Source organism: Pinus tabuliformis, chromosome 5_1 (assembly GCF_031772625.1).
Source record: "Pinus tabuliformis cultivar Carrire ecotype Pingquan chromosome 5_1, CPIR1, whole genome shotgun sequence".
NCBI classification, from domain to species: domain Eukaryota; kingdom Viridiplantae; phylum Streptophyta; class Pinopsida; order Pinales; family Pinaceae; genus Pinus; species Pinus tabuliformis.
Window position 1 is genome coordinate 830,526,038 of NC_142305.1, and position 144,179 is coordinate 830,670,216.

The 144,179-nt window shown below is 37.2% G+C and overlaps 1 protein-coding gene across 2 annotated transcripts; it reads right to left on the reverse strand.

Annotated features, from left to right (window-relative positions):
• Nucleotides 1-5,431: 5,431 nt before the first annotated feature.
• Nucleotides 5,432-113,979, reverse strand: LOC149167469 (Sept9 (DUF616)). 2 transcript variants are annotated; one of them, XM_089433002.1, is made up of 7 exons: nt 113,462-113,973; nt 113,049-113,243; nt 107,933-108,004; nt 107,563-107,762; nt 6,878-7,293; nt 6,072-6,256; nt 5,432-5,975 (listed from the first exon to the last, which is right to left on the reverse strand). In XM_089433002.1, exons 1-7 carry the CDS (start codon nt 113,541-113,543, stop codon nt 5,623-5,625), a joined length of 1,503 nt encoding a protein of 500 aa, XP_089289128.1. In that variant the 5' UTR covers nt 113,544-113,973; the 3' UTR covers nt 5,432-5,622. The 2 variants fall into 2 exon arrangements, with proteins under 2 accessions (XP_089289128.1, XP_089289129.1); XM_089433003.1 differs by lacking the exon at nt 5,432-5,975 and having other exon boundaries at nt 6,143-6,274; nt 113,462-113,979.
• Nucleotides 113,980-144,179: the final 30,200 nt, after the last annotated feature.

The following is a 144,179-nucleotide window of genomic DNA, read 5'->3' on the forward strand; positions in this document are numbered from 1 at the left end:
TGACTAGCATACTCCACCTAGTGTGGAAACAATAGTCTTGAAGAATGAAGGGATGCAGATGGTTGAGTTGCAATATGAAAGACATGATTGAAATATTTCTCCTCTTAAAGAAGGAAGCTTATAAAGGAAAAAAATTTGCTCATTCAAATGAAGGATAGCTAGATGTTCATATGGAAGAAAAGGTATGCATGTTGTTAGTAACTCTTCTCTAGAAGGTAGAATTCATGTCTACAGGAATCTTGTAGAAAGAGTTGGTCATAAACACAAGCATAAGAAGTCTTCCATGTGGTTATTTGATGCTTAAGAAGTTGGTATACTTTGGAATGGTTAAAGATCAAAACTCTTTCACGAGAAAGCATGATTTAGAAATGATGATATTGATCAACATCATATATGGTCTCCTAAAGAAAGAGAGTTAATAATGACAAGTTCAAGGAAGAAGATACTATAACCTAATGATTAGTTCATTCCATAGGCATTTTGGTCAAAAGTGAAAACATGGAAAAGGATTTTTGTTCAATATGAAGATAGGCCATGTGGAAGGATGTTGATCTCAAAGGAAACAAGAAATAAGAATTTGATATTTTCACAAGAGGCTATCATGTTAAGGTATGTACAATATTAATATTTTGGTATTGGCTATCTATTTGGTATATGGTTTAGCTACCTAGAAGAATGGCAGTTGAAGTAAGTGTATCTAAAACTATTTTTTTTTAACTCAAACCAATGAATACATAGATCAAGTGGTCCTTCAAGGATCATGTCGTCAAGATGTCTACATCATCTTAGGAATTGAAAGGTAGCAATACAAAGAGATACCCTGAGGTTTATGTTTCAATGAAAATGAAGATCACTTTCATGATTGAAAGAAGCTATACCTTGATTGGCTTAATATAATTCCTTTGTTGATGATGATAAGAATAAAGTGACATGAAAGGTTGATGGCCTGAACCTATCATAGATTTGGCTCCATTACATCAAGGAAGATAAAAGCTCAATACAATGAAAGGTGGAGCCATGCAACAACTTGAAGATCTCCATGAAGAACTAGTCGTTGATGTATTATTAAAGACACACTAAAAAGCTAACTTCTCAATTGAAAGGAAGTTAGTACTCTCCTCTATGCTCAAGAAGGAAAGAGGATATCCTCTCTGGTTGAGAGGGAGTGATGTTAGACATCATATTCTTCATGTGTCATGCACTAGACCAGGGACTAACAGCTGTTAGTCTTAGTGAAGGCACTAGGAAGGAGAATAGAGGATTGGATAAGCAACTGTGATTGATACTCCTTGAGGATAGAAAATCCAAGATAGGACGTTGACCACCACTCTTTGGGGATTGGACAAGTATTTAAGACAAGAGTGGTCGAAGAGGACCAATGTTCTTTGAGGATAGGTAATCCAAGATAAGAATAAGTCCTAAAAGGAAATACCTAGTGAACATCCAAATGAGGTATGTGCCTTAGAGGGAGTGTGGTGTCACTTAAAGCCTCGCAGCATTATGCTCTGAAATAGAAGAGCTTGTCAATTAAAGGCATTACTATGATGACAGTGATGGTTATGATGTTGATGCTTAAAAGATGGTTTATCAATCTGACTCTTCCCATGAGAACTCTTTAGTTTGAGAATATCCCTGTATTGGTTGTACAATTATGAATACCTCCCTAATTAAGAGGGAGTGTTGGAAAAGGTAACTAGTTTCGACCTTCATAATTGTACTCATGTCATTATGCATATCTTGTGTTATGAGCAAAAGAAAGAAAAATATTATTTTCTAGCATGGGTTTCATGCTCTATTTGAATGGTCGTCTAGGTCAAGCATGCATTTCATGTTCCTAGGGTTTGTCAAGTCAAGAAAATATTTGTGTCAAAAGAGGATCTCCTCTCTGGTTGAGAGGGAGTGATGTTAGACATCATATTCTCCATGTGTCATGCACTAGACCAAGGACTAACAGTTGTAAGTCTTAGTGAAGGCACTAAGGAGAATAGAGGATTGGACAAGCAACTGAGATTGATACTCCTTGAGGATAGAAAATCCAAGATAGGAAGTTGACCGACACTCTTTGAGGATTGGACATGTATTTAAGACAAGAGTGGTCAAAGAGGACCAATGTTCTTTGAGGATAGGTAATCCAAGATAAGAATAAGTCTTAAAAGGACATACCTAGTGAACATCCAGATGAGGTATATGCCAGGGAGTGCGGTGTTTCACTTAAAGCCTCCCAGCATTATGCTCTGAAATAAGAAGAGCTTGTCAGTTAAAGGCGTTACTATGATGACAGTGATGGTTATGATATTGATGCTTAAAAGATGGTTTATCAATTTGACTCTTCTTATGAGAACTCTTTAGTTTGAGAATATCCCTGTATTGGTTGTACAATTATGAATACCTCCCTAATTAAGAAGGAGTGTTGGAAAAGGTAACTAGTTCCGATCTTCATAATTGTACTCATGTCATTATGTATATCTTATGTTATAAGCAAAAGAAAGAAAAATATTATTTTCCAGCATGGGTTTCATGCTCTATTTGAATGGTCGTCTAGGTCAAGCATGCATTTCATGCTCCTGGGGTTTGTCAAGTCAAGAAAATATTGTCCTTGAGTCAAAAGAGCCTATGTCATATATATAAGACCCATTGGGCAAGTTGTAACATGTAAAAAAAATTATTGATTCTAGAAAGTCAAAAATGACAAGTTGGCCTAGGAGAGGCCCATTTGACCTTATGTGAAGGGTATATAAAGGAAGATAGTTCGGCCTCATAAGCACACACTTCTACAACTTGATCCCAAGCAAGAAAGAAGGGAGAAAAGGTCTAGAAAAAGGGGGCATCTCAAAAAGAAATCGAAATTCTAAATTGTGTGATCATTTTCTCTCACACATGCAAAGAATCTAGGGTTTCTGCAATTGTTGTAGGGCCAAAAGTTGCAGGCCGAAGTTGCAGACCTAAAGTGAGGGTTGAAACTTTGATTGGCACAGACCTTAAAGGGGTTGTTCTTTGTTGACTTTGGTTGACCTTGTCTTGTCTTGATGGAGATCTTTTGGAGGGATGACTTGGTGCTTGAAGGTGGTCTTGGTCTAAAAGTTTGGGTGTTGGATTTCTCACTTGAATTGATTCTATAAGAAAAGAAAAAGTTATTTTTTGGGTTTTCCCCTTTGGAGGGGTTTTGCCCTAGCTTGGAGCCTAATTCTTATGTCTATTGATTTATGATCTTCATAGTTTATGCTCTTGATAATTGTTTGATGAAAAAACCTAATAAAGAACACCAAAAAGCTAATTAAAGTTCACAAGCAATTATTAAGAAAGGAGAATTGTCTAAATAAGATGCCCTAGTAGATTCTCCAACAAATATAAACCTTCAAGAACTCACAAACTTGCAAAGTCATTCCCAACTTTAAAAAAAAAAAAAACAAACAAACAAAAAAACTCCATGCCCTCTAAAATTGTTCCTTGTATTTTCCTCAATATTAGAAGCCACCCTCTTCACTAATGCAGAGGTGGATTAGTGGAATTTTACCATTCACCTTTCCCAAACTTGAGTTGTTTTGTTGAATATCTTCAAATGTGATTTGAAGAGTGTCATGGAACACCAAGAATGTGATGATTACAAAAATCATATATAGTGTGTATAAACCTCTCAAGCTACCATGAAAACATGATTATCTAATAATTCATGTAGCTAAATTTAATCTTTTCTAGCTCAAAAAAGTGTCACTACTACCAATACTATGTAAAGGGACAACCATTTCAGATTAAAATGGCTATGACTACAAAGTTCCCACTAGTAGGAAGTATAAATTGAACTTTGGTGACACCTCCCAGGGAAATCCAAGAAGCATGGGAAGTTGAGTACTCGGGGATATAAATGGTACGAGGAAACAAACCTGGTTGAGGTGATTGTGGTCATAGAACATATCAAAAATCTCTCTCTACAATATTAGCAGTCAATGAAATTTTAATAAGATTCTGAACTCATCGAAGACATCATCTCTAGGAAGGTAAAGGGAATGAACTGGTTAATCAAGAGAAAAGTTGAATAGATTCATAAAACCTTTCGAGACAATGGGCTCACCAATTCTCAAATCCACCATGACGGGTATAGGGTGGTGGACTGACTCACTAATCAAAAGATTACATCATTGGGCAATTCAGTTCAAACTTAACTGAGTCAGATGGTAGTAGAGAAGAGGGGTTGGTAGGTTGGTTTTACAAGTGTGCTCAGCCTTGTAGAGGTTGACAGCTCCTTGTTGAAGAATGCAATGAATGGAGAGGGTAAGAAGACCCCTCCCTTATGTGGAAGTGATGCACTTCTTAAGTTTTGAAGCCTGGCCTTATTAGCCTGATTCATGACAGTTGTGTTTCATTATGTGTTCACACATTTCTTTATTTCGTCTCAAGAATAGAGGATGGGCTGCCAACTCCTCTATTTATGTTGTTCATGTCTGAAAATGTTAATACTATGTTTAATTGTCTATGTTTAAATATAAGCTATTAGATGCTACGTTGAAGTTTTCTAAGCCCAAGGGGTTAGTTCAACTGTTCGCCATCAGTCTGCTAGTTCCATGTCAACAGTTGCACAGTTTAACTAGTTCCACACCAACAGGTGCACAGTTTGAACCCCTCTAGGTGATGTGCACTAGTTTGCACTGATGGGTTTACCAGAAATTCCATCCACAAATGTAGAGAACCATCCCTTCAGTTTCTCCATGAGGTTTCCCTTGGACAAAAAAGAATTTTACACTTTCGATTAGTTATCAACAGCAGGGATAGAATATTTGAGCCTTTTCTCTGTTTCTCAGCCTAGGCATTTTAAGGAAAAAACAATTCTCACTACAACAAGGCTAGCACTTGAACATTAGTACAACTGTTATGGTTAGTTTAAAATTCAAAACCCAAAATAACTGTTAGAAAATCAATGGTTCAGATTTACCAGGCCACCAAATTTCAATTCAATTGACACTGATATGGCCATTGGCTACTCATATACCATAAAGAAGGGTCACATATAGGATTTGGAAGAGTATCTTGGGATCATTTTTTCTGACCACCTTTACATATGACCATTTCCCATTCTCTGATAAGTAGCAAGTTCTAAAATGGAAAATTCAACCATTGAGAAGATTTTAAGTCAGATAACCTTAAGCAAATGTGCAATTTTTAGCATTCTCAAGTGCCTCGTAAGCTATTTTTAAAAATTTGAGCAGATGTGTGATTTTTAGCATTCTTTAAGTGCCATATAATCTATTTTTAAAAAACTTACAGCTGATTAATTTGATTTACTTTGGAGAATGTATTTTACTTTAACTAAACTGAATTATAGGTGCAACGTTGTAAAGTATATAGGTATACATAAACTAATGCTAAAATTGACACACGATGTTGTCATAGAAGCGGATTTGTTTTCCCAACTCGAAGTTAGGTGTGGAAACATAAATTAATTTTATAAAAATATTAATCAATTAATTATATTAAGATACACCTCAACCCTGCCCATAATCATTAGACTTTGCTTGGTTGGGAATCCTCAACCACCTCAAATACCAGGACAATACAAACAAAGAATCCAGAACTTATATGAATGCCAAAAATGCAGTGCCAGTGATTCTCTGGCACCGAGAAAATGCTTCATGCTGATGGAAGTTCTACAAGATCCAAATTAGCAGGATATGGCGTCCAAAGACCCAGGCCTCCTCTACTTTCTTTCATCACGCTGCCATTGCCTTTAAACTCATCTGTTGACTTCACCCATTCAATTTTAGACGAGTGCTCACGGGTGTGTTTATGTAAGATGAATAATGAATTATATTCACAGTTGGGGAACATAAAGAATGGAAATGATCCATTCAACCTATATACAACATAGCCAAAACTAAGCTGATCTCGTGGTGTCAACAGGTTAACCTCGTTGAACCACAAGCAGCAAAACAAATTGGTCAAAGGAGTATGCTCCCGAATAATGACTGCACCCTCTGGAACATCTGCAAGTACTTCAATATTTCAGTATTTTATTGTTTTAACGACCAAATAAGCACTCTGAATTTTAAAATTTATCGGAAAGCCGCATGAAGACTTACCACTTGGTGTATGTTTCTTCTTGCTCCAAGGCTCCATTCCTTCATAACGATATATTTTCATGTGCAAATCAATCAATGGTCTTGCATACCGCTTCCTTCGTTTGTTAGCATCTGCTTCTTCATAAATACTTCGATGATGCTTATGCTGTGCAATTGCAAATTTATGTCCCCCTCTCCATAAGTACCTGGAAGGAGAACACTATCTGTAGAATGTTTAAAGGATAAAATATTTAAAAAGTACAAGAACGTGTGCTGAGATGTCATAATACAGCTCCCTAAAACCATGTCATGACAACCTTCTCTTTTTTTTGAGGGATTTGATGCACAACTAATTTACTAAATCATCAAAGCTATTACTACAGACCAATTTAAGATCATGGAATAATAAATTGGCAGAAAGATTACCAAGTTTTTTGGCAGCTCCTGAAACTGTTACTTGGAAAAATGAGTTTTAAGACAAGTGATTATATTTTAAAGAGGTCATAATACATTTTCCAAAATGGCCATCGTCAGTTTTCATTTTTACTGCTGATATTACCGGAATTGCTAAATTAACCAAGGCTAAAGAGGTGACTCCAGGTAGGGACACTCATTTTCTGTTAATTCAACAAAGCACTAGTTCCTGAGAGAAAAAGGTGAGTCTTTTCAACTTGGATGAAAGGTTTGAACTTGGAATCTGGGATTTGCAGGAAAAAATCCAACAAGTCTCTTAGTTGGCTCAAATCACAAGATAACAAACTTTCAAGCTTATAATTCAAAACGTAAATAATCCCTTGAGATGGAATAATATTTTCAGGGTCACGCACCTTTCAAGTATAAGCAAGGGATCCACAATAAGCTCCATCTTACCATCGATCCAAATGCTGTATTGAGCATCTGGAAACAGCCTGTGTGTTAATATTTTCGGAACTTTTCCATTTCTTCTAGGTTCGTCATAAGGCGGATTCCGTAATAATATGAGACGCCATACACCAACCCATCGTCCTCCACTACTATCCTCCATTAATTTTCCATTTTTTCTTATATAACTAAGAGTTTTCTCATCCACTACCATTAGAAAGCAGAAGAGGTTTTTGGAGCGAGCACTTATGTTGGAAGGCTGATGGGGTGTATCATAGCCATCAAAGATACCAGAAGCAACAACATATTTACATTTCTTGACATATTCCCTGTCTACTGCGTCCATATATGCACCACCATTTTGGATAAAGCCGCAATGTACCTGACATAGAAAAGGAGTATATGTTAGAAATAAGTTTGATCTTTGCATCTCATTCTAGACACAATCGTACTTCTACGATTCTACCTGACAAAGGATAACAAATCCCAAGGAAAATTTACAACTCTTTTTTTAGATGCAACCAACCTAATATAACTGCTCAAAGCTAATCCCATTGTTTATTGGGATAGCTAGCATGCCAGTGTAGAAGGCACGCACACACTATTCAGCTCTGAGATTTGTTTTAAGAATGATGAGAGGCACTTTATAAATAAGAAAGGCAGTGAAATTCCTTTCAATAAACTCAAGTGAATCTTCTTTGATTCCTTTGACGAACACAAATTATACTACATATGTGTGTGCAACCAAGAAATTGGCATGAAACTCAGGCCCTTCACAATAGAACATGTTCCCTAATTTGCAACTTCTAAACCCCTAACTTAGAACTGATGTTTAAAATAGGGTATCTTAATATCTTCTTCACTTTATAACACAATTACCAATAAGGCACCCATCATCAGAATGCTGTCTAGTTTCGTCATAATTACAGAATTTTTTATGCTGAGGGGAGATGGAGGAGGAGAAAAGGCAAGGGAAATTTCCATTGTCATTATTTATTTTGAGGTTATTTATTTTACGGTTGTGCTTTAAATGTTCTTTTTTACAATTTCCCTTTAATTTTTAAAGCAAATTGCATGGCTCTTATTCAAGGGAGGAAATGGATGGGAAGCCCATTTCCTGTTGAATGTGTGAAAAAAATGTCCCCCCAATAACATTTTAATGAACTGGTTGATGCAGTAGCATCATCAAACCATCAACAAAGACCACCTATCCCAAAACTATGCATGTGGAGAAATTCTCATGAGGACCTATAAAGAACTGGATGAATATTGCCTGAAGGTGAAGGCATTGAGAATGCTGTGTAACAAGTCACAACATAGGATTGAATGCCTCATAACAGGAATAAGGAGGGACTCACAGAGTGTCTCCATTTAAAGTAGAAGACTGTAGTGTAGGAGGGTGGGAAGGAATTGGTTCTGTGGAGAACCATTAAATCCACCAAATGAAGCCTTTGTATGCCTGAGGCCCAAGGGTATAAATTGATATTTGGCTGAATGTCATTCTGTGGCCTGCATGCCAAAATGATAAGAGGTTTTTCAGGATCTCAGAGTCTACCCTACAAATTCAATCTGGCAATCTTATTGACTTTAGTTATATGTATTTCTCTTTCTGTATGATGCATGAGTTGAGTAAATACTGAGTTACCACTTAGCAGCGAACTTCTGGGCCTGTTAAGTTTTGGCCTTTCCCTGCTGCAGAAGAGAACAAGATTGCAGAAGACATCCCAGTTGTGAATGAAGCTGGGAAAGAGTACTACGGAACTGAACTGGATATTTGCTATCTGAAAAAATAAGTCCTCAGAAAACAGGAAAATTGATTTGAAATACAAGATGTCTCAGTCGAAGGAGTTAGGGCAGAATTAGTCTCAGAGATCATAGATCCAGAGGAAGTTAAAGACATCGTTTGTTGAAAATAGTAGTGAGTAAGGTCTTCTTTGACTTGTGCCTTAGTCAAAGAGACCACAAGCAGCCTTTCTTTCGCATGCACAAGTTCATATAAGTTAGGACAAGTTCCTAAAAGTTAGGACAAGTTCAAGAAGCAGTTTAGCTCATCCGAATAGTTGGAGGCTCAGTTGTTTGTCTCCTAGTGTGAGTTAGAAGTCTCAATGGTTATTTGTGGCTAGGACAAGTTATATCAGTCTTTTAGACTCAGTTAACTAGTCAATCACAAGACCAAGTTCCAAAAATAAACTTGCCAGATTTAGATGGGTCGAATTGCTTATAAGGAAGTCGAAAGGCACAATTGTAATCATTGTTTTTGTGAGCACAAGTTTGTGAGACAAGACAATAGAGAGCATGAGTTTGTGTGAGGAAAGTTTGCTTGTGGTGTGTGTATACTTCAGTACCAAGTGCACATAGATTGAGGGATTGCGCTACAAAATAGGGAGGCCTATGTGCACAGATTTACGAGCCCAGTGCACTGGAAAGTAGGAGACTTTGTGCGCAGGAAGGAAGGCTTGTGCACAGAAGAATTCAGGCCTGGTTGTACGCAGAGGATAGGAGCAGAGATGAAGTAAGGATCTGGGAAAGTCTATGCTAGGCCAGCAGGAGAACATCTCTGTTCTCATAGACAGATTGTCTTGTATTTGATCAAATTACTCTATCAATAAAACCACAGCAAGCAGAGGGTTTTCCTAGTTGGGTTCCCTAGAAAAAAATTGTTTTATTGTATTCTGTGAATGTGTATTTAATTCTGTTCTATTCCACTGCAAAAGAGTAGAGAAATTATGTGTCTTGGTGTTAAATATTAGTTTCAGATTTGCTCACTACAGCAGTTGCAGAATTGTCAAGGATTTTCTACATGGTATCAGAGCAGGGATCAGAATAGAGACCAACAGCGAGATCAGTTTGTGACCAGCACAGATCAGTCAGGAAGGGCAACACTAGCTTGGAGAGAGCTCTCTAAGCAGGATGGCATCTCAAGGATTGAGATCAGACCATTGTTTAGAGGGAGCCTCTAACTTTGTCTCTTGGAAAAGAAGGATCATGATAGTGTTGGAGGATAATGGTGTGGGAGAATTCGTGAAGCAGGCTATCCCACCACCACAAGATGCCCAACAATTCGCCCAGCACAATAAGAATGATATCAAGGCAAGGAGGATTATTCTAGCAAGGGTCAGAGATCATATAGTTCCTCATATACATGAGAAGAAGACAATTTTTGAGATGTAAAAAGCTATTTTAGACCTCTATCAGAGTACCAATGATACCAGGAAGCTTGCTTTTAAGGAGAAGCTGAGGAGTATCCGGATGAGCATTGGAGAACCAATTGTCACATATTTGTCAAGGTTCACTCAGGTACGTGATGAGCTGGTTGGTGTGGGCATGACTTTATTAGAGCATGACCTTGTGAGTTTTGCTCTTCTAGGACTTCACAAGCCATGGTATGGTTTCCAAGATGCGGTAAGTGGCAAAGAAACCTTTCCCAGTTGGGAAAGGCTATGGACTGTGAAGCAAACAAAGTTCCTTCTACGGATTAATTACTCCAAAAGACTTGGAATATGAAATTATCCATTTAGGATATAAATATTATATTAAATAAAAATAAGAATGAATGATGATTTACAAATGAGAACGAGAGGCTTGCTTATATACCAAGCAAGTGTCTCTTCATGAAGAGTCATGTCTCATTTAGACATGCCTCTTTAGCCTAATTACTATTTAATTAATAATTATTTATGCTTATTATTATTTATATTATTTTACATTTATTTATATATATATTTTATTTGTTACATTGCCTCCTTCCTCAAAAAGCTTTGTCTTCAAAGCTTGTCGATGACAAAAGGTTTGATCTCTTTTTTGGCTTCAAACGTCTTTCTATCTTGAAACAATCATCTTCATCGATACCAGCTGATATGATTTTCTTAGTGACAAACAGAATTGTCGCACTGAGAAGGGATCAGACCATCCCAGATTAATCTTTTGTATAGTATTCTGATCACTAGAACTTTGTAACGACTTGGCATCATAAGACGAGATTGATTTTACGTCATTATTCTCTGAAACATCAATTTGTTGTTTCTGGTCTGAATGGTCCTGATACGTAGATTGGTTGAGTTGTCTATTCTCACGATTTGGATGTTGATAGGGAACTTTTTTGGTTTGACTTTCCCTTATTGGGCATGTGGCAATTTTTATATTTTCTTCTGGCGAAGACGTTGTTGAGTTGGTTATGGAACATTCACTTGGGATGTTCATTGTCTGAACTGCAACATCTACGTGTGTCGTTTCTTCAACTGACTTGTCTTCTTGAGTTGTCATATTCATTGGATCGGTATTTGTTGTTTTGTCATCAACTTGAATTCCTACATTTAATGCTTCCTTCTTGATAAGTTGTTGTACCTGGTTTTCTAACGACTTCTTATCCTTCTTAAGTTTCTTAATTTGCGTCAACAATTTTTCACTATGGATTTTAAGTCGGGAAACTTCTTCATTTTTATCAACAATGATTTTATTAATTTCGTTTTGCATATTTTGTAATACTTTTTTACCTTCTTGAGAAATTACTTTTGAAATATCTGAGATATCTTCTGGCGTTACTGAGTTTGGTTCCAGTGTAAAATCTTGGAGCGTTATTTTCTTCTTTTTGTAAGAAAATGTCAAAAACTTTTTTTTTGTATTTAGAATAAAGGAACCTAGAGTTTCCATCCATGGTGATCCCAAAACAATGTCACTATCATTAGAATATAAGGTTTTCACGGTGAATTGTGAGGTAAAAGTGTAATCTCCAATACTTAGGTGTAGATTGCTTATGTCATATTGTTTGTCATATTCGCCAAGAGTATTATTTTCAACTATATTTGATTCAAGAATCACCAATTGGTTAGCACATTTAGGACTAACATAATTACTTTTTTCCGCAGGACTGATAGTGATTATGACATCTCTTCCTGCGAGCGATCCTTTGATTTTAAATAATATATCAACACTTTTACTAAAGGTTTTAAGAAAACTTTCATTTCTAGTCTCCATTTTACTCTTTAAATATTAAATAAATTTTTAAATCACTCTTTTTTTTTCTTTTTTCTTTTTTTATTATATATATTCTCTTAATCTATAAAATATATTCCACTTCTCTCTTATAAAAATCTAATATATATATATATATATTTCAAATATTCTCTTCTTCTTTTTTTCACTCTTTTAATAAAAAAAATTATATAATAATAACTTTTTTATATATAAAAATAAATTATATATACTATATAATTTTAATTTACATATATTATAAAATTATAATTATATAAAATTTATATATACTTTTTTGAGACCCACTTTTCCTTTTATATGTAACTATATAAGGCTTATATAGTATCCTTTTTTATAATTATAATAATATTTTTTTTCTCAGAAAATTTGGATGAGACGTGACTCTTGGTATGGTCACAATCTTTAGATTTGAACGATTAAAATTATTTAGATCACACTTTTTTTCTCCAATGTTATCAAAATATCTTTTACTTTTAAAATACCATGGGCAATTACCATGGGTTGTTTCTAAAACCACGGGCTTCTCCACGTAAAAAGTTTTAAATATCACTTGGTATGAGATTTTGTATCCCTTTTGTTTTTTATTTTACTTTTAAAATACCATGGGCTATTACCATGGTTCGTTTTTAAAACCTCCTATAAAAAGTAATATTTACCTTTCACATAAGAGCTTTTGTATCCCTGTTTTTTCATTAACTTTTAAAATACCATGGGCTATTACCATGGGTTGTTTTTAAAACCTCTTGTAAAAAGTAATAATATTTACCTTTCACGTAAGAGCTTTTGTATCCTTGTTTTTTCTTTAACTTTTAAAAAAATTACCATGGGCTTGTAAAAAGTAATAATATTTACCTTTCACGTAAGAGCTTTTGTATCCTTGTTTTTTCTTTAACTTTTAAAATACCATGGGCTATTACCATGGGTTACTTTTAAAACCATGGGCTTCTCCACGTAAAAAGTTTTAAATATACTTGGTATGAGATTTTGTATCCGTTTTGTTTTTTTCTTTTACTTTTTTTTCTTCTTTCTTTTTTTATTTTATTTACTTATATATATATTTTTTTGGTTAATTTTTTTTTTATGGCCAAAGGCCTAGAAAAACGGAAAAAAGGAGAAACTCCCAAATTCTGAACAAAATGCTTCAATTGTACAGCAACAAGGTTGACAAATTTCGATAGCCAAGGACCTGGATAGGAAAAAGAGCTTTGTGCACCGATTAAGCAACCTAGAGGACCGAACTGCTCTGATACCTAATGAAGCGAACAAAGTTCCTTCTACAGATTAATTACTCCAAAAGACTTGGAATATCAAATTATCCATCTAGGATATAAATATTATATTAAATAAACATAAGAATAAATGATGATTTACAAATGAGAACAAGAGGCTTGCTTATATACCAAGCAAATGTCTCTTCATGAAGAGTCATGTCTCATTTAGACATGCCTCTTTAGCCTAATTACTATTTAATTAATAATTATTTATGCTTATTATTATTTATATTATTTTACATTTATTTATATATATTTTATTTTTTACAAACTGACTACATTCAAGAAAAGATCTGGAGAGGGACAAGAGATGGTAGATCAATTCCGACAGTGGACAAGGAAAACTTTGCCCTGGCAGACAAGAGTGGCAAGGCCAAGGGCAAGGAAGGCCAAGGAGTGGTCGAGTCCAGTCGGAAGGGAAAGAAAAAGGATCTAAGCGAGATCAAGTGCTTCCATTGTCATGAGCTTGGACATTATGCCACTAAGCGTCCAAAGCGGAAGGAGTTCAATAAGGATCATGTCGCTGCATCAGCAGAAGTAGATGCATTTTCTGCCCAGTTCGAGAAAGATTTCTTGTTAATTGCTTGCATGGCAAGCTCAGCAGACAACAGTATATGGTATATTGATTCAAGAGCATCCTTCCACATGATCTGGAATAAGAAGAATTTCAGCCACCTAAAGGAGAAGGACATGTAGTTTCAGATTGAGCTAGAAGATGATGGTAAATATGCAGCTAGTGGAGTTGGCACTGTTAGTTTTTAGAGGGAGTCAGGTAATCCTCTTCATCTTAGAGATGTTCTCTATGTTCCAGGATTAAAGCAGAATCTTGTTTTGGTAGCTACCCTTGAGGACAAGGGTTGTGATGTCATCTTCAGCAAAGGCTTACCTCCAACACTTAGCTTCTGGATGTAAGAAGCAAATAGGTCTGAGGGTGAAGAACCTCTATAAGTTGCAAATAGAGACAAGCACGGTCTTGAGCAGCAAGGCAGGAAGTTCTCAAAAAAGAGAAGTGATGGTTGAGCGAAAGCATGATAGAGCTCTCAAGATGGAGTTTCAGCCAGTATCTTGGTTTGAGTCTAAGCTAGTTGGCAGTGGGGCTGACTAGCAAGACGATTGTTATGTAAAAAATTAGTTAATTTTAGGGTTATTATTTAATTTTAGGTTTAATTAGACGAAAGGGCACGATCATAAGATCATGCCCTTTCCCAAAGGGTGCCCATGGCGGTATATAAGCCAGGAAACCCATTGTAAACAATCATCATCTGTCAATTCATCTTTTTAATAAAAATATATATATATATATATATATCAAAAGTTTTTCACTTCATTGGTATCAGAGCGCGTTCGCTCCTCAGGCTATATTCATCCGCTGTCAATCACAATTCCCATACGCACATGCCCTCCCATCCGCTGACTCCACCTCCCTGTCTACAACCAACCACTCTATAGCACACAGCTTTACCGTTAGTTCACGGCCTGTCCACGCACCTTCCGCCATACAAGATTCTCTACGCATACAATTAAACCCTCCGCATCAGTCCGTTGTCTGTCCGCCCTTCCGCCAGTGCTCGACCCTATCTGCGTCGTGTCACTGCCCGACTCCAGCCGCACATACGCGTCCATACAAATTGTCTGCGCATACAACCCTTGTTCAACCCCAACACTTTGGTGATTTCCGCTAAAGGTTTTTTGAACGATCAGCAAGAGGCGACCCCCACCAACGAATGTGACAGTCAAAAAAAACAAAAATCCACTATATATTTTCAAACATATATAACGTTATTTCCAAATATATATAACGGTCGTCCAATATATATTTTCAATATACATAACGTTATTTATGTATAAAATAAAATATATATTTATAACGTAAAAGATATATCCTTAATTTATATATAACATATATATATATGATATATTATTTAATTATATATAATTTATATATATAAGGTTAATCTAATTAATTAATTTTTTAATTAATTAATTAATTAAAAAATAATAATTTAAGCTGGTAGATAAATACACGCCCCCACAAACCCGCTCAATGTCGACAATGACAATGGCAGATTTCCAAAAAAAATTGTTGGTCTCGGAGCATAAGATAAATAACAACCACGATGAGGTCAGTGAAAGATTAGATGAATTCCATATCAAGCTTGAGAGGCAGGCTGACGATATCAAAAATCAGGTTAACCAAATAAAAAATCTTCAGGATACAACAAATCGAATAGAAACAAAGATGGAAAATCAACATGTCCAAACAGAAGCAGACATCAGAGAGGTCTTAACAATGCTGAAAATTCTGTGTAAAAAGGCAATTGTACACCCGAACAACTACTAAAAGAAAATGAAGAGAATCAAGAACACATCTCATCAAAGTCAACAAAGTCAACAGACTCCCATGAAAAAGTTGAATTCCTAAAAAAATCAGCGACACCCCACCAAGAAGTGAGTAACACAACCCTTACAAACAAGCAACTCTGGGATACCTTTACCAATCAACACCCCTTTTTCGCTCAACCATTAGCAACATACCAGCGAAGGGCAAAAGTTGAGATGCCTAAATTCGATGGAAACGAAAAAACAATGTTGCATGGATAAATAAAGCAAAAGAATACTTTGAGATATATGACATCAATGACGATGACGAAAAGCTCAGGCACGCATCCATGAAAATGGAAGGGGAAGCATATAATTGGTATATGTGGTGGAAAAAGACAACACACGTCATTAGCTGGAGAAAATTTAAGGATGCATTCTTTAAAAGATTCCAAGGTGTAAAGGAAGAAGAGTTCTTTTCAAAACTCATCAAATTACGACAAAAAGGAAGTGTGAATGAATACACTCAAGAATGGGAGACCTTAGTAACACGAGTACCTAGGTTATCAGAATCTCGTCTAATTCAATCATACGTCTCAGGACTCAAAACCCATTTACAAGCAGAACTTGAGATGCATGACATTACATCAATAGAAGTAGCAAGACGAAAAGCAAAAACAGCAGAAAAGAAATTCGAACCAATATTTTGGTCAAAAGCAGAAAAAACATATGCAAGACAAAGGATACCCCAGTATGTGGACTCAAATAATACAAGATATGTTCCACCACATTGTCGTGAAGATGAAAAATATAACGTGGAAATGCAAAGGATAAAAGATGGTAAATGTAAACGTTGTAGTGAGAAGTGGGACCCCAAACATAGATGTGCCAAAGGAAAAGAACCAAAGAACCTATATAATTGTGAAGCAACCAATGATTCGAACAGCGAAGATTATGACATAGAAGAAACAGAAGATGCCCCAAAATTCTCATCAGAATTAGATGACGAAAGTATTCCGCAAGTGTCATTATCAGCTATGACAGGTATATCACAACCTCAGACCTTAAAGTTAAAAGGACACATAAAGAAGAACAACTGAGTGGTTCTCATAGACTCTGGTAGCACACACAGTTTTTTAGATGCAACCATGGCAAAGAGACTGAATATTTTTTCATTTCCCTTACCAAACATGAAAGTGATGGTAGCTAACGGTAAGAAGATTGAAAAGGTGGGGAAATGCCATAAGGTCAATTTGCAAATTCAAGACTTTAATCTAGAGTCTATGTTCTTCACGGTACCGTTAGAAGGAGTAGATGTAGTCTTAGGTATCCAATGGCTACGAACTTTGGGTACTTATGCCGCCAACCATCAAGTACAATTTATAAAATTCAAATGGGGAGGTCAGAAGTACAAACTACACGGATTCCAAGCACTAGAAAATCAAGTTGTATCATCATCTCAGATGATGAAGCTGAGTCGAAAAGAAGCACCTACTTATGTAGTACAATGTCACCAATTAGAAATGTTATCTGCAAATATGACCAGTGAAGAGTCACCAGAGATACAAGATTTATTTCAGAAGCATGAAAAAGTATTTCAAGACCTACCTATGGAGATGCCACCTAATAGGGAAATTAAGCATACAATACAAGTCAAGGCAGGGTCAGACCCTGTCAACATCAAGCCATACCGATATCCACATTACCAAAAAACGGAACTTGAGAGATTAATCCAAGACCTTTTAAAGTGTGAGACCTTGATCATCTTGGAATATCTGATCAAGTGGAAGGACTTACCCGAAGAAGACACTTTCTGGGAGAATGAATCATTCTTCAACAGCATCCGTCGTTACTTATGCTTTGAGGACAAAGCATTCTTTCGAGAGGAAGGCAATGTTATGTAAAAAATTAGTTAATTGTAGGGTTATTATTTAATTTTAGGTTTAATTAGACGAAAGGGCACGATCATAAGATCATGCCCTTTCCCAAAGGGTGCCCATGGCGGTATATAAGCCAGGAAACCCATTGTAAACAATCATCATCTGTCAATTCATCTTTTTAATAAAATATTTATATATATATATTTTCTGCATATCAAAAGTTTTTCATTTCAACGATGAGGAGCATAGCCTAGGGCAAGTGGAGGCAGCGACTCAGTGAGTGACTCCTAGTATAGAGAGAGTTCAAGCCAAGTGGGCAAAGGATTTGTTTAAGGGATATCAAGAGAGATTTGGATCTTCCAGTATCACGTTCGGGTAGAGGCAGCAGCGACAGAGGTACACAAGGCACATGGCACTTATGACTGAAGTGATAGACTCGCAGAACATGGTTGGAAGGTCTTCAAATTAGACTCCAGAGAAGAAAGCAGGGAAGCCTTCTCGTTCAAAGGAAGCAGCTACAACAGCAGAGAACGTGGTAGTATTGGAGACAAATCTAGGTGGACGAGGTTTTCCAGAAGCACCTTCCTCACTAGGAGGGAATGTTGAAAATAGGAGCAAGTAAGGTCTTCTTTGACTTGTGCCTTAGTCAAAGAGACCACAAGCAGTGTTTCTTTAGCATGCACAAGTTCCTATAACTTAGGAGGAGTTCCTAAAAGTTAAGACGAGTTCATGAAGCAGTTTAACTCATGCGAATAATTGAAGGCTCATTTGTTTGTCTCCTAGTGCGAGTTAGAAGTCTCAATGGTTATTTGTGGCTAGGACAAGTTACATGAGTCAATTAGATTCAATTAACCAGTCAATCACAAGAACGAGTACCAAGTGCGCATAGATTAATGGATTTGCGCTACAAAATAGGGATAAGCACAAATTTAAGAGCCCAATGTGTTGCAAAGTATGAGACTTTGTGCGCAAGAAGGCAAGTTTGCGCATAGAATAATTCGGGCCTCATTGTACGCAGAGGATGGGAGCAGAGACCAAGTAAGGATATGGGCAAGTCTATGCTAGGTCAGCATGAGAACATCTCTATTCTCATAGACAGATTGTCTTGTCTTTGATCAAATTACTCTATCAATAAAACTACAGCAAATAGAGGGTTTTCCCAATTGGGTTCCCTAGAAAAAAATTATGTGTTGTATTGTGTGAATGCGTTTTTAATTTTATTCCATTCCGCTGCAAAAGAGTAGAGAAATTTTGTGTCTTGGTGTTACAAATTAGTTTCAGATTTGTTCACTATAGTAGTTGCAGAGTTTTCAAGGATTTCCTACATCGTTGAGATTGCAAATGCAATTAAAGTAAAATATGGCGCACTTAGTCCTTGACATGGAGGACCATAAGTGGCATGCAATCAACATAGAAGATAATGCAAATGGTGCACATCACATGTGGTCCTCCATCATCCAGAATGCGGGGAAAAAAGAAGTGTTCAATCTAACTAGTCTTTTCCTTGATGGGCATAGTAAAATTTGTCCCCTGACATCTAGTACCTCCTTAGAAAATAGAGTCACACAACTCTAGTCTAAGTATCTAAAATAATTAGTAAGAAATGATTCTAATAGAGACAATGGAACATACTCTTGATCTCACAGTATACCAAGCACTAGAAGATAAGATAGCCCTCCAACCTGATGTTCTATAGGTGACAAACCTAACAAAACCTCTCAAACCTCAAAAGGTGATGACCTATCTTAACATGGAGCCAATGCAAACAAACTCTAAACTGGCCAAAGGGAATCTTAAGTTGTAAATCCAATGTTTTCAAGTATACTCGAGCTACGTTGTTGGGAACAAAAGCAAAGCAAGAGATCGGAGTGGGAAGCACCAAATTTCAAAAGTTTCCCATGCATGAAACTAAAGATAGAGATACCTAATTATTTCGAATGGTGGAACATATATGGCTCCTCCACCACACATCTTTGCGTAATTGGTGGTGAGATTTGATTCATAGGTTGTTAAAAATTCTTCTACAAAGGGGTGTTGGAGCACCTACTACATTCTTCATGTATATATATGTATACCACAGGGCTTTGCGTAGATTGGTGGTGAGGGTTCATTCATAGGTTGTTAACATTTCTTCTACAGAGGGGTATGTACATATATATACATGTAGAAGAAATGTTAACAACCTATGAATGAACCATCACCACCAATCTAAGCAAAGATGTGTGGTGGAGGAGCCATATATGTTTCATCACTCAATAAGAGTTAGGTATCACTATCTTTACATGCATGCATGGAGATTGGAAAAGACTCCATGTTCATTGATGTCCTTGCTCAATTTGCTTTGTACTTGAGCACACTCTTGTTCATGAAAGCATATACCCACTATGTACCTCTAGATTTGTGTGCAGATTTCTCCTAACCCCAACACCAAGTGCTAGTTGAGCCAATCAAGTTCGAGAATAATAATTGGGTGTAAGAACATATGCTAAAGCATGGAGTGGAGCATTCAAGTTATCCCACTTTTTTACCATGATTTTATGAATATGATCATATAAGATGGCATCTATCAACTCAACAATGTCTTTGATTTGGCCTACCATGTTTTCCATCTGCTCACACACCTCCCCAATCACTAGTTGATTTGTATCTATAAACTAAATGATATCAGAAATGTGTTTTTCAAACTTCATAACAAACCTAACATGCACCCAAAACTAACCATAATAGTCTCCTCATCAAGAATGGTTTCCACCTACTAAAATTCATGTCTATCACATGTGAAATTGCAATCATGTCTTTCAAACCCTGCGATGAATCACTTGTAACCATACTATGCCAATGCCTCTCTTATCTTCAAAAGGTGCCTAAAGGAGGCAATAGCTAGTGATTATGGTCTTCGCAATCTTAAGTAGTTGCAACTTAGAGTGATTGACGAAAATGTAGTGGGCATAATTGTAATAATATTTTTTATCACTCTCTTCCTATTCATGTACAATGCACCAATCCATTTATAATCAAGGTCATTCACCTCAATAATATTGTGCATCATGAAGTTGAATGTGTAAACCAAACACCAAACCAAAATATATTCTTGTACATATCCTTAATGATTGCTTCCATTGCCTTACAAATCGCAGCGTTTTCAATAATGACTTGAATGACATTATACAACCTAATCTCTTGAATGGTTAATCAAGCACTCTACAATATTAATATCAGTCTTTCAACGAAATGAGTAGTCATGGGCTAAAAGGAAGGCCCCACCACTAGTAAATACACCAAGAATATGTACCAATGCCCTACCTTTAACATTTGTCCAACCATAAAATAGAATGGATACCCCATATTCGATACAATCATTTGTAAATTGTCCCAGAGCATTATGGATTTTGGCTCTTTCCCCGTCAAGTCCTATGGTTCTAGTTTTGTCATATTCAAGGTTCCTATATCCTTCAGGGGCATTGTTGTTGGCTAGTAACATACTACCATTTCATGCCAACAAGGTGAGCGAAGAACATTGAATCATATGCCACATGCGTAGAGAACCTTGAATGCTTTTTCATCCATGCCATCCCTACAATCTTGGTCAAGGAAATCTAATATTGTTCTATGTACCAAATGCATGGGCAAGAATCCACTAGCATGGGGATATGGGGATTGAGCACCAAACAATCTATGTGAGCCTGAGGTCCCATATTCAACCTTTAATTTTTTGGATTTGTTTTTTGCATCATCCTCTTTCTTTTGTGTCTTTCGTTGGTAATTGATCATAGGTTCTAACTCCTATCATATGTGAAAATGCAATCATGTCTTTCAAACCCTACTATGAATCACTCGTAACCATACTAGCCATTGCACCTCTTACCATCAAAAGGTGCCCGAAGGAGCCAATAGCTAGTGATTATGGTCTTCGCAATCTTAAGTAGTTGCAACTTAGAGTGATTGAGGAAAATGTAGTGGGCATAACTATGACCAAGGTTGTGGGGGAGCACCCCCCCTCCCACCCTCGAACCTACTCTCAAAGCGCACTCCAAGAGGGAGCAACCTGGGAGCACGCTCCCAAAATTTGCTTAGAGTGCGCTCCCGCAAAAAGAAATTTGTTCCCTGGCTTTCTTAACGCAATTTTTTTTCAAAAAAACAAGAGTTTTTTAGTGGGGCAGCCATATATTCAAGCCTATGGCCCTAGTATTGATATGCAATTCATGGTAATGTTAAATTCTTAAAGTAAAAGTGACATTCTCATTTATCTTTCATTTTCATCCTTTTACTTAAATTTTTAACATTACCATGAAATGAATCAGGATATTTAAGAGTGGCTTTGACCTCATTGGATTTCATATGGAGAAAGTAGAATTTTAAATCTCACTCAAGATCCAGCAGACTTATCAATTTTCGGGATTTCAAAATTGGGGGGGTTGCAATGTTTCTATTGGATTTTGTCATGTACTAGGGTATGGAACTCGTATTTAATCAAGAGCACAGAGCCCTCTATGTACCTTGATGTTAGTGATATTGGTTATCGAACCCCTTTATCATGACCCTACTAAAAATGTACCCATCACTCAAACAAAATCTTGACTTGACATGCTATGTTCTTTCTATCTTATGTTAATGCTTAGAGGGTGATATTCATGACAAAGATCCCAAGATAGGCAATGATTTTGATGATATGTAGGTATTTGTCGTAGCATGGTTTTTTTGGATGCTAGAGGCCGTCTAGAGCCTATTTGTTGATGTATTTTCAGTTCAGAGATGGATTGCCCACGATGTTATTTCGGTTATGTGCACCATTACATGCTATAAAAATGAGAACTTGTAATTTGTGGCTCTGTGGTTGATGAAGATTATAACTACTAATGAATGATGTTATATGGTTTAATCCATGTTTTTATGTTTTTTTATCACTAATTCATCATTCTACATGCTTTTGTTGACATATATGCATCAAAAAATTAGAAATATATATTATATAAAATTTTCTCCCAAAATCACTCCCGACCTGGGAAACTGTGAAAATGTTACTCCATGCTCCCACTTTCGCTCCTGCTCCCAAGCAGCCATAACTATGACTGGTAAAAAAATTATCACTCTCTTCCTAATCATGTACAATGCACCAATACATTTATAATCAAGGTCATTCACCTCAATAATATTATGCATCAAGAAGTTGAATGTGTGAACCAAACACCAAACCAAAATATATTATTATACATATCCTTGATCATTTCTCCCGTTGCGTTACAATTAGCAACATTTTCAGTCATGACTTAAATGACATTGTACAACTCAATCTCTCCAATGGTTAAACAAGCACTCTACAATATTAATATCAGTCTTGTAGTGAAATGAGTAGTCATGGGCTAAAAGGAAGACCACACCACTAGTAGATACACCAAGAATATGTACAAATGCCATGCTTTTAACATTTGTCCAACCATAAAATAGAATGGATACCCCATATTTGATACAATCATTTCTAAAATGTCCCTAAGCATTATGGATTTTGGCCCTTTCCCTATCAAGTCCCAGGGTTCTGGTTTTATCATAGTCAAGGTTCCTATCTCCTTTAGGGGCATTGTTGATCGCTAGTACCATACTACCATTGCATGCCAACAAGGTGAGCGAAGAACATCGAATGGTATGCCACATGCATAGAGAACCCTAAACACTCTTGCATCCATGTCATCCCTACAACTTTGGTCAAGAAAATCTAATATTGTTCTATTCCTCGAACGCATGGGCAAGAATACACTAGCATGGGAATATGGGGATTGAGCTCCAAACAATCTGTGTGAGCTTGAGGTTATTGAATTATCCTTAAACCAATTATTTAAGCAAACAGATCAGATTTAATTACTTATTGGAATTATTAACTCTTGCATGCAGCAAAAAATGAGAAAAGTAATCAGACAATGCACAATTATTTCTTCTCTTCTAGATCATTTCATCATTTAAAATTATCTTCAGAACTTACAAGAGCTCCCTTACAAGGAAAATAGCTCTAAGAAATTAATCAAACAAACAACAAACCTAAAAATATCAATCTGTGTAGAAATCGAGGCAGTTTGCCCTCCCATCCATAAGGGTTGTATGTTTGCTCTTTTCCTCGCTATTGACCAGTTGTTGGCTTGATGGGGCCTGACCCAGGTTCAGAGTTAATTAGCCAAACAAATCCCTGTACTACTGGCCCTTTCAGCAACAGCCCGCGGAGCGCGGACTCAGGTCTCACCCGAAGCAATATGGGGGCATGCTGGAACCAAGTTTCCACACCCTTGAGATCTCTGAGGGGTTGATTTAGTCCAACTATGAATACCTTCGCGCAGGTTACTTCGCGCACCGCCCTGGCGTATGAGGCCTTCGCGATCTGTTATAATCGCCTTCACGCAACTCTAACCAGGGACTGGGATGCTTTCGCGCTGCTAAGGCAGCCATCTGTGCTAATTCCCCAAGTTACACCACGTATCTTACTTATCTTCTTATAACAGCTAGTTATCTTCGCGTAAACAGATACTTTATCTTATATTCACTTTATCAACACATTCATATATAAGTTCGTGCATCGTATAAACAATAGAAATGCAATTTATATCTGATACATTCAACGCACAAAACACGTAAAAGATACACATAAATGATGTAAAACTTCTTTTTATTACTTCTCCAAAGGTTACAGACACGACTCGCCCTACGCACTCAGCTATAGGGATCTGCGCACTCAATTGCGGACTACTAAGCTCTGCGCACTCAGCTGTAGAGCCTTCATCTACTCTACGACCCAAAGACTCGACTCGACACTTAGATAAGACTTAATTCTCCATCTATTGCTTTTCTCTCTCTTACTTATTTACAACTTAAGCCTCGTTCTATTTATACAATCCCATGGTCCGTGGACCATGGGTAGATTTCTAAAGCCGACATTACATTTACAAAAATGAGGGCAGACAACCCTACGACTCATTTACAGTCTTCGCGCTCCGTGCCCACAAAACGCGGAGTCTTTACATCAGATTTGGTCAAAATCTGGGCTTTAAGCCCCAAAACATGCCTTGGGGGATCCCACGCCCAATAGGCCCCCAACACAAACATCACGACTCACCCTCGAGTCACTCTGTCAGTGTCGAGATCTTCGTGCGGAGACCTCCAACTCTGCTCGGACCATTGCAAGGTTGGCAGCACACTGAGCAGCTGCCTACTATACATCCTGTACACGTTGTTCAAAAACAGTTGTATCTGAACTGCTTCCCTGAACCTATTTATAATCTCGCGCCTCTTTTCAGCTCTCTAGAGGGCTAAGCTAAGATTGTGCTCCAGTGGGGTAGTCAGATAGTCGGGCCACCCGTGTATGGCTTCAACCGACTGCCATTCACTCTCCCTGCAAAAGGTTCTCCATTTAACTTTACCAACTACACCGCGCGTCTGTCTGTGACCTCCTTAATAACATATGGTCCCAGCCAATGCATTCTGAATTTTCCCGTGAATTTATCAAACTTACTGTCATACAGTAACACCAAATCGTTCACCTTGAAGGTGCACAACTTAATATGTCGATCGTGTCAGGCCTTTTCGCGTTGCTTTTGTACATGTTGGTGAAAGCCAGCCAAAAATCGTTCTTCCTCGAGTTCCTCCAACTGCGAAGGTCTTTCCTCCAGGGCTCAGCAGTCTGTCACACCTGTGAGCACTGCTATGCGCAAACTAGGCACGATGTATTCCATCAGCATTACGGCTTCCACTCCATAGACCAGCCGGAAAGGTGTCTGTCCCGTCAGTTTCTTGCATGTCATCTTATAAGCCCATAAGACTGCTGGTACGCGCAGGTCCCATCACTTCGCTACGCATTACATACCTTGTTCAATGCTTTGCACACTTCGTTAAATGCTTTCGCGTGAATAACCTTCTGCACACTCGTTCTCTCCACAGTCTGTCGTTCCAACTTGAGGAACCGTTCTCACATTTGCTCCCCCCCCCCCAACTCATGCTTATTGGTCGTATTTCCCAACACGCAGTTCATGTGTACGCGCAGGTTTTTTACCATATGCCTGTACCCACCTAGATAGATGCGCGCATGGACCATCCCGTCCATTGTATTTATCCACCAATCGCACTATAGGTTTCTCAGACCGTGAGCGCAATATTTTTCTACATGCGCGCCAGTCTTCAAAGCTTCCTCTATGCGTACCCCACCACCTTGCGGGCGTAGCGCGCGGTACCCAATTCAAGGCTTGGAAACGTTGCTTTTCCGGCACCTCCCTTTCGAATCTATCCAAGAAAGCATCTACCTCATCTAATTCATCATAAGTAGGGAGCTCTCTCACTTCTGTTGATACGCAGCGCAGTGATCTTGTCATCATATTACAGTTTAGAGTGGTTACCTCGTGTAACTGGTTCTGCCATCGCTCTATCTCCTCATCCGAATCTGAAGAGCAAGAGCTTTCGCGCTCCCATGAAATTCGTCCATCCGCAGTAGGATTCACCCAGTCTTGCTCTCGCGCGGTTATCTTGTAGATGTCGTCCAAATCAACGTTGCTTTCATAGTCGAGCACCAGCTCTGTATAGCGCGATCCCTCAGCTAGGTCCAAAGGTATAACTATGTGCAAAGACTTCTTCTCAAAAATCATCTTGCGCTTCTTCAGATTAATCACCCCGTTCATGTCAGTGGCCCAATCAATTCCTAAGAGCACGGGGTAGGGATTGTTGTCATCAACAATCTTTATCACCTCAAAGTCTGCTAGCGCGCTCGCTCCCTCAATATCCATGATGATTCCCTGCAATCGCCCCAGGGGTATTATCTTTTGTTGGTTTGCCATTCGCCGCTGAATAGGAGACCATTGCAGCGTAGGCCTCGCCATGCGCTCCCATTTCTGCTTCGGTAAAACGTTCGCATCCGATCCTAAGTCCAGAATTACTTGGTCCATCTCATATTCTCCAATCTGTGCTGTTAGCCTCATTTCTCCCCCCGTCCTTGTCTTATGCTTTCCAATCTTCCGAACTACGTGTGGTTCTCCTAGTGCGGTCCCAGCGCATCTGTTAATGAGTTCCTGCAATCCTTTTACAGCCTTACTGTCGCGCAGTAACTTCATGCATGTTTCCAGGAACGTCGTAAGCATAGATGGGTCCATTTCCAACTCCGATCTATCTTTGCTTCCTGAAGTGGAGGCATCAGTGAACCTCTTCTTAGCTTCCATGAAGGTTTCCTTAACGCACTCCAAATCAAACTTTGCTTCTTTTGTCGGAGCCTTGCGAACCCAAGTACTATCTTCAGGCTATTTGCCTTTATCATCCCCCGTTGTGATTCCACTTCGGCGCACACAATGTTCACATTTGGATCTTCCTCGCGCGACTCAGACCTCATCATCTGCAGGTTCTGAGTCGAGGGAGGCAGTAGCACTCCCTTGTCGCGTATCCTAGCTATCAGCATAGGACAATCTTCCGTCTCATGATCAAACAAGGTACAATACAGACATGATGGACGCGTTGGATTCGTACAATCACGGGCATAATGTCCTGGCGCTCCGCAATTGTAGCATATCAACTTTCCGCGACCTCATCTAGTACCTCCTCCACCTCGGCCTCGTCCACGCCCCTGAAATCCGGTTTGTGCCATCCTTGCACTCGGATCTAGGGGCCACGATTAGGCCTAAACTCTATAGGTGGGAGTTCTATCCATCATTAACTCATAGCTTCTACAAGTGCGCTCATTGTGTCCTACTGACCTACCAAAGTTACAGAACAATTGTTGTGAATTTTGTGTATACTTCTATAACAAATGGCAATTGTCCGTAGCGTGTTTCCTTGCTACTTGACAAATCGCGCACCACAAAGTAGGTGTCGTACTAGGTCCCGCTTGCACTTCCGGCCTTAACGACATCGGTCCTCCTCCTACGAGGTAATTCGTGAACACCGGGCAGTGGTCCTTATCATGACCCTGACCCTTGCATTTCACACACCATACCTCTTCGCGCACTTCTGGTCGGGTTGTCCTGCCCTGTTTCAGACTCTGCATCTCGAGGCATAAGTTTTTCAACTGCGCATGGATCTGTTGAACTCCCTAGTTAGGATCCTGTATTGGGGTCTCATGCAACCTCATCGCAATCTCCAAGGCCTCTACCTGAGTCGTTAACCTCTGTTGCAACAGCGCATTCCTAAAATGCATCGTTAGCAATGCTACAAACCATTCACGGTGTTGTCCATCTTTCAAAGTCATATTAGCTTTGCGAATTGTGCACTTCAGCCTCTAATCCAACTCCCAAGGAGTCTCGCCTGGTAGCATTGTGATCTCTTTGAACCTAATGATCGACTGCGCTTCTGACTTCAGCCTGTTAAATTCCTTATTTAGCACAGTTTGGATATTCGCAATCCCCGCATTCGGATTGTCATTAGAATGCCTAATATACCAGGTCAACGCACAATCCTGCAAGGCGCTAACCAATGTCGCTTTATTTATATTATCATTTGTAACTCCTTGTGCTTCCCATACAGCTCTTATCACAAACCAAAACTGGTCCGGATCTTCATTTCCTACTCCCTTGAACACAGGCAACTTTATCGCGCTTGCCATGTTGACTCGTGGTGGTGGCAAAGGTGGTACGGGTGAAGATGGAGGTGAAGGCAGTGAAGCTGGTGGTGGTGTGGGTGGGGGTGGTATGCATGAAATCCTTTGCCTTATCAAATGGATCGCACTTCGCGGCGAGACCTTTGCAAGCTCTTCCTCGTCTCCTCGCGGAGGTGAAATCAAAGGGCTATTCTCTGGTCCCTTGCTTTCTTTGTTCTATAGGTTTTTCGGCTTCACGTAGCTCTGGACATCAAGGTAATTGCATAACCCTCTTTTCACACAATAGCATTTTAATCCAAGTATTCAGAGATTTTATGTACTTACCTTGCGGTCCTTTGAGAAAGTGTCGCTCTGCCTCGCTATAGTTGACTGAAGTATCTACCGTGAACTCAGTAATGAATCCTCCTATAATCCGATCGAACCAATGATCAACAGCACGCGCAATCTTATCTTCCGATGTTTCCAATCTGTGCACCAACTCTGGGGTCCACACAATAGGATTGTCGAGTTTCCACCTTCCTTGGCTATCTGCTAGCTTCACGATCCACTCATACAACTCAGTAGGGAAAGATGCGAAAAGGACTTCGTGGATCTCTGTGTACAGGTAGCAATCTACCCACTCTTCTTTTGTGAGTCACGGGTTCCTATTCTCCTGTGTTGCAAACTCGTGAATTCTTCTGTCCAACGAACCTTCAATTTCCTTCTTAGTTGGATTCCAATGATCCGACATCAGACATCTCTATGCAGATTCCGATCCCGGCAACGGAACCATTTGTTGGCTTGAGGGGGCCTGACCCAAGTTCAGAGTTAATTAGCCAAACAAATCCCTGTACTAATGGCTCTTTCGGCAACAGCCCGCAGACTGAGGTCTCACCCAAAGCAGTGTGGGGGGATGTTGGAACCAAGTTTCCGCACCCTTGAGATGTCTGAGGGGTCGATTTAGTCCAACTGTGAATACCTTCGCGCAGGTTACTTCGCGCACCGCCCTGGCCTGTGAGACCTTCGCGATCTGTTATAATCGCCTTCACGCAACTCTAACCAGGGACTGGGATGCTTTCGCGCTACTAAGGCAGCGATCAGTGCTAATTCCCCAAGTTACACTGTGTATCTTACATATCTTCTTATAACAGCTAGTTATTTTCGCGTAAACAGATACTTTATCTTATATTCACTTTATCAACACATTCATATAAGTTCATGCATCATATAAATAATAGAAATGCAATTTATATCTAATATATTCAATGCACAAAACAAGAAAAAGATACACAGAAATGATGTAAAACTTCTCTTTATTACTTCTCCAAAAATCACAGACTCGACTCGCCCTACGCACTCAGCTGCAGGGGTCCGCGCACTCAGCTGCGGACTACTAGGCCTTTGTGCACTCAGCTGTAGAGCCTTCTCCTACTCTACAACCCAAAGACTCGACTCGACACTTAGATAAGACTTAATTCTCTGTCTATTGCTTTTTTCTTTCTTACTTATTTACAACTTAGAGCCTCGCTCTATTTATACAATCCCATGGTCCACGAACCATGGGTAGATTTCTAAAGTCGACATTACATTTACAAAAATGAGGGCGGACAACCCTATGACTCATTTACAATCTTTGTGCTCCACGCCCACAAAACGCGGAGTCTTTACATCGGATTTGGTCAAAATTTGGGCTTTAAGCCCCAAAACTTGCCTTGGGGGATCCCGCGCCCACACCAATTGTTTGTCCTTACTGAAGACTAATTTCCTTGCTAAACTTTTGTTGAAATCCTCACTAATCGTTGAAAATCATATCTTTGATTTTCTCCTTCACTCACGAGACTTGTGAAATGAATGCTCTTTACGTGTCTTTGTCCTTTGCCCTCTCTTTCTTTTATAACTTTGACATGAGCCAAAAACCTAATCTTCAATGGTTAAGGTCTAACTGTGAGATCAATGGCTTTCTTTTAATTAAATCATTAAGTGACCCACTTTAGTCAATTTATTAATTAAAAGTCACTATAATAAAAAAGCGTTCACTTTGTTAATTAATTAATAAAGTGAACTTCGAGAAAAAGCATAGGATACATTTAATGACGATTTCCATAAGTAGACACCCTCATGGAAATGTATGTTTGAGCTACAAACACTAACACTCCTGTTGGAAAATCAGAAACGCAAAAAGATTTTCGTTATGTTGATAATTACTTGTGATATTCTTACGTTCTTATTAATTTTCTTGTGTTCTTCCTTTATCTTAGTTCATCAAGCAATTACCATTATCATAACACAAAGATCAAAAACACCAGATGTAGGCGAAAACCCTATCTAAGGGAAAACCCAGTCAACAACTCTTCCTTCAATAGTTTCACGAGATAATCCAAGACTCCTTGACCTAGACACAGACTTCCTCAAACCACCAAGTCAACGCTTCCCTTCTTCTGTAGATGATAACCTTCTAGCAACAACTTCTACCTAGATGCAACAGCAAATCTTCGATCCAGTAGTAGCAGCGAAAACTTTGACCCAGTAGCAACTTCGACCTAGTAGCAACTTCGACCTAACAGCACTTCAATCTAGAAGCAGCAGCAGGAACTCGACCTTAATACAGCACTTCGACCTTCCAATAAATAGCCCAGTAAATTCACACATGTTAGAGAGAGGTAACGCAAAAGCTTCGATTTTCTTCCCCAGCAAATCTCCTTTTGTTTCTTCTACAAATTTCGTACTCTTTTGCCTCTTTCTCTTGAATATCGAACTTGTGTAAGTGATGCTTCAAATGAATCAAACTGCACTGTATATATGGCCTCTTCTGGAGTTTGAATTACCCTGATGTAAGCCGACTTGATCATGTGACAAAAGACTTAATTAGTCAAAAAATATTTTTACATGATTCAAAAACCCAAGAAGGATCTCATTAAATGGACAATAACTCTAATGACTTAATATAAAACCTAGAAGTCCTCAATGGGGACTTTGACCTAAAACATGATGACCCAAGCATGAAACCCATGCTTTAATAAGTCATAATAATAATAATAGTAAAATTTATTTTCTTTCTTTTGATAAATACACTTCATTATGACTCAAATACAATTTATGAAGACCGAACCTAGTTCATTCTTCAACACTCCCTCTTAACTAAGGAGGTATTCATAATTACACATATATATAGAAGATCTCAAAACACATGAACCATAAAGAGTTTAGGCACACACGGTGCCACGGACTAGATTCCTGACTAGGGCAATCTATTCGGGTGGGACTAAAATGGACTAAAGCTTTCAGCCTCTCTAAGTACCATCAGGCTTACTTGCTAACCATCAACCCAGGGAACTAGGTGTGTAATGCAAGGTCAAAGCTCTATGACCAACGCCACCCTCCCTGCTTTGGAAACTACATCAACACATAGGTCGGCCAGATGTCTTCCTAGGCATTTTGTATTACACACAATGCATCAACACATCAAATCTCTCCCGATCAAACATATCAGTAACATGAAGCATGCTTCCAAAACTTCGAGATATTTACCTGTACAAACACAACCCCAAATAGTTACAACCTTTCAAATACATATAAGTAAACACAAACCTTCGGGGTCTTTAATCATCTTGATGTTGCTTCACAATTCATCACAGTAGGAATTAGAGACTTCCCAAATGAATCTAGATAGAAATTTCTTTAACCATACAGCTTCCTTTCCTACTTCCCATGCAACAACATATTCTACAACCAGATCCTGCTTTCCTTCTTTTAGCAATACCTCAATATACATTCTCCAATTTCTTCTTCAAGGTATCCATCATGACCACAATATGCTCTCCTTCTCAACTAGGGAGATTTCTTTTATCCGGCTCCCTCTTAACTTAAGGAGATCAACTTCTTTTCCATAGCATCGAAGAATCTTTCATGGCTTCATTCTTTCTTATCAAAGTAATCTTGATCATCATCATTCATATAACTTTCTTCATTATGCTTATCAATCAAATCAACTTTACTTACAAATATCTTCAACATCTTGAAGATTATGTACCTACACAACTCAAATAGCAAGTACAACCAAATACATATATAGAACCGTGAATTTGACTATATCATAATCATACAATAATGTAAGCATTAGACTTTAGACATCAAATACCTAAACTTTGTTAGGTTCATAATCAACTAAAGACAAATACTTCAACTTCTTGCTCGGGTTTGGTTATAACCCCTAGATCACAATGGTGACTCAATCAAGTTATTGGTCTCATTATATCTAGGGCCTCAATATTTCTTTCATAGATATAACAGTCTCTTCTATATAGCAAACCCTCGAAGCAATTCAAACAAGTGTAGTTCTATAATGCATCTAACAACTTTCAGAATTCATTTGTTAGACTTCTACTAAGATTTAATACAAACCCTGGATTCCATACATGAGACACTAAGCTTCAACAATCAAAACCAATCACAGCACAATCTAAGATTTCAACAATATAACCAACCTTTTCGTAAACCCTAGATTTTATCATCACATTTGAAACAATATCATCACATCATATTCTCAGTGTGTAGCAATGATCTCAGTCAAGATGGATCAATGATGAAGCAACAGTGATGATGATCTCAGCAGTGACAAAGAAGAGTATTGTTGTCTTGGTATTGGAGTGGCATGATAGGTCAATAGTCATGGTCTTCATATTCGTTAGCTGGAATCTCTATAAGAAGAATTTTGTGTGTGTTTCCCTCTCCAAGAGGGAGAGGTTTTGGCCCTGGTAGAAAGCCAACATCTTGTGTTCTTGTCTCTTGTATTTTGGTCACTGTTTGATGAAGTAAGAAATACACACACTAATGATATCAAGAGAAGATTGTACTAATAAGCAACAGTTAAAATACCTTACAGATAGTTATCATGCTAAGAAGAATCACATTAACTACATTTGCCCTAGATTCTTCAACACAGCCCACCCAGAAGAAGAACAAAAAGCAGAAAAGAAGGAAGTGGTTTGATGCATTTAATAGTCGAGAGAAGCTCGATCTTCGGATAAGACAAAGTCCTACGATATGCATGATCAGGCATGGCACATCTGAAAAACAACCCACCAATTTGCCAGAGAGCAGGCAAATGCTCAAGAAGGATTTCATTGAACACATTTGATGCCATGGGCATCCTTTGTATTGTATTTCTAACCCTACACCTTGTCATTTCAGCATTCCATTTCTGTCTTTAGATTAGATTTATATTTCGTATTAGAGCTTCTATTTCATGCACTTAATGTTATATGATGATTTTTGGATTTTATTTGAATGGACGCTACTTATGTGATTTTGTGTGTTGCATGGGTGCAGATTCTGGATTCTTACATTCCTTCAATGAAACAATGTGTCCCCAAGTACAGCGAGATGTTGACCACTCTGTGTAAACTACCTTATAGTAATATACATTTTTGCAACAATATTCCATCATGATTGAACAGTGAAATCATCCAGATTTCATCATCATCTTCAGCCATCATTGTTTAAAGTTGTAAACCCATTTTGCATGTCTGTAATGTAAATAATCCGAGTAAGACCATCTATGTATGTAACAACCTAAGTAATCCTACTTTTTTGGTGACAATTTCTATCCTAGGAAGTTTTTCGTCTCACTGATTCATGTGTGTTTCTAAACATAGATGATCGGTAGAGTTTTTCCCTCCAATCTCACCCACAGCTAAGGTGGATTTTGTCGTCAAAATCTTAGATAAGCCCCAGTGTTCTAATCGAGTCTTCTGTAAAGTGATTTGGGAATAATTTTAACTAACTGGCTAAATTATTTTATTACAAATCATTGGGTCCACTAAATCATATTTAAGTCACAGAATTGGGTAAAATAATGAGGGTTTATAACGAACAGGTTTTCCCCCTTAACGTATTAAATTGTAATATCTTGATGTGAAAAATATTTTAGTGCATGGTCCCTCATATTTAGACACTAGCTAAATTATTTGAGGGTCGAAAAAATTATTAATCCCCTCATGAGTCAATTAATTAAATTTTCTAGCAAAATTAAATTAAAACCCTAAGCCATAAATTTAATTAATTTAAGTCATACGAAAAAATTAATACTCCAAAAGGTAAAATTCATGGATCTCAAAGAAACTAATTTTTGGAGGTCCCTGGCCAAGGAAATATTGAAAATTTAAAGAGATTTTGGACCCGTGGTAGTTAAGTCAAAGTCAATTTTTTGAGCAAATCTTTGAGTTGATTAAAAATGAATTAAATGAAAAATTCGAATTTTCCTCAAAAATAAAATAATTTCGACGGAGGAGATTAAAAGATAATTAAATGTTTTTCAACAGCCGAAATTACTTTTACAGGGATCAAGCCAACTATCCGTTGGAGAATTAATCTATAAATTAGAGATAAGTTGTCATTCAATTAATCTGATCTTTTAGATCGTGTACTAGCTCTCGAAGCTCTCTCGTAATATTTCTGGAATAATAACAATGCAAAGTCTTTGGGGTTTTATTGATGGCAGTGTTCATTTCCTGTATTTTTTGGTAATATTGTTTTTAATATTCTACTGAATATTATTTATAGATTGTCGATTAATAGCTCTCGTGGAATAATCTATTGCACAGCCATCTTGCTTAGTTTATTGGATCTAAGGTAGAAATTTTAATTTGATTGAATTAGCAGATATCACTAATTCTTTAAGATTATATTATTATTATTTATATCTCTATCAATCTGACAATTTGATCTAGTGTTTGCAGAAATCATTCGAACTTAAAAGTTTGGGTGTTTGAAGAAGTCCTCGATTGGACCAGCCGACTCCTAAAGCATAAGATTTGAAGAGCCCCTTTGATTTAAACCCCAGGATTTATCTAACGAAGCTTCTCTTGCAGGGTTATCTGGGCTATTATCTCATTTAAAAATTTATCTCTCAAAAATTGTGCTAAGTAGCTAGATCTAGCTAGGAAAAGCCTTAGATCTTCATATCTAGGAGCAGAGTTGGACTCATACTCCTCAGATCTGATAGATCTATAAATTATTTGTATAAATCTATTATTTACTTATGTAGATCTGAAGTTTTGTAACATAATTTTGGATTTTAACACTTGGGTTTTTGGGATTTTCTCTATTTTTGTATATATTGGGTATTTGGTTTTTCTCTTTTCACTTGTGCAAGAATAAATCTGAGAAATCAGCCAAGGAGATCTTCAGATCTGAGCAAGATCTAGACCTTGAAGGGCAAGATCTAGCCTCAAACTTTTGTGATCTAGGAAGAGCCTTAGATCTTCATATCTAGGAGCAGAGTTGGACTCATACTCCTCAGATCTGATAGATCTATAAATTATTTGTATAAATCTATAATTTACTTATGTAGATCTGAAGTTTTGTAACATAATTTTGGTTTTAACACTTGGGTTTTTGGGATTTTCTCTATTTTTGTATATATTGGGTATTGGTTTTTCTCTTTTCACTTGTGCAAGAATAAATCTGAGAAATCAGCCAAGGAGATCTTCAGATCTGAGCAAGATCTAGCCTCAAACTTTTGTTTGCAGAGAAGAACTGATAAGATCTTTCATTAAAGGCTTCAAATCTAAGAGATTATTTGAGGAAAGTTTTGGCTTTTAGGATAGATCTAGGCCCCGAAGGGCAAGATCTAGTCTCTTTTTTGTTTGTAGGGCCAAATAATTCAAGGATCATTCAATGAAATTTCAGATCTGGAGTTTCATGAATCTCTGAGATACAAAATTGCAAAAAAAAAAAAAGAGTTTGGATGAGGGTTTTTCCATTCAGATCTGAATTGAAGTTGAAGAGAACCATGGGTAGAAATTGGTGATTTTAAGATTTGCTCATTGTTGGAAAATTTTGGATAAAAAATTTCAAGGCCTAGGGCCTCAGGTTTCATTTTTTAACCTCTATTTCTTTCATTGTCCAATACATTAAGCTAATTAATTTAAGCAGTGATATTAAGCACATTGACAAAGATATTCACTAAGTAAAAAACTACAATTTGAATCACAGTGTCCTTGCTTTCTGAAGTTTAATCATAACAGAAATTTGCATCCAAATTCAATATTTTCTGAGAAACAATTGACTGGGAACTGTCTGACATATTTTTCATTAGTTTGGCATCTAATACTCACTACTGTCCCAAAATAATAAGTTGCTGTCATAAACATTATTTCTGGAAAATAATACTCTTACTTTATTCTGAAAGTGAATTTTTTTGCAGCTAGGTTTGGCATGGTTAGTAGCATCAAGTTTAAACACTTATTTTCTAAATTCTAAATTTGGATTGCACATATCAAATTGAATATTTTGGGACTGTTTTACATACTTGTACTAATTTGGTTCATTGTTGTCGCTAAAGAACTCACTGTTGTTTTAAATGCAAATCTCTGAAAATTAGGTGCTTTTGGGTATTTTTTGCATTCTTACTTAAACAATAGTGGTTATTCACATTTGGTTTTAAGTTTAAATGCTTGATATTTTCTGAGTATTGAATTAGGATTACACACATATAAGCTTGTTGTCCTGAATGTATTTCTGAAGTTTAAAGCGTTGAAAATAAATTCGAGCTAATGTTGTCCTGAATATTAAATTTCTAAAACTTTTAGGTGTTGAAACATGATTCTGAAGGTGACTGTCATAAGAGTTTAAAGGGTTAATCTATCTGTTGTCGTAAATCTTTTTTTGCTACCCTTATTATCTCTGGAAGCTTAACTGATATCGCTGAAAAATAAGTGCCTTTAATTCATGTGGAAAGTGAATGTTAAGTATTGTTTATTCAGCAAATCTTTTAAGTAAGAATGTTTATTATTTTCGGAGTTAAGGAATCCTAATTGTCTAAAAAAAGAACATTGATGATCTTGTTTTCATTGGATAATAGATTTGAATAACACCGTGGGTAAAATGCTCTAGTTCTTTCTCTTGCCAATAATATCATTATTAGTTTATGGTTATTGTGGATTTTTGGCATATCAGTGATCTTTCTTTAAGAGATACATTTTGTGATTATTTACTTTAGCAATTGTATCTTTGGCATCTTCTGTATCCTATTAGCATTTGGAAAATTGGCACTTTGTCTCATGTAAGATTGTCTTTTCATTTATTAAGTACTCTTGCCATAAAGGTTAATCAATACTAAGTACTTAAACCTTAAACAATCTTAACTCAAGACTACTCACTCATCTTCTCATTCCATCTTGCATTCGCATCCTAAGATAGTTTTTCATATTAATAATCAACCTCCAAGCATAAGCGTGGTTGAAAGAAAAATAGGAACGCCTTTGTGTCTTCTCTTGAGAAGTCTAGTATTTTTAGTGTCTAAAACGGCGATCTTGCAATCGTTAGAGCCACAGCCTCTGCAGTGCCGGAGGCACCGGGTATGTTAGATTTCAAGGAGAGGGATCGTTAATCATACCCTCGTGTGTTTCACCTTGACTTCATTATAACATTCGCTATAAAGTTTAGGCTCAATACAAACAAAGATCAAAGGACATACTTAGAATAGGAATTTAAATAAAATCAACCAAGATTCTTGCATTTCATTTAAGTCATAGGAATTGCATTTTGATATAGGATAGTTAATCATTAAAGTCGCAGTTGTCCATCTTGTACTTCGTCCTAAATTTACTTAGAAAGATCGTTGACTCCACAAGGCACTGGTATCAATCGTCTAAATCTAATCGAATACTTAAAGTCTTTCTAGATCTAAATAAGTACTTGGTTGCTCAATTGTGTCTTCCGGATTGGTTGGTTCCCAACTAGTCCTTCTTCCATCCATTTTCGTAAGGTCTACCCCCCTTAGTCTGTTGTTGGGGGACAACTTAAACGGAGAGATTGGGGATCAGGGTGTCAACCCTCGATCTGAGTCGTTGCCACAATCCCTGTATATTATGTGCGACAACACCTCCTACACAACAAAGGACCCTCTTGACTCAAGTTGGGACTGACTTGTCCCTTGTCCCCTCACTACATACTTGGCATCATCGCCAAGCTCAATATGGATCCTTAAGTCATCCTCTACAAACTACTGAATAACCATTTAGCCCTTGTCATGTGGTGGGAGGCACCACTATCCAAATACCAGGCATTTCTAGCAATAGTGTTGTAGAAAGGAACGACACAAGTGAAATTTCACTCTCAAACTTAGAAGCAAGCTCGCTCAATTGTGTCTTTGTTGACATTGCAACTGTCTATGGTTTCCCCTGCCCTTCTTTCTCCATGGACACTAGGAAGCAAAGTGGCCATTCTTATGGCAGATATAGCATTTGATCTTGTGCATATCTCTCTTTTGCCTGGACTGTTAGTCCCTCTCCCTGACTGTCACCTTCCTCGATGGAAACTTTCCCTTTGGTCTTCTTCGTCTTGTTAATTAGGGCTAAGTTTTCATCTATTGTTGCTCCTCCTTGCTTACTGGTCCTAGACTCTTTACAAATCTCCTCTTGGATATAGTCATTCCAAAATCTCCCAATTGGGAAAATTCTCTCTGGCACAAATGCCCATGATGAATGGTTTCCAAGCCTTGATGAACCCATTCAAAGCAACATTCACTAGCTCTGCATCCAATATAGCTTCTCCAATAGCTGCAAGTTGGTCATAGATCTGTGTGATCCTCATAAGGTAGTTGGTCACATTATCGAAGGGGTTCATTCTGCACTCCTTGAGCTTAGTTTTGAGAATCATTTTCCAACTCATGTTATCACTTTAAAAAGGTGATACCAAGGCATCAAACATCTCCTTAGATCTAGTCTTTTATGCAACATGTGAAATCAGATGATCCTTAATAGCCTCAAGGATCACCCTCTGATACCATACTACCATTTCAAGGCAACAAGGTGAGCAAAGAACATTGAATGGTATGCCACATGCATAGACAACCCTAAACAATTTTGCATCCATGTCATCCCTTCAACCTTGGTCAAGGAAATATAATATTATTTTGTGTCCCAAATGCATGGGCAAGAATCCACTAGCACAGGAATATGGGGATTGAGCACCAAAGAATCTATGTACATGAGATCTCATATCCAACCTTTGATTTTTTGGATTTGCTTTTTGCTTCATCCTCTTTTCTATTGCATCTTTGACTACATCATAGGTTCTAACTCCTATACTCTTACTTTCATTACATGGCATAATCCCATAGAGATGCTTTCTCACACAAGTATATGAACCTATATAAGATGTGTGACAATGTGAGCATGTAAATTTAGTTGTTCCACCCCCTTTCTCTCCTTCATACCATACCACATACTTTTGCACGAGTGTTGAACTCCCTTTGGGTTTCCTTTTATCATCACTATTAGTTTCATCATTCCCTTTTGTTTATTCCCCCTATCTGCATTATGTGCCATTGCCTACTTCTTGCTCATCAACATCAGTTGTTTGGTTTCCCAACAACACTTCATAATAAAAAATGAAACCAAAAAGATAAACCACATTCCCAACATGCTTATTGAGAATACCTTGCTGCCTACAACAGAACGAGAGAGGAGGAATGTGAAAAAGTAGAAGAGAACATTCAAGTATCCAACATAAAAAATATACAAGTTTAAAACACAAGGGAAAATAAAAGCAAGATTGGTCTTAGCCTACCTCTTCAGCTCTCTAATGGAGGTTGAATGTAACTACACCAGCCTTCAATCTCCCTTCCAAGCTCTCACAAATCTGCTCTTCAACTAGCAAGAAGCCCATTCAAAACCCTAGAATAGAATGAGAGCAAATGAACGAAAAGAGTTTTAATCCATAAGAAACCCTAGTCATCACTTATTGTTTGTGTTTCTCAATGACCTGTCCCCTCCCAAAAAATCTGCATACCCTGTGTTCCTGCATTTCGAGACTTATGAACTCTTAGGAAACATCCCCAAACTATTGGGGACTTCATCAACGACTCAAGGACTCGCTAGCCATCCCCAGGACATTCTGGACAGATTTCAACAACATTATAGACAGATTTTACAGATGTTTCTAGCATATTTCAAGGATTTTTCGAGCAGATTTCAGGGATTATTGGGGATATATCTTCCATTTTTACAATCATAGACATTGCTAGTTAGAAAATATGGTCATTTTTCCCATCCATCATTTTTGTATTGCAATGAATCTGAATTTGTTGTACAAGTTGGCGCTCAAAACATGAGTTCTATATGCTGGGTATTAATTTGAATTTCCGGTGATTTAAACATTTTACTTTTTAGCAACATTACAAGAAGCAAAGCTTGTGTTAAAACATTCAAAGTTCAATACTTCCACCATTTCAAAGGGCTGATCTTTGCGGTTATTGCTCTTGTTTTTCACAATTTTTGGGTCATCTTCACTTTTACATGTTGTACATGGGTTTCTAGGAGTCATTCAAAGTTCAATACTTCCACCATCCCAACCTCAAGCATTGTGAAAACAATCAGATAGTAGTGGCTTGGATTGAGTACTAACATTTGAATATATTCCAATTAAATTACCATCTTAATCTAATATATGAATTTAATCTCTTTACATAACCACACTGTTTTATAGTGGTTTTTAACACTTAAGGTCGGCAAAACCTATTGCAAAGGGAATTCATTTTATGTTTTACATAATCATCAATAATAAGAAATATGAGGAAGAATGTTGGAAATACTTGGGGGCGGGGGGGCGAATTAGTATTTTGTTACTTTCAACAATTTTTCACTCAGTTAGTCTTGGAACAGAACATCACATAATCAATATCTACAATGTATGAACACAAAAATCAAAGTACAAGTCGAGGCTTGAAGAAGGAACACTTTACGGACAGCAATCCTATGTAAACACCAACTTAACAAAAAATTGCAGACTCCAACCTATCAAGAGGATGAGAACACCAATCCTCAGTGAGCTCCAACTTACTGCATGTTCACCTATTCAAAAGTCAATCCTTAGTCAAAGAAAGTCTGTCCTCCAGGCAACTGCTCCTCTATCCTTCACAAGGGGTTGTCAGCACACTAGAACTTGTTCATTTTCATAATCTGCAACCAAAATCCAGCTTCCATGACAGCATGAAACTCAACCTATAAGATAGCGTGAAAGTCGGCCTATAAAACATCCTCAAACTCAACTTAGAAGATAGCCTAAAGCTCGGCCTATAAGACAACATGAAACTCAGCCCAATAGCTCCTGAATTCGGTCTCCTTCACAAGCCCTGAACTCAACCTCCTTAACAAATAGTACCAGGACGTGGCCCTCAAGACAGGCCAAAATTCAACCTTCCACAACTGAGTTCAACCTTATTGACCACATTTTGTCAACAATCCAAGGATGCAGAATGCAAAGACATGAAGAAATTTTTTAAGTTCAAAGTCATCAGCTAGCACAGTTTTATCATTGTAAACCCAATTTCTGCAAAGTTATATTGCAAATGATGCTAGTATGACCGTTTAATTATGTAACAACACCAAGATAAGCCTTTGATTCTGGCAACGAATTTCATCCTAGGAAATTTTTTTAACCTCACCGAATTATGTGTGTTTCTAAACACGGATAATCGGTAGGGTTTTTCATCCAGCTTAAACCTCAAAGCTAAGGTGGAATCGCTTGACAAGGTCTTAGGTGAGTCCTAGTGTTTATCGAGTCTTTGTAAAAGTGTGTCTGGGAATAATTTAAGTTATTTGGCTAAATTATTTTATTACAAACCACTTGATCTATATGAAATCATATCGTGTCCAAAATTGGATAATATCATGAAGGTCTATATGTAAATGTGTATTCCCCCTTTGAGCGTTGAAATAATTATAGTATTTGATGTAAAAATATTTTAGTGCATGGTCCCTCATATTTAGACACCATGGCTAAAATATTTAAGGGTGGAAAAATAATTAAATCCCCTCTAATGTCAATTAATTAATTTTTCTGGCTAAATTAAATTAAAATCCTAAGCCAAAAAATCAAAAATTCGTGGGTCAAAGAGAAGTCAATTTTTGGAGGTCCCTCACCAAGGAAAAAATCGCTATGTTAAGAAAATTTGAGCCCTTGGACCTTGGTGGTTAAGTCAAAGTCAGCTTTTTGAGGAAATTAATTCAAAATATTAATTTTTAAATTAATTAAAAATGGTTTTTGAGAGAAATTTGAATTTTTCCTCGAAATTAAAAATTCAACGATGGAAATTAAAAGATAAAGTTATTTTCAATAGTTGAGATTATTTTGACGAGGATCAAGCCAACTAGTCATTATTTTCCACTTGGAGGGATTTCTCTATAAATAGAAGTCAGTTTGCTTGTATTAGATATCTTTGGATGAGGTAATTTTTTTTGTATTGGGCTACAACTCTGTTGGAAACATTTTTTTATCATAATAAAAAGACATTGGAGTTCAGTTCATGGTGTTCTTCTATCTACTGATCTGTGGTATGTGTTGGCTATGTGTTTATCCTATATTGTGCTAAATAATTTTTTTTACTGTTATTTCATTTGTCGGCGATAAGAACATTCTATTGATACAAGTATCTTAGGTGATCTGATTCACCATATGAGCTAACGGTTTATCTTAAGAATTTATAGAGATTTACAAGTACGCTAGCCCTTGGGCTCCAAGTTCACAGACTATGGAGAAGAGTCGACCTTGTTTAGGGTCTAAGCTTTCATTTTGGTAAACTATTTTGCATGAGGGTTTTGGCTTGGCTATCTTAAGAAATTATTCATCCATAAATTTTATTTCAAAATTCTCAAAATTAATTTTTATTTGATCTTGGGCTAAAAAGAATTAATTTGCTAATTAGAGCTTAAATTTTATTTGTGAATATTGTCAGTGGTTTTTTTACTAACCCTTGTAATTAATTTTCATTGTATATAACCATTTTAGGAGTTTACTTTTCCATTTTCTTGTGAGATGTCTAGGGTTTTTGAGCCCATTTTTGCAGGTTGCTTATTTTCAAATTAAGGAAGAAACCCATTTTCTAAAGGCCCTAGCCCTTACCCAACTGAAAAGACTAGTGTTTGGGACCTGTTTTGCAAGCATTGAGAAGGTTGTAAGCCCTATAAGGGCTAGATCTCATTGCAAACAAGGGTTTCTTCAAGGGATTCGTATTTTATCTCTAACAATTTGGCTTTGCAGCATTTATTAGAGCTAATTTGGTGTTTGCAGACTTAGTCACCAGATACGCCGAATTTGAAGCATTAAATTCGAAATTCGGCGTTTTTCAAGGGAAAACGAACATATTCGGCGTTTTTCAAGGGAAAACGAACATATTCGGCGTTTTTCAAGGGAAATTCGGCGTTTTTCAGACCTTGCAAGGGTTGGTCACCAAGTATCGAGCATTAAACATCACTTTTTTGTGGTCAAATCTCCAAATTTTCATTCCCTAGCTCTGCTAGTTATTTCTCTATAAGGCTGATCTGTTATTGGCATGTGTATGTGGGCTAACAAACTGTGGTTGCAGCAGTCATAAAGGTCTGATATTTGGTTTTGAGCTAACAATTGGTGAGTGCAGCTATTGAAAAATTGATCTATTCTGATATAAAATTTGATATTAAGCATTTAATAGTCTGATTATAAGGATAATCATGATAAAATTCACTCCATACCATTTCTCATATGCATATGATATATCTATCTTTAATATACATTTTTTTTTCGAATTTCTATATGTCGAATTTTATCGACAAAATTTGAGTTGCCGAACTTTATTCGAATTTCATGGTCCTCGAACTCGAACTCGAACTCGAACCTGGTGACTATGTTTGCAGATAGCCAAACTCATTGGAGGTCAATCTAGCCTTCAACTAGGCCTCAAGGCCTCTTGGTTTTCTCTCTAATACCCTTGTTTCGCCACTGTCCTAAAATTGAATTCTAAAGTAATTTATCACAGTAATATAATTAAGCCCTAAACACATTTTTTATAAGCCTAAGTTCATAAATAAATCACCTAATGCATTAAGAAGTAAGCCTAAGTTAATTTGAGTGCATATAAGTGGTTTTCTTGTGGCTAATTGGTTAGTTTCAGATCTGATATATTTGCTACAGCCACATAAAAACACTTACAACAGTGATATTTTTTCATGACAGTGGCATCGTAACTCATTGGTAATCATATTCTATCATTATATTGTCACTTGCACTCATGGAGATTTCTCCTCCATGCATATTTGATCACTTTTTGAAGGTTGTAATAGGTCTGATATAAAAATTATAGCGGTGATATAAAGTGGTTGAAAGTCATCTGATCTCATTTAGCTCTTGTTTCTTACACCTTGTGAATATTGGATAAGTAATTAATTGAGTAACTGGGTGATTTTCTAATTGCTGCAATCATATTGTTTGGTGGCTGATCCATATTTCTTTTCACACCATTGGCATCTATTGGCACTCTTGCATCAACACACATAAGTTCTCTAATTAAGTTTGATAAATGTTTAATGTGATTGGTTAATTGCTCTAAGTAACATTTGTGGATAAGTGCTCTTAATTTCTCATTTTCATTATTGTCATTGGACAATTTGATTCATTGTTCATTGTTAAATTGGATATCTCTTGTGGATGTTATCTTGTATCTAATTGGCATATTGGTGATTCATTGATTATTGTTAAGAAGCATTGACCTTGCTTTAAGCATTTGAGCAAATACATATTGGTATTCCGTCAATGCAACACTTTCTGGCACCGTTAACCTCGACAACTATTCTCTTTTGGTTGAGATATGTTATTCATTTATTGTTTAAGTACTCAATTGTCATAATTGAAGATCATTGTAATTGAATACTTAAGTAATTAAGTGATCTCACCTTAAGAGCACTCATCCATCTCTTGCACTTGCATACTAGGATTAGTATCTTGCATTAATTAATTTACTTCCAAGCTTAAACTTGGTCGATAGAGAATAAGACCATCTTTCTCATCTAGCTTGAGGAGCCTAACACCACTTAAGTGGTTAACATGGTGACCTTGCAGTTGTCAAAGCCACACTCTCTGCAACGTCGGAGGCATCGGGTGGTTAAAACCTAAGGGGAGCTATCGTTAACCAAGTCTTTGTTTGCTTCCCCTTGGCTTCTCTCTCACAACCTACTCTAGAGACTAGCTTCAAAACAGTTAAGAGGAAGGATACATTTAGAGTAAGCATCTAACTAAAATAAACCAAGACTTTGCATCTCACATAGAGTAAGCATCTAATTAAAAATAAATCAAGACTTTGCATCTCACATAGATTGTAGGGCTTGCATCTCATTTAGGATAGTGAAGCATCCCTTAAGCAATAATTGTTCATCCAGTGACTTGGTAATAATTTGTTTTAAGCAAGTAATTGACTCCATTTAAGGCACTGATCTTGATAATAAATCTAATCAAATCATTTAACTTGCTAACTCAACCAAGTTGCTAGGACATTCAATTGTGTCTCCCGGACTCGTTGGTTGCCAACAAGTCTCCCATTTTCACATTTCAAAGGGACTACCCCCCATAGCTTGTTGTAGGGAGACAACTAGAACAGAGAGGGCAGGGATCAGAGTGACAACCCCCGCCCTGAGTGTTGTCGCATCTTGCCTGTACAGTGTGGGCAACAACAAACCCTTTATATAGTCCTGAAATCCAACCCTCAACAAAGCTAAGACTCGGCTTCTGGAACAAGTCATCAACCAACCTTCTATCCAGTATCAGAAACTTTCCCAAAGTGTGCCAAAGCACCTTCCAAAACAAGCCAAAATCCTTCCCACAAAAAAGCTCTCCAATTGGCCTTCAATTTTGGTTCATGAGGTATGAAACCTCAGAACCCTTTTTCCTTGTTGGAACAAAACAGAAGATGCCTTGAGAGTGAGTACCTAAATGAGTCCTCGCGCCTATATATGGAGCTCTTTGGGGTCCAATTTGTCCATTGTGGGGCTGACTAGTGCTTCGGCAGGTAAAATATATATATATATATATATTTCAAAAATTATTTCTCCTCAACGATGAGGAGTTAGGAGGTGTGACATAAATCATTAAAAAGGTATCAGAATATACTATTTGACTACATAATCCTCTCCTTGATTTGCACAGTCTTGGACATAAATAACAACCATTTTCAACAATCTCCCACTTTCTTATTGGTGGCAACACTTCCATATCTACTTCATTCAACAGTTGCTCCCCCTGTCTGCATTCTCTTCATACTTGTTAGTTGCTCCCCTTGTCTGCATTCTCTCCCCCTTTGAAAACAATAGCAAAGAGCAATTCACCCAAGTTTGTGCTTTCTTTCTTGTGATAAAGGAGAGATCACTCCCAACTTCTGCCTGAGATATTCAAAAGTCTTGGTAAAAATGTTAACAATCTATTCTTGAGTGCCAATATATTCCATCTCAACATTCTGCTCAGTGACTTGTTCTATGAGGAAATGATACTTGATTGGAATAAGCAATTTTTTTAGTGCATGACAGGATTTTTTGAGATACTGATTGCCCTAGTGTTGTCGTAGAAAATAACAATGGGATGATCATATTCCACTTTGATGTCTCGTAAGATTTGTTTCATCTAGAAAACTTGGGTAGAATATTTTATTACTATTATGTATACAGCTTCAATTGTAGAAAGAGAACTTGATGATTACTTTATGCTTGACCAAGATACAAGGCAATCTCCCAAGAAAAATGCACTTCTACTAGTTCTTTTTCTGTCATTAATGCTACCTGCTCTTTCAGCATCGGTGTATGTTAATGTGAAACTATACTCTTGGGATAACAAAGCTCAAAATCGAGTGTGCCCTTTAAGTATCAAATATCATTTTTACCACTTACATATGTGATTCCTTTAGTGTTGATTGAAATCTTGCAACCATTCCAACTAACTGCATAATGTCTGGTCTTGAAGTTGTCAAGTACAGTAAACTCCCAATCATAGATCTATAAAAAGTTTTGAATTGACTTCAAAAGATTCATCATCCTTGCTTGACTTGCATCTGGTAATCATAGGAGTACTAACTAGTGCACATCCTTCCATTCCAAACCGCTTGGGAATCTCCTTAAGGTATTTGTTTGGGCAATGAATATTCCTTTGATGGTTTGAGAAACCTGTAGTCCAAGGAAGATGGGTAATTCTCCTATAATTGACATTTCAAATTCCTTTGACATATCCTGATCAAATCCATGACTCATATCATAATTATTGCTTCCAAAGATGGGATCATCCACATATACAAGTGTAATCAATAAGTTGTCATTTTCCATCTTGATGTATAGATTATTGTTAGCAACCCCTCTTTTGAAACCTTGTTGTTGAAGATAGTGGTCTAGCTTGGCATACCAAGCTCTTGGAGCTTGCTTTAACCCATAAAGAGCTTTCTTCAATTTGTACACATGGTCTTTATTTTTAGACAAGTCAAAACCTTTTGGTTGTTCAATGTATACTTCCTCCTTTAAGTCTCCATTTAGAAAGGATGATTTAACATCCATCTAATAAACTTTGAAGCCTTTCGAACACGCAAATGCCAAAATCATTCTTGTTGCTTCTAATATGGCAACTAGAGCAAAGGCTTCTTCAAAATCAATTTCTTTGATTTGAGCATAGCCCTTACATACAAGTCTTGTCTTCTTTCTAATAGTTTGTCGATTTCATTCATTTTGTTTTTGAATACCCACTTAGTCCCAATCACGTTTTTGTCTTTCGATTGTGGCATAAGTTCCCAAGTTTCATTTTTCTCAATTTGATTCAATTCTTCTTCCATAGCATTCACCCAACGTTGGTCCTTACTGACTTGTGCAAAGTCCTTTGGCTCTATTTTGGATAGCAAGGCTAGATTGTCTTTTCCTAGTGAATTGGTCATTCTTTTCTAGGTTTGTATTCTTGCATCAACATCTCCAATAATTTGATTCTCTAGGTCATGTTTTTGCATAAATTTAAAAGTTGTCTTGGATGGGGACTGTCCTTCTTCTTCTTGTTCTTCCTTTGTAGTAATCTCTTCTGTATTCTCAATTGTTTGTTCTGCTTCTTTCTCTAGCAATGATTCGCTTATTCTTACATCATACTTTCCACAACTTTGCATAATCTCTTATTGTAGCATTTGTAAGCTTTACTTCTTGTTGAGTATCCAAGGAAGATACCCTCATTTACTCTAGAATGAAAATTGCCTAATTTATCATCTATCTTCATGTAACATTTGCTTCCAAAAATTATGAAATACTTAAATGAAGTTGGCCTACCTTTCCATAGCTCATATGGTGTCTTGTTGTTGTTAACTCGGAGTTGCGCTCTATTCATGATGTACTTTGCTACAGCGACTACTTCTCTCCAAAACTTATCTAGCAATATGGCTTCTAACAACATGGTTTTTGTTGTTTCTTGCATTGATATGTTCTTTCTTTCTACGACTCCTTTCCATTGTGGAGTTCTTGCAACTAAAAGTTGTCTCTTGATTGCATATTTCTTAGATAATTCATTAAAACCATTTTAGGTAAATTCATCTCCTCTATCTAATCTTAGGCATTTAATTCTTAGATCACTTTCATTTTCAACTAAGGCTTTGAATGATTTGTAAATATCTAGTGTCTTTTGTTTTTCTTTAAGAAATGAAACCCAAACCATTCTAGTATAATCATCAATAAATAGCATAAAGTGCCTTTCACCTTGCAGAGTTGGTGTTCTTGTTGGTCTGCATAGATCTGTGTGAACAAGCTCTAGTGGCCTTGACGTGAAGCACTCCTTTGATGTCGAGCACTCTTGTTTGTTTCCCATGTTGGCAATATTTGCAGATGGTGCTTGTTGGTTTCGAGATTTTGGGCATATCTCTCACTACTTGTGTTCTATTGATTTTTACCAAATTGTCAAAGCTCAAGTGTCCTAGCCTTTTATGCCATAAGCAACCCTCATTTGTTTGTCCAATATATCATTTTTCTCCTTGAACTTCATCAAAAATATATACATTGTTAGGAATCATTTTTCTCCTTGAATTTCATCAAGAATATATACATTGTTTGGAATCCCTATTGCTCTTCCCACTAATCTTCTCAAATTAGTCTTCTTATTTCATAATCTTTAGCACGAAAATTGAGATCATAACCTAATCGCAAATCTAGCTGACACTTCAAAAGATTATGTTTGAGTCCTTGTCAAGGCTTATGGTACCTCTTCCAGTGATTCTTGCAAATCCATTTTCTCCAAAAGACACATTTCCTCCTTTTTCTTCTTTTAGAGTAATAAATTTCTTTTGATCTTTGGTCATGTGTCTAGGGCACCTGCAATCAACGAACCACTAACTTCGATTGTTTTGAGCAAACATAACTAGTTTGCATTTTTCTGTTAGTGGTTCTTCCTGTTTTCTCTTCCAAAACCCTTCTCTTGATCTTGTAAGCCAGTCTCGTGCCACATGTCCAAAATTTTGCACCTATAACACTCTATGCTATACTTGGATATGGTGAAAATGAATTATGATTTTTGTTATCATTAGTATCTTTGATTTTGATGTCTATGAGCTTATTTTTAGAGGTTTGATGAGAACCTCTTTCATAATGATTTTTTCACATAAGCTTTACAATCTCTTGGTTACTAACTAAATCTTTTGCATGAAAAACAGTGACCCAAAGAAATAGTTTGATTCTTGGCTAAGTATGGTTACCTTGACAGAATAGTTATTATGAAGTTGATCCGCTTTGGAGACAATCCAAATCTTTGTTGGTCCTTGTCCCTTATCATATTATTGTCTGCTTTGTGAATAGACCCTTTGAGGGCATCAACATAGCTTTTAGGTGTCGTAGCGTTTCCAGACTCCTCCCGTCTCCTATCCTCACTCTTGTTGAGATTGGAGCTTTTACGTTTTTCTTCAACTTCCTTACCTAGCGACTTGGTGTTTGCATCTTCTTTATATGAGGTCTCACCCATATAACCAGAGAAAGATCTTGTCATATGGTGATCTTTGACTATTGAGAATAGTAACCAAGGTTTGAGAGCTTTTCATGTTTTTGTTAAGCTCATCCAGCTCCTTCCTTAATGAGACAATTTCTACATAAGCTTTTCACAATTTTCTTCCTTTTTTTAAGTTGGTCGTTCAACACTTCTTCCACTCTTTTTGCTTACTCTCTTTCAATCTTGAAGAAGATGATTTCCTTGGATAGTCTCTTTTTCTTCTTCCCAAGGTTATCAATTTCTTCTAATGCATTAATAAGTTTTGCTTCAAGATCCACTATGCCTTCAACACCTTCTCCTTTTGCATTTTCTTTTTGCTCCTTTGATTTGTCTATGTTAGATTCCTCATTTGTGGCTAAAAATAGGATCTCTCTTCTATCATTATCAAAACCATATTCTTCTTCAGAAAAACCAATATCCTCTTTGGAATAGAGATTTTTCTTTTTCAAAGATTTTCCTCTAAAGACCTTTTTTTGGGTTCTTCATCATCACTATCTTCCTTGTAAGGACACTTAGTAGCAAAATGTCCTATCTTACGACAATTAAAACAAATGAGAAGTAACTTACCTTTGAATTTCGATTTTCTCTTTAGTTATTTGACTAGCTGAGCCATCTCTGTATTGGATTCATCACTAGAACAATCACCAGACTTGCATTTTATTGACTTCTTAGATGCTTCAGATGTGGCTTCCTCATGTGATGAGTTTCCCATCCTCATTTCGTATGCAATGAGAATCCCTGAAGCTCATCCATTTTTAGATTCTCCAAATATCTTAATTCTTTTATGGTAGAGACCTTGGCATCAAAACGTAGAGGAAGTGACCCCAAAATTTTTTGAGTTGTTGTTTCTTTAACTTCACCAAATCCTCTGTGAAAATTAACCACTTCATCTACTTGAAGAAAATAAGCAACAACACCTTCATCATCATTCATTTTCAGGCTTTCAAGTCGTCTCCGAAAAGTCTAAAGCATTGCCTCCTTTACTTTGTCATCTATTTCATTGTTGCTTACAAGCTTGTCCCACATCTCTTTAACCAATTCACACTGCATAACTTCAACAAATTCTAAATCTTACAAGCCACTTAAAATGGAGTTCATAGTTTTTGCATTACAGACATAAGCCTTTCTTGCATCTTGATCAGTAGTTAGAGAAGAGGATGGGACCTGTTACCCACCAAAAGTGGGTGACCCCTAGGAGAAGCTTTTCTCCTATTCATTTCTTCTAGTCAACAGCCAGCAGCCCCCGAGAGCCACTTTGTAGCCAATGTGATCTGCCATTCATATCTCTGCCACTTGCATCAGTGATATGTTTCCTCATCCATTTGTCAAGAGCACATATTGGAAGGTGGGCTCTTGATCAAAAGGTATAATATTCATTTTGCTAACGAGTGCTTATGCTTGTTTGTATTTGGGCATTTTGACATGGATTATGGGTTAACTTGGAAGAAAGAAGCGTCTTGGCCATAGTCTTGTTCCCTCACCTTAAATGGGAAGATAATTTTCAATCCTAGTCTAGTGGGACCTCCCCTAGTAACCAATGGCTTTAGGAAGTGTACTACTTGGGAAGCCATGATTGAGATAACATAACTTTGTCTATCCCTATTACATACTTTTGGGTAGGGCCTAGAAATGCACCCTGGGAGGTTGATGTAGCTAAAAGAAAAAGAAAGAGCATACGACAGCCACAAGAAAAACAAAAGAAAAACCAAAATGCATAAGTTGGTCAGGACTTATTAGCACATGGGCAAAAGCCAAGCATGAGCTCTACCTCTATCATATGGTCATCACCTGGTTTCTAGGCCAATGTTGCCATATCTCATAGAAGACAAGGAACCCTTGCATGTCCTAACACTTAATGGGCGTTGAACTGCCCCATCCTAAAGGGGGTGATAACTACTAAACATCATATAAAACAAGCTCTTAATCCTCAAGCCATGAGCAATAATACAAGGAAAATTCAAGAAAAAGCAAAAGGCAATATAGAAGGATGGAAAAACAAAGGCCAAGGTAACTCATTTATCCACGATTGCTCTCTCCTCACATCTATACACCTTGAATGAGGTATTCCATCATAGCTAGTCCCTTTGACCATGGAGTTATTTCCCCCCTTCGTTCCATCAATGTTCACATGGCACCTATCAATTGAAAGGTGGACTGAGAACATGTCACTTCCCTTTGGGGGTTAGGAACACCTAATAGAGTTGTATATTAGCGACTCCTACCTAGAGAGGTAACACCATTACATGACTAAGGACCCCATTTTGGAAGAGAAGCCACATATGAAGTGTTATTATGCCCATTTCTTTCAAGCTTGGTTCACTTGGACACACTAATGATTAATGTATCTGATGATGAAAGTTGCAACACTAAATATTGTGTGTAATTGGCAAGTGGTTCCATCTATAGGTCTAGGCAACTTAACTAGGGTCCAAGTCCTCCAAAAGTCGTATACGCAGCGGAAATATTTAAAATACTTCGTAAACAAAGACATGCATCGTAGGACAGTAATTGTAATTGTATATTGAATAAAAGAATTGATGTAAGATGAGTACAAATGAGAATGAGGGTCCTGTATATATAGCCAAGTAAGTACCCTTTCACAAACAAGCATATCTCTAAGACATGCCTTTTCATTATTAACTAACTAACCATTAGTTAATTTACTTTTATTTATTATTATATTTATATTATTATGATTATTATTTATTATCTATTTTTATTTATTTTTACATAATTTATGTTCATAACATTGCCTTCTCCTTCAAAAATCTTTGTCCTCAAAGCTTGTTGATGAAAGGGCTTGATCTCTTTTCTACTACGAATGTCTTCTACTTGATATCTTTTTTTGCTACGAATGTCTTCTCGTCTCGGAAAAATCATCTTTGTCGATACAAGTTGATATGATCCTTAGAGTGATATATAAAATTGTCTTATTGAGAATGGATCGAACCATCCTAGATTAACCTTCTATGGAATCTTTTGATCACTGGAATTTTGTAACAAATTGTTATCAGTAGACTGAATTGAGCTCACTTCAATATTCTTTGTAACATAAGTTTGTTGTTTATGTTCTGAGCAATGTTGCAGGAAGCGTCCCCCCCCCCACGTTTCCAAGGCTCGAAGCGCATCCCGTGCGGATGCGTCCAGGAAGCGTCCCTGGAAGCGCGCTTCCGCCTGTTTTGGACGCTTCCGCCTATTTTTGGACGCTTTCGCATGTTTTGGATGCTTCCGCTTGTTTGGGATGTTTGTTTTGAGTAGAAATGCAAAAAAATATAAATATATATATATAGCAAACGCTTCCATAGACGCTTCGCTTCCTAGACTTTTGGAAAATGACGCTTCCGCGTCCCCACTTCCAAAAAACATTCCCACTTCGTGCAGCATTGGTTATGAGTGATACAGATTTGTAGATTGATTAAAGTGTCTACGAAGGAGTGATAAGGAGTTTGTCTTGTTTGAACTTCCTTTAACGTTTTTATGACAGTGTCCTGATTTCCATCAAGCATTGTTGTTGTTGACTTAACCACTGAATCCTTATTTGGGGTGTCCTCTGTTTGAACGACAACCTTTGAGTACGTTTTTACTTCAATAGGGTTTGGATTTGCCTGAACTGCGAGATTAGTTGTCTTAATATCTGTTTCTTTAGTTTGGACTGCTACATCTGGAGATTTTGATGCTTCCTTTGCAACAAGTTCTTTGAACCTATTCGCCAATGACTTCTTTTCATCCTTAAGTTTTTTAATATGTTTTAACATATTTTGATTATGATTTTTGAGACCTAAGCATTCCTCATTCTCTGAGTCAACTTTATTTTGGCCTTCACGCTTCTTGTCTTTTAAACACTTGATTTGTTCTACTAATGTATGGTTAAGGCTCTTTAAACATAATTTTTCTTCTTCTTGTTCTAATAAACACTCCTTGAGTTCTTTCTTTGATGTTTTAGCTTTCTTGACTTGTTCAAGTAGCTTTTCTTGGTGATCTCTGAGGCGCGAAATTTCATTGTCCTTGCTGCAGATGACTTCTTCAAACTCTTTTTGCTTCTTTGATATAGTTTTTTTGTTATCTTGAAACATCAAATCTAAGATATCCTTAAGGTCTTCTAATGAAGATTTTATTGATTTTGATTTACTTGTTATGTCTCGAAACATGACCATCTTCCCTTTATAAGGAAACATCAAAACTTGTTTCTTTATGTTTAACATGAATGTACCCAAATCCTTAAACCAAGGTTGACCCAATATGATGTCAGTGTTTTTATTCGTCCTTACAACGTGAAATTGAGATATGTAGTCATAATGACCTATTGTCACTTGTAGATGACTAATTTTATAATCGTTTTGGTCAAAAATATTATTTTTACACCAATGCTTAGCTCTAGAATTAATAGTTGATTTTCCAAATTGATGTTGATATAATTTTTATCATTGCTTGGGTTGATGGCGACATTAACACCCCTTCCTTGGATACTTCCTTTTAATGTAATTACTCTATGATCTGTAACTGAAAGACCATTATAGGAAAACCTTTCTTCCTTCGTCATTTTAGAATTGAGCTCCATCTTTTTTTTTCAATGATTGATCCCATTTGTTTTGTCGAGATGACTTAAGGTATTATATGTAAAGTTCCTTTGGACTTTGTACTTCAAACCAATGTTGCATTAATCGTTATCGGGATTAAATTGGCGCGGGGAAAAAATCGAAAAAATTCGTAAAAATCAAAAAAAAATTCGTAACATACAAAAATATTCATTTTTTTTCAATGTTTTTAATATCTAAAGCATCTACAACATAAAATAAATACATTGACACATAAATATGATAAAAGAACTAATACATAAGATGTTTAATATCATTTTTAGTGCCACATCACACATAACAGTGAATCATGTCCTGAATAGTAAGCCCTGACTCATGACTCCCAACTCAGCCTCAAAATATCAACAACAAATATAATAATGTATCTCATATCATGAGTTATAATGTCATATACAATGAAATGAACCAAATAACTAAAGTCTAATACTACTAATTTCCTTTGCCCCTCTAGATGTAGATGCCGGTGGAGTTGGTAGTGGACTCTGCTGTGCTCTAGACGCTGAAGAACTAGGAGCTACAGGAAGTAGACCACGTCCTCTACTAGAAAATCGCGATTTTTTCATAAAAATCGCCGAAAAAGAAAATACATGTATTTATCGGCCGATAATATCGCCAATTTCAAAAACTCGCGATTTTACGATATAATCACAATTAGTGCAACACTGCTTCAAACCTCCTTTAAAAGTGCCTTTTTAATATATATATATATATATATATATATATATTAATTCTTCAAAACTCTTTTAATCCAAATTCCTGTTATCCTTAATATTTCAAAACTGCCTTGTATTCTTTTTATATAATTATACTTATGCTTTTTTTCCTTTTGTATTTTAAAAAGAATATTTAAATATTGTTTCAATTGGCTTCGTTTAAATATCTTATTGCCCTTTGTATTTATTTTTTAAATTTCATATAACCCGTTAAACTTTAATTCAACTTCACTTTAACGTAAACTCTTAACTGATATTTTCTCGTTATGTAACCGTTTATTATAATACCCGCTTTGTACTTATATATATTTTCAATAATTTTATGGCTTGAACTTTTCTTTAAATACCCCTTTATAATATAATACTTCTCTTTATATATCTTTTATTTATAATTATTTTTTTTCTTTTTGGAAAGCTACAACCATAGTGAAACGTGGCAATTCACATTTGGCGTATATTATAAACTATATGTTCACTTATGTTCTTTTGACTCGGTTAATGTTCTCCAGGTAACAAGTAAAACTTACCATTCACATAAAGAGATTTTGTATTCCTTTTGTTTTTCTCTTACTTTTAAAATGCCACGGGCAATTACCGTTGGTTTCTAAAACCACAGGCTTGTAAACCACTTAATGAAGAATCAAAATAATATTATCTACTCTTCACGTAAAAAGTATAACTTAACATTCACGAAAAGTGATTTTGTATTCTTTTTGTTTTTCTTTTACTTTTAAAATACCATGGGCAATTACCACGGGTTTTTAAAACCACGGGCTTCTCCACGTAAAAAGTAAAATTTACTATTCACATAAAGAGATTTTGTATTCCTTTTGTTTTTCTTTTACTTTTAAAATACCATGGGCAATTACCATGGGTTTCTAAAACCACGGGCTTGTCAACCACTTAATGAAGAATCAAGATAATATTATTTACTCTTCCTTCTCTTACGTATAGTTTTAAATATATTTGGAAAGATTCCCTCTTAACTTTATCATGCACTTTTTATCAATAATGTAGAACCTTTTTATATATATGAATGTTCTCCTTCAAAATTTACATCGGACTATATTTATTTATTTTTTTTTTAAATCTTTTTTATTTTTTTAATATTTATATGTACTTCTTTTAATTTATGTTTTTTCTTTGACTATCATATTTTTTCCTCCTTTTTTTGTTTTTGTTTAATGGCCAAAGCCTTGAATGACGAAACCGGTGGAATGGAGAATCTCCAAGACTGGTGTAGCGAAACGCTGAAATCACGACAACAACAAGGTTGATGATAGGTTGATGGCCAAAGGCCGAATCAGATGTAGCTCCGATACCAATGTAACGACCAAAAGTCGTATACGCAGCAGAAATATTTAAAATACTTCGTAAACAAAGACATGCATCGTAGGACAATAATTGTAATTGTATATTGAATAAAAGAATTGATGTAGGATGAGTACAAATGAGAATGAGGGTCCTGTATATATAGCCAGGTAAGTACCCTTTCACAAACAGGCATGTCTCTAAGACATGCCTTTTCATTATTAACTAACTAACCATTAGTTAATTTACTTTTATTTATTATTATATTTATATTATTATGATTATTATTTATTATCTATTTTTATTTATTTTTACATAATTTATGTTCATAACAGTATCTGATGATGAAGTTGCAACACTAAATATTGTGTGTAATTGGCAAGTGGTTCCATCTATAGGTCTAGGCAACTTAACTGGGGTCCAAGTCCTCCAAAGGGGCATATTGACACCCACAGCTGATATGTTGAGAGCCATGGGACTCTAGATAGATGTAGAGCATCATTCATTGGACACCTTCAACACCCACAGCTTATGCACTTTGCCTTATATTATTCATGGGATGATGCACTTGGACCAGTTTGCCCCAGCTAGCTTAGCATATATATATGGTATGGCAGTTGATCCAGGGCCCAGGAGAGATTTGTCTCATGCCTTGGGACATGGGAGGGATAGCACCATCTTTAGTGCCCTCAACATTGGATTAGAGATAGAGATTCCATCACTTGGAGACCCATGAGACCCAATTTTGTGCCCCAAACCCACATTTGGGGGCCTTAGGATGATTTGCACTGAGATACAGGGGTCAACCCTTACATTCTGATTTTAGAGGCCTTCTACACTTGCCATGGCACCCAAAAGGCCTCAATGTCAGCGCTCTAGATGCCCATGCAATCATGACATTAGCACTTCGGCTAGCATTTGTGGAGATAAAGTTAAATTTCTAAAAGCTACTAGCTCAGCTTGTGATCTAGGCCTTTACTTGCACATTATTTTATTATTAGAGAGACTTGTCAGCTAAAATAGGATATAGAACACATATATATTGGAGAGATGTCATTTGATCTCTTACAATCATCAAACTGGGAATTTCGGCATCATAGACGAATTCACACTTGTTCTATTGTGGAGTATTTGGGATCTATTGGATGCATTTTGACATTTGGAGCTTATTCTTGGATATTTCTTGGAGTTATTCTTTGGATAATGGAAGGAATCTTGCAACTTATCTTGTAAGTGCTCTTTATTGTTGAATATCTATTTTTCTATGTCTAATGTATGGAATTATTGATTCTAGGTCATGGTAAAATTGTGCCCTAATTTGTTGAAAATTAATTGAATTGCTATCTAGATGAATATTGCATACATTACTCATGTATAACATGTATTGAATAGTCCTAGTGGTGAACTCATTGAAGCTCTCCCATAAAAATCCATTTTTCATTGAGTGGGTAAATGCTTGAAATTTGCTTGCTAGGGCATCAAATTTTGGCCTCCTTGAAAACAAGTTTAGCTAACCTAAATCATCCTAGACTCCATTCTCCCAAGGAACAAGGCACTAGTCCAACTTGTTGGTGATCAACCTCATACCTATCCATTTTTTCTGTCTCTTAAATTCAGTTTTTTGCTGCAAAAACTAGCAAGCCTAGTAAATAGGCTAAAGCTAGAGGGCACAATACCACCATGGGAGAATGGCCCACTTTCACCACATCCTATGTCCCCTTCTCTTTCTGGATTTTCACCAACAGGAGGAGTCCCAGTGATCCGCACCTGTGATTGATGTTCCAAAGATAGGTTTGAAGTGAGGCAGGGTAGCTTATTCAATGGAAAGGTTCAATTAAAAATATGAGCTTTGGGAGAAGGTAGTAAGACTTTCCATGAAAAACCTCTTGAAAGAAATACCATAAGAGACCTAGGGTTGAGATATTTTACGAGACAAGAGTTCATCCAAGGTCAAGATAGTCAAGAGAAAATGCTTCGAATGATCTACTACTAAAGTACAAACCTTCAAGAAATCCCTATGTTGAAGGGCAACTTCAAGGGTTCCCACTTGGTGTGATAACTATGGCATCAGTTTTCTTAAGATTCCACTGTTGAAATTCGCTCAAAATTTGTAAATGCCTAGAGGAGACACTAAAGAAGAGGTCTATCCAATCGGAATTCAAAACACGCTCCTCTAGAGAATTTTGCACCAAAACCTAGAAAGGATTCCTTAGCCTTTGATCTGATATTGACCCTATGAGTGACATCAGTTAAAGATTTGTTAAAGGAAGGTATTACAGACTCATGTGTTGGTGTGTGTTCTGTGTTATTGCAGCAACGGATTGATCAGATTGCCAATACACAGACAATAAAATAGAAAGACAACAGAAAAATACAGTAAGCAAACAAAAAGACACAAGCAACTTTAATAAGGAGTTCACCCTATGCTCCAGGGCTACATCTCTGGTCCATCTTTCAGTGGTGGCTTTCTTTTATTGTGCCTTTAAGCAGAAAAATTACAATACAGGGACTCAATGTGAGTTCTCCTGAAGCAAGTTTGCTTGGTAGGGTGGTTTCTTGGATTCCCCAAGCCACTGGAGTACACAAACTCTTCTTCTTCCTACTAGCCCTATGACCTTCTGGTCTACAGTGGAAAGAGCCAAATGTGATGCTCAGTCCGCACAGATTCCTCTATGGGATGGCTCAAATCTTCGAGCTCTCTGGTGTTCGATGTTGCCACTGGTTAGCTCAGCCCTCTGTCTCTTTTGCTTTGCTTTACTGTTCTCTGTGTTCAGTCCTCCTCTCTGGGTTCACTGTTCCACTTCTTCGTCTCTCGACTTCTGTCTTTTTTCTTCGCTCATTCGACTGTCTCTGTTCATGGCTTTAGCCATTCGATCCCTATGCCTATTCGGTTCCTCTTCCGCCTCTGTCTCTTCACCTTCTGCAGTTGCACTTGGAGTTCCTTGTTCGGCGTCATCATGAACACTCAGGGAGTGGCCACTTGTCCTCCTCTAAATGGCGCCAACATGCTTCATCGGTTCGTTTCTTCAGTTACGTCGTGGATGCGTTCTTCCTCCACCGTGGCAGTCAAACGGATTCCAAATCCCTTCTAAAACGCGGCTTAATTCCCTGTCAGTTCTGCTTCCTCCATCGGGCGCAATCTCAACCGTCCGATCTGGGCCCTCCAGATCCGACGCCATACACACATTTCACGCGGTTGACTTGCTCGACCGATAGCGCGCGATCAACAGCGGTTTTCTCTCACCTTCACCTGCCACGCGTCGATCGGTGTATGGAATCGCTCCGCTCTCGTCCAAAACCTCTTACCGTTTAAGGGCGCCGCGATCAAAACCGTCGATTTCCAGAGCGCGGGTCCCGTCGTTGTGTTTTAGCACTTTTTCCTTTTCCGCCCGCAGTCCTCCGATTCCCCCACGCGACCGAGTGCTCGGGCTTTTCCTTCACGGCCCTAGAGATGCGCGATTACCGCATCAAATTCCACCTCCTTTTCCCATTTCGGGGCTCCCAGAGGCTACTTTGACCTCCTGCGCTGTCTCCATGGGCCTCGGTCAACGCGCTTTGACCGAGGTCCTCGTCGTTCCACGTTGGCTGCAATTTTCACTGGTTCAGGGGCGTTTTTTATCACTGTTTTGGATTTCTTTAGAGATTTGCTTCGACCTGATACCGTCATGGTTCTTTGACAGTCTTCTATGGATCCAATTCGGATCACAGCCTTCCCACTGAAAAAGCTTTTGGACCACCAAAAGTTGGTTTTCAAGCATTGACTAAATGAGGGTATTGTCTTCTCACTTGTCCAATCTCAATCCACTTTGCACTGCTTGGCTTTGAACCTTTGAGCCCAATTCTGAGGTACTCAACATCTCCCCTATGCGTCGTCCTCACCTTCCTGTCCAGCATTGTGTCCTCCTGCAATTCATTGAGGTATTCAGGTAGCAAGTCATCAATAAAAGGCAATTGACTTTGCTCTTCAGGGTCCTCAATCATTGAAGGTTCAAACAATCTCAAGCAATCTACATTCACGACTAAGTAGATGTGCATGTAAGCTGGTAAATCAAGGCAAAAAGCATTTTCACCAATCTTCTCAAGTATCCTAAAAGGTCCATACCTGATAGGCTTTAGCTTTTTACCTTCACCTTGCATCATGTCCTTGCTGATATACAGCCAGACTTGGTCTCCAACTTGAAAACTATGCTCCATCCGATGCCTATCATGCCTAGCCTTGTACTTGGCCTGGCTCTTTTCCAGCTGTTCCTGCACTGCCTAATGGATCTCTTGGATCTGTTCAATAAACCTAGTTGCCTTGTCCACATCACTGTGTCCATCAACCATGGTATCTTTACCAAAGACAAAATCCAAAGGAAACCTTGGTGTGAAACCAAAGCAAGTCTCAAAAGGAGATCTCTGTGTCGAAAAGTGTTTGGCTCTGTTGTAAGCATGCTGCACATAACACAAGTGTTCATCTCAAAGCTTAGGATGTTTGTTGCAATAACCTTTCAGTAACTGAATCACTGTCCTGTTTACTACTTCTGTCTGCCCATTTGTTTATGGATGAAAAGTTGTGTTTTTCTTCAACTTGGTGTCCATTAGTTCCCACAGACTCAACCAAAACTTCCCCACAAATCGGCTGTCTCGATTAGATACAATAGAAGTGGGTAATCCAAAATGAACCCATACATGTTCAAAGAACAATTTTGCAGTCCGTTCAGCTGTGATCTGTTTACTACAAGGTATCAAAATACACATTTTGTTGAACCTATCCACAACAACATATAGATAATCATGATCTTTCCTAGATTTAGGCAATCCTCCAACAAAATCCATGTAAACACTTTCCCAAGGGTAAGAAGGAACTGGTAATGGAGTGTACAAGCCTAGTTTTCTATTGTTGGGCTTGCTTTTAGCACACATGGCACACCCTCTTACATATCTAGAAACTGTCTCATTCATTTTCGGCCAATAGCAGAATCTTTGCAGCGGTGCAACTGTTTTACTTACCCCAAAGTGACCTGGTATCAAGGAAGTGTGTGCTTCCCTAATTATCTTTATCCTCTCAGTTTGTGGAATGCAGAGTTTCCCACAATGCTATAAGAGTCGGTCCTTTATATGATAGTTCAATTCTTCTACTCTTTTGCCTTGACTCAAAGTTGCATATACATCTTTGAAGTCCATATCCTGAGCATATTGTTCTATGTACCTTTCATGTAGCACAGAATTATGCTCAAGTATGGTAGATGCATTTATAACGGGTCTAGATAACATGTCTGCAACCTTGTTATGTATGCCTTTTTATATCTGATGACTAAATGAAACTATTTTAGAAAACCCATCCATCTGTAATGTCTTGATTGCTGCAACTTAGTTTGGGAGCGTAGATATTGAAGTGGTTGATGATCAGCATGTATTACTATCTCTTTGTCCATTAAATAATGTTTCCACTTTTTCACACTCTGGACTAATGCATACAATTCTTTATCATATGTAGGATAGTTAACTACTGCAAGATTAAAAGTCTCAGAATGATAACATATGGGTTTACCGTGCTGTGTCAACACTGCTCCCATGGCATAGTCACTGGCATCATTTTGGATCTCAAATGGTCTTTGCAGATCTGGCAGTGCTAGTACAGGTGTTGTACTTATTTTCTCTTTCAAGGTGTCGAAGGCTTTCTGATGTTTGCCTCCCCACTAAAACACCTTATTCAATCTTGTTAAAGCATGTAAGGGAGCTGCAATCGAGGAGAAGTTAGAAATGAACTTCCTCCAATATTGTGCTGCTCCTAAGAAGCTTCTCACTTCTGTAGCAAACCTGAGTTTAGGCCAGTTCACAATCACTGCCACTTTAGAGGGATCTATTTTCAATTCTCCTCCCCCTACTATATGACCCAAGTAGTTTAGAGATGTTTTTCCAAATTCACATTTTGAGAGTTTAACATAAAGTTTTTCTCTTTTCAAAACATCTAATGTCTGCTTAACATGCTTTAAATGTTCTTCCCACATTTTACTAAAAATCAGAATGTCATCCAGATACACAATAACAAAATCATCAAGAAAAGGTCTAAGTACATCATTCATTAATCTCATGAAAGTGGCAGGAGCATTAGTTAAGCCAAAAGGCATAACCCATACAATCCCTGCTTTGTTTTGAAAGCAGTCTTCCATGCATCTTGCTCTGCAACTCTGACCTGATGGTATCCACAGTGCAAATCCAGCTTGGTGAAATAAACAGCTTCTTTCAATTGATCTAAAAGATCATTTATGCGAGGAAGCGGATAACGATTTTTTATTGTTATCTTATTCAGTGCTCGGTAATCACTGCACATTCTCCATGAGCCATCTTTCTTTCTCACCAAAATGATTGGTGACCCACATGGTGATGTGCTAGGCTTGATGAAGCCCTTCTCGAACAACTCCTGCACCTGCTTCTTGATTTCAGCATTGTCTAAAGCAAACAACCTATACATTCCAATGTTAGGCAATGGAACATCTTGCTGCAAAATAATATCATGTACTATTCCCTTTTTGGGTGGGAGACCTTTAGGTTCTTGAAACAAGACATCATACTCTGAAACAACCTTTTCTATATCAGCTTGTTGTTCAGCATTACAGCCCTCAAATACATTGGTTTTATCAGGTTTCTTTTCCTTTACAACCATCAGTAAGAATTGTTTGCATGAATTTATCATTCTTTTCATCTGTCATGAGTTTATGAGAGTGTAATTATTCTTGAGTTTATGAGCTCCTACAAAGTATTCGATTCCATCTTTAACAAGTAGATACTTGTTCTCAGCTCTATAGAAAATAGCATTTCTATCATACAAGTAAAGACCTCCTAAAACAATTCCACATATATCCAAAGGAATTATGTCTAACTCAACCTCATCTACAAATGCTGACCCAAAAGAAAACTTGAGTTTGCACTGTCTAGTCACTTGTAGTTGTGCTTTATCATTCAACCATCCTAATGGGTATGGTTTCTTGTGAGGTGTAGTTGCTAATCCCAATTTCTTTACAATTGCTTTAGAAATTATATTTACTTGTGAGCCACTATCAAACAAAGTATCAATCTTTTGATTTTTGGAAATAACTCGAATATGGAAAAGCTGATGTCTTTTTCTCTCATTTTCTTCATCAATAACAGATTGAGCAGAATTACTAGTAGATGCTTCAGAATTCTTACTTTTTATACCTGTGGCTGCTATAGTTGTTTCATCTCCCGAGTCTGACCCCAAATCTTTCTAAATAGCTGCAACTGTCTTCTTCTTCCTTCCCTCGGACTTCTTAGGTCTCAGCTCTAGATGCAAAATCCAACAATGCGCATCATCATGCCCCTCCTTTTTACAGTTAGTGCATGAAACTTTGGCTTTCTGTGCAGTGTTAGCCTTCCTTGCTTTCCACTTCTGTTTTCTTTTATCCTTGCTCTTGCTTACAGTGGGTTGAGATGGTCCCCCAACTTCTGGATTTCCATTCTTTCAGCGAGCCTCTAGATGAGTAGCTTGTACAGATACCTCATCTATACTAGTGGGATTAAACATGAGGATGGTATGCCTCATGTAGCTGTGTAGAACACCAATGTACTTCAAAAGAGTCTCTCGTGAATCTAATGAGATACCCAACATCAATGCTCTCTTTCTGAACTCTTGAGTATACCCTTGCACACTTTGCCCTTTCAACTGTCGAAGAGTTTGCCAACTCATCATGGCTTGTTGCATGTAGGCCAATGGATAGAACTGCTTTATGATTGCAGAAACAAATTCACTCGAGACAGAGATGGTCTTGCCACGTCTTTTCATATCAGCTTGGGTTTTGTCATCCCACCAAACCAAGGCAGTGCCTCTTAAGCGTAGGCTTGCCAGCTGAATCTTGCTCTTGTTTGAGTTTATGTTCTGTACCCTGCAATACACATCAATTTGTCTAATCCAATTGTCCAACTTTTCAACATTTAGCTCTCCATCATATATCAGCAAATCAAATTTAACATCTAGCTTAATCAAAGGTGCTTTCTTATTATGCACAGGGCTATTAAGAGGTGTGAGAAAGCTTTCCTCTTTCCCCTTTCCTTTGGAGTGGTCATGGAAGTGAGACTCATCTTCTTCTTTATCTTGCTTAGAGCCTGATGAATCTTCCACCTTTTGCTTTCTAAAGTCTCTGTACATTTCTTCAACCATAGACTTTATAGCTAGGAAACTCTCTATGAATTGAGGGTCTGGCCCTACAGAACCTTCCTCTGACATTGTCTTTCGAGGATAGACTCTCCCAATTTCAGGATTAGTTTCTACCAACTCTCCTTCTCCTAATTTGAGCTTTGATCTTGTGAGCATTCACAGTCAAACCAACACAAGCTTGTCTAACCTTACAGCGTAGAGCTCTGATACCACTTGATCTGATATTCACCCTATGAGTGACATCAATTAAAGATTTATTAAACTAAGGTATTACAGACTCATGTGCTGGTGTGTGTTCTGTGTTATTGCAGCAATGGATCAATCAGATTGCCAATACACAAACAATAAAATGGAAAGACAGCAGAGAAATACAGTAAGCAAACACAAAGACACAAGCAGCTTTAATAAGGAGTTCACCCTATGCTCCAAGGCTACATCTCCGATCCAGCTTTCAGTGGTGGCCTTCTTTTATTGTGCCTTTAAGCAGAAAAATTACAATACAGGGACTCAATGTGAGTTCTCCTGAAGCAAGTTTGCTTGGCAGGGTGGTTTCTTGCATTCCCCAAGCCACTGGAGTACACAGACTCTTCTTCTTCCTACCAGCCCTGTGAGCTTCTGGTCTACAGTGGAAAGAGCCAAATGTGATGCTCAATCCAGACAAATTCCTCTATGGGATGGCTTGAATCTTCGAGCTCTCTGGTGCTCGATGCTGCCACTAGTCAGCTCGGCCCTCTGTCTCGTCTGTTTTGCTTTACCGTTCTCTGTGTTCAGTCCTCCTCTCTGGGTTCACTGTTCCACTTCTTTGTCTCTCGACTTCTGTCTTTTTTCTTTGCTCATTTGACTGTCTCTGTTCATGGCTTTAGCCATTCGATCCCTATGCCTGTTCGGTTCCTCTTCTGCCTCTGTCTCTTCACCTTCTGCAGCTGCGCTTAGAGTTCCCTGTTCGGTGTCATCATGAACGCTCAGGCAGTGGCCACTTGTCCTCCTCTAAATGGTGCCAGCACTCTTCGTCGATTCGTTTCTTTAATTACGTCGTGGATGCGTTCTTCCTCCACCATGGCAGTCAAACAGATTCCAAATCCCCTCTAAAACACGGCTTAATTCCCAGTCGGTTCAGCTTCCTCCATCGGGCGCGACCTCAGCCATCCGATCTAGGCCCTCCAGATCCGACACCATACGCACGTTTCGCGCGGTTGACTTGCTCGACCGATAGTGCACGATCAACAACGATTTTCTCTCACCTCCGCCTACCACGCATCGATCGGTGTATGGAATCGCTTCGCTCTTGTCCAAAACCTCTTAAGGGTGCCCCAATCAAAACCGTTGGTTCCCAGAGCGCGGGTCCCGCCGTTGTGTTTTAGCGCTTTTTCCTTTTCCGCCCGCGACCGAGTGCTCGGGCTTTTCCTTCACGACTCTGTTCACCTAGTGATGCGCGATTAGCGTTAAGTGCCACTATTCGCGCATCAAATTCCACCTCCTTTTCCCATTTCGAGGCTCTCAGGGGCTACTTTGACCTCCTGCGCGGTCTCCATGGGCCTCGGTCAACGCGCTTTGACTGAGGTCCTCGTCGTTCCACGTTGGCTGCCATTGCCACTGGTTCAGGGGTGTTTTTGATCGTTGTTTTGGATTTCTTTAGATATTTGTTTCAACCTGATACAGTCATGGTTCTTTGACAGTCTTCTATGGATCCAATTCGGACCAGCCTTAAAGGGAACATTAATTCATCATTATCTATGAATAACGCATGCAATACTTCCAATAGGTTCAATTTTCTAACAAATTCGCATTAAATTAGGGCACATTAAAGATCATGAAACATCATTCCATACGTTAAACATTCATTAGGGCAAAAATATAGCATCAAATAGTACTCACAAGATAACGAAGAATATATCCATCCATCAACATGCCAAAGAGAAGTTCCAAGAAATATAGTGAAAATTTCCAAATGTTAAAATGCATCCAATCATCCAAAATTCGCCCACCAATTGCAAGTTTGAAATTCTCAAGAAGAGATATCAAAATCCAAGTGATGATGTTTGGAGGAGACGTGCTCTCTCCTATTTAAACAAGTTCTAAGATCTCATAATATCAAAATGAAGCCCCTCCTATGATTAAAATGTTAAGTAAACCACCCACGGTTACAAGCCAACCATGATAGCCCCTAAAGTAAGTCGAATTGTTAAAAATCTGAAAGTTCTAGGCAGAAATTTAAAAATATTTGTAGAAACTTGAAAATTCTATGCAAAAAACTTAATGTACTTTGCAGAAAATTGAATGTTTTGTGTTGTTACAATTACTTAGAATGCAGATTTCTTCTTCAAAGCTTTTCATATTAGCAATTGTAGTTATAATATAAACTTAAGGATCATATGAAGACATCCAAGCACAAATACGAGACACTGAGATTTTGATCCAGTGACCAGGGCAAAACCCCTCAAGGGAGAAAACCCAAATGATTCTTCTTCTATTAGATTTCTTCAATTGTTCAACAAAGTATAAAGAGAGGGAGAGAGAGAGAATGAGAATGAATAAAGTCACCAATGTCTGATCAACTTGCAATTGAAGTGCACTTGCTCTTTGCTTGAAGATCTCCTCCTTCTCTTGATCAGATCATGTCCTTCACACTTGCTCTAGCTCTTCCCTTGCTCTTGCTCTTCACTAACTCTCACACTTCTCTTGCACACTCAACACTTGCTCTCCTTCTTCACAATGAACATGCTACACTCAATTCTAACTTGCTCTTACTTAAATAGATTTGAAAGGAGAGGAGTTACAAAATGAATTCATGCCTTGAGCCAATAATAGGAGAAGTGAATTCCATAAGGGAGGAGTTACTTAAAGAGAAGTGTAACTCATCCCAAGAATAGAGAGAGAGGTACACTTGTCTTGAGGAGTCACAATTTGAATTAGGGAGAGAGAGAGTTACACTTAGACATGAGAGAATATTTGGTGAGAGTTAAAAATCAAATTGAACGAGGGAGTTACAAGTGCATTGAATTAGGAGGAGTTACACTTTTGCCATACATTGAATTAGTGAGGGAGAGTTACATTCTCTCAAGTGTGGAGTTACTATTTTATTCCAAGAGAGAGGTTTGATTTTCCAAGTAAGAAATTGTCAATTTAATTTACTTATTCCATGAGAGAATTTGTTTTTATTAATCCATTAAAGGTGACTTTAGACTATTTTATAAATAATAGTATCATAATAATAATAATACTAAAATATTAATTCTAGACTTGTATAATCATGATTGATTTGATTTTAAAGTGGATTCCATATGTCGAGATCATCCTTGATCATTTAGACATGACTTTCTATTTTTGGACAGTCATTTCCAAATTGAGATGTGACTTACTATTTTTGGAAAGTCATTAGAATTGTCATAAATGAAATTTTATTATAGATGGTTCAAATAGAACTGAAAAATATGATTTCTTCTAGGAGAAATTCATCCCTGAGCTGCCAATTTTTAACACGAATTATTCTGCTTAAGCCCACGCTAGAATGACGTGGATGCATAGAAGGGCATCATTGAGGCTTCAAGTGCTAAAGATGAGCGAAGGCCTCAAAAATAATGGATAAGAGGGGGATGCCCTCTAAATGTTGCAAAACATCTCTAGACCCCAATTTGGGCTCTATGGGCCCTGAATGGGGTCTCATGGGTCTCCAAATGGCTCATGCTCCATCAATGAGGGCTAGAAAATGACACATGCCCTCCCATGTCTCCCAGGGAGAGACAAAACCTCCTCTGGGCCCTGGATCAACTGCAAAGTGTCAGGTGCAATGTGTAGATGGTTGGGCAACAAGGTCCAAGTGCATCATCATCTCTAATTAGGGCACGAACAAGCAATGTGGTGGTGTTGAAAAAGCGCATGGTGTGGCAATCAATGCTTTGCATCGTTGGAGGCCCATAGTCTTCAACACTCACCCTACAAGTTTTATTATGACTCTCTGGTAGGCTTGGATCCCGTATAGGGAGACCAAGTCCAAGATAAAGACCCACCTGCAATATTGTATAAGATCCAATGAGTCTCCTCACCTTCCAGTACAATAGTTCATTAATGCAATTGAGTAAGCTTGTTAATCAAGGGCAGAAGTGGACACTTTATAGTGGCATGCCCTTCCAAATGGGCTTTAAACATGTACCGGTGTTTCCTTCCTTGACAAAAAGGTTAATGAAGGACCCTGTTAGGTGGTTTCAACCTCTAAGGGAATGATAGGTCCATGGTGCATCCATCAAGTGGCAGGTGTCCTGTGAAATAATGATGGGATGGAGTAGGGGCAAAAAGGGAAGCTTCAAGCCACATGCCATGGTACAAGGATAGCTATAATGGAGGAGGCCAACACATTGGGTATATAAATGTATGACAGAGTAATCGTGGTACATGAGTTACCCCCGCCTTTGTTTTTCCACCCTACTTCATATGCCTTTTTACTTTTATTGATTTTTTTCACTTTACTACTCAAGGCTCAAACGGATGAGAGCATGATGTGTAAGATGTAGCAATGAATACCCCCTTAAGGTGGAGAGGTTCATCGCCCCACCAGTGGTTAGGATAATCATGGGTTCCTTAATGACGCAGGGGGCACTAATAGGGTCCCTAGGAACTAGGGTGATGGCCATAATTATAGGGGTAGAGCTCATGTTTAGTTTTTTCCCATGAGCTAAATTTCATTGTCTCGGCCATCTTTTGCATTTTGTGGTACATTTCGTATTGTATGTGGCCATATTATGCTTTTATCTTTCTTTTGAGTTGCATCAACCTCCGGGGCATCGTTCTAATCCCCGACCCAAGGTGTGGACAAGGGGAAAGAGAGGTTAACAATTTGTGGATCTAATGGACAAATGTGGACCCAGATGGGGACATGTGAAAAGGGCTTGTAATGAGCAGAGGGGAGTGAGATATATGGTATCAGGAAGCGGGACCCCGCAACCAAAATTAAGGTTTCCCATGTAGTGCCACTCCTAAAGCTAATAGCAGTAAAAGAAATCGCACGAGACTAGAATACAAGATTAATACCCAAGTTGAGGTAAGGGAATGAGAGTACAGTCAAAGCCCATTCTTTCTGCCGAAACCCCCCACTAATCCATGCCCACATGCGCCCAAGAAAAGAAAGCCTAAACAACCAATTACATAATGAAAAATCGTACCTTTGGGGTTGGATGACCCACCTTCAAACATACGATCAAAACAAATGAGCAAGGGCACACAATGGTTGGCTAAGGTGGCGGAGAAAAGTAGCACATCAAGTTATCTGGTAGCTGCAAGGGGTTGTTGGCAGCCTACTAAAGACAAATCTAGGAGAAAAATTTCTCCTATAGGGATCACCCGCTGGTGGTGGGTAACATCTGGCTCCAATTGGGGACATGAGCTCTCAGTAAAGTGCATGAATCATGGACTCGAGCGGGGAGGTCATGAGAGCACCAGCAATCTCTTGGGACCATAGCCCTGTTACATGCACATCATAGACAAAGCAAATGGGGCAACATGTTTTGATGACATCCTTTGAGCGCCCATGCATTTGTTACACCATAAAATCAACAAGACATAAAATATATTCTAGAATGCAAATTTAATTTAAATGCATCTAATCTAGCATGATAACATAATATGATATTAAATTCTAATGCAAAAATCAATATGTAATGCATCCTACTCTAACATGCATATGATACAATGTCAAGTGCCCTCAGGGGGATACTCAAGGATTTACCCATTTACCAGAAGGAGAATGGACTCTCCACTTCTAAGTGATAGGAGTTTATACCAGTTATATCAACTATCCTATAGGACCTATCCTATATGTCAAGCCCACAAGTGCACATTTGATCAAGGTCGGCTTGGGGTTAAATTAGACAAATTGACCCTCCTCCAACACATATAAATAAAGGAGACCCTCAACCTCATTTGACATATCTCACACACATCATTCTCTCTCCTCATTTGATTGGTTTGTACATCTGAGGCAGTTGTTCTTCCACACATGCGAGTTTCTTGGAGTTGATTTGACCTACGTTGACTTTCTGTTCTTGAGGAGACTTTGACCAGCGTTGACTTTTGGACTTTGAGACTGTTTGATTGTGATTTGACTAGGGAAGGATCTATCCTAGCAAGCCGCATTGTTTGGCACAAAAATCGAGGAAGAAGGTGTTGTTTGACTGGGTTTGACCACAGGCTTGGAGAACTGTTTTGACCGCAGGGTGACTTCATCATTTGACCAGGTTTGACTACCATTTTGTTGATTGTTTTTGTTGTTGTTTGACCACCAAGGAAGGTCGAGTATCTTTGACTTTGACCGAGCTCAAGAGGAGTTTTTTAACTAACGTGTTGACTATTGACTATTGACTAGTTATGGCAAGTTAACTATCGTTGACTTTTCAAAATTGCAAACTTTCATCACGTTGATCAGATCTGACTTTGACTTCATCAGTTGGATATTGGTTTGGATTATTTGCCAAAGTCACATTGACTTTGACTTTCATCATTGTACTCTATTGGATATTCTCTCTCTGTTGAACATTTGATATTTGATAATAAGAAGGATTGATTAAGGGTTTTCCCCCTCTGTTTTTTCCCTGGCTTTAGCCAAATATCTGTGTTCTCTTGTCTTGACTTGTCTTTTGCATTTTATTGTTTATGTTCTATCTACAGTTATTGTCAATGTGAATTAATGGTTTATGTGATTGCTATTGGAAATTAAAGTGGAATTGTCATTGGGTTGATAAAAGGACATTGAAGTAATTGTTGCAAGCATAGAACATACCATTGTTATCTAAAATTAACATGGAATCAGAGCTAAGGTGAGGACAAGCCCAAGCAAGAGAAAAAGCAATCACCAAGATATTTGTTGACAAGGACTAGTCTCCATGGTTGCTACTTCATATTTCAAGACTGAGGATAAGATCAATGACAAGTCAAATGATCATGCCTGGAAGATGACTCTTGATTTGACCATGGAGGAACATGAAGTATTGGACTATGTGCAACGGAAAGTGGTGGAGCCTCCTTCAAATGCACCTGTTGCTACTAGAACAAAGTATATAAAAGGTGATGTCAAAGCTAAGAAAATTTTAGTTGGCTCCATTCAAAAGCATTAAGTTGCCTATATTTTGGATTTGGGAACTTCTAAGGAAATGTATGATAATTTGACTGGGATGTTCAAAGTCAACAATGCAAATCAAATCCTCTTTCTCAAGAACAAGTTGCAGAATATCAAGATGGATAAAGGAGAGTCTATCCAATCCTATTTTATGAGAATAACTCAAGTGAAGAATGACCTGCTATCTATTGGAGAAGTTACTGCCGATAGGGAACTCGCCCTCATTGCTCTTGCAGGTCTTTCAAGGCCGTGGGATACATTTGTCACTACCATTCTCAATAATGATAGGATACTTAGTTTTGTGAGCTATTGGCTATATGCACTATAGAGGAAACAAGGATGATGGAGAGATATAAGTCCTACAATGAAAATGAACTGATCCAGGAGGATCTTACATCATTCCAGTTTGACAAGGAAGTCCAATTCATATTCAGCTCTTCAGTCCCGTCAGTTTGTCCAATGAGAGTCTTCATGGTGGAAATGTGATCAAGATTTTATGTCATGATGTGACAAAGTTGTTTGTAATGGTTTTAACTATGGTGGAACAAAACCTAAGCTAAGGTGGAAAGATCTTTATATAAATGCAATGGCCCCAAGCCTAACCTAAGCCTAAGTTCTAAAAACTAGCGCATATAATATATTACAAAACCTTGGCCAATAACCCTTTCGGGCCTATGTATAAAACAAATGTTATAAAACACTACAGTCAAACCACGTGGGAAGGAGACCATCGGGCGGAGGTTTCATGTGAACAGGCAAGAGCACCGCATAGTTTGAGAGCTGACCACCAGAAGACCGCAACTACTCAGGAAAGAGACCGTCGAGCGGAGGTTTCATGCGAACAGTTAGTATCACCGCACAGTTTGGAGCCGACTGCCGGAAGACCGCAACCGTTGAGTGTAAAGCTGTCACATGGACAGTTGGCTTCCAGCGTGCCGGAAGAGTCGAGACTGACCGCCTAGGTGGCAACCAGCGGTTAGACCGCTAGTCACATGACCTCAGTCAAGCCTTCTCCGCGCCAGTTGCAGACTACCAGGGTTATTGTTGTACAATATGGTCTAATTTTGAGTTGTAATTGTTTATGCATAGTTGTTAATACAACCACCATGCATCTTATCCCTAAGGTATCACTATGTGACAAGACCAAGACCATCACATTGAATGCAAGGAAACCACTTACCATGTTTGACCCGAGAGGTTCGACCTGACCCTGGTCTGTATACTATAAATCCACCTTTGCTTGTGATGAAAGACATTAGAGTGGTTTTGAAGACTTTGTACTCAAATTCTGAGAGAGAGAGGCAGTTTTGTTTTTAGTGTTTCTTGGTCGTCCGGAGGCAAAATTCGAAACCGAGACAAGCGTTGGAAAGCTAGGAGAGAGAGCTTTTTGTTGACAGAGACCAAAGGTGCCTGCGAACACGTTCAGTCTGGTGTCTTTCTGTGTAAAGACTTCCTTGGATCAATCCTTAATAAAACGGACGCCCATCTTGAAAGCGGACCCAGAGACATAGTCCATCAGGGACGAACTTCGTAATCAATGTTTGTTGTCTTCTATCTCTGTTCTTTGTTGCAAATTCATGTTTAATTATGCTTCTTAAGTTCTTGATTAAGTCTTAAATCAATTGCTTTCCTTCAGTCTTCCACATTAAGCGATCGAGTTAACAATCAATTCACTGTTGGCAAATATTCAATTCTACTTCAGTTTAGTTTATGATCCATTTCAGATCATATAATTTGGTATCAAAGCAAGTTGTGTTTTGTATAATTTTGCAAGTGAATGTTAACCAGGTCTAGGTTGCGACGGGGAGAAGGAACACTTGAGGAGTTCGATCCAGAAATTGGAAAGCGAAAAGTCGCTCATCGATCGACAATGACAGGATCCGATGCAGGTGAAACTCCTGAAGGGAAGGTCATGGATCAGGAACAATTTCAGCAAATGTTTTTGAACATGCAGCAAATGTTGGGAGAACTCTACGAAGATAAGAAGGTGAGAGATGCAGCTTCTTCTTCAAAGACATCGAAGAAGGACAAGGGAAAAGGCAAGGTTGATAAACCTCCTTCTCCTCCATCATCTCCATCATCATCTTCTTCTTCTTCTTCTTCCAGTTCTGATTCTGAAATAGAAAAGAAACCTAAGAAATCATCTCTTTTGAAACTTGATGTTAAATTTGAACTACCTATTTATGATGGCGAAATGAATCCTAAAAAGCTAGATAATTGGATTAAGTAGTTAGAAGTGTATTGTAGAATTTAGAACATTTCTCATGAAAAACAAAAATTCAGTTAGCTACACTTAGAATAGGGAGAACAGCTTTAATCTGGTGGGAAAGTAAAACTCAAGTAGATTTAAAGTGGAAAGGTAAAGTCATCTCTTCATGGTCTAAGTTTTTAAAAGCTCTCAGAAAACAATTCTATCCTTTGGGATACATGCAGCAAGTTGTTATTGATTGGCAGCATTTGAGGCAAGGTAAAGGGCAAAATGTTTAGGAGTTTACTCAGGAGTTCAGGAAGAAAGCTTTAGCGCTTGGTATTCCATTGGATAAACGCGAAACTTTATTACATTACATTGGCCGTTTACTTTATATTTACAGCATGCATTATTGATGTTTAATCCTGACGACTTTGATGAAGTGTGTGTTCAAGCCATACATATTGAATCAGGTGGCAGACCGTTCAAGCTTTCACCAAAAGCATCCAAACAATTGGAAATCAAGGATTCCAAAGACAGCAAGAGGAAGAGCAATCCGAAGGGAAAGAAATCAGCGATAGCTCAGAAGGAAAGTGAAGGACCTACTTATACTCACTGCCAGAGGATCGGACATGATGAAGCCAGATGTTGGAAACTTCACCCAAAACTCAAACCAAAGAAGTTCCAGAAAAAGAAAGGTGAAAAGAAGGCCAATGCAGCAATCTAACAAGATGTAGGCTCTGACTCAGGTGATGAAAGGAAGATAGCCGCAATGGTTTGGACAGGTAAAACTTCTGATACTAGTTCAAGTTCTAGTACTTCCGCAACTTCTTCAAACATAAATCATATGAATGAGGATAAAAGAGTTGAATTATTTCATATAAGGATAACCTCTAAGCATACAAAAATAGATACATTGTTTGACAGTGGATCACAGGAAAATTTAATATCTGAAGATTTAGTTAAGAAATTGGGTTTGGAGACACAGAATCATCCAAGACCATACCCATTAGGTTGGCTAAATAAAGAGACTTGGATTAATGTCACAAAGCAGTGTCGTTTAAAATTTGCCATCACAACTAATTACATTGATGAAGTGGATTTAGATGTGATTCCAACAAACATATGTGGAGTAGTGCTAGGGAGTCCTTATCTCTATGATCGTGATGTTGTGTTTCATAGGAAAGAGCATAAATATCATCTTAAGAAAGATGGAATTGAATACATTGTTAGGGCACATAAACTCAAAACACACTTGGATTTAGTTACTGCTAATCAGATGAAGTGATTAATAAGTTCAAGTAAGAGATATGTACTCATGGTTGTAAAAGAACAACATAAGGATCAACATGATGCTTTTTCAGGTTGTGAATCTCAGTTTAAAGATAGTTTGGTTAAAGTGGTAGATTCTTTTCAAAGTCTGTTTAAAGAACCTAAACATCTTCCTCCTAAACGAGAAATACAACACGAGATACAATTGATGTCTTATGCCCCTCTTCCTAATGTTGGAATGTATCGCATGTCAGTTATAGAGAACGAAGAAATAAAGAAACAAATCCAAGAAAGATTGAAAAAGATTTCATTCGACCTAGTTCATCTCCATGTGGTTCACCCATAATTTTGGTTCCTAAGAAAGACGGGACATGGAGAATGTGTGTCGACTTTAGGGCCTTAAACAAAATCACAATCAAAAACAAGTATCCTCTTCCCAGGATAGATGATTTACTTGATCAGTTGAAAAATGCTGTCTATTTCACTAAGTTGGATTTGCGTAGTGGGTATCATCAAATTCGCATTGCAGAAAATGACATCTGGAAAACTACATTCAAAACTAGGCAGGGACTATTTGAATGGTTAGTAATGCCTTTTGGTTTGTGTAATGCTCCAGCAACTTTCATGCAGGTTATGAATGATGTATTTCGCCCATACATTGATAAATTTGTCATAATCTACTTAGATGATACCCTGATTTTCAATTCCAGTATGGAAGAGCATGTTAGGCATGTTAAACAGATCTTCAAAGTGTAGCATAGGGAAAAATTGTACCTTAAACTTTCCAAATGTGAGTTTGTGAAAACTTCATTGAATTATCTTGGTTACATAGTTGGAGGTGGTAATTTGAAAATAGATCCAGCTAAAATCGATGTGATTGTTAAGTGGCCAAGACCGCAAAATGTAACTGAAGTTAGGAGTTTTCTAGGTGCAGTTCAATATTGGAGAAAATTCATTGCTCAATTTTCTCTGATTGTATTACTGTTACATGCTTTAAAAAGGTCTAAAGTTTCCTTTCAGTGGGAAGGGAAACAACAAAAAGCTTTTGATACACTTAAGTAGAAAATTGTCACAGCGCCAATCTTAGCTTTACCTGATCTTCAATAGCCATTCAAAATTGAAACAGATGCTAGTGGTTATGCAATGGGTGCAGTCTTACTTCAAAAAGGGAAACCTATTTGTTTTCATTTTGAAACGTTTTCTAAGGCAGTTATAAATTATCCGACATATGATAAATAATTGTTTGCTTTGGTTGAAAGTGTCAAGTAATGGAAACGTTATTTAATGGGTAAGGAAATAGTGATTCACACAGATCATCAGCCGCTTCAGTCTCAGACTAAGTTGCAACAATCTCGTCATTACAAATGGATGGGATTTCTTCAGCAATTTCACTTAGTAATTAAGTACAAGAAAGGTGTAACAAACAAAGTAGCTGATATGTTGTCTAGACCATCTTTGAATGCCTCAGTAGCGCTGCAGAATAGTTCCTTAAAACATTGAAGTTATATAGAACAATATAGTACAGATGTTGATTTCAAAAATATTTATGAATCACTAACTCATGGTACTCAAGTTGAAGAAGTCAATTTTCATGTTCATGACAGGTTGTTATATCATGTGGGTAAGTTGTGTATACCACAGACAAAAAGGATGCATGTTATTCGGGAAGCACATTCTTCTCGCATTTCAGGACATTTTGGCGTAAGCAAGACAATGGTACAAATTCAAAGGTATTGTTACTGGCCTCGTATGTATGAAACAGTTGTTAAGTACATTAAAGGATGTGTGATGTGTTCGACAAGCAAGCCAAGCAATCAAAAGATTGGTTTGTATATGCCACTTCCAGTTCCTTTGCAACCATGGGACAACATTTCCATGGACTTTGTTGGAGGACTTCCTATGTCCAAGAGAGGGCATGATTACATGTATGTTGTGGTTGATAGATTCAGTAAGATGTGCATTCTTGTTCCATGCAAAAAGCAAGTGACTGTTGAACAGACTGCACAGATGTTCTTTCAACAAGTATGGGTTCATTTTGGGTTACCTACTTCCATTATTTCTGATCGAGACACTCGCTTTGTAGGAGAGTTTTGGTCCACTTTGTGGGGACTCATGGACACAAAGCTGAAGAAGAGCACAACTTTTCATCCACAGACCGACAGACAAACAGAAGTGGTGAACAGGACAGTGATACATATTCTCCGAGGTTACTGCAACAAACATCCTAAGTTGTGGGATGAATCTTTACCTTATGTGCAGCATGCTTACAATCAAGCCTTACAGCCTAACCTAAGCCCAAGTTCTAAAACCTAGTGCATATAATATATTACAAAACCTTGGCAAATAACCCTTTCGGGCCTATGTATAAAACAAATGTTATAAAACATTGCAATCAAACCGCGTGGGAAGGAGAGCGTCGGGCGGAGGTTTCATGTGAACACGCAGGAACACCACGTAGTTTGAGAGCCGACCACCAAAAGACCGCAACCACGGGGGTAAGAAAACCGTCAAGCGGAGGTTTCATGTGAACAATCAGTATCACTGCACAATTTGGATCCGACCGCCGAAAGACCACAACCGTTGGGTGTAAAGTTGTCACATGGACAGTTGGCCGCCAGCGTGCCAGAACCGCCGAGACTGACCGCCTAGGTGGCAGCCAACAGTTAGACCGCCAGTCACATGACCTCAGTCAAGCCTACTCCGCACTGGTTGCAAGTCGCCAAGGTTATTGTTGTACACTATGGTCTAATTTTGGGTTGTAATTGTTTATGCATAGTTGTTAATACAACCACCATGCATCTTATCCCTAAGGTGTCACTATGTGACAAGACTGAGACCATCACATTGAATGCAAGGAAACCACTTACCATGTTTGGCCCAAGAGGTTCGACCTGAACCTGGCCTGTATACTATAAATCCACCTTTGCTCGTGATGAAAGACATTAGAGTGGTTTTGAAGACTTTGTACTCAGATTCTGAGAGAGAGGCAGTTTTGTTTTCAGTGTTTCTTGGTCGTCCGGAGGCGGAATTGGGAACCGAGACATGCGTTGGAAAGCTAGGAGAGAGAGCTTTCTGTTGACAGAGACCAGAGGTGCCTGCGAGCACGTTCAGTTTGGTGTTTTTCTGTGTAAATACTTCCTTGGATCAATCCTTAATAAAACAAACGCCCATCTTGAAAGCGGACCTGAAGACGTAGTCCATCAGGGACGAACTCCGTAATCAATGTTTGTTGTCTTCTATCTCTGTTCTTTGTTGCAAATTCATGTTTAATTATGCTTCTTAAGTTCTTGATTAAGTCTTAAATCAATTGCTTTCCTTCAGTCTTCCACATTAAGCAATCGAGTTAACAATCAATTCACTATTGGCAAATATTCAATTCTACTTCAGTTTAGTTTACGATCCATTTCAGATCATGAACCTACTGCTTTCTTTGCACATGCTAAAAGGAGAAATGATGCTAGTCCATCTAATTCAAGGAGATAGGGTTAAGGATCTAAGAAAGGATTCAAAGGAAAAGGCAAAGGAAGATGTTACAATTGCAACAAGTTTGGACACTATGTTAGAGAGTGTCCTCACAAGGAAAATCCTCCAACGGATGACAACAAAACAACAATTACAAAAGCAATAACAATCAAAGAAACAACAAGTATAACAATAAAGGAAAAAGGAATGCTCCCACTACCCAAGAAGGAAATAATCGACCTCCCAAGAGGACAAGAAATGCCAGGTATGATGAAAATAATGTTGTAGAAAAACAAGATGAGTTCTATCTAATTTTTGCTCTATCTATTGCCTCTCCTCCGGATACCTTGGATCATTGGTTAATTAATAGTGGAGCCTCAAGGCATTTCACTAGATATAAGGAGGCCCTCTCAAATTTAGTTGAGAGGAAAACTAATCTAAAAATTATTCTTGGAGATAATGCCACCTACCCTGTAAAAGGGATAGGAACTGTTACTCTTCACTTGAACTATGGTCAAACCATACATCTTTAAGAAGTCTTGTATGTGCCCGATTTGAAAAAGAATTTGGTGTCTATTTCTGCGACAGAAGACAAAGGCTTCAAGGTAGCTATCATTGATGGAAAGGTATGTGTATGGCATAAAAACTTCAAAGATGCTTTTACTCTTGGGTTTAAGGTTGATGGTCTTTATCAAGTTGGTGGAAGTCCTTTGGGAGCATTAGCAAGGGATACTTCCATTCAACGTGAGCTATGGCACCGTAGATTTGCTCACTTACATTACAAAGTCTTTCCTGGGGTAAGGAAGATGGTCACAGGAATGCCCGAGTTTCATAAGAACCATGAAGAAGTTTGTCAAAGTTGTGCATCTGGGAAACATACAAAGGGACCATTCCCTTCTAGTGAAAGCAAGACAACTAATATTCTTCAATTGATCCATTCTAACTTGTCTGGCCCCTTGCCCATGACTTCATTAGGAGGATATTCATTATATGCAATTTTTGTGGATAACTTCAAACACAAAACATGGATTTATATCTTGACGAGGAATGATGAAGTGTTCAAATGGTTTGTTCTTTCAAAGCCTTGGTGGAGAATCAAATAGGGAATAAGATCAAGGCGTTGAGGACTGAAAATGGAACCAAATATGAATCTAATGAATTCAATGACTTTTGCAGAGAGGCATGCATTAAGAGGGAGACAACTATTCCATATACTCCAGAGAAAAATGGTGTTGCTGAAAGAAAGAATCAAACTATTATGGAAGCCACCTATGCCATGATCTATGATCAAGGTCTACCAAAATTCTTGTGGGGAGAAGTTGCTAACATTGTTGCATATGTTCAAAATAGGAGCCCTCATCAAGCTTTGGATTTCAAGACACCCGAAGAAGTCTTCACTGGTAAGAAACCTGATGTTTCTCATTTTAGAATCTTTGGTTGTCCTATGTATTTTCATGTGCCTAAAGAGAAAAGGAACAAGTTGGAAGCTTCTGGGAAGAAAGGTGTATTCGTTGGATACAATGAAAATTCAAAGACATAGAATTTATGTGCCTGGTCAAAGAGAGGTAGAAATAGAGATGTTACTTTTGATGAAAACATTGCCCTCGGGAAAGCCACAGATCTCCCCATCTCAAGAAAGGATGATGATGCTGATGAAAAACAAGAAGAACCTTTGATAGTTGAGCTTATGCCCAATGTTGATGGCCCAGTGGATCCTCTTCATCCACCTCCTTGTGATCCCTTTACTTCAAAGAAAAGACCACTATGGCTCAAAGATACCCTTCAAAATGCTAAAAATCACATTGCTCCAAGAGCAACATTTCGGGAAAGTAAGAAGCCCAACAAGTATCAAGGGTAATTGACTGCCATAAGTACTATCATTCATTCTGAACCTTGCACTTTTGAAGAAGTTGTAAAGCACTAGGTATGGAAAGATGTGATGGCTGAGCAGTATGAGTCAATCATGAAGAACGATGTCTAGGAAGTGGTGCCTTAAACCCAAGGACAAGTCTTTGGTCGCTTCAAAATGGATCTACAAAATTAAACATGGAACTAATGAAAGTGTTGAAAAATATAAGGCAACATTCGTGGCTCATGGTTTCTCTCAAAAGGAAGGAGTTGGCTATGATGAAATATTTGCACCAAGAGTTGGCTTTGATGAAATATTTGCACTAGTTGTTTGATACACCACTATCCAATCCATAATTGCTCTAGTTGCCAATCAAGGATGGATTCTACATCAAATGGACGCCAAGACTGCCTTTTTACATGGCTCACTTAAGGAGGAAGTCTACTTGGAACAACCTCAGGGGTTTGAAGTACAGGATAGAAAAACACATGTATGCAAATTGAAGAAATCCCTCTATGGGTTAAAGCAAGCCCCTAGGGTTTGGTATGAGAGGATTGATAACTATCATATTGATCCAAGTGGATATTGGTGGCCACCCGCCTATTCCACCTGGACCTCTAGTTAGTTTCACCAGTTTCTTTGATTATAGCACAATTTACTATTTTTAGCAGTTTTTCGGGTCCTGAACTTCCAGAGTTGTTTTGATCCCCTAAACGACATTTTTTGAGGTCCGCCATTTATGGGTCTGCCACAAATCTTGTAGTACTCGAAGAAACCTTTCTAACAAGATATCATATATGCCAAACCGAGATCATATGACCAAGTTACGACCCTAGGAAGTTGGTTGTCCAACTAACCCCAATGGGGCCCACAAACTCTTGGCGTTCCATCTCCTAGAGTTAGGGTTTTGGTTGTTTAGGGCTTCCCTTTGTTGTTCAAAAATAAAAAGGCCCTTGAGCATCATTGTAACATAGTCCAGAGGCATGTAGCTACCACATCTCTTCTCATAGATAAGCTACCATCACCTGAACTAGTTTATTTCCATTATGTAAGTAAGCATCATTGAATTCTTTGATATTAATGAAATGCAAATTTATTTCTGCTGCATCTCTATGTTTATGTTTATCTTTGTATTTTGTTCCGTTTTGGCATAAGTTTGGATCACTTATGAAGCTGGGATTTACAAGGAGCTATGTTGATCCAAACTTATAGTTCAACGCTGAAAAAGACATGCCACTTATTTTGGTCTTGTATGACGATGATATATTTTTGACTGGTGCAGACCCTATCATCTATCAATGCAAGAGGGAGTTGACTTCCGAAATCGAGATGAAAGACCTAGGACTGATGCATTACTTCCTAGGCTTGGAGGTCTAGCAAAAGCCAAACGAGATTTTTCTTTCTCATGATAAATACATTGCAAAGCTCTTAGAAAGATGTGGTATGGTGGAATGCAAGTCTGTGTCTACTCAGACGGAACTAAATTCAAGAAGTTATGTGGAAGTGTTGTTGGTCCCAAATTGGCAAATCCTTCTGAATATAGACAACTTGTGGGGGCCCTAATGTTCTTGGTGAACTCTCAATCAGACATATGCTTCGTCGTAAATACTTGAGTCAATTTATGGTTGAGCCTCACCATGTACATTGGATTGTTGCAAAGAATCTTCTAAGATATCTTCATGGCACTATCAACTATGGATTGAGATATACTAGCAGGAATTTGAGGCTACATGGATATTTTGATGTTGACTAGTTTGGCAGTGTGGTGGATAGAAAAAGCACATTTGGAGGTTGTTTTTTTATTTTGGAATCGATTGCAATTTCATGGATGAGCTGAAAACAAAAATTTGTTGCACTAAGCACCGTGAAGGTTGAATATATTGCAGCTAGTATGTCCTATTATGAAGCTATTTGGTTGAGGAAGCTCTTCAGTGAGATATTTGAGCATTTGTTGGATACCACTGTCATTTATTGTGATAACTAAAGTGAGATTCGCCTTTCAAAGAATCTTATGTTCCACGATCGATCCAAGCATATTGATATTGTAGGAATTTACAGGGTAAGTTCCTCAGAAAGAACACCAAGAGGACACCGCTCACAACCAGATCACAGATCAATACACCAATATTTTTGACGTGGTTAAAACCCTCAAAGAGGGAAACAGTCCACGGCCTGCGCCAACGTGGCTACTACAGGAAATTTATTAATCAAAGAATGAAAATTTACATAAGCTTCTCTCATGCACGGATTACCCGAACAATGACCCTCCATGCGCTTTAAATAGAACTCATGGACCAATCGGGTGTCAAGCCACGGATCAAGTGTCGGTAATACCGAGGAGAGAGTGAACCGTCGGATCACTACATATCGTGACCGTCGGATTGTAAGTTACAAAATGTACAACGGTAAAGAAACACACTTTACCTAACTCTACACTAGACCAAGTTGAACTTAACTATATCCTATGTGTCGGAATATCCTAACATCGCCCCTTAAGAACAACTTGGGATAGGATTGAAGGATTTACAAATATGACACAATAGGAGAAGGAAGGAGGCACTAGAGCCTATCCCCCCTTAGTGACAACTTCCTGAACTCCAAGCATATATCGAAGTTTAGTGAACTTCGCCTCTGTGAGAGTCTTTGTGAAGATGTCTGCAACCTGATCATCTGTTGGACAATATTGCACTTCAAGAACATGGTCATGAATGAGCTTTCTGATGAAGTGCATGTGTAGTTCAATGTGTTTGCTGCGCTGATGCTGGACTGGGTCTTTGCATAGCTGAATGGCACTTTGATTATCACACCAAAGTGTGGTTGGATGCTGCTGCTCAAAGCCAAACTCTGATAGGATCTGACGAAGCCACAAGGCTTCCTTACTAGCTTCCACGGCACCACGATACTCTACTTCTGCTGACGAAAGAGAAATGGCAGCCTGTTTCTTACAAGCCCATGTAATAGGTCCTGAACCAAGAGTGAAGACGTAACCGGCAGTAGACTTCCGATCATCAGGGTCACCAGCCCAATCAGAATCAGTGAAACCAACTAATAGAGGAGTTGCTTTGGCACTGTAATGAATCCCAAACTGTACTGTACCTCGAACATAACGAAGTATTCTTTTAGCTGCTTTCCAATGACTTTCACGGGGGTTTTGCATAAAACGAGCAACAAGGCCAACAGCAAAGGAAAGGTCAGGACGAGTATGGGTTAAATACAAGAGTTTTCCTACAAGTTGACGGTATAAGGTAGCATCAACTTCAGGAGAAGTACAAGAGACTGAAAGTTTGACTCCAGAATGAAAGGGAGAAGGGGTTGGCTTACAGTCTTCCATGTGAAAATGACGAAGAATATCACAAGCATACTTGGACTGGGAAAGGAAAATACCCTCCTTGGATTGCAAGACTTGAAGACCGAGAAAATAGTGTAAGTGTCCTAAGTCTGTCATTTCAAATTTCTTTTTAAGGCTGGACTTCACATGGTTTATAAGGTTGGGATCACTACCAGTAAGAATAAGATCATCAACATAAAGAACAAGGATGATAAGGGAGTTGCCCACTTTCTTGGTGTAGACAGTATTGTCAGAATGACACCTAGAAAAGCCAGATTCTAAAAGAAAGCTATCCATTTTGGCATACCAAGCCCGAGGAGCTTGCTTGAGACCATAAAGGGATTTCTTAAGTCGACAAACAAGGCTGGAGTCTGTTTGTATGAAGCCAATGGGTTGTTCCATATAGATTTCTTCCTGCAAGTCCCCATGCAAGAAGGCAGATTTAACATCCATCTGATGGACTTCCCATTTTAAAGAGGCAGCAAGGGAAAGAACAAGGCGGATAGAGTTCATTTTGGCAACAGGGGAGAAGGTTTCAGTGTAGTCAATGCCTTCAACCTGTGAAAAGCCCTTAGCAACAAGACGAGCTTTATGTTTATCAACTTTCCCATCTGGTCCATACTTGGTTCTGTAAACCCATTTACATCTAACAAGTTTGCGTCCCTTTGGTAGAGGAACAAGATCCCATGTATCATTTGCCAACAATGAATGATATTCTTCATTCATAGCTGCTTCCCAATGTGGATGGCCTGAAGCTTCTGCAAAAGTGTCAGGATCATGATTTACTGGAGCTTGAGCCAGTAAAGAAGAGGCTCTTTCAAACTGAGAACGTGTACGTCGCTGATCTGTAGGATCACCGGCAAGATCACCTGCTGCATCCCGAGTAGCACGGACCCATCTTGGAAGTTGAGGATCCTGAGAAGGTGGGGGAGGATTATCATCCTCACTTTCATCATCTGAAGAAGAAATGTTTTCAAAAGTAGAAGAGATAGGAAGAGGTGGCACATCCGCCGGACTAAGCTCGCAGGCCGATTTATTTTCATCAAATTTTACATCTCTTCTAATGATAACATTTTTGGACTTAAATGGAATAAGTCTATAACCTTTTACATCTTCAGAATATCCAACAAAAGTACATTTCTCACTCTTAGGTTCTAAAGTTTTATGCTTTTCATCTGGAATATGGGCCCATGCTTCACTTCCAAAAACACGAAAGTGACTTACATCTGGTTTAATGGAACTCCAAGCTTCTTCTGGAGTGATATTCTCTAGAACCTTAGTAGGAGTGCGATTGATTATATAATTTGCACAATTAATTGCTTCGGCCCAAAAACTAAGACTGAGTCCTTTAGATTGCAGCATACAATTAGCCATTTCCTTTAAGGTGCGATTTTTTCTTTCAGCTACACCATTTTGTTGTGGAGTGTATGGAACAGTATGTTGCATTTGAATTCCATTTGCGGTGCAAAAGTTGATGAATGTGTTTTTAACATATTCTCCACCATTATCAGTTCTTAGCTTAAGAATTTGATGTCCAGATTGTTTTTCAACAAAGGCTTTGAAGGCCAAAAATGTGTTAAATACTTCGCTCTTGAGTTTTAAGAAGTATACCCAAGTGCGTCTGGAGAAATCATCAATGAAAGTTAAGAAATACTTGCAGCCAGAGAATGAAGCAACAGGAAGAGAACCACATAAATCACTGTGCACAAGCTGTAAAGGGGCTGAGGCGTGCCAAGAGGCACGTTTGTCAAAACTGTCCCGATGATTTTTTCCGAGTACACATCCGGAACAAACACCATCTCTACAAGATACCATAGGAAGACCTGTCACCATATTTTCTTTACATAGATGCTGAAGGGAGCGATAGTTTAAGTGACCAAATCGCTCATGCCAAAGTTTGCTCACTTCATCATTATGAGCAACAAATACTGAGGGAAGATTTGATGACCCAAAGTTGTGAAACTTATACAACCTTGTGGAATCATCAGCAATACCAGTAGCTAGAATCTGTTTAGGATCTCTTAGATCCTTGATTACAACATCATGAGGTGAAAATTCAACAATTTTACCTTCACCTGAATGAGTTATCTGATATACAGATAGAAGGTTGCAGGATAAGGTTGGAACACATAATACATCATTAAACTGACCATTGTCTAGATGAACAGTTCCAGTCCCGACAACATTAAGAGATCTATCATCACCAACATATATATTTTTGGTGTTACAATCATTTAAAGAAGAAAACATGGCTTGGTTTTCGGCCATGTGATAAGAGGCTCCAGAATCAATGAGCCACTCATGAGAAGGAGAGGAAGAAGATACATTTAATGCATAACCAGACTGAGATGATTGACAACGACATGCAGAAAGTGCCATTCCGGAAGTTGAAGTTGAAGTAGGCTCCACATGGATGTTATGTTTCTTCATTGCGGCTTCCAAGGCTTCCATCTTCTTAAAGCATTTAGATTCTAAGTGGCCATCTCGATTACAAAAGTTACAATGTCTATCAGTCTTCTTCCATTTGTTTTTATTGGTCTTATCATTTTGCTGAAATGATCTTTCATTTTGAGGCTGAGTTGGTTTAGGACCATTCTTTTGAGGATATGACTTCTTAGGATTCCTTCAATTTGGTTGTTGCTGGGCGGCTAACGCTTTCGTGGAAGAGTTTCCAAAATTAAGAAGACCAAGGTGTAAGAGTTTTTCTTGTTCTCTTATTCAGGAATCACAAAAGGAGTCAAAGGAAGGGGCCTTGTAGTCTTTTCCTTGACAAATGAAAGCTTCCCTTGTAGAATGGAAAGTGGAAACAAATACAGAGTAGGCTGGTCCCAACTTAGTAAGGATGGAATAAATAAGGTTACCATCTTCTTTCTTAACCTTAACACCTTCCAAGAGATATCTAAGGGTCTTGAATTTGGACAAGAAATCTTCAATGCAAAAAAATTTATTAGGATCCAAAGTAAGCAACTCATTTTCAAGTTGATGGGCTCTAATTTCATTTTTAATCCCAAAAACTTTAGCGATTTTTTCCAATGCTTCATGAGGAGTCTCAAGTTCTGCAATATGGAATCTAAGATCAGGAGAAATAGACATCCCTATCAAACCACGTGCTTGATCTTGTCTATTTTCCCATTTTGCAGCCTTGTCTTCATCTTTTGGTTTCTTCTCTTGGTCTGTGGCTATTCTGTAGAGACCTTTACTTCTAAGTAAATCTTCCATGTAGGCTATCCATTGGAAGTAGTTAGTGCTGTCAAGAATGACTTGGCATGGACTTTCCATTTTTTTTTAAAAACTGAAGCTGAAGATGCTGAAAGTAAGTGTTCCAATGGATAGATCTCGAAAAATTAGGCTGTTTTAAAAAAAACGGCTCTGAAAAAGGCTTCCGGATGAAGAAGTTATGGCTTTTTGAAAAAAATTGTTGAAGTTGCCGGCAAAGTGCGCGAATGTGCGGGAATGAAAAAAAATCCGCCCCCACAAAATGGAGACTTGAACCCAAGACCTCTACTCTCTTAAAATAGCTTTGAACCAATTGATCTATACAAAAAATCTGAGAGAGAGAGAGGGGGGGGGCCTCGGTTTGCGTGCTTGCCTTGAGAAAGCTCTTTTTCCCTACAAAACACAAAACACAAAACCCAACACGAATATGCAAAGAAAAACGAACCTTGCGGCTCGAAGTTAGCTTTAGCCAAAAAACTAGATATTTAAAAAAAAACCTCAAAGTTAGCTTTAGCCGAAAAACTAAATATTTTTCTCAATGTTTCTGATTTTCCGAGATCACACTAAGGTGCAGGGAAAAGAGCATACGCATGAGAAAAATCCTTCCTTTCTGTTTCTGATTTGCCCAGATCGCACAGAGTCGCAGGGCAAAGAGCATACGCAGAAATGAAAGGTATAGATCCGGTTAAAAAAAAGGGGTAAATAAACCGAAACCGAAATAAGCAGAGAGAAAATAACTAAAAACTGCAAAAACACTGTATACCTCCCGATCTGAAAAATGACGCAGCTAGGGCTACCGGAAACCTTTTCGCGTGAAACGAAAGGGGTTCCTCACTGGAACAGATGCTCCGAACGCAACAGAGCAGTCCTCTCGGCCCGAAAGCAGTCAGAAACAGCAGATCTAGGAAACGACAGCCGCATGCAGTTCTACCGGCTTCAGATTTGGATCACCAACGGACACAGCCCTCAAATAGCTCTGATACCATGTAGGAATTTACAGGGTAAGTTCCTCAGAAAGAACACCAAAAGGACACCGCTCACAACCAGATCACAGATCAATACACCAGTATTTTTGACGTGGTTAAAACCCTCAAAGAGGGAAACAGTCCACGGCCTGCGCCAACGTGGCTACTACAGGCAATTTATTAATCAAAGAATGAAAATTTACATAAGCTTCTCTCATGCACGGATTACCCGAACAATGACCCTCCATGCGCTTTAAATAGAACTCATGGACCAATCGGGTGTCAAGCCACGGATCAAGTGTCGGTAATACCGAGGAGAGAGTGAACCGTCGGATCACTACATATCGTGACCGTCGGATTGTAAGTTACAAAATGTACAACGGTAAAGAAACACACTTTACCTAACTCTACACTAGACCAAGTTGAACTTAACTATATCCTATGTGTCGGAATATCCTAACAGATATCATATACCACTTTATCTGGGATATGGTACAATGGGGAGCAATAAGGCTCCAACACATCATTACTGATGAACAGGTCGCTGACATCCTCACAAAGCCTTTGGGAAAGGCAAAGTTCTTAATCTTCAAAGAGAGACTTGGAGTCATGGGAAGAGCCTCTCATGAGGGTCTCGCTTGAGTTGGACATTCAACTCTGGGAGCTCGTAGGGGGCCTAAGGTACTTCTTGAAGCTACATGAGAAAAAGGTGAGTGGTTCACCTTCCCCTGTGGAGTATATACCCCAGCATGATTAAGCACAGGGTGAGTGGATCACCTTCCCCTGTGAAGGACACTCTTTGAGCATAGGGTGAATGGTTCGCCTTCCCCTATAGAGTACACTGTATGAAAACAGGGTGAGTGGTTCACCTTCCCCTGTGAATTCCCCAACATACTCTTACCCTTGAAGTTTGGGACTCTTGGGAAGTACCTCTCATTTGGCCAATGAATTGGGAAAAATGGTTAGGAACCATAGCACTACAAATGGACGAATCATGTACTGGCGTACTCCTTATGTCTGGGATGCATGATGTTCAACAACTTGATCACTCAGGATCAAGTCCGATTGGGGTTCTACCCCTGGTTATATGGACTGACTTTCGTCAGTGGGAAGAGTGGTAATGTCTTATGACTCACTCTCTATCAATCCTTCTTATTGATCATGATATCAATCTTCAACAAAGACGAGACAAGATGCAGAGATATTACATGATGATCAGGATGGCATGATGATGGATGGATATTGGCAGGTGGAATTCTCCCTAGTTGAGAGGGTGTGTTAAAATGTGCAACTAGGGTCAAATTCCACTTTGGGCAGCTCATTGGCCTAAGATGATTATTGGACAAAATTCCTCTTTTCGAGAGGACCAAAATTGACCTTGGAAGCATTGAATTTGGACAAGGAAAAATATGGTTTTGACGTTAAGCGCACAAGTGCACATTTGATCAAGGTCGGCTTGGGGTTAAATTAGACAAATTGACCCCCCTCCAGCACATATAAATAAAGGAGATCCCTCAACCTCGTCTGACACATCATTCTATCTCCTCATCTGATTGGTTCATACATTTGAGGTAGTTGTTCTTCCACATGTGCGAGTTTCTTGGAGTTGATTTGACATGCGTTGACTTTATGTTCCTAAGGAGCCTTTGACTAGCGTTGACTTTTGTACTTTGAGACAGTTTGACTGCAATTTGACCAAGGAAGGATTTGTCCTAGCAAGTCACATTGTTTGGCACAAAAATCGAGGAAGGAGGCGTTGCTTGACTGGGTTTGACCATAGGCTTGGAGGATTGTTTTGATAGCGGGGTGACTTCATCATTTAACCAAGTTTGACCACCATTTTGTTGACTAATTTTGTTGTTGTTTGACCATCAAGTAAGGCAAAGTATCTTTGACTTTGATTGAGCTCAACAAGAGTTGTTTGACTGGTGCGTTGACTATTGATTGATTAGGGCACAATCACTGTTGTTGACTTTTTAGAATTGCGAATTTTCATCAAGTTGATCAGATTTGACTTTGACTTCATCAGTTGGATATTGGTTTGGATTCTTTGCAAAAGTCAAGTCACATTGACTTTAACTTTCATCATTTTACTCTATTGGATATTCTCTCTCTATTGAACATTTGATATTTGATAATAAGAAGGACTGATTAACGGTTTCCCCCTCTGGGGGTTTTTCCCTGGCTTTAGCCAAATATCTGTGTTCTCTTGTCTTGACTTGTCTTCTGTATTTTATGGTTTATGTTCTATCTATAGTTACTATCAAGGTGAATAAATGGTTTATGTGATTGTTATTGGAAATTAAAGTGGAATTGTCATTGGGCTAATAAAAGTACATTGAAGTAATTGTTGCAAGCATAGAACATACCATTGTTATCTAAAATTTACATTCTTTCCTTTAGGAAATCCATAACTACTTCATCGATCGCCTTCTTGGTAGGTATGGCCTCCACCCATTTTGTGAAGTAATCAATGGCAATGAGGATCCATTTGTGCTCATTGCTTGAATTATCCTTGAATTCCCCGATGAAATCAAGGCTCCATTATTGAAAGGGCACATCCACAACGATGTTCTTTATGAGCATAACGGCAAGTCGACACTTTCCAGCGAATAATTGGCATGGTTGGCATCGTTTGACAAAATTTAAAGTATCAGCAAAGATGGATGGCCAATAATATCCTGCCCTTAGTATTTTGTGTGTGGTAGTTCTGGCAACATAATGTCCTCCACAAAATCCAGCATGAAATTCCTTTATTAGATTTTCGAATTCCTCTTTACTCACACATCGAAGAACCACTCCATCAAGGCTCATCCAACCAAGGCCTTCCTGAGTCAAGCAATATTTGGCTGCCTTTAATCTAAGAGCTCTTCTTTTGTGATCAACCAAGTGAGGAGGGGCAGATAAGTTGCGCAAGTAGTAGATGATATCAGAATACCATTCATCTTTCTCAAGTTCAATAGCAGTGGCGCACACTTGCTCTTTCTCTCCTTCTTGGATAGCCTTGTTATTACCCTCAGTCAACATTTCAACCAAACCTTGTCCTTTGATGATCCTCTTAGGGCGAATGTCCAAATCGTATTCTTGTATTTTTGCCACCCATTTCCCTCTTGATCCAAGGCAGTCAGTTTGCGATAGCACATCTTTCACGGCGGGGTAAGGGACATAAGCATATATTTTGTTGTACCCCACATATGCTCTAAAGTACTTAAGAGATTTGACAAGGGCATAGGCTTGCTTTTCAGTGATAGTATACCTCGTCTTAGCATCTCGGAGCAGTTTACTCATCAAGGCAATGGGTAGGTTGCTTCCTTCATTGTCCTTTTGCATGAGTACACCAGCGATAGTATCCTTAGAAGCAAAAGAACAGATGATAAAATCTTTAAAGTAATTAGCACTGGCTAGGACAAGGGCAGAAGCAATTCTTTCCTTGATATCCTCGAAAGATCTATCCTTTGTACTATCCCATATGTAGGAGGCATCGTTTTTTAAAAAGTCATTCATTGGTTTGACAATTTGCACAAAATTTGGTATGAATCTTCTCACGAAATTAATCTTGGCAAAGAATGACTTTAAGGTCCCTTTGTTCTTGGGGGCAAGAATTTTCTTGATCACTTCAATTCTTTTAGGGTTGATACTAATCCCTTCTTTAGATACAACATGACCTAACAATTTACTTCGACCGACCCCAAAAATGGATTTCTTAGGATTCAGGGATATGTTATATTGCCAACATTTTTCAAATACCTTTCTTAAATGCTTGCAATGATCCCTCCTTTCTTTAGATGCCACAGTTAAGTCATCTTGGTATATATTGCATGATCTTCCCTATGAGGTCCCTAAAAGCAAAGTCCATGGCTCTTTGGAAAGTGTAACCAGCGTTTAATAAACCAAAAGGCATTCTAAGATACATATAAGTCCCCCAAAGAGTAGCAAACGTTGTTTTCAATAGGTCCTCTTATTTTACAACAACTTCATTATACCCGAACAAACCATCCAGAAATGACATCATTTGGGAGCCAGTTATTCTTTGCAACAAGTTTTCCATATTTGGTAACATGTAATTGTCTTTTAAACATAACTGGTTAAGGTCCCCAAAGTCAATGCACGTCCTAATGTTACCAGTCTTCTTTCGGGTAATCACGGGATTAGAGATCCATGAAGAGTGACGAACAGGGGCAATGATACCTGCATCCACCATCTTTTGAAGCTCCTCTTTAACTAAGGGAGCAAGCTTAGGATTCATTCTCCTCAACTTTTGCCTGACAAGCTTAGCCCCTTCTTTGAGAGGGATGGCATGTTGCATGATCTCTAGGCTATATGTTTTCAAATCATCATAAGGCCAAGCAAACATGTCTTTAAATTCTCTGAACAATCTTTCAAGTTCATCCATTTCCTCCTTAGCTAACCAATTTTGACCATTTGGGGTGAAGATGCAGTCCGTAAGTTGAGGTCCACAATATTAAGTGAATCGTGATCTTCGAGCTTGGTTGTACTATGGTCATTCTTATCGAAGTGTTGCTCATTAATCAAATATTCTTCTTGGGCATGTCAATGATCATGGTTTTGGAGAAAGTTATTTATCTCATTGTCACTTTCGAAAACAGGCCAATGTTCATTGTAATCAAGGATGGTTGGTCGATATATGGTGCCTACTATACATCTTCCTAATTTTAAAAGACTTTCATCTGGGTATTGGGAATTTGATGCAGTCACAGCAAGGGCATCGGCAAGGGAATTGAGGGCTCTATGGATTGCTTGGATAGAGAATTCTCGGAAATCTTTGAACACGTTAGTACCCATCTCCTTATATGGCTTTAGTTTTTCATCCTTGGTGTTGAAGGATCCTTTCACTTGAGAAATAATCAGGTCAAAGTCACCTATGATGATCAATCGTTGGATTTTTTTAGATCTGGCAGCATCAAGTCCTAATAAGAGGGCTTCATATTCAGCTACATTGTTAGTGCATTTCAACGCAAGCTTTAGGGAAAATAGCGTATAATCATCAGATGGGAAAATGAGGACCACATCAGCCCCAAGTCCAGCTTTTTACCAAGCTCCATCAAAGCACATAGTTCACATCCCAGGAGGCATAGGGATTATGGTGGGTCAGTTTTTAAATAGCCTCCATTAACCAAACTCAGCCTTCGTCTCCTTCTCTTAAATCCTCATCAGATTCCCATAAGCGAGTAATCATTGACCCAGTGAATTCATGTCGAGGTATTATGGCACAAGAGTTTTCTCCCAAGGGTACTCTTATGCCAGTCTTGTCTTTGTTCATAACAATCTTTAGGTCATTGGTGAATTAATCAGACAAGATCATTCCCCACGATGGAGGGATGTCTATCACATGCTAAACTCCCAGTAAAGGTGTTAAGGTAGGCTGTGAGGATAACCTCGTTTGGGGGTCTAAGCTCCTCTAGGATTAGGTGTACGAGAGTGTTAAACCTTTGTTGAATACTTTAACAGGTTCTCCTTCTTCTCTTTTACCAGGAAAAAAGCTTTTGTATAACTCAACCACATCTTTCTCTTTGAACCATCTCTTTTTGAACTTAGTGACATAGTCATTCCATGATGAGAAAGAGGCAACATTCATTGATTGATACAATATACAAGCATCACCTCGAAATGTTTGGGCAAACATGGTCATGTGTTAAGAAGGGGAATGTCCAACAGGAAGATATAAGAAGGGGCTTGAGGGTCATTTGGAAAATACACTAAGAGATCAAGAGATTGAATTTCTGAAGTGAGAAGTTCTCAAGGGGAAATTCTGATCGAAGAGATATTTTGCAATAGAGGGGCAAGGACAGTGATCCAGAGGAAGATTTCCAAATCCGAAGAAGCAGTAGCAAGAGGTTGAGTTATTCCGAGTGCAGGAACTCACAAGTGCATGAATGCGCGAGTACAGGAACGCGCGAGTGCAGGAACGCACAAGTGCAAGAACACAAGCACAGATAACACGAGTGTCGGAGTTGCTTAGGGTATATCTCTACCAGAGTCTCTTCTTGTTTGGATTGCCATTTGGGCATCCATGATGTACTCAGATTTCACTGCTGCATAATAAAATAAAACCCTCACTGTTGCACTGATTTTCCCACATTGGGTTTTTCCAGGAACAATTGTCCAAAAATAACTATGTCATTGTGATTGTATGTGTGCCAGTATTTTACTTACATTTACTTTCTGCAATGTTTTAATTGTGACGGTTTCCATAGAATATATTTCGATATTTGTTGTAAGAATACTATAGATAACTTATTTCTGAGGTAATAAGTAGAAGAAATAATATTAATCACTGCAGTAGGATTTCTATTTAGAAATTTTCACATGGTATCAGAGCTACAGGGACGCAGAAGAGAGAAGCTAGAGGATCCAGCATTGAGAAGAGAAGGGAATTTGAAATTCCTACAAGGGCAGAAATTCAACTCTCTCATAGGATTGTGCAATTCAAGCCCAGGAGATTGGATTTCGTGGGAAAAACTCTCTTTCAGTGAGTCGACAGAGAGGTAAGTCTTTCAAATCAAAATTTATCAGTGGTAGAAGGGATAACGTAGCAAAAGATTCAGCAAATTATAGGTGGAACGCAGTTTTTCCTACAATAGTTGTTGGGATATGGACACTCAAAGTGTCTCATATTTATCTACCAGATTAGATGAAGAATTCGCATGCATAGCAAATTCAACATCAGTGGATGTTTGGTACATTGATAGCGGGGCTTCATCGCATATGACTGGAGTATGAGAACATATCTCAAGCTACAAGAAGAACAAATGGACTTCCAAATAACTATGGTAAACAGAACGAAATGTACTCCAGTATGGAGAGGCACCATAGCTTTTCCGACGGAAGTAGGGACCAACATCCGAGCCACTAATGTTTTGCATGTGCGAGGATTAGGAATGAGCTTAATTTCAATGGCCCAGTTACAGGACAAGGGATATGATGTATACCTCATAGAAAAGAAAGCATACGTTAAGCATCCAAGCTGGAAAAAGAAAAAGCAAATTGGAGTTCGAAGCAACAAGTTGTATAGGTTGTAGCTCAAATCGCCAATGGCACTGATAGGCAACAACTGTAATGGTGAGGAGCAAAATGAATTATGGCACAGGCGAATGGGGCACTTACACCATGGAGCACTAAGGATGCTCAGAGAGACTGTTACAAGTGTACTAGTCCTTAGTAGTGAACATGATAACTTGTGCAGAGGATGTGTGCTAGGAAACTACGCTAAAGCAGCTTTTTCCAAAAGTAACAAGCATCCAAGCTGGAAAAAGAAAAAGCAAATTGGAGTTCGAAGCAACAAGTTGTATAGGTTGTAGCTCAAATCGCCAATGGCACTGATAGGCAACAACTGTAATGGTGAGGAGCAAAATGAATTATGGCACAGGCGAATGGGGCACTTACACCATGGGGCACTGAGGATGCTCAGAGAGACTGTTACAGGTGTACTAGTCCTTAGTAGTGAACATGATGACTTGTGCAGAGGATGTGTGCTAGGAAAGTACGCTAAAGCAGCTTTTTCCAGAAGTAACAATAGAGCAGAGTGTGTATTAGAATTAATACACTCAGATATCTGCGGTCCTATGTCCACAAGGGCTCTTAGTGGTGGCGAAAACTTCACCACTTTTATCGATGATCACTCTAGAAATACTTGGATCTATTTCTTAAAGACCAAGGATGGGGTCTTTGATCATTTCCGAGAATTTAAGGGTCTTGTTGAAAATATGACAAGGAAAAAGATAAAGGTATTGCGTTTAGATAATGGTGGAGAATATACAGATAAAGACTACCTAGGTATCTAGGGGCAGAAGCTTGCAATACGACAGTATATATCCATAATAGAACTCCTCATAGAGCATTGAGGAAGAGAATGCCCGAAGGAGTTTTCACAGGGAAAAAGCTGGAAGTCAGTCATCTCAGGATATTCAGAAGTGTGACTTATTGTCACATTCCAGAGGAGAAGCGCAGCAAACTGGATCAGATTGCAGAGAAGGGGTATCTCGTAGGATACAACGAAACCTCAAAGGCATATAAAATCTACATTCCTGACAGCAGTAGTAAGATGGGATGCAAAGTTCATGGAAGATAGAGCTTTCAAGGAATCTCGTGAAATGCCTACAGAAGATTAGTCAAGAGATGTTCCGTTAGTCCAAGAGCAGCAGGGGCAGCAAGAAGGACAGGCAGGAGAGCATACACCTGGGTCGAGTACAGTGACTAGCACCAGTATCTCCTCAGAAGGAGGAAATGCAGATGCTTCTCAACAAACAGAACGACGGGATCAAGAGGAAGAGTTGGTTGAGCCTCCCACCACCAGTGGTAGAACGAGCAGAGAAGTGCGGCAAACACTGAGGGACGCAGAGGAGTTTGTTGGAGCTCCTAGAGCCGAGAAGAGGCAGCGTAGACAACCAGATAGATACCAAGCATTGGTAGCTCAGGTTGAATAACCCTCTAGTTTTCAAGAAGTTGTTCAACACCAAGTATGGGTGGATGCCATGGTGGAAGAATACAACTCCATCATGACAAATGATGTCTGGGAAGTAGTACCAAGACCAGAAGATAGATCAACTATAGGATCGCAATGCATCTACAAGATCAAGTATGCTACAGACGACAGCGTAGAGAAGTACAACGCAAGGTTCATAGCAAAGGGGTACGCTCAGAAAGAAGGAATAGACTATGAACAGACCTTCGCCCCAGTTGCTCAATACACCTCTATCAGATCTGTTATATCCCTAGCAGCTCAAATGGGATGGGAGATTCACCAGATGGATGTCAAGACAACATTCTTGAACAAAGTGCTAGAAGAGGAGGTGTAAATAGAACAGCCCGAAGGCTTCGAAACTCATGAGAAGAAAACTCATGTTTGCAATTTAAAGAAATCCATGGGCTCAAGCAGGCACCCAGAGCATGGTATGGTCGTATTGATAGTTACTTGCAGCGGTTGGGATTTGTCAAGAGTGATGTTGATCCCAATCTCTACTATTTGTTGGTAGAGAATGAGCCACTTATTCTGGTACTATATGTGGATGACCTGTTCCTAACTGGGTCATCTAGGCTCATCCAGGATTGCAAGAAGAATCTTGAAGTCGAATTCAACATGAAGGACTTGGGATTGATGCATTATTTTCTAGGGTTGGAAGTTTGGCAGAAGAATGGGGAGATCTTCCTTGGACAAGGAAGGAGGATTGCCAACCCATGGCTACTTCCACGATCACCAACTAGAAGAAAATAGAAGCATCAGAGGACAAAGAAGTAAATCCCACCTTGTACAAGCAACTCATTGGGTCACTTATGCATCTGGTCTACACTAGGCCACACATTTGTTTTGCTGTCAACACTCTTAATCAGTTCATGGTGGAACCAAAAAGGATGCATTGGGTAGCGGCAATACACATTCTTCGGTATGTACGTGGAACAGTCGGATATGAGTTGAAGTACTCTAGAGGGGAGGACGTTAGTTTAAATGGGTTCACTGATGCAGTTTAGACAAGTAATTCAGTAGACTGAAAAAGTACCTCAAGGAACTGCTTCAATGTTGGATCAGGGATGATCTTGGTGCAGTAGGAAGCAGAAATCAGTAACACTGAGTTTAGTAGAAGCAGAATATATGACAACCGGCACAGCTACATGCGAAGCCATATGGCTCAAAAAATTGCTTGTGAGATTATTCAGAAAAAGGATGGAAACAACCAAGTTTTACTGTGATAATCAGAGTTGTATCAAACTCTCTAAGAATCCAGTATTTCATGATCAATCGAAACATAGATATCTGTTGCCACTTTATTAGAGACTGTGTTCAGCATGGGTCAGTACAACTACAGTATGTTCGCACAGGAGAGCAGGTGGTCGATATACTCACAAAGGCTCTCGGAAGAGCTAAGTTCACTCAGTTCAGAGAGCAGATGGGTATGGTTGAAAATTCGTTTCAGTAGCAACAACAGTTTGCAATGCAGCGACAGTTGGCATGGCAGTGCCAGTAGCAGCACAAATGCAGAAATTCGAAGGGAGTTGTAATACAAATGTAGCATTGGCAGTGGCAGTTTCAAAGGTAGTAGTATAGTAGCAGCAGCAGCGCAGTAGTTGGTGGACAGCATGTCAGACATCAGCAGCGCAATGGACGATGCTTCAAAGTCAGAGCAGTATGCAGTAGCAGTATATTGCTAAAGCACATTCCTCGCTAATAGAGAGTGTTGATTTGGGGTAGCATCAGATGTGCTCTAAGCCTCAAATTTTGCAGGGAGGCTTGGGCACATGCATTCCAAAGAACCCAAAAACCATTTTGGGAAATTCCACCCAAAGACGATTATATTAAAATAAGTAATATCTTTAATGGAGTTCCTAAGTCTAAACTAAGGAAAATTAAAATATTAATGGGTATTAATCTAATTGTGGGTGAATCTTCTAGATAAAGACAAAGATCAAGTCAAAATGATTTAAGCCTTTGATTAGGAGTTAACCTAGGCTGTTGGTTGTCCAACAGGAAGATATAAGAAGGGGCTTGAGGGTCATTTGGAAAATACACTAAGAGATCAAGAGATTGAATTTCTGAAGTGAGTTCTGAAGAGGAAATTCTGATCGAAGAGATCTTTTGCAATAGAGGGGCAAGTACAGTGATCCGGAGGAAGATTTCTAGATCCAAAGAGGTAGTAGCAAGAGGCTGAGTTATTTCGAGTGCAGGAATGCGCGAGTGCAGTAACTCGCGAGTGCAGGAACGCGCGAGTGCAGGAACGCGTGAATGCAGGAACTCGCGAGTGCAGGAATGCGCGAGTGAAGGAACTCGCGAGTACAGGAACGCACGAGTGCAAGAACGCGTGAGCAAGAACGTGCAAGCAAGAACGCGCAAGTAAAGGAATGCGAGTGCAGGAACACGCAAGTGCAAGAACGTGAGTGCAGACAACACGAGTGTCGAGGTTGTTTAGGGAATATCTCTGCCAGATTCTCTTGCTGTTTGTATTGCCAATTGGGCATCCATAGATGTACTCAGATTTCACTATTGCATAATAAAATAAAACCCTCACTACTACATTGGTTTTCCCACATTGGGTTTTTCCGGGGACAATTGTCCAAAAATAACTGTCACTGTGATTGTATGTGTGCCAGTATTTACTTACATTTATTTTCTGCAATGTTTTAATTGTGAAGGCTGCAATAGAATATATTTCGATATTTGCCGTAAGAATATTGTAGATAATTTATTTATGAGGTAATAAGTAGAAGAAATAATATTAATCACTGCAATAGGATTTCTATTCAAAAAATTTCACATAAAGAAGCAGATACAGGAAAGCAAGGAAAACTGCAGGATGAGCCGATGCCCAATGTTGAAGGATCGATGGATCCCATTGATCAACCCTATGTTGCGGGGGAGCGCCCCCCCCCCCTTCGAACCCGCTCCCAATCTGCGCTTCAGGCGGGAGCAGGTCGGGAGCGCGCTCCCGAAATCGCTCCCGAATAAAAAAAAATTGTTCCCTGCCAATTTAGGAATCATTGTCGCTCCCGGAGCGAAAATTACAGCCCAGGAGCGATCGCTCCCGAATTAAAATTTTTCGATCCAAGAGCAGATCGCGCAGCGCCAGGAGCGATCCGGCGGAACAACAAAAAAAAAAAAAAAACCACAGACCCGAAAAAAATCAAATTTAAGCCAAAAAAAATAAAATAAAATAAAATTGTTTTAAAAGCCCAATGGGGTTAAAAATATTTCATTATCACTTGAATGAGTTGAGTTAGAGCTGGAGAGCAAGAGCAAAGGAGCGAGGAGAGCAAGGAGCAAGGAGCAAGCCTGCAAAGAGGTAAGTAACTTAGTAATTTAGTTAGTTTAGTTAGTTTAATTTAGTTAGGTAGTAATTTAGTTAGTTTAATCTAGTTTATTTAGTTTATTAATTTTATTTAGTTTAAAAATCATGAATCTAAATTAAATTAATTAATCTAAATAAATTAAATTAATTTGCAGATTCAAAACCCTACAATTATCAAACACCATGGACCTGGCTATATTTCTTGGCATTTTCCTCTTCTTGGTCCCTTTTATGGTTATTATGGTGCTGGAGAGTAAGAAACTGAGGGGCCAAAATGAAGAGGGGGATGAAGAAGCTAAAGAAAGTCGAATTGATGAAAACCCCGGTGAAGAGGAGCTCCTTTTATGGTTATTATGGTGCTGGAGAGTAAGAAACTGAGGGGCCAAAATGAAGAGGGGGATGAAGAAGCTAAAGAAAGTCGAATTGATGAAAACCCCGGTGAAGAGGAGCTGGAGGAGGGTGAACATGACTCTCAAAAAACTAAACAAGACCAAACCCCTTTGTGGAAATATGTTAACAGGGCCAAAACAGGGAGAGGGGGTGGAACCACTAAATTTCATTACCCCCATTGCAACAATGATTACACAAGTTCATACACCCGTGCCAGAAAACACCTCTGCGGGAAAGGGCCTTGGGATGGAGACAAACAAATAGGAATCAAAACTTGTCCAGCAGTGTCAGCAGCGGATAGAGCCAAATACATAAGGGAAGAGGAGGAAGCCCAATACAAATCAAAAAAATCAAGGGGTTTCTTTGAACCAAGCTCACAACCACAAGCACAAAGAACTCCTTCAGCATCCTCCCAAGGTAGTGGATATGGAGGCACAGGGTCATCATCTTTAAAGCGTAGAACCATATCAGATTTCCTTGATGAGGGGTGTAGGAATGATGTGGATTCAAAGGTTTACAGATTTCTCTATGCATGTGGAATACCATTCAATGTTCTTCGCTCACCTTATTGGCACGAAATGGTTTCTGCCATAAATGATGTGCCTAAAGGATACAAGAGCCCTGGGTATGACAAGGCAAGAACCATTGGACTTGATCATGAAAAAGCAAAAATATCACATTCTTTGAATAGAATGACAAGTGCTTGGACTGACCATGGGGTGTCCATTGTATCTGATGGATGGACAAATGTAAAAGGCAAGCCATTGATAAATGTTCTTGCTGTGTCTGTTAGTGGTGCCATCTTTCTAACTGCACATGATTACTCAGACAAGTTCAGGACCGCCATCAACATTGCAGAAGCATTACTTGAAACAATTGACCGTATTGGGCCATACAATGTCATCACTGATAATGTTGCTAATTGTAAGGCAGCGGGAGCAATTATTGAGGATAAATACCCCAACATATTTTGGTCTGGATGTTTGGTTCACACATTGAACCTTCTGATGCATGATGTTGTCAAGAACAAAAATGCACAATATCAATGGATTGGTGATTTGTACAAAAAAGGCAAACAAATGATAAAATTTATTACAAATCGTAGCAATACCCATGGTCTTTTCCGCAATCACTCGAGATTGGAGTTGTTGAAGATTGCGAAGACCAGATTTGGTAGCTATTACCTCACCTTCGGGCGCCTTTTGAAGGTAAGAGATTCATTGGCTAGCATGGTATCAAGTCCACATTGGCAGGTATTAAAGGAAAGGGCTACAAATGCAGCTGACAGGGAAGGTTTTGAACTGGTGGAGGAGGCCGCTCTTGATGGTCAGTTTTGGACAAGTGTGAGGCAAGTATTGGATTTCACCAAGCCCATTTCACACGATTCGGTTTGCAGATACAGACAAACCAGTGATTGGCGAGGTGTATGAGCAAATGGATACCATGCTGGGGCAAATAAAAGATATTGTTCATAACAGAGATCCCAACTTGTACAAACTGATTCATGATTGTGTGTGTCAACGGTGGAATAGAATTAATCTTCCACTACATTGCTTGGCGTATATCCTTACGCCAAAATACTACTCTACATCTTGGTTGGGCCAACCTGCACCAGGGGGTGGGATTAGGACCAAACCCCATTTAGATCCAGAGGTAACTAGTGGATATTTGCAAGCATTAGAAAAGTTGATACCTGACAGGGAGGAATGTGCAGCGGTGCGCCTTGAAATAGGCAAATACTTCAGTGGCACTAGTTTGCATGGTAACTTCCATGCAATGGACGACAGAGATAGATTTGATTCTCTCAAATGGTGGGAAACATATGGTGGCCACGGACTTTTGCCAAAATTGGCAAAAAAAGTTCTTTCACAGGTTGTAAATACTTCTTCTACAGAGAGGTGTTGGAGCACCTACAGCTACATACATAATGTGAAAAGAAACAGACTCAATGAAAACCAAGCAAAAAGCTTGGTTTATGTGCACTACAACTTGAGGTTGTTGAGTCATTACTGTGATCGGGCTTATGAGGATCCCACATATAAAATTTGGGACAATCACCCAGAGGATGACAATTTGGAGGATGGCATTGTACATCTTGAAGAACTGGAAGAGGAATTTATAAGGGAGGAAGATGAAACAGCTACAGCAGCCATGCCACCTCCACCTCCACCATCCAGTAGCAGTGCTCGAGGTCTGAGTCTTGTTCCTTTGCTGTTGCGACCTCCATCTACACCCTCACGTGGAGGGCATGTGCCTTCTAGTTCTGGTCGTCAATCTGTGTCGGAGACTCCTAGAAGACCACCACGACCTGCTTATACTCCTAGAGACTCTTGTGGCAAGGGCCACATGTAGATTTACAGTTTACTTGTCTTTTCTAGTTTCTATTAGACTTTAGTTTTCATAACTGTTGAGTTTTGAGTCCTTGACTCTTGACTCTTTCATATCATAATGATATTTTTTGTAAACAATATATGACTGTGACAATGAAAATTTGAAGTTTGAAGTTGGCAATTATAACTCATTGGTAATGATTGTGAATTATGAATATGATGCTTCGTGAAAGACTAAAGTTGTTTCATTTCATTTCATTATTCATGTTTCATTTTATAATATTTCATTTCATGTTAACAGTTAGAAGTTAGGACTTAGAAATATCTAAAATATTACTTCTTGTAATGGTTAAACTTAGCTTGCAAGTACAACTTTGGTGATCAATGATGATAAATGTTATATATTAAATTTTCAATTTTGAAAGCTTGAAGTTGAAACTTTATGATTGAATTTGATGAATCATGATACACGAGACTCAATATGTTGTAGTTGTAATATGTATTTTACTAACTTGTGGACATGGTTGATGAAGATTATAATTTCTAGATGATTGATCATTGATCAATCTATGTTTTTTTATGTTTTTTATGTCTAATTCATCATTCTACATGTTTTTGTTGACATATATGTATCAAAAATTAAAAAATATATATATTTTTAAAAAATCGCTCCAGGATTCATTCCCAAACCGACAGCTTTTGAAAAGGGTCGCTCTCGCTCCCCGCTTCCGCTCCCGCTCCCAAGTAACATAGGATCAACCTCTTCATGAGCCTTCCTCCTCAAAAAGGAGACCCTCATGGCTTAGGGAAACTCTCAAAGATGCCCAGAGACATGTTGCTCCAAGGGCAACTTTTTGTGAAAGTAAGAAGTAGAAAAGGTACAAAGGGTACTTAGCTGCCATGAGCACCATTGTTCAAAGTAAGCCTTGCACATTCGAAGAAGTTGAGAAGCACCAAGTTTGGAAGGCTATTATGAACGAAGAGTATGAGTCGATTATGAAAAATGATGTCTGGGATGTGGTCCCTAGACCCAAGGGCAAATTCGTTGTCACCTCGAAATGGATCTACAAGATCAAGCATGGAGCTGATGGAAGTGTTGAAAAGTTCAAGGCCAGTTTTGTTGCTCGAGGCTTCTCTCAAAGGAAGGTGTGGACTATGATGAGATATTTGCACCAGTTTCCCAATATACCACCATCCGTTCAATTATAGCCCTTGCTGCCTCGCAAGGATGGAACCTACACCAGATGGATGTCAAAATTGCTTTTTTGCATGGTTCAATTAAGGAGGAAGTTTATGTAGAACAACCCGAGGGGTTCAAAGTTCAAGATCATCAGACAAATGTATGCAGGTTGAAGAAAGTCCTCTATGGGTTGAAGCCACCTCCCCGAGCTTGGTATGAGAGGATCAACAACTATCTGATGAAGCTGGGTTTTACAAGGAGTGAAGATGATCTGAACCTTTACTTTAAGGTTGAGAATGACAGACCTCTCATCTCGGTACATTATGTGGATGATCTCTTTCTGATAGGTACAGACCCTCTTATTCATCAATGTAAGAGGGAGTTAGCTTCCGAATTCGAGATGAATGACCTAGGACTGATGCATTATTTTCTAGGGTTGGAGGTCCGACAAAAGCTAGGTGAAATTTTCCTCTCTCAAGGAAAATACATTGTGAAGATATTTGAAAGATTTGGGATGGTGGACTGCAAGTCCATGACTACTCCGATGGAACTTAACTTCAAGAAGTTATGCGGAAGTGTTGTTGGGCCCAATTTGGGAAATCCTTCTGAGTATCGTCAACTCGTGGGAGCCCTGATGTTCTTAGTGAACTCCTGTCCGGACATATGTTTTGCAATGAATACATTGAGACGATTTATGGTCGAGCCTCATCACATACATTGGATTGCTGCCAAGAATCTCTTGAGATATCTCTGGGGCACAATCACCTATGGACTGAGATACACTGCCGAGAATGTGAGGCTCCATGGTTATTCTTATGTTGATTTGGCTGGCAATGCGGTGGATCGTAAAAGCACATCGGGATGTTGCTTCTCTCTAGGTTCTGCTTCGATATCCTACATGAGCAGGAAGCAGAAGTCACTTGCTTTGAGCATCGCTGAGGCCGAATATATTGTTGCTAGTATGGCCTCTTGTGAAGCTGTTTGGTTGAGGAAGCTCTTTAGTGAGTTGTTTGGACATGTGTTGGATACTACCGTGATCTTCTACGACAACCAAAGTGGGATTCGTCTTTCTGAGAATCCTGTGTTTCATTACCACTCCAAGCATATTGATATCTAGTACCACTTTATCCGGGATATGGTACAACGGGGAGCAATAAGGCTCCATCACATTGAGACTGATGATCAAGTCGCAGATATTCTTACGAATCCCCTGGGGAAGGTCAAATTCTTAACCTTCCGCGAACGACTTAGAGTCGTGGAAAGACCCTCTTATGAGGGTCCCGTTTGATTTGGATATTGAAATCTGGGAACTCTGGGGGGCTTGGAGTACTTCTTGGAGCAATGAGCGACCACAGGGTAAGTGGTTCACCTTCTCCTAGTGGTGCACGATGTACAAGGTAAGTGGTTCACCTTCCCCTGTGGTGCGCGATGTATAGGGTGAGTGGTTCACCTTCCCCTGTGATACCCCATGACGGTTGAGATATGCATAAGACGAGTGGTTCACCTTCTCCAATGGCATATGAGCAGGATGAGTGGTTCACCTTCTCCTGCCGATACATCCTACCCATGCAGTTTGGGACTCATGGGAAGTACCTCTCATCTGGCCAATGAGTAGGGAAATGAGGATAGGGACCACAGTACTATCGATGGACGCATAGTGTACTACTGTACTCCCTATGATAGGATGTCTGATATTGATATGGGATCAATGGAGACTGACTTCAAGTCAGTGGAGAGTAGTATGCTACACTCAATTATTGGAGACTGACTTCAGATTAGTGGAGAATGGTATGACACATTCTCAATCATTTCTTCTTCATTATTTCTTCATGTTCAGCAAAGCAGAGCAGGGCAAAACAGAGATTGTCAGATGGTTTGGGAGGTGGATTTCTCCCTAATTGAGAGGGAGTGTTAAATTTGGCAACTAGGATCAAACTCCACCTTGGACAACTCATATGATGTAACTGATATTTTTATTGGATTCCTCTTTCCGAGAGGTGTAGGATTGATCTAAAGATCATCTCATTCTGACATGTATAAATGGAATTATGAATTTATTTCGTTTATGGACAAATTGTCAAGGTCGGCCAGCAATCTAATGTAGGCTCAAAAGCCCAAAAGAGACGTCTCTTCACCCTCAACGTTGCATATAAATAAAAGAAGCATCTACCTCATTTGGACATCATTCATTCTCACACATATTTTTCTCTCCTCATCTGATTGGGTCATACAACTTCAGGGCAGCCTTCTTCTCCTCCACACATGCGAAGTTTGACTGAGATTTTCTGTTTTCTGGGTTGACCGAATTGCAGAAGGGTTGACCAGCATTGACCAGGCAGCAGTTGGCATTGTGTGACTGCGTTTTTCCTTGGAGAAATTCTGTTTGGGAAGGCCACATTTTTTGGTCACAGAAATTGAGGCAATCTGAGTTGTTTGACCAGCATTGACCGCAGGTTTGACTCTGCGTTGACCGAGTTTGATTGATATTTTCAGGACTATTTTGGGCTGATTTGGATTGTTGTTGGAGTCCGAGTTTACTGGGTTTGACCAAGCTGATTTGCAGGTGTAATTCTGTTGATTTGACCAGCGTTGACTTTCTGGTTAGGGCATCTTGTTGACTGCAGTTTGACTGGACAGATTTGACTGTGATTGGGCAAGTGAATTTTGTATATTGTACTCTCTCTCTCTCTCTCTCTGCTGAACTTTTGAAGAATAATAAGAAGACTTGATCAAAGGGTTTCCCCACATTGGGGTTTGTCCCTGGCATGCACCACATCTTGCGTCCTCTTGTCTTGGCTTGTCTTCTACTATATTTATTTATGTTATATCTGCATTTACTATCACGTTAATGTGATTGCTAATCTGGAAATTGATATTGGGCTAATAAGAAAAATTGAAGTAAATTGCTCTTAAGCATAGAACATACCATTGTTATCTAAAATTAACAAATGCCCCTTCACTCAAGCAGTTTGAGCAAAAATACATCAGATTCATGGCCAGAAATATACCTGGGAGGGACCATCCATCGATTATGGCTTAAAAAATTGGTTATCCCCATGGCATCAGAAGCTGCATAAAGCTTTGCCTCTCACAGCAGCATGGGAGATCTGGTTGGATAGAAATCATGCTCACTGCTATCATTAATGGCACTCTGCTGGAAACTTTCTGAGGTACTAAAAATGCAACAATACATACATAGAGTTATGTGTATGTATCGTTTCCCCATATTTGGATCTTGACTTTAAAGAAAAAACAGCAGATCCATATCTAGATCATGGTAATATAGTCAAGACTCAAAACTCATGCCCATTCCAGAAACTGGAACTGTTTGTATGTTTCATATGACTTTTGCTGCCACAGAGATATATGGAACAGCTTTGGGACAAATTTATCTGCATCAACGCAGAGATAAGTAAAGTTTGGAAGAAAAGAAGACCGTTCTGTAGTGAACAGTAACCCCAGTATTGCTCTTCTCTTTCTAGCAGTTCTCCTTCTTTTCAAGTAAGCTATCTCGTTGATCTTCCATTTCCAGACTGCATTGAATGGCTACCAAGCAGTTTTCTTTCCTTTCAAGTCAGCTATCTGGTTAATCTTCCATTTCCAGACTGCATTGAATGGCTACCAAGCAGTTTTCTTTCCTTTCAAGTCAGCTATCTGGTTAATCTTCCATTTCCAGACTGCATTGAATGGATACCTTGAAGTGATTCATTTAGTAAAGCTCCAGGAAGCAGATTTTGTTTCCATATTTGGTTCATAATAGTCCATATAGAAAGTAGTCTAGCAGATTAGTCAACATAGAGGTATCCACAAAGACTTTTAGACAAGTGGACTAGTCACCATAAGTCATGTTATAAGTTCATCATTACAGACCAAAGTACTTTATTTAGGCATTAGACTTATAAGAAAATCTTTAAAAATGTATAAAAGCATTAACATAGAAATAATTAGGAACCTCTCTTTTTCATACTTCCATGTACTAGTTTCCAAATAAAAGCTCATGGCACTCAGTTACCTTCATAGCTGGTTTCAGTTTGAAACTCTCTTCTCTTTGCTTCCAATTTTGGTATCCGCCAAATAACGGTACTAGATTTGAGTCAGTTTTCACTGCTTTGTCCTCTATTACATAGGACAAATTTCGAAGTAAGCTATCATCCTGCTTCTGTGATGGAATTGTGATGTCATTTGGATCATCCAAAACAGGTATTGGACAACCTAACAATGTGTTTCACTTCATTAGAAGGGTGATTTTACAACCATATAAATAACCAACATCAACTAGATAGGAATTTTACAACAATTTTAACTAAGACTCTAATCCCACCAAAATAACATCACAAACTAAATGAAAAATAGTACATGTCACAAAATTAGATCTTGCTTACGATGTACAGGTTTTGACAAGAGCCCCAATGTATCTAGCATGATGAATACCCTGCTATTCTTCTTGCATCGACCTGTTTATACAAAAACAAATAAAAGTGATCATGTAATAACCTCCTACTACATATTGATGAGTGTCAACAAGCACAATTCACAAATATAAAATTTAAATAGAAAGATGCATGTGTATGTGAATGAGAAATTGGTGTTGCAACAGTTGAAAGAGAAATTGAACCTTGTTTGGTATGGACCCCTATACTCTATCATTTTTATCAGTTTTGGAATGATGTCAATTATTTTAGCATTTCATACATCATAACAGAAGTATAATCTGGAAAACAAACTTTCATTTTTGTAACTTGTGGAGAAGTAAGGAGTAAGAATGAGAGCACTTGCACCCCCAAAAGGCTTCTTCCTATTTCAATTTGCTGAAAAAGCTCATGTACATGAAGTCATTACCCATGATCATTGGGTAAGCAAGAATACCCTACTATTGTTCTCCCAATGGTAGCAAGCCTCGAGGTTTCTTGATCAACTAGATGGCCCCACTTTCTTGCTTAGTGTGGGTAAAATTCTTTGGCCTTCCCATGCTGTACGAACATTTCTTTCATTGCATTTATGCACCAATTTTTTCAACCCTACCCCCCAAAAAAAGGTTTTCTTCCATGTCAATCCATCGAAAAGATTCGGAAGGAATTTGTCTTTATCCAAGTAGGGAAGGTACGCTTGATAGTGTTCCCCTAGCATACAGCCTTCACCAACATTGCTAGATGGTTCAATTTGTGGAAGATCATCAGCCATCTGCAGATGACTCATATGTAGCAAAGACCCAAAGTTTGTACATTCCATACATTGACTCCATAAAATGTCTTCCTTGGCATGGGCTATCATAGCAATAAATCGTTTTTGTTCCAAGGAAGGAAAGCTCTTCCCCAGCTTGTCCATATGATTGGATCCATCATGATAACATAAGGCAACCACTTAAAACCATCATCTATATATTTTATAGCCAAATGATCTAAGCCAAAATTCCACCTTTGTGTGGTGTAACTTCGTAAGTGATGACCTAAATAGAAAGAACATTGGATCCAACTCCTAAAACATGTAAGGACTTCTCCAAACTTGACAATGTTAATAATGACATCACCACATCCTAAAACTGGTAAGACTGAGTCAAGGTTGCCAAAGTGTGGAGCAAAGCAAGAGTGTCATTTTCCAAAAGAACCTTGAGAGCATAGCATTCGAGGAGTGTTTGTCGAGTCCTTGTCGTTAAAGCACCTTTGCTATTGAGAGGTCACAGGTTCAATTCTGCCGACACCCTCCATGTCAAGCTTTGTGGTTGAGCCAATAGGAAGTGATCCCTTCAAGTGGATCTACCGGGTACAAATATTTTGTGGATGTAGCGGTCACTAGTCTTCGAATCCGTGAACCACATAGAAATATATGTGTATATGTGGAATGCTAAATTAGTTGTAGAATATATGAAAACATGAAGATTTGTACATTAATGAAGATAGAAATGGCATCCATAGTTCATAATGATTAATCATTCAGGCATTGACCATCTATAATTTAGATTCTAGCAATTACAAACAAACATACAAATTTTTAAGCCACATACAAGAAAGTAGACCATTAACCTATGGAATAAAATAGGTTATCTAGCAACTATAAACAGTGACATGACCAAATAGTTATGTTTACAAAATAAGCCATCTACACACCAAAGTATGAAAACTGAAAGGGAAGTCACTCCAAACAATAAACTAAGCTAGTTGTTAAACAACTCTCTACAAAAGAGGTATCACCAATTGTGAAAGCACCCATGTTGCCAAATGTTATAGTAGTGGCTTAGCACCACCATGCATGTTCCACCACTCCTTGACAAGCAATGTTCCACCATCGCTTATATCAAGATCATCCTCATTAGTATCATCCTCCATTATTTGGCTCTTGTGTGGCCTTTGCCTCAACCTCAATCCTCTAGGGGCATCAATAAACTTGTCTAATCTAAGCATTAAAATATGGTAGCAAAAGCTTAACATGCCGTATCATGATTTTGGTTTGGGTGAAGGGTATATTTTTAATAGGGCCGTGACAAAGGAGTTCAACAATCAACACTTAATGGTAACGTTAAAAACTTAAGTAAACAGATAACGTCAACTTTTAATTTAAGAATTGAACATTATCATTAGGGAGCATTTAGGGAGGACCCAAGGAGCACCTTGAGAGCATCCTTGGGAGTGGCACACTCCCATATTGGTAGAGAGCATACCCAAAAGGTCCACAACATGTTCCAGGGGCATCCCCGCTTGAGATCAAGGTGGGGTAGAATGCTTCCTGCAACTATGGGCTGAGCTATCAGGAATGATCACTTTCTCTCCACTGTGATGTTTTTGATAATCAAAGAAGTGTTAATACTTGGTCATATGCCCAATACTTCTAGAGTCAACAATGCATTCTTGTGAAGTGGAGAAAGACTAATATGCAAAGAGCAAACACAAATGTGCACTATAAGATGAGCACATCACGTTCAAGAACAACACAAGGAAGAATCATCCATGGGAAGAAAATACGAAATCTTCAAAAGTTGACTGTGCTATACACAAGAGAGAGAAATACCACCATCTCCCAAAACACAAATCTGTAGTACGCTAACTCTTAGGTTGATTGACCTAGTTATGTCCCAGTATGATACCACTTACAATACCGTTGCTAAAATGTCTCCTTTTAAAGCATTGTAAAAATATGAACCTCTATCTTTGAAAGATCAGATTCTGCAGAACTCAAAGGTTCTAATGCCAACCAAGTCTCATCAAGAAAGGCAAAATATACTTGCAATTCTGAAGGATAATCTCACCCTTGCTGCAAATAGAATAAAGCAACAAGCTAATCAGCACAGGATGGAGAATTGATTCAAAGTGGGAGACACACTATTTGTACACATTGTTTATATAAGCAGTCCACCTTTAAGCAACAAGGCAAACAAAATCTCTAACCAAAATTCTATGGACCCTATCATGTTAGAGCTAAGATAAGCAAGGTAGATTATGCATAGAGATATGGAAACAAAAGCAATTTTGGCAATGTCTTCATATCTCAAGATTGCACTTCTTTAGACAGAGCTACTTCAGACTACTGAAGGAAGTAAAAAGTAGTCCTTGAACCTGAAGGCATACTGCAAACTCAAGTTAAGAACCTCGGAAATAAACAAGTTAGAAGATATACAATATGTGAGTTTATTGACGACGTGGCCCAAATTGATGATGAGGTAATGATTGAAGACAAAATTGTACTTCTTTAGACAAAGCTACCTCAAACTACTGAAGGAAGTCAAATCAGTCCTTGAACCTGAAGCATACTGGAGACTCATTGTACTTCTTGTGAGTTCACTAATGATGTTGATAAAATTGATAATGAAGTCATGATGAAGAAAAAAGTATACTTTTTTAGACAGAGCTACCTCGAAGTACTGAAGGAAGTCAAATTAGTCCTTGAACCTTAAGGCATGCCGGAAACTCACTGTACTTCTTGTGAGGTCATTGATGATGTGGATAAAATTGATGATGAGGTCATGATAAAGATAAAAGTGTACTTCTTTAGACAAAGCTACCTCAAACTACTGAAGGAAGTCAAATTAGTTGTTGAAACTGAAGGGGTAGTGGAAACTCAAGTTAAGAACCTATGAAATAAACAAGTTAGAAGATATACGAGATGTGAGTTCATTGATGATGTTAAGCAAAGATTGTGGATATTAAGAATGGAAATTGAATTGAAGAATGTTGTTGTATTTAAGCTGCAAGCATGACAATCCTAAGGAAGACCATGAAGCTAGCCAGCACTATCGAAAATAATTAGCCAACAATGCTAAGCAAAAAGGGGGCCTCTAACATTTGTAAGGCATCATTACAAAATCGTCAATCAGATGGGACCATCAGTTCAATCAGCATTTCTACAACTGGTGAAATAGAAACTATGAGAATCTTGCAGAGAAAACAGTAAAACACCACTTACATTCAGGGTTTCGTAGAAGAGTAGAGAACTCCTACCATGTCCCCTGCAATCTTCAAAGGGGTGAAATTCTGAAATCGATTGACGCTAGCACAGCACATAGAGAAAGGATAGAAAATAGGTGCTTATGATTCCTACAAGGAGACAGACACTACTATTGACACGTATTACATATCTTGCACAATGCTAGTGCCAAATCTTGCACAAAGCTTCATTAGAAATTAAAGATCGAATTTAAAGATCTCACATCTTGTTTAGAATTTTACAATTCTAGTAAGTGAGAAAGTATTTTGATTCAGTCTATGGATCATGAAGAAATAAATTTGAGGAAAGTGCAAAACAGAAACCTTATCTAAAGTTTGGACATTTAGTTTTGGCAGACCATATGTATGAGTTGAAGGAGCAAACTGAGCCCTGTCCGTGTCAAACTATTTTCAATAGAGATCAACAACGAATACAATGGTACAAGGGAATATCTTTGGTACACACTGTGCTCTGAGAATTCTTTTTGATCTGCACTTTAACGACAGATTTGTTGATATATAACATACTGAGGTCAAAACGAGAACCTTAGAGCGTCTGTATGATGCAAGATTCAAGATCCAAAGGAGCACTCTGGCCCAGAAGCATGTACTCAGCTAAAGCTTTATGATATATATATATATATATATATTTTCCGATTTGAAAACAAACTCTGTATGTGATGGAGTTTATACTGTCTCTTGCACTTGCTGCTAAGGGACTTGATTTTTTCTCATCATACTCCTACATCGTCACATAATGACCCAGAAGCACGTACTCAGCTAAGGCTTTATGATAGCAAACTCTGTCTGGGATAGAGTTGACACTGTCTCTTACACTTGCTGCTAAAAGACTTAATTTTTTTTCTCATCATACTCCTACACCGTCATTCATGACATATTCATTCATAGAGACTTATCGTCAAATGGCTGATGGGTAGCACTGACCAACCAATGTTCATCTCACTTGCACGTATAACATATGCCCTAATCTCAATGGCAGAGGTCGCACAAACAGCAAACCATCAACTCTGTCATATTTTAGAGCTTTGCAAATACAATGAACGAAGAAAACAGATGTCATTACCTGAAGCAGAATGGACGGCGGATTCACAGGACCAGACAATGTTCAATAGGATCAGAAGCATGAAGAATAACCAAACAATCCCACCTGCAAGAAGCAACTGTGGCAAATTTCTCCTCTTTAGGAACCTCAAAAGAGAACTCTCATGAAACCCTTTCACATTTGAGTTCGTGCTGACCTCTTCGTCAACTGCGTGCACTGTTACATGAAGCACACAAAAAATTCAAAACTTTGGTTTCAGCAGCCAACCCGTATCCTTTAAATCTAAGTTAGACCCCACAGTGGAAGCCCACTTGTATTGATTGTTCAGTGTAAAATACCAGCCCTACATTTATCCTTGTGAACACACTTTGTAAATTGTAAATGCAGGAAGGTCCAAAGTTGTGATTGAGAAACAATTAAGATGAATTGCATACCTCTTTTCTTCTGGCTCTGGGAAATTTTATCTGTTCTGCGCAGTGCCCTTAGAGAGTCGAAGCGTTTCACTTCCCCATCCATTTGTTTTTACAATGGAAAAACACTGATGGGTAATCTAGAAAATGAAGATCTGGCTGTTCGAGCGAAAATTGAGCCTGCCCAATCGTCGAGATTTTATATTAATTCCAGATTCAGCTCTGCCTGGCAAATTATATTAAGTTTCGGAGGCACCCAGACCGTCGAGAATAGAAAGGCTCTGAAATCGGGTATAAAAATTCGGCAAATCTCAGCATGCTCAATTAGTGCTAGAGACTTCAATGGCACCGGTCCGTTCAGGTTCAGGGGCAAAGGCATGTGAAAAATTTATGTGTGAAAAAATATTTTACTGTGGCGCTGTTCAATGTCCGTTCATCTCATATTGTACTTGTGAATATGTCAGCGGCCGCTTAGGGTGTGAAAGAAAACCATTAACTGTGACAACCATTATTAAAAAAATAAATAAATAAATAACGGGCACGAGCCATCGATTTGCAACCAACCTGGGTGATTAAATAATAAAAATATAATCATTGAATTTCATCGGGCACGGGCAATTGTGCTACCGATTTGCAACTAATCAGGTAATTTTCAATAAATAATAAATATCATCACCGATTTGATGTTTTTCGCAGCCAGCATCATATCATCCTTCGCCATTTCTATTTGCAGGACTTAGTTTTTTTGGCAATACTCTACGAAATTGACTTGATAAATTGACTTGATAGTTAAAAATGGCCGGAATCTGGGTAAAAATATTTTTAAAAATTTGTAGACGTAGTGTTTGAATCGTGTTTTTACGGTGAAAATGAATTCAGTACCATCAAAAACGTCTTGACAATTTTTCTAGAAAAAAACAATCTAATTAAACTACTTATTTTTGTATACTCAAATAATTTTTTTAATTGAATTGGATATAAGTTAGAATTTGATTTTTTTTTGTTATAAATATATTTTGGAATGTATAGGATTTTTGAGTATTTTAATTTTACAAAGTAAACCCTATAAATTTATTTATTTTTAAATCTCAATTTTTTCTAAATTTTAATTAAAATTAATTACAAAAGAATATTATAAAAAAATATTTCTTTTATATTTAAATAATATAAATTTAAATTTTTTTAAATCTCAATTTTTTTCTAGATTTTAATTAAAAAATATATTTCATTTATATGTTAGACTATGTCTTTGTCTCTTTTTCTTTCTTTTTTTATGTGTAATAACAATGATGTTCTTTAACTATAATTGCTATTGATTCATTATTAAGTTTTATTTATGATTAGTTTTTTCTCATAATCACTTAATTCATTCATATCTATTGTTTGGTATTTAGAAATGTGTGGGAGTATTTCTTGTTATCTTGAGGATGAACCACATTAGTTGGTTCGAAACGTAGACCAAATCTTAATGATGTGATTAATCCGAAAGACATTTACTTAAAATTTTAATAATAAAGTGAGTTTTTTATTTTTATTTTTTTTAATTATGATATAATGAGATAAATATATTATTTGTAAAAAATAATATTAATTAAAAATGTCAAACTATTAAGACAAAATAGACTTTTGCATCGGAATCTAGCAAAACAATTTCCAGAAAGAATGTGATTTTTTATTCAACAGAATCTCATTCCCTTCCATGTCAGAAGCTTTTAGATGGTGGGGTGTCATGAACATTGATTGGAGGCCCATTCCTTTATTGGCCATATGGGCCATTTGGAAATGGCGGAATGCGTCAATTTTCAACTCAAAAAGGGAATGTCATTTAACAGTTTATGAATCTATCATTTGTTTACACTACGCGCTTGGATTGACTAATCATTCCAGAGACAGAAGTGGGAGGAGGACTCTTTCAAGGGATCCTACGGGGATTCCACATGCCTATTTTGATGGGGCGGCACTACACGGAATATGCACATGCGGAGTTTATATTATTCCTAAAGAAGGACAACAGATAGAAATATATTGGAATGGAGGTGCTGGATCCAACAATAAAACAAAGGCTATGGCTCTTGTTGGTCTTCTATCTTTTTGTGATTTTCTAGATATACAAAAGCTTCAAATGTTTGGAGATTCAAAAGTCATTATCAATCATGTTCGGTCAAAACATGTCATAAAAAATATCAACTTAATAGGATGGTTGAGCAGGATTGAGGCTTTACGGAGCCACAGGAAGGACTACTCAATAATCCACATTGATAAGGAAAAAAACAGGATGGCGGATGCTCTATCGAAGAAAGGTCTTTCTTCTCAACATGAAGTCTGGATGATGCAGATAACAATGGACAACAAAACTTTCTAGACTCAAGAATTTTGCATGCCGGGTACATAACTTCCTTTTCTCATTGCTGTCAATCTGGTATGTATCTGGTTCCCACTAAATAGATTTCCTTTTTGAAAAATATTCTTAAATATTCGGCCTTTGGGTCTGATTACAACCTTTTATTTAGCCTATTAGTATGTTGAACCATATGACCAATCTGAAGAAGAACGGATATATGGGTTTTTTTTTTGTCCATCCCTATGATTGTGGCTTGTTCCACAAATATCAGCTATATCTTGTGGTCTTCAACAATCTTATGTTGTACAATTTCCTCTATATGAATATAATAGAAATATAGCTTTTTTTCGTGCTAATTTTTTGTTGTTTAAAATGCATTTTTAAATGCATAAATGGATTCAGCATCCTGAAAAAACCCCATGGCACTGGAGTTTTGCAGAGTAAACAACTTCAACTCGAGTTTTTTTTGTAGAGTAAACAACTTAAACTCAAGTTTTTAAAAATATATGTCGGATGGATTCAGCACCTTGAAAAAACTTTGTGGCGCTCGAGTTTTGCAGAGTAAACAACTTAAACTCAATTTCTTTTTGCAGAGTAAACAACTTGAACTCAAGTTTTTTTTAGAGTAAACAACTTAAATTAAGTTTTTAAAAATCTCTGCCGGATTTTGATTAAAATTAACCAAAAAAAATTGTCGTGAAAAAAATCATTTCGTTGCTAAGCTTTTTTTAATTATATATAATTTATTCATAAAATATTAAAAATTAATTTTTATTTAGAATTAATTTTACATATATATTTTAGTGATCGTTAATCTATTATACATTTTGGAAGTTTTTTTTATCTAATTTCAGCAGAATTCTATAATGATTTGTTGGAATCACAACTTTAAGTTGTGAACTCTCCACAACTCGAGTGCACTAGGGATTTTTCATGGCATTGAATCCATATATGCAATCAAAAACCGATTTTAAATGACAAAGATCAATATTTCAGCCAAAAAAAATCGTCACATTTAGGCAAAAAACTCCAAAACGTATGATATTTAAACAATGCCCATATTTTATATATGAATTTTCTTTTAAAAAGGATAAATCTTATTTATAATTAACATTTTCGAAAAAGCATTCCTCTTGAGGTGGATGCACAAGTTAGAGAGGGTGATGGGATGGCTCCATTGTCTTCACTATTAGAAAATCAGAAAGGCAGAAAGATTTTCTTTATGTTGATAATTACTTGTGATATTCTTATGTTTTTCTTATGTTCCTCTTTTATCTTTAGTTCATCAAGCAATTACCAAAACAATAGACACCAAATGTAGGCAGACAACCAGGGAAAAACCCCTGTCTAGGGGAAAACCCAGTCAATAATTATTCCTTAATAACTTCACGAGATAATCTAAGACTCTTGACCTAGACACAGACTTCCTCCTCACCAAGTCAACCTTTTCTTCCTTCTATAGTTGATAACCCTTTCAACAATAACTTTGACCTAGCAACAACAACTTGAAGCAGCAACAAAACTTCGATCCAGCAACAACTTCGACCCTGTAGTTAGCCCAGCAACAACTTTGACCCAATAGTTAGCCCATCAACAACTTCAAACCGACAATTATCCCAACAACAACTTCGACCCAGTACTTAGCCCTGCAAAAACTTCGACCCAACAATATCTTCGTCCTTCTAGCAAATATCCTAGTAAATCCACGAGTGAGAGACAAACCCAGAAACTTCGATCTTCCTTCTTCAAGCAACTTCACACTTTTTTGATCTTCTTCTCTTAGATATCGAACTTGTGAGTGTCAGTGCTCCAAATGAATTCAAATTTCTTCAATATATAGGCTTCTCGTGAGGTCGAATTACTTTGTTTGAGGCCAACTTGATCTCCTTGAGGCCAACTTGTTGTGTAGGTGACAAATACCTTATTTGACTCAATAATAAATCTTTTTACATGATTCAAAAGACCAAGAAGGGTCTCTTTTAATGGAAAATGATTCTAATGACTCAGGATAAATCCTAAAAGTCCTCAATGGGGAATTTGACCTAAAATATGTTGGCCCAAGCACGAAACTCGTGCTTTAATAAGTCATAATAATAATAATAAATTATTTTTCTTTCTTTTGATAAATACATTTATTTATGACTCAAATACAATTTATGAAGATTGAACCTAGTTACATTCTTCAACGCTCCCTCTTAACTAGGGAGGTATTCATACATATATATACAACTACTTGGAAGATCTCAAAATACATGAACCATGAAGATTTTAGGCACCTACGGTACCACGGACTAGATTCCTAACCAGGGCAATCTATCCGGATGAGAATAAGATGGACTAAAGCTTTTAGCCTCTTTAGGTACCATAAGGCTTACTTGCTAACCATTAACCTAGGGATCTAGGTGTGTAATGCAAGGTCAGAGCTCTATGTCTTGTTTTCCTTCTTTTAGCAGCACCTCAATATGCATTCTCCAATTTTCTTCTTCAAGGTATCATTCATGACTATAATATGCCCTCCCTCTCAACTCGGGAGATATACTCTTTTCTTTATCTAGGCTCCCTCTTAACTTAGGGAGATCAACTTCTTTCTATGACATCGAAGAATCTTTCATGACTTCCATCCTTCTTATAAAAGTCGTTTTGATCATCATCATTCATATAACTTCTATCATCATGCTTATCAATCAAATCAACTTTACTTACGAATATCTTCATTATTTTGAAGATTATGTACTTGCACAACTTAGACAGTAAGTACAACCAAATACATATATAGAAGCATGAACTTTAACTATGTTATAATCATATAATAATGGAAGCATTAAACTTTAGGCAACAAATACCTAAACTTAGTTAGGTTCACAAACAATAAGAGACACATACTTTTATACTTCAACTTCTTATTCAGGTTAGGTTATAACCCCTCGCTCACGTCAGTAACTCAATCAAGATATCAATATCATTATATCTAGGGCCTCAATATTTCTTCCAGAGATATGACATACTCTATTACAATATATTGCAAACCCTAGAAGAAATTCAAACAAGTACACTTACAATGTATTTAACAACTTTAGAATTCATATGTTAGACTTCTACTAGGATTTAATGCAAATCCTAGATTCCATACTTAAGACATTAAGCCTTAGATGACAATAATAAAAAATAATCATAGCACAATATAAGGTTTCAACGATGTAACCAACTTCTACTAGGATTTGTTATAAACCCTAAATTTTATCATCATAATGGAAACGATATAGCCATATCCTAGAATATCAAACTTCGATTAGGGCTTAGTTACAAACCCTATAACTTCTAAACAACTAGGTTAGCATAAACACATATCTAGGATAATCATGCACAAGCATATCATAACATATATAGGACAAACAACTATCAATATATTTAAAGTCATGCATATAACAACCTTTGATTAGGATAGGGTTTTGATTAGACGGACAAACATACACCTAGGGTTTCATTCCTAGGAGCTTACTCTCGATACATAAAGGTTTTACTCATAAACCATAATTTTACCAAAACCTCAAGGTCTAGGAACACTTTACCATCCTACCCTAAAGGACTAGGGTTTCCATAACAATATTAAAACTCCAAACATGACATTCACCATCAAAACCCCAAACATCAAAAGAATAGTATTTTCTAGATTTCATTAGTAACCCTAAGTAGACTAGGGTTTTTCACATTAGCATACCCTTAGGTAAGGGTTTTACAAAGAACATTTTAGGGTTCCACAAACATGATGATTTTAGTGAGGGTAGATTTAATCTAATGATTAATTTCCAAAATAAGAATATTTAAGATTCAAAAATCGTAGACATAAGACTTGATAGTAATGTAAAGCAAATTTATCTGAATGAGTAAACTAAACCTTTATCATGAAGAGAACAAGGTTTATGGTCTAAGACATACCTTTGAGTTGTTTCTTAACAAACCTTGTAGGACATCAATCTCAATAGAACTTCTATCAAGGTTTGTTTTGCAAGGTCTTCTCCATCACCTTTGAGCATATTAACAAGCTTTTCCTTTCATGGAAAATATAAAAGAAATGTTATTAGCATCTAGTATAACACACATCTAGATGGGAAAAGGAAAATAAAATTTGAAGGATAATACAATGAGTAAGATACTTATCTTTGAAAAATGGCGAGGGCTCCCTCTTAATCCAATCTCGAGGGACACCTATAACTTTAACAAATAACTTCAACAATGTTTTTCGAAAGAATGTTAAACCTATAAGTTCTAAAAATAAAAAATATGCAAAACAAATCAAAAACTTAGAGTAGAAGGACTTAGTAGTATAAGTCCTTTATTTCCGATTCTTTGGTCTTGTGCTTCTTTGGAGATTCTTCTTCGACAACATTTGTATGATCTCTAATTCTCTTTCTATTTCTCGGATTCTCAGGACAATCACTTTTATAGTGACCCATCTTGTGACAATTGTGCATTTGATGTTGGATATGTCTATCTTCCTTGACTTCTTGAATGATCCTTTATTCTTGTGATGAACGAAGTAGGCATTTGAAACTTTTTCTTCTTCATTCTCCTTGTTGCTTACTAGAGAAATTTTGACTTCTTCCTCACTGCATGCATTCCATAGTTGTTCGAATGTAGGAGTCTCCTTCTAGCTATTGAGCCCTGATAAAGGCACTCCATGATGTTGGTAAACCTAGAAGTAGAGTGATTACAAGCTCCTTCTCTAGTATTATCTCATCAATTTCTTGGAGTTCATCTCTTAATCTAGCTATTCTCACAAAGAAGGATGTCACAATGTCTTACTTTGTCATCTTTATAGATCTTAGTTCATTTTTAAGAATTGCTATTTGACCAAGATTCTTAATAGTGAATCATTAGGATAATGCCTCATACATCTCTTGAGTAGAATATATGTTGGATATATAGGGGATGAGGTTATCCTTTATTCCATCCACCATTAGTGTCATGGCTAATATTTCTGTTTCCCTGAATTTTTCCTTTTTTGCATCACTTGACTCATTTTTAGGCTTATTTACCTTTCCTTTGACTAGATCCAAAACTTTATTCTTCTCAAGGATGAGGTCTATCCTCTTCTTCCATGCCCTGTAGTTGGATGCTCCTTCTAATTTGTTTTCTCCCTTCATTGAGTTAGACATTTCCCTTGAACATGGTAGACTTGACTTCTTATATGATCCTTTTGGTGACCCTTAATCAAAGCTTGTTAACTCCTTATTCTCCTTTCAATAGATCTTTGAGCTGCCTTTTTCCCTTCTTCACCTTAGCTCTGATACCATGTTAGAAAACCAGAAAGGCAAAAAGATTTTCTTTATGTTGATAATTACTTGTGATATTATTATGTTCCTATTTTATCTTTAGCTCATCAAGTAATTACCAAAACAATAGACATCACATGTAGGTGGACAACCAGGGCAAAACCCCTATCTAGGGGAAAACCCAGTCAACAACTCTTCCTTAATAACATCACGAGATAATCCAATACTCTTGACCTAGATACAAACTTCCTCCACATTAATTCAACCTTTTCTTCCTTCTGTAGATGATAACCCTTTCAACAATAACTTTGACCTAGCAATAACAACTTGTAGCAACAACAAAACTTCGATCCAACAAGAACTTCAACCCAACAGTGATCCTAGTAACAACTTCGACCCAACAGTTAGCCCAACAACAACTTCGACCCAACGGTTAGCCCAGAAACAACTTCGACCCAATAGTTAGCCCAAAAACAACTTCGACCGAGCAGTTAGCCCAATAAAAACTTTGACCCAGTAGTATCTTCGTCCTTCCAGCAAATATCCTAGTAAATCCACACGAATGAGAGAGAGAGAGACAAAACCCAAAAACATCGATCTTCCTTCTTCCAAGAACTTCACACTTTTTCTGCTCTTCTTCTCTTAGATATCAAACTTGTGTGTGTGAGTGCTCCAAATGAATTCGAACTGCTTCAATATATAGGCTTCTGGTGAGGTCGAATTATTCTGTTTGAGGTCAACTTGATCTCCTTGAGGCTCACTTGGTGTGGAGGTGACAAATACCTTATTTTACTCAATAAAACATATTTTTACATGATTCAAAAGCCCAAGAATGGGTCTTTTTCAATATACAATGATTCTAATGACTCAGAATAAATCCTAGTAGTCCTCAATGGGGATTTTGACATAAAACATGATGACCCAAGCATGAAACCCATGCTTTAATAAGTCATAATAATCATAATAATAACAATTTATTTTTGTTTATTATGATAAAAAAAATTCTTTATGACTCAAATACAATTTATGAAGACCGAACCTAGTTATATTCTTCAATAGTCACCCTACTCAATAGAGAGGGGAGGTGTGGTCATCCCCTCCCAATAATTAAACCTTCTTCTCTCATGATAATACATGAAGCCTACAACATGATTTGCCATTCAATGTCATAACATACCCTTCGAGATCATTCCATGGCTTATAATTCTACCTTCATTCGTCCCATTCATCTCTAGATTGTCATTGTTGCCTTGGTTAGTCTGCATGCGTGCACTCTAAATAAGTAAGTCTCCCCCTTCTAGCATAACTATGACCATTCTACTATTGTTTCCTTATTGTATTCAAGGGATGGACCAAGTTCTCTTAACCTAGCCCTCCCCTCCCTCATCTTCGTTGCAACGATGTTTTTTCCTGCCCTAATTTCAAAGTCTAGGCTTAGAGAGATATTTGTTGACAAACACTAGCTAATTGAGACTATAAAGAGCTCCTCCCAACCATCTACCAAAGTCTTCCACTGCAAGAGTTCGGTCACAAGCAGTTGCTCTCAGTCCTCGCAAATAAGTTTCAAAGTGGTGGGGTTTAGGGAATTCTTTATGTTATTTACTCTACTCCCACACACACTTGGTTATGGTTGCATGGCCGTATTCCTTTGAATTTTATTGGTATATTCCTACTATATAAGCTCTTGGTGAATTGAGGCTGGTGGTCTAAAAATTGGTCTAACGTTGGGCCCATCCCTCAGTAATGACCTCAAATTTCCTTTTGGTCAAATTTAATTTTTAGTTACATGACCTTTGTAGCTTTCTTTCTAGGGTTTTTTTATGTGGAAATTCTTCCCCTGGGCACTTGCTTGCCTTTTTATTGTATCCTTGTGCTCCCTTCTCTGTCACCCCTTTTTGCTTAATCTATGTCTCTTGTAACCCCCAAGGCTCTCATTACTCCCCTCACTGCACCTAATTCAATTTCCATCTTCTCTCAACTTTTTTCTCCTATTGGATATTCAGCTCGTGTTCCCTCCCTCACTACATTTTTGCCTCTCTCCTACTTCTCTGATAATGGTGTGTCAAAATGGCCATAGTTGTAGAGGTGATGTCAACTAGGTGGAAGGGGGGAGCACTCATGCTCGCCTTCGTGCCCATAGCGTTATCAGGTAATTTCACACCGAAACTCCTAAAGCAATCCAACAAGAAGTAGTCAATGAAAATGTAGAAGTTCATGTTAATCATGAAGAATTCATAGATGTTTAAGTGCTTGCATCGATAGTTAAATGGGTGACAAACCTGTGTCACACCCGGGGGCGCCAAAAGCAATACTTTTGCATGATTGAATTGTACTCTAACTTTAAATCCTTGCTCAACAAAGTCCTTTTGGAACATAATTAAGCCAAGAGTGAAATTATGATGTAGCTTGATGGAATCCAACTAGAGCACAGGGATATAGGATTAGAGCACAGGGACTTGGCTCTCTATTTGGAAAGGCCATGGATCTTCTTCATAAGGGTAAAGGCTCGGCCTCTTCAGAGACCCAAGCTAATCCAATTGAGATTTCTACCTCATCTTGAGCTATATGTATGGATCTTTGTTTGACAAATTTTTCTTTTACTCTAGCTCTTTATATGTCATCAGTGTTTTTTGGCAATCTCACCACTGTGATTACTATTTTTCTAGTATATCTTCATAGTTTTTTGAACATTATTCTACTAACAAACACTTTGATGTAATTATGCTAATCTCATTTCCCTAATAATAAACCAACTCGAATAACCATATAATCATGTTTTCCAATTAATACAACCATATTATATTAAAAAATAAGAATAAAAATAATCATCTATCATTTTTGGTAAATCACATTTAGTTACTTTCTCCATAATACAAAATGTCAATGAGGATCCACGCTGGTTTAAAAGTGGGTGATCTTGATAAAATGAAAATTTGGAAATAAATGAAGATTTGTTTTATTGAATGAAGTTTAGATATAAATAAAGATTAGTTTTTAATAAGAAGTGGTCTTATATATAATTATAATTGAAAAGTTATTTGTCTTTATAAAATGAAAATTCAATTTAGACAGAAATGAATTTTTTATTAAATGGGATTTGGGTACAAATAAAGATTATATATATATATATATATATATATATATATATATAGATAGATTATATATATATAATCTATATATATATAGATTATATATATATATTAGAAATATGAAATATTTGAATTAAGTCTGCACTTGAACATAGTAAAGTAGGCGGGAAAAGTTACAATGTGTTCTCATGTGCTAGTTATTTAAAAAGATTCAAAATTTTCAACTATGAAATTAAATAGATTTAAAATTGTCAACTATGAAACTTTTACTGACGTACATATTATTGACCAAACTACAACAATAGATTTTACAATATTCACCAAACAAAAAGATAATTTTGCAAATGAAAGTCATTACTCCGGCGAAAGATCAATAAACATGTTATCTGATTGAGTTCCAAAGGCACCGCTAGTTGAGCTATGTTGATCACTAGTGTTCCTCTAAGTTTGGAACTCTGCTAGTTGGCTTATGATGGTTCCAACTTCGTCTTCCAACCTACTCACTTGAACTTTCATATTTTGCAATACCTCTTTCAGGGGAAGACTAGTGTTTGATTATTGTTGGATTGTGTAATGAAGGTTTACAATTTGAGATTGGGTGTCAATGGGAGGATGTGAGCAACTAGGAGAGGTATTGGCCCCTCTAGATGGAATGGAGGGAGGATATCAGTGCTCCATAGGTGGCGATTGAAAAAGCAGACCATAAACTACCAAAGGGACCAAAGGCTAGTTCAATGGACAAGAAGAAGAGCCCCAGACTGAGGGCGAGCTGAGAGGAGGGCTATGAAGATCAATGCACCATAAATACGACCAACAGAGGGAGAGGAGGGACCATCTACCACAGAGAGACCAAAGCAACGACAACCCAATAATTCTTCGAAATAAAATATTTGAACTAGAAAAGAATTACTTTCAAAGTATTGAAAGAACCAAGATTGCCATAATAATCTCATGAGTCCTCTCCTCAACACTGTAATTGTGGCTCCAAAGGCAGAAACATGAAGAAGAACCAAGCAATGAAGGGTATTTGAATTCTTCAGGGAATTCAACTACAGATAGAGAGTCATAAGAGATTGAGATATGTCCAACCCACGTTAAGGTATCCACCGAATCAATTCCAGGAAATTCAACACTCCAAGTCAAAGGATATGCCCCCCTTTTGAGTTGGGATAACGTCATAGATTTGGGGAGAGCCTTTGTTACACCCCTAGCCCAGAGAATCTAGTTGCTCTCTGGAGCATTTCTATAACTTGCACATGAACTAGGTGAGTTCCTTCACCCCAAATGAAATTAACCATACTCTCAAGCAAAATGCAAGTGCTAGAGACATGGATACTTCTTGCCATGTTGCCTCGCTACATTTTAATCTAAATTATTGTAGGTTCACACACTGCAGTGATCTCATCCAAATTGAATTCGATTAAACACCACCACCTTAATGTATTGGCACATGGATTATCAACAATTGGTATTGTCTGGAAGCTAGAGGAGCCGCATGTAGATATCTTATGGATATAGTGAGTGCATGGCCAACACGCCCAATGCCTACCACCTCAACCATAATGTCACGATACAAACATTATTTCCACCTTTGAAATTCCCAATATTATATGAAACATAGACTTTATAACACTTTGATATGGAACGTTGAATAATTGCCCCTGAAGATATTTTTTCGATGCCACTAATGAAGTTGGGAAATAAAACCATGAGAGAGTGCCTTATGGGATCATCTTTCATCCTAATAAACTATCAATGACAAGTTGACCAACCTCCATGCGACAAGCCAGGTTGGCTTGTGCACTTGCTTCCTTGTTTTGACTCCTTAGGATGTGGAAGAAAGACTTATAAGGAAAAATTTCCAATAAGTTGAGGATTTTGTTGAAAAGAAGAATAAGTTGATAAGAGTGATTGTTGAATGGTAAGAAGAGAGTCTCCTACAAAAGTTATCTTGGAGGAGTTCTTTTTTTTTTGCCAACTTAAAGCCCAAGAAGTAGCCCATACATTTCCATCATGTTATTTGACTTTTTGTCGAGACCTCAGAAGTACCTAATTTCATGTTCTCCTTTAGGATTCAAAAGAATCCCTCCCCTCCTATCACCTCTATCCCCTCCTACCACCTCTTATATATATATATATATATATATATATATAATTTCACATGATTATCTTGAAATACATAAGTGGTTGGGATAGTAAAAACATCTAATTATATTTTTAATCATCTTTCTATTTAAAATATAACGACAATATTAAAATTTAAAGTGTATTTCAATTTAATAAAAGAAATTATGATATTTCATTTTTTTTTCTAAATAAATTAATAATTTATTAATACTAAGTTTTCAAAAACTAATACTTAATTTGTCTATAGGGTCTTGGATAGATGGTGATTGAGTGCTCTGTTAAGGCACTCCTTGATGTGAAGTCACCGATTCAATTCCCCGCTCGATCGGGGTGATATATTGGACATGTTGAAGATGTAATCTTGCTAAGCTTACAAACAAAAACCTAATATTTAATTTAATAATAAATAAAATTAATTTAATACAAATTAAAAATATATAATAATTTAGCTAAATTAAAATTAATTTAATAATGCCACCAAGCATAGAGTAGACGATGACAGGGTGTTTTGTTAAGGCACTATATGGTGTTAAGGCCATCAGTTCAAAACTCCATGGGTGAAAATCCAACCATGCTAAGGGCTGGTGTGGCACAGGTCGAGTGCGACCCCTAATTGATTTTGACAGTTAATCTAGCCACAAGTTAGTCATACATGGGTTTAAGGACTCACATAAACTAGCAAAAAAAATAGTAAATATGAAATAAGAATATACATTGATTTTATCAAATTATTTTTAAAAATTAACTTCACATTATTGTATGGAGGCTGTCGAGTCGAGTATGGAAGAGTTGTTGTAATGTTATGTCCTATTATGTAAACATTTTGATTTAGTCAAATAACCTAAAAAAAAAACTACTTAAGATTAAATTAAAATTTATGACTTCGTCAAATTGCATAAAAATAAAAATAAAAATAATAAAAAATATTTCAAATTAAATTAAAATTTAAAAATTATAACAAACTAATGCTTATAAAGATTGTTATTACAATTCGGCCTGGAGTATGCCGTAAAACTGCTTCTACTTGGCTAAGAGCTCGTCTTCCTCGGACGTAAGGAAACAGGTTAACGGCCCAAGACCCAGAGGCATCTGGCAGGAGTGAGAGCCTGCTCCCGATTACGGACCACCAGCAGGGTTATGCCAGGTGGCGTGGTTTTCCTATTTAACAATGATGAGTCAAACCCAGCATTCGCGGATAGCAGCCAGAGATGGCTGTCCTCACTGTTGGTTTGACACCTGAGTTGATAGGTTTTACCACCTTCGGAAAAAAAAAAAAAAAAAAGATTGTTATTACAATAGTTTAGGTAAAATTGAGGTCATAGAGTCAATTTACCCTTGGCGTTTTTTGGGCATCAAATAATTTTTTTTTTTTTTTTTTCTTTAACTCTTCATGGGTGTATCGTTTACATTTTATCTATCTTTGGCATATGGAATTATGGGCATCTTAATGGAATAATAGAAAACACCTTTGATATTTAAACAATCCTTTCTACACCTAATATTTGAAATTCCATCTTGTCTAAACATATTAACAGTTGACACTGCACAATCTAGATGCAATAGGGGTTTTCTTTAGGGCAATTAATAAATAAAAACTAGCAATGAAAAATTGCAATTCTAGCAATTTCGCTATAGCCAATTTCTAATGATGATTGCTAAAAAAGGTTTAAACCATAAAATCATAAAATATTTAGAATCCCCCTGAGACCTAATATTTGAAGTTTCAACTTCATCTTCTTCCCATCCATCAAGTAGTTTGCACGTGTGTGTGCGCATGCGCACACACACATACATGAGTTAGTTCATATGATATCTTTATAAGGAGAAAATGACAAATAAGAAGTCTTCTAACTTGTAAATTTACGAGTTTGACAATTTTACTCCACACTAGTGTCAATGGTTCCCTCTCGACAATCACAAATAAAAAATGTTCAAAATAAGTACAAATATTCAAATCAAATGTAAAATTTTAAAATTGTTGCATAGTACCCTTTCTCTCATGGTTTCTTAAAAATAGTGTCAATAATATTGCAATGAAGGAGAAGTGTAATGTAGTCAATGTTAGTTACATTAATGTGTTGCAAGTGAGATAAAAAGAAAAATATAATAACTAAGTTAAATCCATCTTTATTCAAAATCTATTGAGTGATTAGAGGGATCAAATCATTTGAAGTGTACATATTCCTTCAAGTTTTTGCACTCTAAAATATTTTTACTTTGAGCAATTTTTTCTTTCTTGACACCCTATAAAATTAGGGTTAAGATGAAACTAAGTTATTTAAGATGTGTTAAATCTCTTTGATGAAGAAGAAAAACCAACTCTAGGAAATGAAACACCTCCCCTCACACATACACAAAGGCTATATACTTGTTGAAGTTTAAACTTAGGTTATTTTCATGGTGATGCCTCATACTAACCATTAAGTGACAATGTTATGGCCAAAGTGGATAGAGGTAATTGAGAAAATAAATGAAAAGAAGATATATTGGACTTGTAAAAGCTATTGCATTAAATGGTGCACTTGGGAGTAAAATAAAATTGTATGTTAATATTTATGTTCAACTTTATATTTTGTAAATTAGAGTAATGATTTTTCTTGTTCTTGTGCTCTTTCATGTTTGCATTGGAGAGTGTTTGGAATCCTATGTGGTAAATTTTCTCATCGATGTTTCAAGCTAAGTATCACATCCAATCATCAGTAGATCTATGGAAGAATCTTAATTTTTATTTAGTTGACCAACATATGTAGATAAATAATAATTAATCTAGAAATGTTAAAGTTGCTATGTCGTCTTTTTTGAATAATAGAGAAGTTAATTTAAGAAAAATATTAATAATGTAGTTAATTAATAATGATTTTTCTTTTTTTATATAAGTGTGTTGGATGGTGAGAATCACAATATCACATTATACTATGAATATATTGTTTTTCATTCATGAAGTTTATTTTGAACATGGACATGTAGCAACTTCATATTTGAAGATTAAGGATAACTAAGATAAAGGTAGAAAAATCAAAAATATTTATAATGGAAGGATTCACTATGAAACCATGATTAGGTGACTTCAAAAAAAAAATATATTATGGAGGTAACTCTGGTTAGAGACCTTACTAAATCATTTGAGACTAGTGATATAGATATAAATATTATCATGATCCTCCCAACTCCTAGTTTCCTTGCAAAAAAAAAAACATGAACTAGAATACATGAATTAATAAAAGGGACCAAACCCTTTGCCCTTTGCCACCAAATTAGATTGTCCATTAAATTGGTAAGGGGAAGGAAACTGTGTAAAAAGGGCAACCTATAAGCTTGGGAGACATTGGAAACAAATTCATAAATTACATGATCTTCTAGAAATATTATAAAGGAATTAAATTGTATGTATTATAAAGGAACTAAATTCCTTTGATCTTGATCATGTAAACTATGTAGTTAGTTGGTAGATACATATAAACAAAATTAAGATATATATTCTGAATTTCAAGTATTAAAATATAAAATAATGGATCTTATAAAGAGGATTCACTTCTCAATTATTAGTCCCTACTTCACCAGGGACTATAGTACTCACCTCGTGGCCAAAGTCCCTTGAATTTTTATTATTTTGCCTAGTTTTTTGTAACTTTAACCAAAATTTCAGGAAAATGATAAATATTCCTATTTTCCCGTAAATGAAAAAATAATTTTCTATATTTTTCAGTGTGACAACTGATTTTAAAATTAAAAAAAAAGGCTAATTTTGTAAGTGATCATTCTGTTAGTGAGTTCTTTAACCTTGACACATGATACTACTCCCCAAATGATGTTGAAATTGACGAGGTTGCAACTCGCTTACATAAGCAATGGGGTGGGTTGGGGTTGTACTGAACAAATATGAAGGAAACTTTCAATGTGGAGAGTGCACAAGTGCGAGTGATGGTAAAGTCTTGTGACAAAGCATAATTAAAATGAAAATAACAAATCTAGAGCCATTATGCAGAATGTTGAAAAAGCTTTTATTATGCTTCATCGACACTCCCAAATGAATTCATCAAGCTTTGACAAATTTGGTGGACCACAATTTTATTTAATGAAGAACATTGCATTTGGCACTCTTACGACACTCTCTCACTGAATTATTAAAGAAAAAATATTATGATATTATGTTTGCATGTTGTTTGAATTCGATAAGCCATCTCAAATATGAATGATGGTATCTTGGAATTCTTCATGAGGAGAAGATGCCATTTCTAGTGTGGAGGTGCTTCTCTGCACTTCTCCACACTCCCACACCTCTGCACTTGTCGTCTTCATTGCTTGAATTGTATGAAAATGGCTGTATTCGAACCAACTTTAGGGTTATGTGAACAAAGACTTTGTAATTCAAGACTTGTGTTTTGACGAGTATTATTTTGCAATATTGACAATTGAAACTACCTAGTTCATGCAATCAATGCAAAGGCTCATTATGAATGTATAAGCTTATACTGCAATGTTTTACAAATACGTTTGTAGCTAGATGCTTCTAACATTTCAACTTTGAAACACTTCATTCTTTGACCATTTAAACCATACTACATCATTTATTCCATTTAAATAATGGAAATTACGTCCCCATGAACCTTAGATTTGCATGTTCTTTGAATTCAATAAAAAATGTGCCTTTATTAGCCATTTTTCATGGTAATCCATGATGGAAATAACAAACCCTAGTTATGTTTCCACCCTATAACTTATAATGCAACCTATTAATGCTCATGGGGATAATGAGGCTAAAAATGAGAGTTATGATGAATCTAGCATAACATGCGTAGGTGACGAGCCATGATGTAATTGATCTCCTATGTGTTCCAAGATTTATGTTAAGAATTTTAGTGCTGAGCGGGAATTATGGGAATATTGACAATGTCCAGGTTGATTTTATTCACTACAATTGCTCTCAACGATTTGACCGATACCAATATTAGTTGGCACATTATTCAACATGATTTCCGTCAAGGCATCTATGAGCAAGAAAAGCTCATTCTGATTATAGCACTCAACCCATGCTACAAATTTGGTTGAACTCTCACCATTTATATTTCTTTTTACTTTTTCCAGTTACTTGTGAGAGCATTTAGACTACAATATAGATATATAGTAAAGTAACCATTCACCTGAGCACATAGTCTATCAATTGAGAAACACACGTATTGACACATGTATTTTACATGGAAACCCAAAGGGAGAAAACCACCAATCTGTTTGTTATTATGATGTAAATAAAACACCCACTTAATTACATTGAGTTGTTTGTGAGAATCTAGTCAGAGGAAGCCCCCACCCCCTTAAAATGGCAAGCCACCACTTGCCAAAAGGCACCAACCTCTTATTAACATTCAATAAGAAACGCCATGGAGGTTATTCGATCGTCTAAGGATTGTGAATGGCTCTACATTCGGAAATGGTACTAGAAGAAACACACAAGCCACCACTCTAATGCTTGGAAGGTAGTTACAATAATTTTGGTATCTTAATATTTTTATTCATATATAAAAATGACAACCATTACAACCTTATGCATGCAGATATGTGGGATTGTAGACTCTTAGAGAGCGGGTCAAATGAAGGTTATCCACTTTAGATCCAAGCATTCATGTCGCAACTTTGGTTCTCAAAATCTTGTCATGCGTTTTACTATCATTTCTAAATCAATTCTTTTTGGTACAAAACAAAGACCCTCTCCGTCATTGAAGTTATTTTCGTTGTATTTTTTTGTTCTTGCTTGAATAACATTCACTAGAAAGTGTTAGGTACCTCCTTTTTGTCAATGCAAGGATTATGGCTGATAATGATAAGCAATACCAGGTCTTCAGTTTGTACGAGATATGATCTCATGCACAAGTACTACTTCACCCTTGATGATTACTTCAGTAACATTGTCATTTTCAGGGTCGATGGTGATGTTCCCAAATATTGATAAAGGACAGACTCATCCGTTCCAACGAACATCGAGTGATAAGAGAAGTTGTTTAGAGTTTCAGTATGCAAATATTGCGCATACGGGCTCAACTTTATCAACAGAGGGGTGCATAATATTTGACAAAAAAATCAAATCCAGTGAATAATATCAAATTGATTATCCTTGCAGCCTGAGGCATCCTCACTTGGATTTAGAACTACCATGATCATCATTAAATCCAAACCCCAAATGAATATCTATCGTGGTATCTCATCTTTATTAATATATTAAAGAAATATCTTGTCTTGACAATGAACTATATTAGTTGGTTCGAAATGTGTTAAAATAATATTTCTTGATATAATTATTATCTATTATTATTATTATTATTATAAAATAATAAGCTTTCAAAAACAAATTGTGGATGCCTTTGAAGATATCCAAAATCAGATGTTCTTGACGATCTTTCACTACCACATTAATTAATAAATGTTTCATGTTCTGCATTGTGAATGGGGGACAACATATGTTTCATGTAAATCATGTGTCGAATCACCTCACAGACCCTGCAACTAGCTGAGAATGGAGTTAGAATTAGTAGGTGAAAGAAAACTCAGAAGGAACACTATGTAAAAAAAAATGTGAAGTAAAAACATAATTAAATGAAAGGAAGAAAAAATACATGTAGATTTCTACTTAGCCTCCTCGTCGTTTGGCTAGTCATAAGAAATAAGAGCAATCCCTAACTCGTTAACAGTTTATTTCAAAGGTATTGGAAGGAGGGACTTTCGGTTTTACATTAAGTAAATTAATATATATTTATTTTAAATACGGATTTAATATGAGTCTAATTTTTTCAACTGTAAATGTTTTTTATAGTTATTTATTTATTTTTAGATTTTAGATTTTTTATTTTATTTTGGCTAATATAAGTAAAATTTCAACTTTAATAACTGAAAGATACCCTCACACATCAGACTAAGTTGTAAAATAAACTCCTGATCATACTTTAGTCTTTCAAAAAATCCAGAACAAGAAATGACCATCTTACCAAATAAGAATTGAAACACAAAACTTAGCCAAAAGGTGTTAGTGCCATTAATACGTGAAACAAAATAAGGGCCAGATATGAAAAAAAGAAAATAACCCTAAGCGAAATAACAGTAAGAACAAACCCTCATATATGAGAAAAAACAACTCACCATTTCGAAAACCCTGAAGAAAATAAACTCTTTTAATGTTCCAGAGTACCAAGTTAATTACATAGTACACTTTCCCAATATTGAATTTTGAATCTATGTTTACTAAACTCATTAAGAATAATTTGATTCATTGAATACAAAAACCCAGTGGTGATAGAAAAGGACCGCTCAAATTTTAGTGGTTGGACAAAGCTTTCTCAATTCGAAATCTTCCAAATAAACACCAGAGAGAATTTCAAAAAATTGAAAGTGAATTTTGTTACTTCTAGAAGCACTCAAATTTGTTCTCTACGCCGATATGTATAACACTTACTGGAAATAGTTGGATTCCAATATATTTTCTATATAAGATGAATGGGAGCTCCTACTGTAATATTTTCTAAATACGGTCAAATTTACAATTAAGTTCAACGGATTGCCAATTATGGGAAATATATGAAAAACAATAATAATTTAAAAATGCTATGGAAATGTTTATAAAATTTTGGATAAAGGGTAATAGGGTGTTTTGTTAAGTCATTTTTTAATATGAAATCATTGATTCAATTTCCCACCCTAATCGAAATATTAAATTTAAAAAAAAAATACCATAGAAAATATATACAGGGAGTCATTAAAAGTACATTTCTTTCGGATTCACTAAAAAATGTTGCAAGAAATGTACATTTCCTTGGAATTCTCTAAAAAATGTTACACAAAATGTCTCCTCGCTATTGGTATATTTGATGATCATACCATAAACTAACATGGTGTCATCTCTATGAATTAATTTCTATGTAAAGAATGTATTAACGATTACAACCACTTAAATGTGTGATTTGTATAACGATGTAACTTAAATCTTAAAGCAACGTTGAGATCCATTAATAATTAAATAATTAATTAAATGTATTTTTAGGAAATAATATTGTCACATTTCATATATTAATTGTTTTAAAATTTCATCTTGTAATATATATAATTATACAATTTAAAATCAGAGCTATGTGGTGGTAATGTTGCCGCTCTTGTACATTGTTGCCACGTGGCTTTTGATTGGTAGTAACATGAGAATTTTGCTAAATTTTGAAATTCTAAAATAAAGATTTTATTTTCAATTCAAGATTAAAATGAGACTACTAAAATTATGTGACTTGGCCAAATTCTGTTCTCACAAAAAGCCAAATAAAATAATAAATATTTAGTGTTTTGTTTTTTGTTTTTTGTTTTTTGGTAATTGTCTCTTTGTTTAAGAAAGTAGCAGATTTTATCTAGTGCAAAAAAACAGATATGCTAAGTTATGGAAAGCAAATTCTTTATGCAAAATATAACTATAGTCCAGTTGTTCATAACTAAAACTCAAAATTGACTTAAGAATCTTGTGTGTGCGTTTCCAGACTTAGAAACAAACTCAATCAAAACCTCATAAGACTACAAGGTCTGGAAAATATATGAACTGTCAAAATCAATAACAGAGAAAATATTATTAAAGCAAGGATTCTTGTAACAATACAAAAGTTCACAAAGTATTTTTAGCAGCCTTGTTTACAAAAGCTACAACACATGAGTTTTATATTTATATTCAATTTTCAAACAATCTTGTACAACGTTGTATTCAAATTTAACTTCTATGAAAATGACAAGGCAACATATATACGTGAATTTGTTGAAGTCTAACTAATGCATAACTAATGGAGTTGCGACATTTGAAATTTGCAATCTATTTTACTGTTACATGTCTCTAGTATGAAATCGATAATCGAACGATATGTAGTTGTTGTATTTTCTTTGCACAACATGCAATTCGCTAAATTTGGAAGAATGGTATCTTAATTGAGCACATATTTGCTCATAAGGTGGTGAGAAAACATTATTTGCTTTGAGTATCCCTTGCACCTATTTCAAAAACGACTTTAATTATTAAGGTTTGATATGATTTGATAGACAAAATATAAGGATTTTGAATAGAAGACTAGATGTACATAGAATGCAAAATGTAAAAGCAATTAAATATTCGTGTTGTTAATTTAATGAATGACAACAAATGTTCTTTTGCACAACTATCATTAAGAACATCAATGAAAGTTGTTGTTGCAGATCGTAGCATTTGGCATCCTTTTGGGCCATTTATGATAATATTCTTGAATAAATAAAGCGCTTTGTTTTTAGATGCAAGTTCATGCTTTATTACCAAGAAGTCTTCTTTGTAAGTTTTTTTCAATTGCAACTGTCATTGAATGCAGCGTTTTGAGCATTAGAGTTATCAAATACTGCAAATATGAAAACATAATGTTTTTTTTGTGTCATTTGACAAAGATTGATTAATGTGCAATAGAATTTGGAGAATGTTTTCATGTAAGAATTGACTTATAATAGTTGTATCATGGGTAGTCTCACCATCTTTGATGTTGATCTCAAACTGTCTGTTTTTGATGGCATGTTATAACAACAGTTGCAACAAAACCAACTAGATATGTCTCATTTGACATAAGAAGATTTTTTTATTGTTGTATCTAGAGCTAGCCTACAATTGTTACAAACTTGGGGCACCATTTGCACTGATTTTTTTTTTTTTTTTTTGGTAGTTAAGACTATACAACTTTTTGCATCTCCTCTCTCATAGATCCCTTTGATTCTCACTACAAATTCTGTAATACAAATACTTTTTCCAAGACAAAGCTTGTCACATAATTTTTCTATAAGGCTATGGCTTATATTGACTATAATCGTCAGTTGACCGCTTTTGTCTACAAGATCTGGATGCACTAATTGTGTTTTGACTAGTGAATTTTGATTTCTGGTTTGCCCTGGTTATATACTACAAGGACATCACCTGCAAAAGCATGTGTGTGTGATCCTGTGCATAATTATACATAATCTGTGCAATTAAAAAAACAGTTAATGTTCATAAATTCACATTTGACATAAAGAACCAGTTGTCAGGAAAACTGCATATTGCTAAATAGAGTAAGCAATCTCACCTCTTTGTATCTTTATCTTTTGTTATTTGTGCATCTGGTAGTTGCGAACCAGGCTTACTGTTTTCCATGGTACTATGAAACATGTCAATGACTTGCTAACATTAGTTCCAAAGGAATAACTTAAAATCTGACATAATTGTATAAGAATAAACGAAAAAAGAATCCAAAAAATAGTGTAAAAATAAAAAAGATTTGAGAGATCAAATCATTTGTTTTCCCGATTTTTTTTGTTCCCAAAGCTGTAAAGAATTTGGCAAAAGTTGAAATACGATCAAGATATCTTGTAAAAGAATTAACTTAACAATCAATTGAACATTTTTATTTTTTATTTATTTATTGTTAAGATTGAAACAATAATAAAGGCAAGGCACATCTGTACATTGGATATAGGTACTTGTGATGCATGTAAGGTAAATATATATCTATTTCAAAATAACCAAATTTGTTGGAGGCCATGAATTATGGAGGAGAAAGAACCAAAAGCAAAAAGATAAAAAAGAAAAACATTACAATGAGAAACAAATTGTTTACTTGTACTAAGCAAGGATTTGAAGTGCATTGTAATATGTAATAGAGTATTGATTGTTGGAAAAAAGCAATAATTATTGTTGTAAAAGCATTTTGTAGTAATTCATAAGAAGCAACTACAAGAACAATTTCATAAACAATATTCATAACATTATATCAAATCCCTGTAGTGGCAATAAATTGATGTACAAAATTGTTGCTAGTCCTAGTTGTTGGTACATTGCTATTGATTTAACTATTGGTACATTGCGATTGCTATTGTTGGTACACACTATTATTTACCAATATAATATTTGTTAAGCCAAGCATATTTCAAATATAGAAACATTGGAAAAAAAAGGTCTTTAACTATTATAAAATTCATAAGGTTCTTATTATGGTCGGGAAGACCTAGGATCTCATTGACAGTATGTTCATTAACATAGTGCTTGCAAGCCAATTGATCTCTAGCTATCGTCATTTCAAAACAAAATAACAACGTCACGCAAGTAATGGCATGCTTGAAACTAATTAAGGCAAAATAATAACAAGAAACATTGACAATAATTGTATATTGCATATAGCTTCCTTGACTTTAACTTAATGCATTAAAAAGAGTGTTACTAATTGCTCCACATTGTAATATAGATATATTATATGTTTACACACATGAGGTAAACCAAGATAGTATATCACTTCTATTCTCTCCAAGAGAAAACATGCCTAATAAATGAGGTATCTGAAAGCTAGTGCATAGTGTGTTTTAGACACAACAACCACAGGAGGAGGAAAAAGTTATTGGAAGAACAATTATTTACACTCTTGTTCAACATATTAAAGAATTAAATGAGCAGTTATATACAATAGCCAATTAAAAAATCAATGTACATTTTAAAGAGCGGTTTAGATATTGATATAGATGTAGTAAATATAGCTAAAGACTGACAAGAAGACACATAAGCAATCTTTCGAAAAGGGGCTATTTGTATCAATGTTCAGGCATTTGTGGAAAAAAAAATGATTGGAAATTTTATCTAATATGTGATTTAGAAATCAAACAAGATATTTGAAGGTTAGTGCATACTATGTTTTAGATGAAAGAGGCACATTTAAAGGAAGAAAATATTGTAAGAAAAATGATTTACAATGTTGCTAAATAGATAATAAAAAAATGTAAATGAGCAAATGTATGCAACAAACAAGACAAAAGTCAATTTACATTTTAAGGAGCAGTGTAGATATTGATATATATGTAACAACTATAGCTATAGATTGTACAAGAAGACACATGCATATGTTAACCATGGTATACATGTCAATAATGAGTATTAAATATTTATATTTATGGCAATCCAAGTGGGTTGGGTGCCTGAGGGATCTAATGTGCAGAAAATTGAGTGTCAAAATCCAAGTGCAATGAGTTTTGGAAGTGTAGTTTGTGCATGTGTGCAATGATAATGAAAGGAGTAGAAATAAAGTAAAATGATTTACAATGTAAAAAGCCTTTTGTAATAATACAACATGGCATAGTTTCTTGTACCTGTCATATTGTTCCATACTTGATAGGTGCAAAGCGCCCTTCATGTGACTATGAGACAATGTCTATTGGATGCAATTGTTTCAGATAGTAGGAAAGCTAAGTTGAAATGAATTGTCATTAAATTCAAAAGTTATGGCTATTGGATAGGCCAAGAGAAAAGTTATTAGTATTGTATATTTGCCAAGATGGAGAGATTAAAGACGAAGTTCAAACTTAATTATTGTAATAGATGATGAATTATTTGTAGTGTTTTTTGTAGCTTTTGAATAGTGGTCTATAGATGAGATTGTACAAGTTCCGTATGTAAATTAAATTGAAATATGGGTTAACTAGATGTTTGATTCTCTAGCTATGATGCATCTGATGTTATCCTTGTTTTTTGAGTGTCAAATATTTGAGAACAAACATGAGGATTGGACATTTGCGTTTAGTCAAATCAACATAGGAATTCTATTTCAAGTGTACAATGAAGGTACGGTGAGGCAGATAGTGGAATGTTCTGTCCAATAAGCATCAAAAACATCGAAGGAGACATATCTATTTGTAATATTTGTCCAAAAGTGGTCAAACATCGAGCCATAATCAGTTGTTGTTGTTGTTGTCTGTAATTTGAAATTATTTTGTTGCATACATGACAATAGTTTTTTTTGTCCACAACTATTGTGTATTATGTCTAGATTGAAGTCACCAACAATAGCGATTTGATAGTCTATTGGCACTTGTTTTAAAATGTATTTGATCAAATCAATGATTTCCTCAGTTGTTGCATTTGGTGTACAATAGACATTTGCAATCGTAATAACACTTTTTGGAAAATGAAATAAAGAAATTATTGATTCAATATCATTTGTTTTGTACATGAAGACATTCTAAATTGTGAGGTTTTTTGTGTAACATGTCAAAATGCCATGCAAATGCAATAGTTGTATGTGATTATATTTTTCTGCAAATGTTGGATTTGGTGGAGGCACACTTGTTTTCGTTTCTTAGAAACAAAGGATATTAGCATTCATAAGATAATAGTCAACAATAATATCTTCAAAATGCAATGAGAGGCTTCGTGTGTTCAATGAACATATTTTGAAGTAGCCATTTGTTTTTGTTGATTGTAAACTATATTCAAGTTGCAAGGGAGCATTTTCTCTAAGTCTTTGTAGCTCAATAGCAACTTTGTTAGAGAGATTGAAGTTTCTTTGTTCTAGTTTGTTTATTAGATACAAGGATTCAATATTTTTGACACGTGAAAGTGTTGTTTAGACAAGTCCATGTTGCCTAACTCCTTTTGCGTCAAATGCCATTCTATCCATTGTCAAGGTCTGTGATCTATTTATGGTTCGTGCACATGCTAGCTGAACGAGGAATTGTTCTCTTGTGTAACTATGGTTGTTTTTTGATTGGACACGCCTACAGACTCTGATGATAGGTGTCCAATTAGAAATTATGTCATTTATGAACAAATGTTTCAATTTTGTTCGTTGGATGTTTCCAACCGTTGGATCAAGAAATTGAATCCAAATTGCACCATTCTCAGCTGTTGTGGATGCTCTGAAAACGCCTTCAGCTCCGTTGACCAAGCCATCTTTAATATCATAATTTCCACCAATCAATTCAACGAGCATATTCTCTTTTAGCAAAATGACAATTGGAAATTGCACTTTGGTGTTGGTGTAGCTATCTATGTTTAATTATCTAACTCTTTTGTCATTTGCACTCAATGTTATAGTTTTTGCGTCGACAAGGAATAACATTTTTTTCATTGTGTTTTTGCACGTCCTTGTTCAAGTAAAACAAGTATGGAAATGTCGGATAGTTTGGTGGTAATCTATAACAATGCTTGTTCAAATATTCAATATCGTTGATAGTATGTGAACAAGTTCTAAGTCTATTTAATATAGACACAAATTCTTTGTTTTCTTGCCACATCCCTTATTTTAGCTCAAAAGCAGTGACATTGTCTTTCCAAAATTTGTAAGGACTACTAGTTGCTTTAAGACCTGGATGCTCAGATATCTAATGATCATGAACAGGTTGTGCTTCACATAGATCACCACAAAATATTATGTCAAGGTTTCCAAATGGCGTGGTTGGTGTGTGCATGATTTCACGAAGATGTTTATTAATGTTATATAACAATTGAGAACCAATCGGTGATGCTTCATCTATGAGAAAAAGTCTAAGGCCTGCATATTCCTTGCTTAACATATCAAGCGTATTAGAATTTAATGGCATCATGTTAAAATATGATAGTGGTAGATGCTAAGCTGAATGCACCGTGACACCATTTTCAACATATGCAACCTTGCAAGTGAATGCAACTATCGAGCCTTTTCTCTTAAGGAGGTCACTTTCAAGCTCTTTGTTATAGTAGCGCATCAATGCATGATAAAGTGCCTGTGCAGTGAATGTTTTTCTTGTGCTTGAACCTCCATTGATAAAGAAGTAAATTCGTTTGCCTGGGTTCTTTTTTTCTCCATGGCATTATTTGTTTCAATATGAATTGTTGTTCTTTGTTTAGTTTTCTTCTAAGTTCATGATATGATGTTGTGCTCAAAACAAAAAGGATGCTTGATATATTCATTGTTTTTTTCACTTGCAGTATCCATGTTTCTAGATTGCATTTCTTTGTATTAGATCATGTTGAATATCATATTCTTCGTGGAAACAAGTGCTTGTGTCATTTTTTGATGGGAGGTTGAGTACAAGTGCTTCTTCATATTTGGATGCAATTGCAGTAGAAGCAAGGTCAATGTCACCCCATGGAGATATTGAATGGCAAAAGTGTTTTTCAGTGGCAAAAACAATGTTCTTTTGAGACAAGAATGCTTCGGTCCAGGTCACATTTCCATTTTTAAGAGTGAATTTAGATTCTCTATATGGAAGATAAAGCATCATTTTCACTCTATAATGGTTTTTAGGGTCCTTTTGTTCAGTGTATCGAATGAATCGTATGCCACATGTGTGTTTTTTTTTTTGTTTTGCTAGGCAATTTGTTTCAAGTTCAATGGGTCGGGCCACATATTTATCAATGATTTACTTGCACAAAATATCTTCAGAGTTTTCATGTTCATGTTTCAAGAGACCAGTCCTTTTAAGCACATATGATCGTTTTTCAGCTCAAGTAGTGTTAGTAAATTCATTTTTCTAGATGATGAGTACAAAGGCAGTGAGAGTATAATGTGAATAGCATGTCTACTTGACATTTGTTGCAAATTCAATAATGCATTTCCAAGTTTACGGATAGTTTCAATTTTTCTGCTATTGTTAGACAAGCAATCTTCTTGAATTCATTTAAAGGCAGATGTCATTGTGTGGTCCATTTTTGTCATATAGGAACTACAATATGTTGCAGCAGCATAGGCATCTAATATAACTTGTGCATCTGTGTTTGCCTGCCACAATTGAGGGATTTTTTTTTGCAAATGCATTTATCCAAATATCGCAGGGATTTCTTTTCAATAGTACAATGGGCCGAACAATGCAAGAATGAAGGAGAAATATATATTCTTTGTTCATAATACCAAGATTGGCCAAAAAGGTATCAAATATCATGTCTTTTGGGTACACCTTGTTATGTAAGAGAGAAGAAATTTTTTTATTTTCATTTCTTGATTGTTGTTATCACTATTGCATGAAGGTTGCAAGAGACAAGTTTCACACATTGGTGGAAAAGGAAAATCAGATCTACAATTAGAATGTTTGTGTTTTTTGCAAGTTTCTTTGTGATGATGAGTTTGTATTTGAATCATTTGATATGAAAACATTGTTGAATCACAAGTCAAATAGCTATCAATAAAAGAAATAACATCAATTTCAGGAGAATGTTGATATATTGGTGCATCTTTAATCCAAAGCAATCCATGGTCATGTTTAGTTCCTCTACTCTGGAACTCTGTGATAAAAAAATAGCCTTCCACTTGCCCAAATAGTTCATTGTTTTTTGTGATCAAAGTGCGCATGGCTGAGATTCTGTGTCTATAATAGCGACTACAAATAACTGGGCAACTTCTGATCAACTTGTCTATGCATTCATTCGAAGTATCATTAAGTTGGTTTATTGAACTAGTACACGTTTGTCTCTTCAATGCATCTATCAACGGTTCCCAAATGTGCTCAGCACTAGTGAATGTAACAAAAAATGTTGGTGGACCGAGTTAATATATCATTACAAATATTTCTTTTTGTATGTTTTCAAAGTAGTCAGGAGAGGTGCGAATGATTTTTAGACATTGATAGGCAATTCGTGATTGCAAATTTTTTTGAAGGTTGTTTTGATACTTGACATCTCTAGCTACTAGTTTTTTTCCTCTTAGTTCTCCTTTGCAAATTGAAATCCAAGCTGAACTGGAAACCTGGTCTATCAATATACGAATTGCCTTAAAAAATATATTTGTAACATGTGTTGAGAAGTCTTCATACTTGTGCAATACTTCCCATTGTGCAATTTGTTGATATGAGAGGCGATTGATCACATCAATAGGCCAATTAGAGCCATAAAACAACGTTGGGAAATTAAGCTCTTTAGAGAACTTGTCCTGGAAGATACCCAATGGCTTGTATCCTTCGGAAGGTGAAATTTGCAATATTTGTGTATCAAGATCATGGATTAAGTGTGCTTCTGAGTAACCATGCACAAGTGTTTCTGATTTTGGTTCTAAATCATTGTCAAGACATAGTGATTCTGCTTCATGAACTTCTGGGCTAACACTCTCATGATTTTGTTTATGCTGATTGAAATGATCTTGCCACTCAGTTTTTATCACTACTTGTTCATTTTTGTAAAGAGATGTATTGCACAAGCTGTGTAAGGCAACTATTACTTTTTTTGGTCGGACATTTCCAGACAAATATTCATTCTTGCATTCTATTTTTCTTTTAAGAATTATCACAATTGTCATGCGATCATCAATACTTCTAGGTAGAGTTCTTTGAACTCTGTTGAAATCAGAAGGAACATTTATGATTGTGCCTGTTAGTCTTATTTGTGATCTTTTGTAACCAAGTTGTCATATTTGTGCAAAGCACATTCTTGGTGCCACTAATCTCTCTTCTAAAGTTGTCAACTCTGCAACCGAAATTGTTATTTTTTAATTATTATTATTATTATTTATTATTTATTTTTATTTTATTTTATTTATTTATTTTTAATTAATTATTATTATTATTATTATTATTATTATTTTTTTTTTTTTTTTTTTTTGCGGCAGATATGTAAAGGCGATGCAAATTTAGGCAAATTTCCATTGATTATTGCAGTATTGCAAAATTTGCAATTTTTTTCATTGGATTTGATTGGCTTTGCCTCAGCTGTAGTTGTGAGCGCATGAAAAGTTTCCAATGTTTTATTGCACAGAAGCTACATATCTTTCTTAAAATGCAATCTATCACAAACACAACACACATGGGTAGGTGTGTCTTGTATGAAGTGCAAATATGCCTCAATTGATTTAATCGATTGCAAATGTTTTTTTTGTTCTTGCGGTTACAAAGCACCATATGCATGTATTTCATTTTTCAAATGATTCAATCGACTAGGATGCTTATTGGATTTGTTGAAAGGAAGAACAAGTACCGCCTTCCCATGGTGGTCACTGAAGAATGAAGAAATAATTTCTTGTTTTGATAATGTGCAATGTTTATACAACCTAACATATTTCCTACTCGTCGATGTTTTATTGTCAATGAAACCCTTATCTGGTTGGCCACATGATGCAACAACATTGCATTGTATGTGTAAATGTTGTTTGGGTTTAAGACTTGAAATGACATTAAAATTAGGT

What these genes read in the sequence shown, in the direction of transcription:
- LOC149167469 (XM_089433002.1), bottom strand. Translation starts at nt 113,543, where the DNA reads ATGGATGGGGAAGTGAAACGCTTCGACTCTCTAAGGGCACTGCGCAGA. An exon ending in CCCTTGCTTATACTTGAAAG is followed by an intron (nt 6,257 to 6,877) that starts GTGCGTGACCCT and finishes TTCTCCTTCCAG; the next exon opens with GTACTTATGGAGAGGGGGAC. An exon ending in GAAGAAACATACACCAAGTG is followed by an intron (nt 5,976 to 6,071) that starts GTAAGTCTTCAT and finishes AAGTACTTGCAG; the next exon opens with ATGTTCCAGAGGGTGCAGTC.